The sequence below is a fragment of the Heterodontus francisci genome, chromosome 17 (genome assembly GCF_036365525.1).
Source record: "Heterodontus francisci isolate sHetFra1 chromosome 17, sHetFra1.hap1, whole genome shotgun sequence".
Lineage (NCBI taxonomy): Eukaryota > Metazoa > Chordata > Chondrichthyes > Heterodontiformes > Heterodontidae > Heterodontus > Heterodontus francisci.
Window position 1 is genome coordinate 94,742,644 of NC_090387.1, and position 144,179 is coordinate 94,886,822.

A 144,179-nucleotide genomic window follows, 5' to 3' on the forward strand; every position below is an offset into this window, starting at 1 on the left:
TGAACCGTCTCTAATCCAACTGCCCCTGCACTGAACCGTCTCTAATCCAACTCCCCCTGCACTGAACCATCTCTAATCCAACTCCCCCTGCACTGAAACATCTCTAATCCAACTCCCCCTGCACTGGAACATCTCTAATCCAACTGCCCCTGCACTGAAACATCTCTAGTCCCACTCCCCCTGCACTGAACCATCTCTAATCCAACTGCCCCTGCACTGAACCATCTCGAATCCAACTCCCCCTGCACTGAACCATCTCGAATCCAAATGCCCCTGCACTGAACCATCTCTAATCCAACTCCCCCTGCACTGAACCATCTCTAATCCAAATGCCCATGCACTGAAACATCTCTAATCCAACTCCCCCTGCACTGAACCATCTCTAATCCAACTCCCCCTGCACTGAAACATCTCTAATCCAACTCCCCCTGCACTGAAGCATCTCGAATCCAACTCCCCCTGCACTGAACCATCTCTAATCCAATTGCCCCTGCACTGAACCATCTCTAATCCAACTCCCCCAGCACTGAACCATGTCTAATGCAACTCCCCCTGAACTGAATCATCTCTCATCCAACTGCCCCTGCACTGAAACATCACTCATTCAACTCCCCCTGCACTGAACCATCTCCAATCCAACTCCCCCTGCACTGAAACATCTCTCATCCAACACCCCCTGCACTGAAACATCTCTATTCCAACTCCCCCTGCACTGAAACATCTCTAATCCAACTCCCCCTGCACTGAAACATCTCTAATCCAACTCCCCCTGCACTGAAACATCTCTAATCCAACTCCCCCTGCACTGAAACATCTCTAATCCAACTGCCCCAGCACTGAACCATCTCTAGTCCCACTCCCCCCGCACTGAACCGTCTCTAATCCAACTGCCCCTGCACTGAACCGTCTCTAATCCAACTCCCCCTGCACTGAACCATCTCTAATCCAACTCCCCCTGCACTGAAACATCTCTAATCCAACTCCCCCTGCACTGAAACATCTCTAATTCAACTGCCCCTGCACTGAACCATCTCTAGTCCCACTCCCCCTGCACTGAACCGTCTCTAATCCAACTGCCCCTGCACTGAACCATCTCGAATCCAACTCCCTCTGCACTGAACTATCTCTAATCCAAATGCCCCTGCACTGAACCATCTCTAATCCAAATGCCCCTGCACTGAAACATCTCTAATCCAACTCCCGCTGCACTGAACCATCTCTAATCCAACTCCCCCTGCACTGAAACATCTCTAATCCAACTGCCCCAGCACTGAACCATCTCTAGTCCCACTCCCCCTGCACTGAACCGTCTCTAATCCAACTGCCCCTGCACTGAACCGTCTCTAATCCAACTCCCCCTGCACTGAACCATCTCTAATCCAACTCCCCCTGCACTGAAACATCTCTAATCCAACTCCCCCTGCACTGAAACATCTCTAATCCAACTGCCCCTGCACTGAACCATCTCTAGTCCCACTCCCCCTGCACTGAACCGTCTCTAATCCAACTGCCCCTGCACTGAAGCATCTCGTATCCAACTCCCTCTGCACTGAACTTTCTCTAATCCAAATGCCCCTGCACTGAACCATCTCTAATCCAAATGCCACTGCACTGAAACATCTCTAATCCAACTCCCCCTGCACTGAACCATCTCTAATCCAACTCCCCCTGCACTGAAACATCTCTAATCCAACTCCCCCTGCACTGAAAAATCTCTCATCCAACTCCCCCTGCACTGAAACATCTCTAATTCAACTCCCCCTGCACTGAAACATCTCTCATCCAACTCCCCCTGCACTGAACAATCTCTAATCCAACTGCCCCTGCACTGAACCATCTCTAATCCAACTCCCCAGCACTGAACCATGTCTAATCCAACTCCCCCTGAACTGAATCATCTCTCATCCAACTGCCCCTGCACTGAAACATCGCTCATTCAACTCCCCCTGCACTGAACCATCTCCAATCCAACTCCCCCTGCACTGAAACATCTCTCATCCAACACCCCCTGCACTGAAACATCTCTATTCCAACTCCCCGTGCACTGAAACATCTCTCATCCAACCCCCCCTGCACTGAAACATCTCTAATCCAACTCCCCCTGCACTGAACCATCTCTAATCCAACTCCCCCTGCATTGAAACATGTCTAAACCAACTGCCCCTGCACTGAACCATCTCTATTCCAACTCCCCCTGCACTGAAACATCTCTCATCCAACTCCCCCTGCACTGAAACATCTCTAATCCAACTGCCCCTGCACTGAACCATCTCTAATCCAACTCCCCCTGCACTGAACCATCTCTAATCCAACTGCCCCTGCACTGAACCATCTGTAATCCAACTCCCCCTGCACTGAACCTCCTCTAATCCAACTGCCCCTGCACTGAACAATCTCTAATCCAACTGCCCCTGCACTGAACCATCTCTAATCCAACTCCCCCTGCACTGAACCATCTCTAATCCAAATGACCCTGCACTGAACAATCTCTAATCCAAATGCCCCTGCACTGAACCATCTCTAATCCAACTCCCCCTGCACTGAACCATCTCTAATCCAACTACCCCTGCACTGAACCATCTCTAATCAAACTCCCCCTGCACTGAACCATCTCTAATCCAAATGCCCCTGCACTGAAACATCTCTAATCCAACTCCCCCTGCACTGAACCATCTCTAAGCCAAATGCCCCTGCACTGAACCATCTCTAATCCAACTCCCCCTGCACTGATCCATCTCTAATCCAACTGCCCCTGCACTGAAACATGTCTAGTCCCACTCCCCCGGCACTGAACCATCTCTCGTCCAACTCCCCCTGCAATGAACCATCTCTAATCCAACTCCCACTGCACTGAACCATCTCTAATCCAACTGCCCCTGCACTGAACCATCTCTAATTTAACTGCCCCTGCACTTAACCATCTCTAGTCCCACTCCCCCCGCACTGAACCATCTGTAATCCAACTCCCCCTGCACTGAATCATCTCTAATCCAACTCCCCTTGCACTGAAACATCTCTAATCCAACTCCCCCTGCACTGAAACATCTCTAATCCAACTCCCCCTGCCCTGAAACATCTCTAATCCAACTGCCCCTGCACTGAACCATCTCCAGTCCCACTCCCCCTGCAGTGAACCATCTCGAATCCAACTCCCCCTGCACTGAACCGTCTCTAATCCAACTGCCCCTGCAATGAACCATCTCTAATCCAACTGCCCCTGCACTGAACCATCTCTAATCGAACTCCCCCTGCAGTGAACCATCTCTATTCCAACTCCCCCAGCACTGAAACATCTCTATTCCAACTCCCCCTGCACTGAAACATCTCTCATCCAACTGCCCTGCACTGAACCATCTCTCATCCAACTCCCCTGCACTGAAACATCTCTAATCCAACTCCCCCTGCACTGAACCACCTCTAATCCAACTCCCCCTGCACTGAAACATCTGTATTCCAACTCCCCCTGCACTGATACATCTGTATTCCAACTCCCCCTGCACTGAAACATCTCTAATCCAACTACCCCGACACTGAACCATCTCTACACCAACTGCCCCTGCACTGAACCATCTCTAATCCAACACCCCCTGCACTGAACCATCTCTAATCCAACTGCCCCTGCACTGAGCCATCTCTAATCCAACTCCCCCTGCACTGAACCGTCTCTAATCCAAATGCCCCTGCACTGAACGATCTCTAATCCAACTGCCCCTGCACTGAACCATCTCTAATCCAAATGCCCCTGCACTGAACCATCTCTAATCCAAATGCCCCTGCACTGAACCATCTCTAATCCAACTACCCCTGCACTGAACCATCTCTAATCCAACTCCCCCTGCACTGAAACATCTCTAATCCAACTCCCCCTGCACTGAAAAATCTCTCATCCAACTCCCCCTGCACTGAAACATCTCTAATCCAACTCCCCCTGCACTGAAACATCTCTCATCCAACTCCCCCTGCACTGAACAATCTCTAATCCAACTGCCCCTGCACTGAACCATCTCTAATCCAACTCCCCCAGCACTGAATCATGTCTAATCCAACTCCCCCTGAACTGAATCATCTCTCATCCAACTGCCCCTGCACTGAAACATCGCTCATTCAACTCCCCCTGCACTGAACCATCTCCAATCCAACTCCCCCTGCACTGAAACATCTCTCATCCAACACCCCCTGCACTGAAACATCTCTATTCCAACTCCCCGTGCACTGAAACATCTCTCATCCAACCCCCCCTGCACTGAAACATCTCTAATCCAACTCCCCCTGCACTGAACCATCTCTAATCCAACTCCCCCTGCATTGAAACATGTCTAAACCAACTGCCCCTGCACTGAACCATCTCTATTCCAACTCCCCCTGCACTGAAACATCTCTCATCCAACTCCCCCTGCACTGAAACATCTCTAATCCAACTGCCCCTGCACTGAACCATCTCTAATCCAACTCCCCCTGCACTGAACCATCTCTAATCCAACTGCCCCTGCACTGAACCATCTGTAATCCAACTCCCCCTGCACTGAACCTCCTCTAATCCAACTGCCCCTGCACTGAACAATCTCTAATCCAACTGCCCCTGCACTGAACCATCTCTAATCCAACTCCCCCTGCACTGAACCATCTCTAATCCAAATGACCCTGCACTGAACAATCTCTAATCCAAATGCCCCTGCACTGAACCATCTCTAATCCAACTCCCCCTGCACTGAACCATCTCTAATCCAACTACCCCTGCACTGAACCATCTCTAATCAAACTCCCCCTGCACTGAACCATCTCTAATCCAAATGCCCCTGCACTGAAACATCTCTAATCCAACTCCCCCTGCACTGAACCATCTCTAATCCAAATGCTCCTGCACTGAACCATCTCTAATCCAACTCCCCCTGCACTGATCCATCTCTAATCCAACTGCCCCTGCACTGAAACATGTCTAGTCCCACTCCCCCGGCACTGAACCATCTCTCGTCCAACTCCCCCTGCAATGAACCATCTCTAATCCAACTCCCACTGCACTGAACCATCTCTAATCCAACTGCCCCTGCACTGAACCATCTCTAATTTAACTGCCCCTGCACTTAACCATCTCTAGTCCCACTCCCCCCGCACTGAACCATCTGTAATCCAACTCCCCCTGCACTGAATCATCTCTAATCCAACTCCCCTTGCACTGAAACATCTCTAATCCAACTCCCCCTGCACTGAAACATCTCTAATCCAACTCCCCCTGCCCTGAAACATCTCTAATCCAACTGCCCCTGCACTGAACCATCTCCAGTCCCACTCCCCCTGCAGTGAACCATCTCGAATCCAACTCCCCCTGCACTGAACCGTCTCTAATCCAACTGCCCCTGCAATGAACCATCTCTAATCCAACTGCCCCTGCACTGAACCATCTCTAATCGAACTCCCCCTGCAGTGAACCATCTCTATTCCAACTCCCCCTGCACTGAAACATCTCTATTCCAACTCCCCCTGCACTGAAACATCTCTCATCCAACTGCCCTGCACTGAACCATCTCTCATCCAACTCCCCCTGCACTGAAACATCTCTAATCCAACTCCCCCTGCACTGAACCACCTCTAATCCAACTCCCCCTGCACTGAAACATCTGTATTCCAACTCCCCCTGCACTGATACATCTGTATTCCAACTCCCCCTGCACTGAAACATCTCTAATCCAACTACCCCGACACTGAACCATCTCTACTCCAACTGCCCCTGCACTGAACCATCTCTAATCCAACACCCCCTGCACTGAACCATCTCTAATCCAACTGCCCCTGCACTGAGCCATCTCTAATCCAACTCCCCCTGCACTGAACCGTCTCTAATCCAACTGCCCCTGCACTGATCGATCTCTAATCCAACTGCCCCTGCACTGAACCATCTCTAATCCAACTCCCCCTGCACTGAACCATCTCTAATCCAAATGCCCCTGCACTGAAACATCTCTAATCCAACTACCCCTGCACTGAACCATCTCTAATCCAAATGCCCCTGCACTGAACCATCTCTAGTCCAGCTGCCCCTGCACTGATCCATCTCTAATCCAACTCCCCCTGCACTGAACCATCTCTAATCCAAATGCCCCTGCACTGAACCATCTCTAATCCAACTCCCCTTGCACTGAAACATCTCTAATCCAAATGCCCCTGCACTGAACCATCTGTAATCCAACTCCCCCTGCACTGAACCATCTCTGATCCAACTGCCCCTGCACTGAACCATCTCTAGTCCCACTCCCCCGGCACTGAACCATCTCTAATCCAACTCCCCATGCACTGAACCATCTTTAATCCAACTCCCACTACACTGAACCATCTCTAGTCGAACTCCCCCTGCAATGAACCATCTCTAATCCAAGTCCCCCTGCACTGAACCATCGATAATCCAAATCCCCCTGCACTGAACCATCTCTAATCCAACTCCCACTGCACTGAACCATCTCTAGTCCAACTCCCCCTGCAATGAACCATCTCTAATCCAACTCCTCCTGCACTGAACCATCTCTAATCCAACTCCCCCTGCACTGAACCATCTCGAATCCAACTGCCCCTGCACATAACCATCTCTAGTCCCACTCCCCCTGCACTGAACCATCTGTAATCCAACTCCCCCTGCACTGAAACATCTCTAATCCAACTCCCCCTGCACTGAAACATCTCTAATCCAACTCCCCCTGCACTGAAACATCTCTAATACAACTCCCCCTGCACTGAAACATCTCTAATCCAACTGCCCCTGCACTGAACCATCTCTAGTCCCACTCCCCCTGCACTGAACCGTCTCTAATCCAACTGCCCCTGCACTGAACCGTCTCTAATCCAACTCCCCCTGCACTGAACCATATCTAATCCAACTCCCCCTGCACTGAAACATCTCTAATCCAACTCCCCCTGCACTGAAACATCTCTAATCCAACTGCCCCTGCACTGAACCATCTCTAGTCCCACTCCCCCTGCACTGAAACGTCTCTAATCCAACTGCCCCTGCACTGAACCATCTCGAATCCAACGCCCCCTGCACTGAACCATCTCTAATCCAAATGCCCCTGCACTGAACCATCTCTAATCCAATTCCCCCTGCACTGAACCATCTCTAATCCAAATGCCCCTGCACTGAACCATCTCTCATCCAACTACCCCTGCTCTGAACCATCTCGAATCCAAATGCCCCTGCACTGAACCATCTCTAATCCAGCTGCCCCTGCACTGATCCATCTCTAATCCAACTCCCCCTGCACTGAACCATCTCTAATCCAAATGCCCCTGCACTGAACCATCTCTAATCCAACTCCCCCTGCACTGAAACATCTCTAATCCAAATGCCCCTGCACTGAACCATCTGTAATCCAACTCCCCCTGCACTGAACCATCTCTGATCCAACTGCCCCTGCACTGAACCATCTCTAGTCCCACTCCCCTGGCACTGAACCATCTCTAATCCAACTCCCCCTGCACTAAACCATCTTTAATCCAACTCCCACTGCACTGAACCATCTCTAGTCCAACTCCCCCTGCAATGAACCATCTCTAATCCAACTCCCCCTGCACTGAATCATCTCTAATCCAACTCCCCCTGCAATGAACCATCTCTAATCCAACTCCCCCTGCACTGAACCATCTCTAATCCAACTCCCCCTGCACTGAACCATCTCGAATCCAACTGCCCCTGCACTTAACCATCTCTAGTCCCACTCCCCCTGCACTGAACCATCTGTTATCCAACTCCCCCTGCACTGAAACATCTCTAATCCAACTCCCCCTGCACTGAAACATCTCTAATCCAACTCCCCCTGCACTGAAACATCTCTAATCCAACTCCCCCTGCACTGAAACATCTCTAATCCAACTGCCCCAGCACTGAACCATCTCTAGTCCCACTCCCCCTGCACTGAACCGTCTCTAATCCAACTCCCCCTGCACTGAACCGTCTCTAATCCAACTCCCCCTGCACTGAACCATCTCTAATCCAACTCCCCCTGCACTGAAACATCTCTAATCCAACTCCCCCTGCACTGGAACATCTCTAATCCAACCGATCCTGCACTGAACCATCTCTAGTCCCACTCCCCCTGCACTGAACCGTCTCTAATCCAACTGACCCTGCACTGAACCATCTCGAATCCAACTCCCCCTGCACTGAACCATCTCTAATCCAAATGCCCCTGCACTGAAACATCTCTAATCCAACTCCCCCTGCACTGAACCATCTCTAATCCAAATGCCCCTGCACTGAAACATCTCTAATCCAACTCCCCCTGCACTGAACCATCTCTAATCCAACTCCCCCTGCACTGAAACATCTCTAATCCAACTCCCCCTGCACTGAAACATCTCTCATCCAACTCCCCCTGCACTGAAACATCTCTAATTCAACTCCCCCTGCACTGAAACATCTCTCATCCAACTCCCCCTGCACTGAACCATCTCTAATCCAACTGCCCCTGCACTGAACCATGTCTAATCCAACTCCCCCTGAACTGAATCATCTCTCATCCAACTACCCCTGCACTGAACCATCTCTAATCCAAATGCCCCTGCACTGAACCATCTCTAATCCAGCTGCCCCTGCACTGATCCATCTCTAATCCAACTCCCCCTGCACTGAACCATCTCTAATCCAAACGCCCCTGCACTGAACCATCTCTAATCCAACTCCCCCTGCACTGAAACATCTCTAATCCAAATGCCCCTGCACTGAACCATCTGTAATCCAACTCCCCCTGCACTGAACCATCTCTGATCCAACTGCCCCTGCACTGAACCATCTCTCATCCAACTCCCCCTGCACTGAACCGTCTCTAATCCAACTGCCCCTGCACTGAACCGTCTCTAATCCAACTCCCCCTGCACTGAACCATATCTAATCCAACTCCCCCTGCACTGAAACATCTCTAATCCAACTCCCCCTGCACTGAAACATCTCTAATCCAACTGCCCCTGTACTGAACCATCTCTAGTCCCACTCCCCCTGCACTGAACCGTCTCTAATCCAACTGCCCCTGCACTGAACCATCTCGAATCCAACTCCCCCTGCACTGAACCATCTCTAATCCAAATGCCCCTGCACTGAACCATCTCTAATCCAATTCCCCCTGCACTGAACCATCTCTAATCCAACTGCCCCTGCACTGAACCATCTCTCATCCAACTACCCCTGCTCTGAACCATCTCGAATCCAAATGCCCCTGCACTGAACCATCTCTAATCCAGCTGCCCCTGCACTGATCCATCTCTAATCCAACTCCCCCTGCACTGAACCATCTCTAATCCAAATGCCCCTGCACTGAACCATCTCTAATCCAACTCCCCCTGCACTGAAACATCTCTAATCCAAATGCCCCTGCACTGAACCATCTGTAATCCAACTCCCCCTGCACTGAACCATCTCTGATCCAACTGCCCCTGCACTGAACCATCTCTAGTCCCACTCCCCTGGCACTGAACCATCTCTAATCCAACTCCCCCTGCACTAAACCATCTTTAATCCAACTCCCACTGCACTGAACCATCTCTAGTCCAACTCCCCCTGCAATGAACCATCTCGAATCCAACTGCCCCTGCACTTAACCATCTCTAGTCCCACTCCCCCTGCACTGAACCATCTGTTATCCAACTCCCCCTGCACTGAAACATCTCTAATCCAACTCCCCCTGCACTGAAACATCTCTAATCCAACTCCCCCTGCACTGAAACATCTCTAATCCAACTCCCCCTGCACTGAAACATCTCTAATCCAACTGCCCCAGCACTGAACCATCTCTAGTCCCACTCCCCCTGCACTGAACCGTCTCTAATCCAACTCCCCCTGCACTGAACCATCTCTAATCCAACTCCCCCTGCACTGAAACATCTCTAATCCAACTCCCCCTGCACTGGAACATCTCTAATCCAACCGCCCCTGCACTGAACCATCTCTAGTCCCACTCCCCCTGCACTGAAACGTCTCTAATCCAACTGCCCCTGCACTGAACCATCTCGAATCCAACTCACCCTGCACTGAACCATCACTAATCCAAATGCCCCTGCACTGAACCATCTCTAATCCAACTCCCCCTGCACTGAACCATCTCTAATCCAAATGCCCCTGCACTGAACCATCTCTCATCCAACTACCCCTGCACTGATCCATCTCTAATCCAAATGCCCCTGCACTGAAACATCTCTAATCCAGCTGCCCCTGCACTGATCCTTCTCTAATCCAACTCCCCCTGCACTGAACCATCTCTAATCCAAATGCCCCTGCACTGAACCATCTCTAATCCAACTCCCCCTGCACTGAAACATCTCTAATCCAAATGCCCCTGCACTGAACCATCTGTAATCCAACTCCCCCTGCACTGAACCATCTCTGATCCAACTGCCCCTGCACTGAACCATCTCTAGTCCCACTCCCCTGGCACTGAACCATCTCTAATCCAACTCCCCCTGCACTGAACCACCTTTAATCCAACTCCCACTGCACTGAACCATCTCTAGTCCAACTCCCCCTGCAATGAACCATCTCTAATCCAACTCCCCCTGCACTGAACCATCTCTAATCCAACTCCCCCTGCAATGAACCATCTCTAATCCAACTCCCCCTGCACTGAAACATCTCTAATCCAACTCCCCCTGAACTGAATCATCTCTCATCCAACTGCCCCTGCACTGAAACATCGCTCATTCAACTCCCCCTGCACTGAACCATCTCCAATCCAACTCCCCCTGCACTGAAACATCTCTCATCCAACACCCCCTGCACTGAAACATCTCTATTCCAACTCCCCGTGCACTGAAACATCTCTCATCCAACCCCCCCTGCACTGAAACATCTCTAATCCAACTCCCCCTGCACTGAACCATCTCTAATTCAACTCCCCCTGCATTGAAACATGTCTAAACCAACTGCCCCTGCACTGAACCTTCTCTATTCCAACTCCCCCTGCACTGAAACATCTCTCATCCAACTCCCCCTGCACTGAAACATCTCTAATCCAACTGCCCCTGCACTGAACCATCTCTAATCCAACTCCCCCTGCACTGAACCATCTCTAATCCAACTGCCCCTGCACTGAACCATCTGTAATCCAACTCCCCCTGCACTGAACCTCCTCTAATCCAACTGCCCCTGCACTGAACAATCTCTAATCCAACTGCCCCTGCACTGAACCATCTCTAATCCAACTCCCCCTGCACTGAACCATCTCTAATCCAAATGACCCTGCACTGAACAATCTCTAATCCAAATGCCCCTGCACTGAACCATCTCTAATCCAACTCCCCCTGCACTGAACCATCTCTAATCCAACTACCCCTGCACTGAACCATCTCCAATCAAACTCCCCCTGCACTGAACCATCTCTAATCCAAATGCCCCTGCACTGAAACATCTCTAATCCAACTCCCCCTGCACTGAACCATCTCTAATCCAAATGCCCCTGCACTGAACCATCTCTAATCCAACTCCCCCTGCACTGATCCATCTCTAATCCAACTGCCCCTGCACTGAAACATGTCTAGTCCCACTCCCCCGGCACTGAACCATCTCTCGTCCAACTCCCCCTGCAATGAACCATCTCTAATCCAACTCCCACTGCACTGAACCATCTCTAATCCAACTGCCCCTGCACTGAACCATCTCTAATTTAACTGCCCCTGCACTTAACCATCTCTAGTCCCACTCCCCCCGCACTGAACCATCTGTAATCCAACTCCCCCTGCACTGAATCATCTCTAATCCAACTCCCCTTGCACTGAAACATCTCTAATCCAACTCCCCCTGCACTGAAACATCTCTAATCCAACTCCCCCTGCCCTGAAACATCTCTAATCCAACTGCCCCTGCACTGAACCATCTCCAGTCCCACTCCCCCTGCAGTGAACCATCTCGAATCCAACTCCCCCTGCACTGAACCGTCTCTAATCCAACTGCCCCTGCAATGAACCATCTCTAATCCAACTGCCCCTGCACTGAACCATCTCTAATCGAACTCCCCCTGCAGTGAACCATCTCTATTCCAACTCCCCCTGCACTGAAACATCTCTATTCCAACTCCCCCTGCACTGAAACATCTCTCATCCAACTGCCCTGCACTGAACCATCTCTCATCCAACTCCCCCTGCACTGAAACATCTCTAATCCAACTCCCCCTGCACTGAACCACCTCTAATCCAACTCCCCCTGCACTGAAACATCTGTATTCCAACTCCCCCTGCACTGATACATCTGTATTCCAACTCCCCCTGCACTGAAACATCTCTAATCCAACTACCCCGACACTGAACCATCTCTACTCCAACTGCCCCTGCACTGAACCATCTCTAATCCAACACCCCCTGCACTGAACCATCTCTAATCCAACTGCCCCTGCACTGAGCCATCTCTAATCCAACTCCCCCTGCACTGAACCGTCTCTAATCCAACTGCCCCTGCACTGAACGATCTCTAATCCAACTGCCCCTGCACTGAACCATCTCTAATCCAACTCCCCCTGCACTGAACCATCTCTAATCCAAATGCCCCTGCACTGAACCATCTCTAATCCAACTACCCCTGCACTGAACCATCTCTAATCCAACTCCCCCTGCACTGAAACATCTCTAATCCAACTCCCCCTGCACTGAAAAATCTCTCATCCAACTCCCCCTGCACTGAAACATCTCTAATTCAACTCCCCCTGCACTGAAACATCTCTCATCCAACTCCCCCTGCACTGAACAATCTCTAATCCAACTGCCCCTGCACTGAACCATCTCTAATCCAACTCCCCCAGCACTGAACCATGTCTAATCCAACTCCCCCTGAACTGAATCATCTCTCATCCAACTGCCCCTGCACTGAAACATCGCTCATTCAACTCCCCCTGCACTGAACCATCTCCAATCCAACTCCCCCTGCACTGAAACATCTCTCATCCAACACCCCCTGCACTGAAACATCTCTATTCCAACTCCCCGTGCACTGAAACATCTCTCATCCAACCCCCCCCTGCACTGAAACATCTCTAATCCAACTCCCCCTGCACTGAACCATCTCTAATCCAACTCCCCCTGCATTGAAACATGTCTAAACCAACTGCCCCTGCACTGAACCATCTCTATTCCAACACCCCCTGCACTGAAACATCTCTCATCCAACTCCCCCTGCACTGAAACATCTCTAATCCAACTGCCCCTGCACTGAACCATCTCTAATCCAACTCCCCCTGCACTGAACCATCTCTAATCCAACTGCCCCTGCACTGAACCATCTGTAATCCAACTCCCCCTGCACTGAACCTCCTCTAATCCAACTGCCCCTGCACTGAACAATCTCTAATCCAACTGCCCCTGCACTGAACCATCTCTAATCCAACTCCCCCTGCACTGAACCATCTCTAATCCAAATGACCCTGCACTGAACAATCTCTAATCCAAATGCCCCTGCACTGAACCATCTCTAATCCAACTCCCCCTGCACTGAACCATCTCTAATCCAACTACCCCTGCACTGAACCATCTCTAATCAAACTCCCCCTGCACTGAACCATCTCTAATCCAAATGCCCCTGCACTGAAACATCTCTAATCCAACTCCCCCTGCACTGAACCATCTCTAATCCAAATGCCCCTGCACTGAACCATCTCTAATCCAACTCCCCCTGCACTGATCCATCTCTAATCCAACTGCCCCTGCACTGAAACATGTCTAGTCCCACTCCCCCGGCACTGAACCATCTCTCGTCCAACTTCCCCTGCAATGAACCATCTCTAATCCAACTCCCACTGCACTGAACCATCTCTAATCCAACTGCCCCTGCACTGAACCATCTCTAATTTAACTGCCCCTGCACTTAATCATCTCTAGTCCCACTCCCCCCGCACTGAACCATCTGTAATCCAACTCCCCCTGCACTGAATCATCTCTAATCCAACTCCCCTTGCACTGAAACATCTCTAATCCAACTCCCCCTGCACTGAAACATCTCTAATCCAACTCCCCCTGCCCTGAAACATCTCTAATCCAACTGCCCCTGCACTGAACCATCTCCAGTCCCACTTCCCCTGCAGTGAACCATCTCGAATCCAACTCCCCCTGCACTGAACCGTCTCTAATCCAACTGCCCCTGCAATGAACCATCTCTAATCCAACTGCCCCTGCACTGAACCATCTCTAATCGAACTCCCCCTGCAGTGAACCATCTCTATTCGAACTCCCCCTGCACTGAAACATCTCTATTCCAACTCCCCCTGCACTGAAACATCTCTCATCCAACTGCCCTGCACTGAACCATCTCTCATCCAACTCCCCCTGCACTGAAACATCTCTAATCCAACTCCCCCTGCACTGAACCACCTCTAATCCAACTCCCCCTGCACTGAAACATCTGTATTCCAACTCCCCCTGCACTGATACATCTGTATTCCAACTCCCCCTGCACTGAAACATCTCTAATCCAACTACCCCGACACTGAACCATCTCTACTCCAACTGCCCCTGCACTGAACCATCTCTAATCCAACACCCCCTGCACTGAACCATCTCTAATCCAACTGCCCCTGCACTGAGCCATCTCTAATCCAACTCCCCCTGCACTGAACCGTCTCTAATCCAACTGCCCCTGCACTGAACGATCTCTAATCCAACTGCCCCTGCACTGAACCATCTCTAATCCAACTCCCCCTGCACTGAACCATCTCTAATCCAAATGCCCCTGCACTGAACCATCTCTAATCCAACTACCCCTGCACTGAACCATCTCTAATCCAAATGCCCCTTCACTGAACCATCTCTAGTCCAGCTGCCCCTGCACTGATCCATCTCTAATCCAACTCCCCCTGCACTGAACCATCTCTAATCCAAATGCCCCTGCACTGAACCATCTCTAATCCAACTCCCCTTGCACTGAAACATCTCTAATCCAAATGCCCCTGCACTGAACCATCTGTAATCCAACTCCCCCTGCACTGAACCATCTCTGATCCAACTGCCCCTGCACTGAACCATCTCTAGTCCCACTCCCCCGGCACTGAACCATCTCTAATCCAACTCCCCATGCACTGAACCATCTTTAATCCAACTCCCACTACACTGAACCATCTCTAGTCGAACTCCCCCTGCAATGAACCATCTCTAATCCAAGTCCCCTGCACTGAACCATCTATAATCCAAATCCCCCTGCACTGAACCATCTCTAATCCAACTCCCACTGCACTGAACCATCTCTAGTCCAACTCCCCCTGCAATGAACCATCTCTAATCCAACTCCTCCTGCACTGAACCATCTCTAATCCAACTCCCCCTGCACTGAACCATCTCGAATCCAACTGCCCCTGCACATAACCATCTCTAGTCCCACTCCCCCTGCACTGAACCATCTGTAATCCAACTCCCCCTGCACTGAAACATCTCTAATCCAACTCCCCCTGCACTGAAACATCTCTAATCCAACTCCCCCTGCACTGAAACATCTCTAATACAACTCCCCCTGCTCTGAAACATCTCTAATCCAACTGCCCCTGCACTGAACCATCTCTAGTCCCACTCCCCCTGCACTGAACCGTCTCTAATCCAACTGCCCCTGCACTGAACCGTCTCTAATCCAACTCCCCCTGCACTGAACCATATCTAATCCAACTCCCCCTGCACTGAAACATCTCTAATCCAACTCCCCCTGCACTGAAACATTTCTAATCCAACTGCCCCTGCACTGAACCATCTCTAGTCCCACTCCCCCTGCACTGAACCGTCTCTAATCCAACTGCCCCTGCACTGAACCATCTCGAATCCAACTCCCCCTGCACTGAACCATCTCTAATCCAAATGCCCCTGCACTGAAACATCTCTAATCCAATTCCCCCTGCACTGAACCATCTCTAATCCAAATGCCCCTGCACTGAACCATCTCTCATCCAACTACCCCTGCTCTGAACCATCTCGAATCCAAATGCCCCTGCACTGAACCATCTCTAATCCAGCTGCCCCTGCACTGATCCATCTCTAATCCAACTCCCCCTGCACTGAACCATCTCTAATCCAAATGCCCCTGCACTGAACCATCTCTAATCCAACTCCCCCTGCACTGAAACATCTCTAATCCAAATGCCCCTGCACTGGACCATCTGTAATCCAACTCCCCCTGCACTGAACCATCTCTGATCCAACTGCCCCTGCACTGAACCATCTCTAGTCCCACTCCCCTGGCACTGAACCATCTCTAATCCAACTCCCCCTGCACTAAACCATCTTTAATCCAACTCCCACTGCACTGAACCATCTCTAGTCCAACTCCCCCTGCAATGAACCATCTCTAATCCAACTCCCCCTGCACTGAATCATCTCTAATCCAACTCCCCCTGCAATGAACCATCTCTAATCCAACTCCCCCTGCACTGAACCATCTCTAATCCAACTCCCCCTGCACTGAACCATCTCGAATCCAACTGCCCCTGCACTTAACCATCTCTAGTCCCACTCCCCCTGCACTGACCCATCTGTTATCCAACTCCCCCTGCACTGAAACATCTCTAATCCAACTCCCCCTGCACTGAAACATCTCTAATCCAACTCCCCCTGCACTGAAACATCTCTAATCCAACTCCCCCTGCACTGAAACATCTCTAATCCAACTGCCCCAGCACTGAACCATCTCTAGTCCCACTCCCCCTGCACTGAACCGTCTCTAATCCAACTGCCCCTGCACTGAACCGTCTCTAATCCAACTCCCCCTGCACTGAACCATCTCTAATCCAACTCCCCCTGCACTGAAACATCTCTAATCCAACTCCCCCTGCACTGGAACATCTCTAATCCAACCGCCCCTGCACTGAACCATCTCTAGTCCCACTCCCCCTGCACTGAACCGTCTCTAATCCAACTGCCCCTGCACTCAACCATCTCGAATCCAACTCCCCCTGCACTGAACCATCTCTAATCCAAATGCCCCTGCACTGAAACATCTCTAATCCAACTCCCCCTGCACTGAACCATCTCTAATCCAAATGCCCCTGCACTGAAACATCTCTAATCCAACTCCCCCTGCACTGAACCATCTCTAATCCAACTCCCCCTGCACTGAAACATCTCTAATCCAACTCCCCCTGCACTGAAACATCTCTCATCCAACTCCCCCTGCACTGAAACATCTCTAATTCAACTCCCCCTGCACTGAAACATCTCTCATCCAACTCCCCCTGCACTGAACCATCTCTAATCCAACTGCCCCTGCACTGAACCATCTCGAATCCAACTCCCCCAGCACTGAACCATGTCTAATCCAACTCCCCCTGAACTGAATCATCTCTCATCCAACTACCCCTGCACTGAACCATCTCTAATCCAAATGCCCCTGCACTGAACCATCTCTAATCCAGCTGCCCCTGCACTGATCCATCTCTAATCCAACTCCCCCTGCACTGAACCATCTCTAATCCAAATGCCCCTGCACTGAACCATCTCTAATCCAACTCCCCCTGCACTGAAACATCTCTAATCCAAATGCCCCTGCACTGAACCATCTGTAATCCAACTCCCCCTGCACTGAACCATCTCTGATCCAACTGCCCCTGCACTGAACCATCGCTCATCCAACTCCCCCTGCACTGAACCGTCTCTAATCCAACTGCCCCTGCACTGAACCGTCTCTAATCCAACTCCCCCTGCACTGAACCATATCTAATCCAACTCCCCCTGCACTGAAACATCTCTAATCCAACTCCCCCTGCACTGAAACATCTCTAATCCAACTGCCCCTGCACTGAACCATCTCTAGTCCCACTCCCCCTGCACTGAACCGTCTCTAATCCAACTGCCCCTGCACTGAACCATCTCGAATCCAACTCCCCCTGCACTGAACCATCTCTAATCCAAATGCCCCTGCACTGAACCATCTCTAATCCAATTCCCCCTGCACTGAACCATCTCTAATCCAAATGCCCCTGCACTGAACCATCTCTCATCCAACTACCCCTGCTCTGAACCATCTCGAATCCAAATGCCCCTGCACTGAACCATCTCTAATCCAGCTGCCCCTGCACTGATCCATCTCTAATCCAACTCCCCCTGCACTGAACCATCTCTAATCCAAATGCCCCTGCACTGAACCATCTCTAATCCAACTCCCCCTGCACTGAAACATCTCTAATCCAAATGCCCCTGCACTGAACCATCTGTAATCCAACTCCCCCTGCACTGAACCATCTCTGATCCAACTGCCCCTGCACTGAACCATCTCTAGTCCCACTCCCCTGGAACTGAACCATCTCTAATCCAACTCCCCCTGCACTAAACCATCTTTAATCCAACTCCCACTGCACTGAACCATCTCTAGTCCAACTCCCCCTGCAATGAACCATCTCTAATCCAACTCCCCCTGCACTGAATCATCTCTAATCCAACTCCCCCTGCAATGAACCATCTCTAATCCAACTCCCCCTGCACTGAACCATCTCTAATCCAACTCCCCCTGCACTGAACCATCTCGAATCCAACTGCCCCTGCACTTAACCATCTCTAGTCCCACTCCCCCTGCACTGAACCATCTGTTATCCAACTCCCCCTGCACTGAAACATCTCTAATCCAACTCCCCCTGCACTGAAACATCTCTAATCCAACTCCCCCTGCACTGAAACATCTCTAATCCAACTCCCCCTGCACTGAAACATCTCTAATCCAACTGCCCCAGCACTGAACCATCTCTAGTCCCACTCCCCCTGCACTGAACCGTCTCTAATCCAACTGCCCCTGCACTGAACCGTCTCTAATCCAACTCCCCCTGCACTGAATCATCTCTAATCCAACTCCCCCTGCACTGAAACATCTCTAATCCAACTCCCCCTGCACTGGAACATCTCTAATCCAACCGCCCCTGCACTGAACCATCTCTAGTCCCACTCCCCCTGCACTGAACCGTCTCTAACCAACTGCCCCTGCACTGAACCATCTCGAATCCAACTCACCCTGCACTGAACCATCACTAATCCAAATGCCCCTGCACTGAACCATCTCTAATCCAACTCCCCCTGCACTGAACCATCTCTAATCCAAATGCCCCTGCACTGAACCATCTCTCATCCAACTACCCCTGCACTGATCCATCTCTAATCCAAATGCCCCTGCACTGAAACATCTCTAATCCAGCTGCCCCTGCACTGATCCTTCTCTAATCCAACTCCCCCTGCACTGAACCATCTCTAATCCAAATGCCCCTGCACTGAACCATCTCTAATCCAACTCCCCCTGCACTGAAACATCTCTAATCCAAATGCCCCTGCACTGAACCATCTGTAATCCAACTCCCCCTGCACTGAACCATCTCTGATCCAACTGCCCCTGCACTGAACCATCTCTAGTCCCACACCCCTGGCACTGAACCATCTCTAATCCAACTCCCCCTGCACTGAACCATCTTTAATCCAACTCCCACTGCACTGAACCATCTCTAGTCCAACTCCCCCTGCAATGAACCATCTCTAATCCAACTCCCCCGCACTGAACCATCTCTAATCCAACTCCCCCTGCAATGAACCATCTCTAATCCAACTCCCCCTGCACTGAAACATCTCTAATCCAACTCCCCTTGCACTGAACCATCTTGAATCCAACTGCCCCTGCACTTAACCATCTCTAGTCCCACTCCCCCTGCACTGAACCATCTGTTATCCAACTCCCCCTGCACTAAAACATCTCTAATCCAACTCCCCCTGCACTGAAACATCTCTAATCCAACTCCCCCTGCACTGAAACATCTCTAATCCAACTCCCCCTGCACTGAAACATCTCTAATCCAACTGCCCCAGCACTGAACCATCTCTAGTCCAACTGCCCCTGCACTGAACCGTCTCTAATCCAACTCCCCCTGCACTGAACCATCTCTAATCCAACTCCCCCTGCACTGAAACATCTCTAATCCAACTCCCCCTGCACTGGAACAACTCTAATCCAACTGCCCCTGCACTGAACCATCTCTAGTCCCACTCCCCCTGCACTGAACCGTCTCTAATCCAACTGCCCCTGCACTGAACCATCTCGAATCCAACTCCCCCTGCACTGAACCATCTCTAATCCAAATGCCCCTGCACTGAACCATCTCTAATCCAACTCCCCCTGCACTGAACCATCTCTAATCCAAATGCCCCTGCACTGAAACATCTCTAATCCAACTCCCCCTGCACTGAACCATCTCTAATCCAACTCCCCCTGCACTGAAACATCTCTAATCCAACTCCCCCTGCACTGAAACATCTCTCATCCAACTCCCCCTGCACTGAAACATCTCTAATTCAACTCCCCCTGCACTGAAACATCTCACATCCAACTCCCCCTGCACTGAACCATCTCTAATCCAACTGCCCCTGCACTGAACCATCTCTAATCCAACTCCCCCAGCACTGAACCATGTCTAATCCAACTCCCCCTGAACTGAATCATCTCTCATCCAACTACCCCTGCACTGAACCATCTCTAATCCAAATGCCCCTGCACTGAACCATCTCTAATCCAGCTGCCCCTGCACTGATCCATCTCTAATCCAACTCCCCCTGCACTGAACCATCTCTAATCCAAATGCCCCTGCACTGAACCTTCTCTAATCCAACTCCCCCTGCACTGAAACATCTCTAATCCAAATGCCCCTGCACTGAACCATCTGTAATCCAACTCCCCCTGCACTGAACCATCTCTGATCCAACTGCCCCTGCACTGAAACATCTCTCATCCAACTCCCCCTGCACTGAACCATCTCTAATCCAACTGCCCCTGCACTGAACCATCTCTAATCCAACTCCCCCAGCACTGAACCATGTCTAATCCAACTCCCCCTGAACTGAATCATCTCTCATCCAACTGCCCCTGCACTGAAACATCGCTCATTCAACTCCCCCTGCACTGAACCATCTCCAATCCAACTCCCCCTGCACTGAAACATCTCTCATCCAACACCCCCTGCACTGAAACATCTCTATTCCAACTCCCCCTGCATTGAAACATCTCTAATCCAACTCCCCCTGCACTGAACCATCTCTAATCCAACTGCCCAGCACTGAACCATCTCTAGTCCCACTCCCCCTGCACTGAACCGTCTCTAATCCAACTGCCCCTGCACTGAACCGTCTCTAATCCAACTCCCCCTGCACTGAAACATCTCTAATCCAACTCCCCCTGCACTGAAACATCTCTAATCCAACTGCCCCTGCACTGAACCATGTCTAGTCCCACTCCCCCTGCACTGAACCGTCTCTAATCCAACTGCCCCTGCACTGAACCATCTCGAATCCAACTCCCCCTGCACTGAACCATCTCTAATCCAAATGCCCCTGCACTGAACCATCTCTAATCCAACTCCCCCTGCACTGAACCATCTCTAATCCAAATGCCCCTGCACTGAAACATCTCTAATCCAACTCCCCCTGCACTGAACCATCTCTAATCCAACTCCCCCTGCACTGAAACATCTCTAATCCAACTCCCCCTGCACTGAAACATCTCTCATCCAACTCCCCCTGCACTGAAACATCTCTAATTCAACTCCCCCTGCACTGAAACATCTCTCATCCAACTCCCCCTGCACTGAACCATCTCTAATCCAACTGCCCCTGCACTGAACCATCTCTAATCCAACTCCCCCAGCACTGAACCATGTCTAATCCAACTCCCCCTGAACTGAATCATCTCTCATCCAACTGCCCCTGCACTGAAACATCGCTCATTCAACTCCCCCTGCACTGAACCATCTCCAATCCAACTCCCCCTGCACTGAAACATCTCTCATCCAACACCCCCTGCACTGAAACATCTCTATTCCAACTCCCCCTGCATTGAAACATCTCTAATCCAACTCCCCCTGCACTGAACCATCTCTAATCCAACTGCCCAGCACTGAACCATCTCTAGTCCCACTCCCCCTGCACTGAACCGTCTCTAATCCAACTGCCCCTGCACTGAACCGTCTCTAATCCAACTCCCCCTGCACTGAAACATCTCTAATCCAACTCCCCCTGCACTGAAACATCTCTAATCCAACTGCCCCTGCACTGAACCATGTCTAGTCCCACTCCCCCTGCACTGAACCGTCTCTAATCCAACTGCCCCTGCACTGAACCATCTCGAATCCAACTCCCCCTGCACTGAACCATCTCTAATCCAAATGCCCCTGCACTGAACCATCTCTAATCCAACTCCCCCTGCACTGAACCATCTCTAATCCAAATGCCCCTGCACTGAACCGTCTCTAATCCAACTGCCCCTGCACTCAACCATCTCGAATCCAACTCCCCCTGCACTGAACCATCTCTAATCCAAATGCCCCTGCACTGAAACATCTCCAATCCAACTCCCCCTGCACTGAACCATCTCTAATCCAAATGCCCCTGCACTGAAACATCTCTAATCCAACTCCCCCTGCACTGAACCATCTCTAATCCAACTCCCCCTGCACTGAAACATCTCTAATCCAACTCCCCCTGCACTGAAACATCTCTCATCCAACTCCCCCTGCACTGAAACATCTCTAATTCAACTCCCCCTGCACTGAAACATCTCTCATCCAACTCCCCCTGCACTGAACCATCTCTAATCCAACTGCCCCTGCACTTAACCATCTCGAATCCAACTCCCCCAGCACTGAACCATGTCTAATCCAACTCCCCCTGAACTGAATCATCTCTCATCCAACTACCCCTGCACTGAACCATCTCTAATCCAAATGCCCCTGCACTGAACCATCTCTAATCCAGCTGCCCCTGCACTGATCCATCTCTAATCCAACTCCCCCTGCACTGAACCATCTCTAATCCAAATGCCCCTGCACTGAACCATCTCTAATCCAACTCCCCCTGCACTGAAACATCTCTAATCCAAATGCCCCTGCACTGAACCATCTGTAATCCAACTCCCCCTGCACTGAACCATCTCTGATCCAACTGCCCCTGCACTGAACCATCGCTCATCCAACTCCCCCTGCACTGAACCGTCTCTAATCCAACTGCCCCTGCACTGAACCGTCTCTAATCCAACTCCCCCTGCACTGAACCATATCTAATCCAACTCCCCCTGCACTGAAACATCTCTAATCCAACTCCCCCTGCACTGAAACATCTCTAATCCAACTGCCCCTGCACTGAACCATCTCTAGTCCCACTCCCCCTGCACTGAACCGTCTCTAATCCAACTGCCCCTGCACTGAACCATCTCGAATCCAACTCCCCCTGCACTGAACCATCTCTAATCCAAATGCCCCTGCACTGAACCATCTCTAATCCAATTCCCCCTGCACTGAACCATCTCTAATCCAAATGCCCCTGCACTGAACCATCTCTCATCCAACTACCCCTGCTCTGAACCATCTCGAATCCAAATGCCCCTGCACTGAACCATCTCTAATCCAGCTGCCCCTGCACTGATCCATCTCTAATCCAACTCCCCCTGCACTGAACCATCTCTAATCCAAATGCCCCTGCACTGAACCATCTCTAATCCAACTCCCCCTGCACTGAAACATCTCTAATCCAAATGCCCCTGCACTGAACCATCTGTAATCCAACTCCCCCTGCACTGAACCATCTCTGATCCAACTGCCCCTGCACTGAACCATCTCTAGTCCCACTCCCCTGGAACTGAACCATCTCTAATCCAACTCCCCCTGCACTAAACCATCTTTAATCCAACTCCCACTGCACTGAACCATCTCTAGTCCAACTCCCCCTGCAATGAACCATCTCTAATCCAACTCCCCCTGCACTGAATCATCTCTAATCCAACTCCCCCTGCAATGAACCATCTCTAATCCAACTCCCCCTGCACTGAACCATCTCTAATCCAACTCCCCCTGCACTGAACCATCTCGAATCCAACTGCCCCTGCACTTAACCATCTCTAGTCCCACTCCCCCTGCACTGAACCATCTGTTATCCAACTCCCCCTGCACTGAAACATCTCTAATCCAACTCCCCCTGCACTGAAACATCTCTAATCCAACTCCCCCTGCACTGAAACATCTCTAATCCAACTCCCCCTGCACTGAAACATCTCTAATCCAACTGCCCCAGCACTGAACCATCTCTAGTCCCACTCCCCCTGCACTGAACCGTCTCTAATCCAACTGCCCCTGCACTGAACCGTCTCTAATCCAACTCCCCCTGCACTGAATCATCTCTAATCCAACTCCCCCTGCACTGAAACATCTCTAATCCAACTCCCCCTGCACTGGAACATCTCTAATCCAACCGCCCCTGCACTGAACCATCTCTAGTCCCACTCCCCCTGCACTGAACCGTCTCTAATCCAACTGCCCCTGCACTGAACCATCTCGAATCCAACTCACCCTGCACTGAACCATCACTAATCCAAATGCCCCTGCACTGAACCATCTCTAATCCAACTCCCCCTGCACTGAACCATCTCTAATCCAAATGCCCCTGCACTGAACCATCTCTCATCCAACTACCCCTGCACTGATCCATCTCTAATCCAAATGCCCCTGCACTGAAACATCTCTAATCCAGCTGCCCCTGCACTGATCCTTCTCTAATCCAACTCCCCCTGCACTGAACCATCTCTAATCCAAATGCCCCTGCACTGAACCATCTCTAATCCAACTCCCCCTGCACTGAAACATCTCTAATCCAAATGCCCCTGCACTGAACCATCTGTAATCCAACTCCCCCTGCACTGAACCATCTCTGATCCAACTGCCCCTGCACTGAACCATCTCTAGTCCCACACCCCTGGCACTGAACCATCTCTAATCCAACTCCCCCTGCACTGAACCATCTTTAATCCAACTCCCACTGCACTGAACCATCTCTAGTCCAACTCCCCCTGCAATGAACCATCTCTAATCCAACTCCACCTGCACTGAACCATCTCTAATCCAACTCCCCCTGCAATGAACCATCTCTAATCCAACTCCCCCTGCACTGAAACATCTCTAATCCAACTCCCCTTGCACTGAACCATCTTGAATCCAACTGCCCCTGCACTTAACCATCTCTAGTCCCACTCCCCCTGCACTGAACCATCTGTTATCCAACTCCCCCTGCACTAAAACATCTCTAATCCAACTCCCCCTGCACTGAAACATCTCTAATCCAACTCCCCCTGCACTGAAACATCTCTAATCCAACTCCCCCTGCACTGAAACATCTCTAATCCAACTGCCCCAGCACTGAACCATCTCTAGTCCAACTGCCCCTGCACTGAACCGTCTCTAATCCAACTCCCCCTGCACTGAACCATCTCTAATCCAACTCCCCCTGCACTGAAACATCTCTAATCCAACTCCCCCTGCACTGGAACAACTCTAATCCAACTGCCCCTGCACTGAAACATCTCTAGTCCCACTCCCCCTGCACTGAACCGTCTCTAATCCAACTGCCCCTGCACTGAACCATCTCGAATCCAACTCCCCCTGCACTGAACCATCTCTAATCCAAATGCCCCAGCACTGAACCATCTCTAATCCAACTCCCCCTGCACTGAACCATCTCTAATCCAAATGCCCCTGCACTGAAACATCTCTAATCCAACTCCCCCTGCACTGAACCATCTCTAATCCAACTCCCCCTGCACTGAAACATCTCTAATCCAACTCCCCCTGCACTGAAACATCTCTCATCCAACTCCCCCTGCACTGAAACATCTCTAATTCAACTCCCCCTGCACTGAAACATCTCACATCCAACTCCCCCTGCACTGAACCATCTCTAATCCAACTGCCCCTGCACTGAACCATCTCTAATCCAACTCCCCCAGCACTGAACCATGTCTAATCCAACTCCCCCTGAACTGAATCATCTCTCATCCAACTACCCCTGCACTGAACCATCTCTAATCCAAATGCCCCTGCACTGAACCATCTCTAATCCAGCTGCCCCTGCACTGATCCATCTCTAATCCAACTCCCCCTGCACTGAACCATCTCTAATCCAAATGCCCCTGCACTGAACCTTCTCTAATCCAACTCCCCCTGCACTGAAACATCTCTAATCCAAATGCCCCTGCACTGAACCATCTGTAATCCAACTCCCCCTGCACTGAACCATCTCTGATCCAACTGCCCCTGCACTGAAACATCTCTCATCCAACTCCCCCTGCACTGAACCATCTCTAATCCAACTGCCCCTGCACTGAACCATCTCTAATCCAACTCCCCCAGCACTGAACCATGTCTAATCCAACTCCCCCTGAACTGAATCATCTCTCATCCAACTGCCCCTGCACTGAAACATCGCTCATTCAACTCCCCCTGCACTGAACCATCTCCAATCCAACTCCCCCTGCACTGAAACATCTCTCATCCAACACCCCCTGCACTGAAACATCTCTATTCCAACTCCCCCTGCATTGAAACATCTCTAATCCAACTCCCCCTGCACTGAACCATCTCTAATCCAACTGCCCAGCACTGAACCATCTCTAGTCCCACTCCCCCTGCACTGAACCGTCTCTAATCCAACTGCCCCTGCACTGAACCGTCTCTAATCCAACTCCCCCTGCACTGAAACATCTCTAATCCAACTCCCCCTGCACTGAAACATCTCTAATCCAACTGCCCCTGCACTGAACCATGTCTAGTCCCACTCCCCCTGCACTGAACCGTCTCTAATCCAACTGCCCCTGCACTGAACCATCTCGAATCCAACTCCCCCTGCACTGAACCATCTCTAATCCAAATGCCCCTGCACTGAACCATCTCTAATCCAACTCCCCCTGCACTGAACCATCTCTAATCCAAATGCCCCTGCACTGAAACATCTCTAATCCAACTCCCCCTGCACTGAAACATCTCTAATCCAACTCCCCCTGCACTGAAACATCTCTAATCCAACTCCCCCTGCACTGAAACATCTCTCATCCAACTCCCCCTGCACTGAAACATCTCTAATTCAACTCCCCCTGCACTGAAACATCTCTCATCCAACTCCCCCTGCACTGAACCATCTCTAATCCAACTGCCCCTGCACTGAACCATCTCTAATCCAACTCCCCCAGCACTGAACCATGTCTAATCCAACTCCCCCTGAACTGAATCATCTCTCATCCAACTGCCCCTGCACTGAAACATCGCTCATTCAACTCCCCCTGCACTGAACCATCTCCAATCCAACTCCCCCTGCACTGAAACATCTCTCATCCAACACCCCCTGCACTGAAACATCTCTATTCCAACTCCCCCTGCATTGAAACATCTCTAATCCAACTCCCCCTGCACTGAACCATCTCTAATCCAACTGCCCAGCACTGAACCATCTCTAGTCCCACTCCCCCTGCACTGAACCGTCTCTAATCCAACTGCCCCTGCACTGAACCGTCTCTAATCCAACTCCCCCTGCACTGAAACATCTCTAATCCAACTCCCCCTGCACTGAAACATCTCTAATCCAACTGCCCCTGCACTGAACCATGTCTAGTCCCACTCCCCCTGCACTGAACCGTCTCTAATCCAACTGCCCCTGCACTGAACCATCTCGAATCCAACTCCCCCTGCACTGAACCATCTCTAATCCAAATGCCCCTGCACTGAACCATCTCTAATCCAACTCCCCCTGCACTGAACCATCTCTAATCCAAATGCCCCTGCACTGAAACATCTCTAATCCAACTCCCCCTGCACTGAACCATCTCTAATCCAACTCCCCCTGCACTGAAACATCTCTAATCCAACTCCCCCTGCACTGAAACATCTCTCATCCAACTCCCCCTGCACTGAAACATCTCTAATTCAACTCCCCCTGCACTGAAACATCTCTCATCCAACTCCCCCTGCACTGAACCATCTCTAATCCAACTGCCCCTGCACTGAACCATCTCTAATCCAACTCCCCCAGCACTGAACCATGTCTAATCCAACTCCCCCTGAACTGAATCATCTCTCATCCAACTGCCCCAGCACTGAAACATCGCTCATTCAACTCCCCCTGCACTGAACCATCTCCAATCCAACTCCCCCTGCACAGAAACATCTCTCATCCAACACCCCCTGCACTGAAACATCTCTATTCCAACTCCCCGTGCACTGAAACATCTCTCATCCAACTCCCCCTGCATTGAAACATCTCTAAACCAACTGCCCCTGCACTGAAACATCTCTATTCCAACTCCCCCTGCACTGAAACATCTCTCATCCAACTCCCCCTGCACTGAACCATCTCTAATCCAACTGCCCCTGCACTGAACCATCTGTAATCCAACTCCCCCTGCACTGAACCGCCTCTAATCCAACTGCCCCTGCACTGAACCATCTCTAATCCAACTGCCCCTGCACTGAACCATCTGTAATCCAACTCCACCTGCACTGAACCATCTCTAATCCAAATGCCCCTGCACTGAACCATCTCTCATCCAACTGCCCCTGCACTGAACCATCTGTAATCCAACTCCCCCTGCACTGAACCATCTCTAATCCAAATGCCCCTGCACTGAACCATCTCTAATCCAAATGCCCCTGCACTGAACCATCTCTAATCCAACTCCCCCTGCACTGAACCATCTCTAATCCAACTAGCCCTGCACTGAACCATCTCTAATCCAACTCCCCCTGCACTGAACCATCTCTAATCCAAATGCCCCTGCACTGAACCATCTCTAATCCAACTCCCCCTGCGCTGAACCATCTCTAATCCAAATGCCCCTGCACTGAACCATCTCTAATCCAACTCCCCCTGCACTGATCCTTCTCTAATCCAACTGCCCCTGCACTGAAACATGTCTAGTCCCACTCCCCCGGCACTGAAACATCTCTAGTCCAACTCCCCCTGCAATGAACCATCTCTAATCCAACTCCCACTGCCCTGAACCATCTCTAATCCAACTGCCCCTGCACTGAACCATCTCTAATCCAACTGCCCCTGCACTTAACCATCTCTAGTCCCACTCCCCCTGCACTGAACCATCTGTAATCCAACTCCCTCTGCAATGAAACATCTCTAATCCAACTCCCCTTGCACTGAAACATCTCTAATCCAACTCCCCCTGCACTGAAACATCTCTAATCCAACTCCCCCTGCACTGAAACATCTCTAATCCAACTGCCCCTGCACTGAACCATCTCCAGTCCCACTCCCCCTGCAGTGAACCATCTCGAATCCAACTCCCCCTGCACTGAACCGTCTCTAATCCAACTGCCCCTGCAATGAACCATCTCTAATCCAACTGCCCCTGCACTGAACCATCTCTAATCGAACTCCCCCTGCAGTGAACCATCTCTATTCCAACTCCCCCTGCACTGAAACATCTCTATTCCAACTCCCCCTGCACTGAAACATCTCTCATCCAACTGCCCTGCACTGAACCATCTCTCATCCAACTCCCCCTGCACTGAAACATCTCTAATCCAACTCCCCCTGCACTGAACCACCTCTAATCCAACTCCCCCTGCACTGAAACATCTGTATTCCAACTCCCCCTGCACTGATACATCTGTATTCCAACTCCCCCTGCACTGAAACATCTCTAATCCAACTACCCCGACACTGAACCATCTCTACTCCAACTGCCCCTGCACTGAACCATCTCTAATCCAACACCCCCTGCACTGAACCATCTCTAATCCAACTGCCCCTGCACTGAACCATCTCTAATCCAACTCCCCCTGCACTGAACCTTCTCTAATCCAACTGCCCCTGCACTGAACGATCTCTAATCCAACTGCCCCTGCACTGAACCATCTCTAATCAAACTCCCCCTGCACTGAACCATCTCTAATCCAAATGCCCCTGCACTGAACCATCTCTAATCCAACTACCCCTGCACTGAACCATCTCTAATCCAAATGCCCCTGCACTGAACCATCTCTAATCCAGCTGCCCCTGCACTGATCCATCTCTAATCCAACTCCCCTGCCCTGAACCATCTCTAATCCAAATGCCCCTGCACTGAACCATCTCTAATCCAACTCCCCCTGCACTGAAACTTCTCTAATCCAAATGCCCCTGCACTGAACCATCTCTAATCCAACTCCCCCTGCACTGAACCATCTCTGATCCAACTGCCCCTGCACTGAACCATCTCTAGTCCCACTCCCCCGGCACTGAACCATCTCTAATCCAACTCCCCCTGCACTGAACCATCTTTAATCCAACTCCCACTGCACTGAACCATCTCTAGTCGAACTCCCCCTGCAATGAACCATCTCTAATCCAACTCCCCCTGCACTGAACCATCTCTAATCCAACTACCCCTGCACTGAACCATCTCTAATCCAACTCCCACTGCACTGAACCATCTCTAGTCCAACTCCCCCTGCAATGAACCATCTCTAATCCAACTCCCCCTGCACTGAACCATCTCTAATCCAACTCCCCCTGCACTGAACCATCTCGAATCCAACTGCCCCTGCACATAACCATCTCTAGTCCCACTCCCCCTGCTCTGAACCATCTGTAATCCAACTCCCCCTGCACTGAAACATCTCTAATCCAACTCCCCCTGCACTGAAACATCTCTAATCCAACTCCCCCCGCACTGAATCATCTCTAATCCAACTCCCCCTGCACTGAAACATCTCTAATCCAACTGCCCCTGCACTGAACCATCTCTAGTCCCACTCCCCCTGCACTGAACCGTCTCTAATCCAACTGCCCCTGCACTGAACCGTCTCTAATCCAACTCCCCCTGCACTGAACCATCTCTAATCCAACTCCCCCTGCACTGAAACATCTCTAATCCAACTCCCCCTGCACTGAAACATCTCTAATCCAACTGCCCCTGCACTGAACCATCTCTAGTCCCACTCGCCCTGCACTGAACCGTCTCTAATCCAACTGCCCCTGCACTGAACCATCTCGAATCCAACTCCCCCTGCACTGAACCATCTCTAATCCAAATGCCCCTGCACTGAACCATCTCTAATCCAACTGCCCCTGCACTGAACCATCTCTAATCCAAATGCCCCTGCACTGAACCATCTCTAATCCAACTACCCCTGCACTGAACCATCTCTAATCCAACTCCCACTACACTGAACCATCTCTAGTCGAACTCCCCCTGCAATGAACCATCTCTAATCCAAGTCCCCCTGCACTGAACCATCTCTAATCCAAATCCCCCTGCACTGAACCATCTCTAATCCAACTCCCACTGCACTGAACCATCTCTAGTCCAACTCCCCCTGCAATGAACCATCTCTAATCCAACTCCCCCTGCACTGAACCATCTCTAATCCAACTCCCCCTGCACTGAACCATCTCGAATCCAACTGCCCCTGCACATAACCATCTCTAGTCCCACTCCCCCTGCACTGAACCATCTGTAATCCAACTCCCCCTGCACTGAAACATCTCTAATCCAACTCCCCCTGCACTGAAACATCTCTAATCCAACTCCCACTGCACTGAACCATCTCTAGTCGAACTCCCCCTGCAATGAACCATCTCTAATCCAACTCCCCCTGCACTGAACCATCTCTAATCCAACTACCCCTGCACTGAACCATCTCTAATCCAACTCCCACTACACTGAACCATCTCTAGTCGAACTCCCCCTGCAATGAACCATCTCTAATCCAAGTCCCCCTGCACTGAACCATCTCTAATCCAAATCCCCCTGCACTGAACCATCTCTAATCCAACTCCCACTGCACTGAACCATCTCTAGTCCAACTCCCCCTGCAATGAACCATCTCTAATCCAACTCCCCCTGCACTGAACCATCTCTAATCCAACTCCCACTGCACTGAACCATCTCTAGTCGAACTCCCCCTGCAATGAACCATCTCTAATCCAACTCCCCCTGCACTGAACCATCTCTAATCCAACTACCCCTGCACTGAACCATCTCTAATCCAACTCCCACTACACTGAACCATCTCTAGTCGAACTCCCCCTGCAATGAACCATCTCTAATCCAAGTCCCCCTGCACTGAACCATCTCTAATCCAAATCCCCCTGCACTGAACCATCTCTAATCCAACTCCCACTGCACTGAACCATCTCTAGTCCAACTCCCCCTGCAATGAACCATCTCTAATCCAACTCCCCCTGCACTGAACCATCTCTAATCCAACTCCCCCTGCACTGAACCATCTCGAATCCAACTGCCCCTGCACATAACCATCTCTAGTCCCACTCCCCCTGCACTGAACCATCTGTAATCCAACTCCCCCTGCACTGAAACATCTCTAATCCAACTCCCCCTGCACTGAAACATCTCTAATCCAACTCCCCCTGCACTGAAACATCTCTAATCCAACTCCCCCTGCACTTTCTTTTGGGCCTCCTTATCTCGAGAGACAATGGATACGCGCCTGGAGGTGGTCAGTTGTTTGTGAAGCAGCGCCTGGAGTGGCTATAAAGGCCAATTCTGGAGTGACAGGCTCTTCCACAGGTGCTGCAGAGAAATTTGTTTGTTGGGGCTGTTGCACATTTGGCTCTCCCCTTGCGCCTCTGTCTTTTTTCCTGCCAACTACTAAGTCTCTTCGACTCGCCACAATTTAGCCCTGTCTTTATGGCTGCCCGCCAGCTCTGGCGAATGCTGGCAACTGACTCCCACGACTTGTGATCAATGTCACACGATTTCATGTCGCGTTTGCAGACGTCTTTATAACGGAGACATGGACGGCCGGTGGGTCTGATACCAGTGGCGAGCTCGCTGTACAATGTGTCTTTGGGGATCCTGCCATCTTCCATGCGGCTCACATGGCCAAGCCATCTCAAGCGCCGCTGACTCAGTAGTGTGTATAAGCTGGGGATGTTGGCCGCTTCAAGGACTTCTGTGTTGGAGATATAGTCCTGCCACCTGATGCCAAGTATTCTCCGAAGGCAGCGAAGATGGAATGAATTGAGACGTCGCTCTTGGCTGGCATACGTTGTCCAGGCCTCGCTGCCGTAGAGCAAGGTACTGAGGACACAGGCCTGATACACTCGGACTTTTGTGTTCCGTGTCAGTGCGCCATTTTCCCACACTCTCTTGGCCAGTCTGAACATAGCAGTGGAAGCCTTACCCATGCGCTTGTTGATTTCTGCATCTAGAGACAGGTTACTGGTGATAGTTGAGCCTAGGTAGGTGAACTCTTGAACCACTTCCAGAGCGTGGTCGCCAATATTGATGGATGGAGCATTTCTGACATCCTGCCCCATGATGTTCGTTTTCTTGAGGCTGATGGTTAGGCCAAATTCATTGCAGGCAGACGCAAACCTGTCGATGAGACTCTGCAGGCATTCTTCAGTGTGAGATGTTAAAGCAGCATCGTCAGCAAAGAGGAGTTCTCTGATGAGGACTTTCCATACTTTGGACTTCGCTCTTAGACGGGCAAGGTTGAACAACCTGCCCCCTGATCTTGTGTGGAGGAAAATTCCTTCTTCAGAGGATTTGAACGCATGTGAAAGCAGCAGGGAGAAGAAAATCCCAAAAAGTGTGGGTGCGAGAACACAGCCCTGTTTCACACCACTCAGGATAGGAAAGGGCTCTGATGAGGAGCCACCATGTTGAATTGTGCCTTTCATATTGTCATGGAATGAGGTGATGATACTTAGTAGCTTTGGTGGACATCCGATCTTTTCTAGTAGTCTGAAGAGACCACGTCTGCTGACGAGGTCAAAGGCTTTGGTGAGATCAATGAAAGCAATGTAGAGGGGCATCTGTTGTTCACGGCATTTCTCCTGTATCTGACGAAGGGAGAACAGCATGTCAATAGTCGATCTCTCTGCACGAAAGCCACACTGTGCCTCAGGGTAGACGCGCTCGGCCAGCTTCTGGAGCCTGTTCAGAGCGACTCGAGCAAAGACTTTCCCCACTATGCTGAGCAGGGAGATTCCACGGTAGTTGTTGCAGTCACCGTGGTCACCTTTGTTTTTATAGAGGGTGATGATGTTGGCATCGCGCATGTCCTGGGGTACTGCTCCCTCGTCCCAGCACAGGCATAGCAGTTCATGTAGTGCTGAGAGTATAGCAGGCTTGGCACTCTTGATTATTTCAGGGGTAATGCTGTCCTTCCCAGGGGCTTTTCCGCTGGCTAGGGAATCAATGGCATCACTGAGTTCCGATTTGGTTGGCTGTATGTCCAGCTCATCCATGACTGGTAGAGGCTGGGCTGCATTGAGGGCAGTCTCAGTGACAGCATTCTCCCTGGAGTACAGTTCTAGGTAGTGCTCAACCCAGCAGTCCATCTGTTTGCGTTGGTCAGTGATTATGTCCCCCGATTTAGATTTGAGGGGGGTGATCTTCTTGATGGTTGGCCCAAGAGCTCTCTTCATGCCATCATACATTCCTCTGATGTTTCCGGTGTCTGAGGCCAGCTGAATATGACTGCATAGGTGTTGCCAGTAGTCGTTTGCGCAACGCCTAGCTGTTCTTTGTGCAGTACTTCTGGCTGCTTTAAGTGCTGCGGATGTTAAATCGCTGGGGGCTTTCTTGTAGTTCAAAAGTGCAATGCGCTTAGCGGCTATGACAGGTTCCAGCTCTTCATTATGAGATTGAAACCAGTCTGCATTTCTCTTCGCACTTTTGCCGTAGTTGGTCAAAGCTGACTCATAGATGGCGTCTCTGATGTGGGCCCACTTGGTCTCAGCATCCCCTGTGGGAGTGTTTTGAAGGGCTGTTACAAGTGAATTTAGAAATTTTTGTAACAGCTGTGGGTGAGAAATTCTGCTCGTGTTGATGCGCGGGAGGCCCTTCTGCTTGGAATGATGCAACTTCTTTGGTCTGAGCCTAACCTTGCTGCACACCAGGGAGTGGTCGGTGTCGCAGTCCGCACTGTGGAAGCTGCGTGTGATTTGAACACTGTTTAAGGCGGCTCGCCTTGTGACAATGAGGTCTAGCTGGTGCCAACGACGTGATCTTGGGTGCCTCCATGAAACCTGGTGACAGGGTTTAGTGTGAAAGAACGAGTTGGTGATGCAGAGGTTATGATAGGTACACAACTCAAGCAGTCTCTGCCCGTTCTCATTCATCCTTCCAACGCCATAGCGCCCAAGGCAGGAGGGCCATGAGTCATGGTCGGCCCCAACCCTGGCATTAAAGTCCCCCAGCAGGAATAGGTGTTCGGTGTTGGGGATGCTGCTAATGATGTTATGGAGTTGTTCATAGAACTGGTCTTTAGCTTCAGGTGCGGAACAGAGTGTTGGAGCATAGATGCTGAGTAGGTGTACTGGACCAGAGGTGGTGAGCAGTCGGATGGACAGTATGCGTTCCGAGCCATTTGAGGGAGGCTCTATCATGCTGAGCAAGGAGTTTCTGATGGCGAAGCCCACTCCATGCTGTCTTGGTTCTTCAGGATCCCTGCCCTGCCAGAAGAAGGTGTAGTCTTGCTCTGCTAGAGAGCCACTCGCGGGGAGGCGAGTCTCCTGAAGTGCTGCAATGTCCACATTGAGTCTACTGAGCTCGTTGTTAATGATGGCGGTCTTCCGAGAATCGTTGATTTGTGTAAGGTCTTCCGACAGGCCAGGACACATAGTTCTGACGTTCCAGCTTGCAAAGCGAAGGGCTGGTACCTTCTTTCCTTTTTTCATGTTGTTTGGTGCGGTGTATCAGTCCACCTTTCGGGCAATGACCCTGAGCTCCAAGCACCCATTGAAGCAGGCAGACTGTGGCGGGACAGAACCTTATTGACCGGGGGCTGCCCGGTTTGAGGCGGGCGGTAGCTGTCCAGTGAGGTGCAATGACCTCTCCCACCGACAAAGGCAACCCGTGGCGCCCAGTTTCTACGCCAATTTATCTGGACTTATAACCCGTAACTGCTGCCTTCCGTGTTGTTTCAGTCGCTGTGAGGCAACTATGGAGTGACCTCTCCATGGCGCATGCCTGGGCAAATTTATGGAGGTTGAGAGTTGCCCAGTCGTCAAAACCAACCTCTCGGCCTTTCTGGTGGGGTCCAAAGGAGTGCAGGACACGACGCACTGAAACATCTCTAATCCAACTCCCCCTGCACTGAAACATCTCTAATCCAACTGCCCCTGCACTGAACCATCTTTAGTCCCACTCCCCCTGCACTGAACCGTCACTAATCCAACTGCCCCTGCACTGAACCGTCTCTAATCCAACTCCCCCTGCACTGAACCATATCTAATCCAACTCCCCCTGCACTGAAACATCTCTAATCCAACTCCCCCTGCACTGAAACATCTCTAATCCAACTGCCCCTGCACTGAACCATCTCTAGTCCCACTCCCCCTGCACTGAACCGTCTCTAATCCAACTGCCCCTGCACAGAACCATCTCGAATCCAACTCCCCCTGCACTGAACCATCTCTAATCCAAATGCCCCTGCACTGAACCATCTCTAATCCAACTCCCCCTGCACTGAACCATCTCTAATCCAAATGCCCCTGCACTGAACCATCTCTCATCCAACTACCCCTGCACTGAACCATCTCTAATCCAAATGCCCCTGCACTGAACCATCTCTAATCCAGCTGCCCCTGCACTGAACCATCTCTAATCCAAATGCCCCTGCACTGAACCATCTCTAATCCAACTCCCCCTGCACTGAACCATCTCTGATCCAACTGCCCCTGCACTGAACCATCTCTAGTCCCACTCCACTGGCACTGAACCATCTCTAATCCAACTCCCCCTGCACTGAACCATCTTTAATCCAACTCCCACTGCACTGAACCATCTCTAGTCCAACTCCACCTGCAATAAACCATCTCTAATCCAACTCCCCCTGCACTGAACCATCTCTAATCCAACTCCCCCTGCAATGAACCATCTCTAATCCAACTCCCCCTGCACTGAACCATCTCTAATCCAACTCCCCCTGCACTGAACCATCTCGAATCCAACTGCCCCTGCACTTAACCATCTCTAGTCCCACTCCTCCTGCACTGAACCATCTGTTATCCAACTCCCCCAGCACTGAAACATCTCTAATCCAACTCCCCCTGCACTGAAACATCTCTAATCCAACTCCCCCTGCACTGAAACATCTCTAATCCAACTGCCCCTGCACTGAAACATCTCTAATCCAACTGCCCCAGCACTGAACCATCTCTAGTCCCTCTCCCCCTGCACTGAACCGTCTCTAATCCAACTGCCCCTGCACTGAACCGTCTCTAATCCAACTCCCCCTGCACTGAACCATCTCTAATCCAACTCCCCCTGCACTGAAACATCTCTAATCCAACTCCCCCTGCACTGGAACATCTCTAATCCAACTGCCCCTGCACTGAACCATCTCTAGTCCCACTCCCCCTGCACTGAACCGTCTCTAATCCAACTGCCCCTGCACTGAACCATCTCGAATCCAACTCCCCCTGCACTGAACAATCTCTAATCCAAATGCCCCTGCACTGAACCATCTCTAATCCAACTCCCCCTGCACTGAACCATCTCTAATCCAAATGCCCCTGCACTGAAACATCTCTAATCCAACTCCCCCTGCACTGAACCATCTCTAATCCAACTCCCCCTGCACTGAAACATCTCTAATCCAACTCCCCCTGCACTGAAACATCTCTCATCCAACTCCCCCTGCACTGAAACATCTCTAATTCAACTCCCCCTGCACTGAAACATATCTCATCCAACTCCCCCTGCACTGAACCATCTCTGATCCAACTGCCCCTGCACTGAACCATCTCTAATCCAACTCCCCCAGCACTGAACCATGTCTAATCCAACTCCCCCTGAACTGAATCATCTCTCATCCAACTACCCCTGCACTGAACCATCTCTAATCCAAATGCCCCTGCACTGAACCATCTCTAATCCAGCTGCCCCTGCACTGATCCATCTCTAATCCAACTCCCCCTGCACTGAACCATCTCTAATCCAACTGCCCCTGCACTGAACCATCTCTAATCCAACTCCCCCTGCACTGAACCTTCTCTAATCCAACTGCCCCTGCACTGAACGATCTCTAATCCAACTGCCCCTGCACTGAACCATCTCTAATCCAACTCCCCCTGCACTGAACCATCTCTAATCCAAATGCCCCTGCACTGAACCATCTCTAATCCAACTACCCCTGCACTGAACCATCTCTAATCCAAATGCCCCTGCACTGAACCATCTCTAATCCAGCTGCCCCTGCACTGATCCATCTCTAATCCAACTCCCCTGCACTGAACCATCTCTAATCCAAATGCCCCTGCACTGAACCATCTCTAATCCAACTCCCCCTGCACTGAAACATCTCTAATCCAAATGCCCCTGCACTGAACCCTCTGTAATCCAACTCCCCCTGCACTGAACCATCTCTGATCCAACTGCCCCTGCACTGAACCATCTCTAGTCCCACTCCCCCGGCACTGAACCATCTCTCATCCAACTCCCCCTGCACTGAACCATCTTTAATCCAACTCCCACTGCACTGAACCATCTCTAGTCGAACTCCCCCTGCAATGAACCATCTCTAATCCATCTCCCCCTGCACTGAACCATCTCTAATCCAACTCCCCCTGCACTGAACCATCTCGAATCCAACTGCCCCTGCACTTAACCATCTCTAGTCCCACTCCCCCTGCACTGAACCATCTGTTATCCAACTCCCCCTGCACTGAAACATCTCTAATCCAACTCCCCCTGCACTGAAACATCTCTAATCCAACTCCCCCTGGACTGAAACATCTCTAATCCAACTCCCCCTGCACTGAAACATCTCTAATCCAACTGCCCCAGCACTGAACCATCTCTAGTCCCACTCCCGCTGCACTGAACCGTCTCTAATCCAACTGCCCCTGCACTGAACCGTCTCTAATCCAACTCCCCCTGCACTGAACCATCTCTAATCCAACTCCCCCAGCACTGAAACATCTCTAATCCAACTCCCCCTGCACTGGAACATCTCTAATCCAACTGCCCCTGCACTGAACCATCTCTAGTCCCACTCCCCCTGCACTGAACCGTCTCTAATCCAACTGCCCCTGCACTGAACCATCTCGAATCCAACTCCCCCTGCACTGAACCATCTCTAATCCAAATGCCCCTGCACTGAACCATCTCTAATCCAACTCCCCCTGCACTGAACCATCTCTAATCCAAATGCCCCTGCACTGAAACATCTCTAATCCAACTCCCCCTGCACTGAACCATCTCTAATCCAACTCCCCCTGCACTGAAACATCTCTAATCCAACTCCCCCTGCACTGAAACATCTCTCATCCAACTCCCCCTGCACTGGAACATCTCTAATTCAACTCCCCCAGCACTGAAACATCTCTCATCCAACTCCCCCTGCACTGAACCATCTCTAATCCAACTGCCCCTGCACTGAACCATCTCTAATCCAACTCCCCCAGCACTGAACCATGTCTAATCCAACTCCCCCTGAACTGAATCATCTCTCATCCAACTGGCCCTGCACTGAAACATCGCTCATTCAACTCCCCCTGCACTGAACCATCTCCAATCCAACTCCCCCTGCACTGAAACATCTCTCATCCAACACCCCCTGCACTGAAACATCTCTATTCCAACTCCCCCTGCACTGAAACATCTCTAATCCAACTCCCCCTGCACTGAAACATCTATAATCCAACTCCCCCTGCACTGAAACATCTCTAATCCAACTCCCCCTGCACTGAAACATCTCTAATCCAACTGCCCCAGCACTGAACCATCTCTAGTCCCACTCCCCCTGCACTGAACCGTCTCTAATCCAACTGCCCCTGCACTGAACCATCTCTAATCCAACTCCCCCAGCACTGAACCATGTCTAATCCAACTCCCCCTGAACTGAATCATCTCTCATCCAACTACCCCTGCACTGAACCATCTCTAATCCAAATGCCCCTGCACTGAACCATCTCTAATCCAGCTGCCCCTGCACTGATCCATCTCTAATCCAACTCCCCCTGCACTGAACCATCTCTAATCCAAATGCCCCTGCACTGAACCTTCTCTAATCCAACTCCCCCTGCACTGAAACATCTCTAATCCAAATGCCCCTGCACTGAACCATCTGTAATCCAACTCCCCCTGCACTGAACCATCTCTGATCCAACTGCCCCTGCACTGAAACATCTCTCATCCAACTCCCCCTGCACTGAACCATCTCTAATCCAACTGCCCCTGCACTGAACCATCTCTAATCCAACTCCCCCTGCACTGAACCATCTCTAATCCAACTCCCCCTGAACTGAATCATCTCTCATCCAACTGCCCCTGCACTGAAACATCGCTCATTCAACTCCCCCTGCACTGAACCATCTCCAATCCAACTCCCCCTGCACTGAAACATCTCTCATCCAACACCCCCTGCACTGAAACATCTCTATTCCAACTCCCCCTGCATTGAAACATCTCTAATCCAACTCCCCCTGCACTGAACCATCTCTAATCCAACTGCCCAGCACTGAACCATCTCTAGTCCCACTCCCCCTGCACTGAACCGTCTCTAATCCAACTGCCCCTGCACTGAACCGTCTCTAATCCAACTCCCCCTGCACTGAACCATCTCTAATCCAACTCCCCCTGCACTGAAACATCTCTAATCCAACTCCCCCTGCACTGGAACATCTCTAATCCAACTGCCCCTGCACTGAACCATGTCTAGTCCCACTCCCCCTGCACTGAACCGTCTCTAATCCAACTGCCCCTGCACTGAACCATCTCGGATCCAACTCCCCCTGCACTGAACCATCTCTAATTCAAATGCCCCTGCACTGAACCATCTCTAATCCAACTCCCCCTGCACTGAACCATCTCTAATCCAAATGCCCCTGCACTGAAACATCTCTAATTCAACTCCCCCTGCACTGAAACATCTCTCATCCAACTCCCCCTGCACTGAACCATCTCTAATCCAACTGCCCCTGCACTGAACCATCTCTAATCCAACTCCCCCAGCACTGAACCATGTCTAATCCAACTCCCCCTGAACTGAATCATCTCTCATCCAACTGCCCCTGCACTGAAACATCGCTCATTCAACTCCCCCTGCACTGAACCATCTCCAATCCAACTCCCCCTGCACTGAAACATCTCTCATCCAACACCCCCTGCACTGAAACATCTCTATTCCAACTCCCCCTGCACTGAAACATCTCTCATCCAACTCCCCCTGCATTGAAACATCTCTAAACCAACTGCCCCTGCACTGAAACATCTCTATTCCAACTCCCCCTGCACTGAAACATCTCTCATCCAACTCCCCCTGCACTGAACCATCTCTAATCCAACTGCCCCTGCACTGAACCATCTGTAATCCAACTCCCCCTGCACTGAACCGCCTCTAATCCAACTGCCCCTGCACTGAACCATCTCTAATCCAACTGCCCCTGCACTGAACCATCTGTAATCCAACTCCCCCTGCACTGAACCATCTCTAATCCAAATGCCCCTGCACTGAACCATCTCTCATCCAACTGCCCCTGCACTGAACCATCTGTAATCCAACTCCCCCTGCACTGAACCATCTCTAATCCAAATGCCCCTGCACTGAACCATCTCTAATCCAAATGCCCCTGCACTGAACCATCTCTAATCCAACTCCCCCTGCACTGAACCATCTCTAATCCAACTACCCCTGCACTGAACCATCTCTAATCCAACTCCCCCTGCACTGAACCATCTCTAATCCAAATGCCCCTGCACTGAACCATCTCTAATCCAACTCCCCCTGCACTGAACCATCTCTAATCCAAATGCCCCTGCACTGAACCATCTCTAATCCAACTCCCCCTGCACTGATCCTTCTCTAATCCAACTGCCCCTGCACTGAAACATGTCTAGTCCCACTCCCCCGGCACTGAAACATCTCTAGTCCAACTCCCCCTGCAATGAACCATCTCTAATCCAACTCCCACTGCCCTGAACCATCTCTAATCCAACTGCCCCTGCACTGAACCATCTCTAATCCAACTGCCCCTGCACTTAACCATCTCTAGTCCCACTCCCCCTGCACTGAACCATCTGTAATCCAACTCCCTCTGCAATGAAACATCTCTAATCCAACTCCCCTTGCACTGAAACATCTCTAATCCAACTCCCCCTGCACTGAAACATCTCTAATACAACTCCCCCTGCACTGAAACATCTCTAATCCAACTGCCCCTGCACTGAACCATCTCCAGTCCCACTCCCCCTGCAGTGAACCATCTCGAATCCAACTCCCCCTGCACTGAACCGTCTCTAATCCAACTGCCCCTGCAATGAACCATCTCTAATCCAACTGCCCCTGCACTGAACCATCTCTAATCGAACTCCCCCTGCAGTGAACCATCTCTATTCCAACTCCCCCTGCACTGAAACATCTCTATTCCAACTCCCCCTGCACTGAAACATCTCTCATCCAACTGCCCTGCACTGAACCATCTCTCATCCAACTCCCCCTGCACTGAAACATCTCTAATCCAACTCCCCCTGCACTGAACCACCTCTAATCCAACTCCCCCTGCACTGAAACATCTGTATTCCAACTCCCCCTGCACTGATACATCTGTATTCCAACTCCCCCTGCACTGAAACATCTCTAATCCAACTACCCCGACACTGAACCATCTCTACTCCAACTGCCCCTGCACTGAACCATCTCTAATCCAACACCCCCTGCACTGAACCATCTCTAATCCAACTGCCCCTGCACTGAACCATCTCTAATCCAACTCCCCCTGCACTGAACCTTCTCTAATCCAACTGCCCCTGCACTGAACGATCTCTAATCCAACTGCCCCTGCACTGAACCATCTCTAATCAAACTCCCCCTGCACTGAACCATCTCTAATCCAAATGCCCCTGCACTGAACCATCTCTAATCCAACTACCCCTGCACTGAACCATCTCTAATCCAAATGCCCCTGCACTGAACCATCTCTAATCCAGCTGCCCCTGCACTGATCCATCTCTAATCCAACTCCCCTGCCCTGACCCATCTCTAATCCAAATGCCCCTGCACTGAACCATCTCTAATCCAACTCCCCCTGCACTGAAACTTCTCTAATCCAAATGCCCCTGCACTGAACCATCTCTAATCCAACTCCCCCTGCACTGAACCATCTCTGATCCAACTGCCCCTGCACTGAACCATCTCTAGTCCCACTCCCCCGGCACTGAACCATCTCTAATCCAACTCCCCCTGCACTGAACCATCTTTAATCCAACTCCCACTGCACTGAACCATCTCTAGTCGAACTCCCCCTGCAATGAACCATCTCTAATCCAACTCCCCCTGCACTGAACCATCTCTAATCCAACTACCCCTGCACTGAACCATCTCTAATCCAACTCCCACTGCACTGAACCATCTCTAGTCCAACTCCCCCTGCAATGAACCATCTCTAATCCAACTCCCCCTGCACTGAACCATCTCTAATCCAACTCCCCCTGCACTGAACCATCTCGAATCCAACTGCCCCTGCACATAACCATCTCTAGTCCCACTCCCCCTGCTCTGAACCATCTGTAATCCAACTCCCCCTGCACTGAAACATCTCTAATCCAACTCCCCCTGCACTGAAACATCTCTAATCCAACTCCCCCTGGACTGAAACATCTCTAATCCAACTCCCCCTGCACTGAAACATCTCTAATCCAACTGCCCCTGCACTGAACCATCTCTAGTCCCACTCCCCCTGCACTGAACCGTCTCTAATCCAACTGCCCCTGCACTGAACCGTCTCTAATCCAACTCCCCCTGCACTGAACCATCTCTAATCCAACTCCCCCTGCACTGAAACATCTCTAATCCAACTCCCCCTGCACTGAAACATCTCTAATCCAACTGCCCCTGCACTGAACCATCTCTAGTCCCACTCGCCCTGCACTGAACCGTCTCTAATCCAACTGCCCCTGCACTGAACCATCTCGAATCCAACTCCCCCTGCACTGAACCATCTCTAATCCAAATGCCCCTGCACTGAACCATCTCTAATCCAACTGCCCCTGCACTGAACCATCTCTAATCCAAATGCCCCTGCACTGAACCATCTCTAATCCAACTACCCCTGCACTGAACCATCTCTAATCCAACTCCCACTACACTGAACCATCTCTAGTCGAACTCCCCCTGCAATGAACCATCTCTAATCCAAGTCCCCCTGCACTGAACCATCTCTAATCCAAATCCCCCTGCACTGAACCATCTCTAATCCAACTCCCACTGCACTGAACCATCTCTAGTCCCACTCCCCCTGCACTGAACCGTCTCTAATCCAACTGCCCCTGCACTGAACCGTCTCTAATCCAACTCCCCCTGCACTGAACCATCTCTAATCCAACTCCCCCTGCACTGAAACATCTCTAATCCAACTCCCCCTGCACTGAAACATCTCTAATCCAACTGCCCCTGCACTGAACCATCTCTAGTCCCACTCGCCCTGCACTGAACCGTCTCTAATCCAACTGCCCCTGCACTGAACCATCTCGAATCCAACTCCCCCTGCACTGAACCATCTCTAATCCAAATGCCCCTGCACTGAACCATCTCTAATCCAACTGCCCCTGCACTGAACCATCTCTAATCCAAATGCCCCTGCACTGAACCATCTCTAATCCAACTACCCCTGCACTGAACCATCTCTAATCCAACTCCCACTACACTGAACCATCTCTAGTCGAACTCCCCCTGCAATGAACCATCTCTAATCCAAGTCCCCCTGCACTGAACCATCTCTAATCCAAATCCCCCTGCACTGAACCATCTCTAATCCAACTCCCACTGCACTGAACCATCTCTAGTCCAACTCCCCCTGCAATGAACCATCTCTAATCCAACTCCCCCTGCACTGAACCATCTCTAATCCAACTCCCCCTGCACTGAACCATCTCGAATCCAACTGCCCCTGCACATAACCATCTCTAGTCCCACTCCCCCTGCACTGAACCATCTGTAATCCAACTCCCCCTGCACTGAAACATCTCTAATCCAACTCCCCCTGCACTGAAACATCTCTAATCCAACTCCCCCTGCACTGAAACATCTCTAATCCAACTCCCCCTGCACTTTCTTTTGGGCCTCCTTATCTCGAGAGACAATGGATACGCGCCTGGAGGTGGTCAGTTGTTTGTGAAGCAGCGCCTGGAGTGGCTATAAAGGCCAATTCTGGAGTGACAGGCTCTTCCACAGGTGCTGCAGAGAAATTTGTTTGTTGGGGCTGTTGCACATTTGGCTCTCCCCTTGCGCCTCTGTCTTTTTTCCTGCCAACTACTAAGTCTCTTCGACTCGCCACAATTTAGCCCTGTCTTTATGGCTGCCCGCCAGCTCTGGCGAATGCTGGCAACTGACTCCCACGACTTGTGATCAATGTCACACGATTTCATGTCGCGTTTGCAGACGTCTTTATAACGGAGACATGGACGGCCGGTGGGTCTGATACCAGTGGCGAGCTCGCTGTACAATGTGTCTTTGGGGATCCTGCCATCTTCCATGCGGCTCACATGGCCAAGCCATCTCAAGCGCCGCTGACTCAGTAGTGTGTATAAGCTGGGGATGTTGGCCGCTTCAAGGACTTCTGTGTTGGAGATATAGTCCTGCCACCTGATGCCAAGTATTCTCCGAAGGCAGCGAAGATGGAATGAATTGAGACGTCGCTCTTGGCTGGCATACGTTGTCCAGGCCTCGCTGCCGTAGAGCAAGGTACTGAGGACACAGGCCTGATACACTCGGACTTTTGTGTTCCGTGTCAGTGCGCCATTTTCCCACACTCTCTTGGCCAGTCTGAACATAGCAGTGGAAGCCTTACCCATGCGCTTGTTGATTTCTGCATCTAGAGACAGGTTACTGGTGATAGTTGAGCCTAGGTAGGTGAACTCTTGAACCACTTCCAGAGCGTGGTCGCCAATATTGATGGATGGAGCATTTCTGACATCCTGCCCCATGATGTTCGTTTTCTTGAGGCTGATGGTTAGGCCAAATTCATTGCAGGCAGACGCAAACCTGTCGATGAGACTCTGCAGGCATTCTTCAGTGTGAGATGTTAAAGCAGCATCGTCAGCAAAGAGGAGTTCTCTGATGAGGACTTTCCATACTTTGGACTTCGCTCTTAGACGGGCAAGGTTGAACAACCTGCCCCCTGATCTTGTGTGGAGGAAAATTCCTTCTTCAGAGGATTTGAACGCATGTGAAAGCAGCAGGGAGAAGAAAATCCCAAAAAGTGTGGGTGCGAGAACACAGCCCTGTTTCACACCACTCAGGATAGGAAAGGGCTCTGATGAGGAGCCACCATGTTGAATTGTGCCTTTCATATTGTCATGGAATGAGGTGATGATACTTAGTAGCTTTGGTGGACATCCGATCTTTTCTAGTAGTCTGAAGAGACCACGTCTGCTGACGAGGTCAAAGGCTTTGGTGAGATCAATGAAAGCAATGTAGAGGGGCATCTGTTGTTCACGGCATTTCTCCTGTATCTGACGAAGGGAGAACAGCATGTCAATAGTCGATCTCTCTGCACGAAAGCCACACTGTGCCTCAGGGTAGACGCGCTCGGCCAGCTTCTGGAGCCTGTTCAGAGCGACTCGAGCAAAGACTTTCCCCACTATGCTGAGCAGGGAGATTCCACGGTAGTTGTTGCAGTCACCGCGGTCACCTTTGTTTTTATAGAGGGTGATGATGTTGGCATCGCGCATGTCCTGGGGTACTGCTCCCTCGTCCCAGCACAGGCATAGCAGTTCATGTAGTGCTGAGAGTATAGCAGGCTTGGCACTCTTGATTATTTCAGGGGTAATGCTGTCCTTCCCAGGGGCTTTTCCGCTGGCTAGGGAATCAATGGCATCACTGAGTTCCGATTTGGTTGGCTGTATGTCCAGCTCATCCATGACTGGTAGAGGCTGGGCTGCATTGAGGGCAGTCTCAGTGACAGCATTCTCCCTGGAGTACAGTTCTAGGTAGTGCTCAACCCAGCAGTCCATCTGTTTGCGTTGGTCAGTGATTATGTCCCCCGATTTAGATTTGAGGGGGGTGATCTTCTTGATGGTTGGCCCAAGAGCTCTCTTCATGCCATCATACATTCCTCTGATGTTTCCGGTGTCTGAGGCCAGCTGAATATGACTGCATAGGTGTTGCCAGTAGTCGTTTGCGCAACGCCTAGCTGTTCTTTGTGCAGTACTTCTGGCTGCTTTAAGTGCTGCGGATGTTAAATCGCTGGGGGCTTTCTTGTAGTTCAAAAGTGCAATGCGCTTAGCGGCTATGACAGGTTCCAGCTCTTCATTATGAGATTGAAACCAGTCTGCATTTCTCTTCGCACTTTTGCCGTAGTTGGTCAAAGCTGACTCATAGATGGCGTCTCTGATGTGGGCCCACTTGGTCTCAGCATCCCCTGTGGGAGTGTTTTGAAGGGCTGTTACAAGTGAATTTAGAAATTTTTGTAACAGCTGTGGGTGAGAAATTCTGCTCGTGTTGATGCGCGGGAGGCCCTTCTGCTTGGAATGATGCAACTTCTTTGGTCTGAGCCTAACCTTGCTGCACACCAGGGAGTGGTCGGTGTCGCAGTCCGCACTGTGGAAGCTGCGTGTGATTTGAACACTGTTTAAGGCGGCTCGCCTTGTGACAATGAGGTCTAGCTGGTGCCAACGACGTGATCTTGGGTGCCTCCATGAAACCTGGTGACAGGGTTTAGTGTGAAAGAACGAGTTGGTGATGCAGAGGTTATGATAGGTACACAACTCAAGCAGTCTCTGCCCGTTCTCATTCATCCTTCCAACGCCATAGCGCCCAAGGCAGGAGGGCCATGAGTCATGGTCGGCCCCAACCCTGGCATTAAAGTCCCCCAGCAGGAATAGGTGTTCGGTGTTGGGGATGCTGCTAATGATGTTATGGAGTTGTTCATAGAACTGGTCTTTAGCTTCAGGTGCGGAACAGAGTGTTGGAGCATAGATGCTGAGTAGGTGTACTGGACCAGAGGTGGTGAGCAGTCGGATGGACAGTATGCGTTCCGAGCCATTTGAGGGAGGCTCTATCATGCTGAGCAAGGAGTTTCTGATGGCGAAGCCCACTCCATGCTGTCTTGGTTCTTCAGGATCCCTGCCCTGCCAGAAGAAGGTGTAGTCTTGCTCTGCTAGAGAGCCACTCGCGGGGAGGCGAGTCTCCTGAAGTGCTGCAATGTCCACATTGAGTCTACTGAGCTCGTTGTTAATGATGGCGGTCTTCCGAGAATCGTTGATTTGTGTAAGGTCTTCCGACAGGCCAGGACACATAGTTCTGACGTTCCAGCTTGCAAAGCGAAGGGCTGGTACCTTCTTTCCTTTTTTCATGTTGTTTGGTGCGGTGTATCAGTCCACCTTTCGGGCAATGACCCTGAGCTCCAAGCACCCATTGAAGCAGGCAGACTGTGGCGGGACAGAACCTTATTGACCGGGGGCTGCCCGGTTTGAGGCGGGCGGTAGCTGTCCAGTGAGGTGCAATGACCTCTCCCACCGACAAAGGCAACCCGTGGCGCCCAGTTTCTACGCCAATTTATCTGGACTTATAACCCGTAACTGCTGCCTTCCGTGTTGTTTCAGTCGCTGTGAGGCAACTATGGAGTGACCTCTCCATGGCGCATGCCTGGGCAAATTTATGGAGGTTGAGAGTTGCCCAGTCGTCAAAACCAACCTCTCGGCCTTTCTGGTGGGGTCCAAAGGAGTGCAGGACACGACGCACTGAAACATCTCTAATCCAACTCCCCCTGCACTGAAACATCTCTAATCCAACTGCCCCTGCACTGAACCATCTTTAGTCCCACTCCCCCTGCACTGAACCGTCACTAATCCAACTGCCCCTGCACTGAACCGTCTCTAATCCAACTCCCCCTGCACTGAACCATATCTAATCCAACTCCCCCTGCACTGAAACATCTCTAATCCAACTCCCCCTGCACTGAAACATCTCTAATCCAACTGCCCCTGCACTGAACCATCTCTAGTCCCACTCCCCCTGCACTGAACCGTCTCTAATCCAACTGCCCCTGCACAGAACCATCTCGAATCCAACTCCCCCTGCACTGAACCATCTCTAATCCAAATGCCCCTGCACTGAACCATCTCTAATCCAACTCCCCCTGCACTGAACCATCTCTAATCCAAATGCCCCTGCACTGAACCATCTCTCATCCAACTACCCCTGCACTGAACCATCTCTAATCCAAATGCCCCTGCACTGAACCATCTCTAATCCAGCTGCCCCTGCACTGAACCATCTCTAATCCAAATGCCCCTGCACTGAACCATCTCTAATCCAACTCCCCCTGCACTGAACCATCTCTGATCCAACTGCCCCTGCACTGAACCATCTCTAGTCCCACTCCACTGGCACTGAACCATCTCTAATCCAACTCCCCCTGCACTGAACCATCTTTAATCCAACTCCCACTGCACTGAACCATCTCTAGTCCAACTCCCCCTGCAATAAACCATCTCTAATCCAACTCCCCCTGCACTGAACCATCTCTAATCCAACTCCCCCTGCAATGAACCATCTCTAATCCAACTCCCCCTGCACTGAACCATCTCTAATCCAACTCCCCCTGCACTGAACCATCTCGAATCCAACTGCCCCTGCACTTAACCATCTCTAGTCCCACTCCTCCTGCACTGAACCATCTGTTATCCAACTCCCCCAGCACTGAAACATCTCTAATCCAACTCCCCCTGCACTGAAACATCTCTAATCCAACTCCCCCTGCACTGAAACATCTCTAATCCAACTGCCCCTGCACTGAAACATCTCTAATCCAACTGCCCCAGCACTGAACCATCTCTAGTCCCTCTCCCCCTGCACTGAACCGTCTCTAATCCAACTGCCCCTGCACTGAACCGTCTCTAATCCAACTCCCCCTGCACTGAACCATCTCTAATCCAACTCCCCCTGCACTGAAACATCTCTAATCCAACTCCCCCTGCACTGGAACATCTCTAATCCAACTGCCCCTGCACTGAACCATCTCTAGTCCCACTCCCCCTGCACTGAACCGTCTCTAATCCAACTGCCCCTGCACTGAACCATCTCGAATCCAACTCCCCCTGCACTGAACAATCTCTAATCCAAATGCCCCTGCACTGAACCATCTCTAATCCAACTCCCCCTGCACTGAACCATCTCTAATCCAAATGCCCCTGCACTGAAACATCTCTAATCCAACTCCCCCTGCACTGAACCATCTCTAATCCAACTCCCCCTGCACTGAAACATCTCTAATCCAACTCCCCCTGCACTGAAACATCTCTCATCCAACTCCCCCTGCACTGAAACATCTCTAATTCAACTCCCCCTGCACTGAAACATATCTCATCCAACTCCCCCTGCACTGAACCATCTCTGATCCAACTGCCCCTGCACTGAACCATCTCTAATCCAACTCCCCCAGCACTGAACCATGTCTAATCCAACTCCCCCTGAACTGAATCATCTCTCATCCAACTACCCCTGCACTGAACCATCTCTAATCCAAATGCCCCTGCACTGAACCATCTCTAATCCAGCTGCCCCTGCACTGATCCATCTCTAATCCAACTCCCCCTGCACTGAACCATCTCTAATCCAACTGCCCCTGCACTGAACCATCTCTAATCCAACTCCCCCTGCACTGAACCTTCTCTAATCCAACTGCCCCTGCACTGAACGATCTCTAATCCAACTGCCCCTGCACTGAACCATCTCTAATCCAACTCCCCCTGCACTGAACCATCTCTAATCCAAATGCCCCTGCACTGAACCATCTCTAATCCAACTACCCCTGCACTGAACCATCTCTAATCCAAATGCCCCTGCACTGAACCATCTCTAATCCAGCTGCCCCTGCACTGATCCATCTCTAATCCAACTCCCCTGCACTGAACCATCTCTAATCCAAATGCCCCTGCACTGAACCATCTCTAATCCAACTCCCCCTGCACTGAAACATCTCTAATCCAAATGCCCCTGCACTGAACCCTCTGTAATCCAACTCCCCCTGCACTGAACCATCTCTGATCCAACTGCCCCTGCACTGAACCATCTCTAGTCCCACTCCCCCGGCACTGAACCATCTCTCATCCAACTCCCCCTGCACTGAACCATCTTTAATCCAACTCCCACTGCACTGAACCATCTCTAGTCGAACTCCCCCTGCAATGAACCATCTCTAATCCATCTCCCCCTGCACTGAACCATCTCTAATCCAACTCCCCCTGCACTGAACCATCTCGAATCCAACTGCCCCTGCACTTAACCATCTCTAGTCCCACTCCCCCTGCACTGAACCATCTGTTATCCAACTCCCCCTGCACTGAAACATCTCTAATCCAACTCCCCCTGCACTGAAACATCTCTAATCCAACTCCCCCTGGACTGAAACATCTCTAATCCAACTCCCCCTGCACTGAAACATCTCTAATCCAACTGCCCCAGCACTGAACCATCTCTAGTCCCACTCCCGCTGCACTGAACCGTCTCTAATCCAACTGCCCCTGCACTGAACCGTCTCTAATCCAACTCCCCCTGCACTGAACCATCTCTAATCCAACTCCCCCAGCACTGAAACATCTCTAATCCAACTCCCCCTGCACTGGAACATCTCTAATCCAACTGCCCCTGCACTGAACCATCTCTAGTCCCACTCCCCCTGCACTGAACCGTCTCTAATCCAACTGCCCCTGCACTGAACCATCTCGAATCCAACTCCCCCTGCACTGAACCATCTCTAATCCAAATGCCCCTGCACTGAACCATCTCTAATCCAACTCCCCCTGCACTGAACCATCTCTAATCCAAATGCCCCTGCACTGAAACATCTCTAATCCAACTCCCCCTGCACTGAACCATCTCTAATCCAACTCCCCCTGCACTGAAACATCTCTAATCCAACTCCCCCTGCACTGAAACATCTCTCATCCAACTCCCCCTGCACTGGAACATCTCTAATTCAACTCCCCCAGCACTGAAACATCTCTCATCCAACTCCCCCTGCACTGAACCATCTCTAATCCAACTGCCCCTGCACTGAACCATCTCTAATCCAACTCCCCCAGCACTGAACCATGTCTAATCCAACTCCCCCTGAACTGAATCATCTCTCATCCAACTGGCCCTGCACTGAAACATCGCTCATTCAACTCCCCCTGCACTGAACCATCTCCAATCCAACTCCCCCTGCACTGAAACATCTCTCATCCAACACCCCCTGCACTGAAACATCTCTATTCCAACTCCCCCTGCACTGAAACATCTCTAATCCAACTCCCCCTGCACTGAAACATCTATAATCCAACTCCCCCTGCACTGAAACATCTCTAATCCAACTCCCCCTGCACTGAAACATCTCTAATCCAACTGCCCCAGCACTGAACCATCTCTAGTCCCACTCCCCCTGCACTGAACCGTCTCTAATCCAACTGCCCCTGCACTGAACCATCTCTAATCCAACTCCCCCAGCACTGAACCATGTCTAATCCAACTCCCCCTGAACTGAATCATCTCTCATCCAACTACCCCTGCACTGAACCATCTCTAATCCAAATGCCCCTGCACTGAACCATCTCTAATCCAGCTGCCCCTGCACTGATCCATCTCTAATCCAACTCCCCCTGCACTGAACCATCTCTAATCCAAATGCCCCTGCACTGAACCTTCTCTAATCCAACTCCCCCTGCACTGAAACATCTCTAATCCAAATGCCCCTGCACTGAACCATCTGTAATCCAACTCCCCCTGCACTGAACCATCTCTGATCCAACTGCCCCTGCACTGAAACATCTCTCATCCAACTCCCCCTGCACTGAACCATCTCTAATCCAACTGCCCCTGCACTGAACCATCTCTAATCCAACTCCCCCAGCAATGAACCATGTCTAATCCAACTCCCCCTGAACTGAATCATCTCTCATCCAACTGCCCCTGCACTGAAACATCGCTCATTCAACTCCCCCTGCACTGAACCATCTCCAATCCAACTCCCCCTGCACTGAAACATCTCTCATCCAACACCCCCTGCACTGAAACATCTCTATTCCAACTCCCCCTGCATTGAAACATCTCTAATCCAACTCCCCCTGCACTGAACCATCTCTAATCCAACTGCCCAGCACTGAACCATCTCTAGTCCCACTCCCCCTGCACTGAACCGTCTCTAATCCAACTGCCCCTGCACTGAACCGTCTCTAATCCAACTCCCCCTGCACTGAACCATCTCTAATCCAACTCCCCCTGCACTGAAACATCTCTAATCCAACTCCCCCTGCACTGGAACATCTCTAATCCAACTGCCCCTGCACTGAACCATGTCTAGTCCCACTCCCCCTGCACTGAACCGTCTCTAATCCAACTGCCCCTGCACTGAACCATCTCGGATCCAACTCCCCCTGCACTGAACCATCTCTAATTCAAATGCCCCTGCACTGAACCATCTCTAATCCAACTCCCCCTGCACTGAACCATCTCTAATCCAAATGCCCCTGCACTGAAACATCTCTAATTCAACTCCCCCTGCACTGAAACATCTCTCATCCAACTCCCCCTGCACTGAACCATCTCTAATCCAACTGCCCCTGCACTGAACCATCTCTAATCCAACTCCCCCAGCACTGAACCATGTCTAATCCAACTCCCCCTGAACTGAATCATCTCTCATCCAACTGCCCCTGCACTGAAACATCGCTCATTCAACTCCCCCTGCACTGAACCATCTCCAATCCAACTCCCCCTGCACTGAAACATCTCTCATCCAACACCCCCTGCACTGAAACATCTCTATTCCAACTCCCCCTGCACTGAAACATCTCTCATCCAACTCCCCCTGCATTGAAACATCTCTAAACCAACTGCCCCTGCACTGAAACATCTCTATTCCAACTCCCCCTGCACTGAAACATCTCTCATCCAACTCCCCCTGCACTGAACCATCTCTAATCCAACTGCCCCTGCACTGAACCATCTGTAATCCAACTCCCCCTGCACTGAACCGCCTCTAATCCAACTGCCCCTGCACTGAACCATCTCTAATCCAACTGCCCCTGCACTGAACCATCTGTAATCCAACTCCCCCTGCACTGAACCATCTCTAATCCAAATGCCCCTGCACTGAACCATCTCTCATCCAACTGCCCCTGCACTGAACCATCTGTAATCCAACTCCCCCTGCACTGAACCATCTCTAATCCAAATGCCCCTGCACTGAACCATCTCTAATCCAAATGCCCCTGCACTGAACCATCTCTAATCCAACTCCCCCTGCACTGAACCATCTCTAATCCAACTACCCCTGCACTGAACCATCTCTAATCCAACTCCCCCTGCACTGAACCATCTCTAATCCAAATGCCCCTGCACTGAACCATCTCTAATCCAACTCCCCCTGCACTGAACCATCTCTAATCCAAATGCCCCTGCACTGAACCATCTCTAATCCAACTCCCCCTGCACTGATCCTTCTCTAATCCAACTGCCCCTGCACTGAAACATGTCTAGTCCCACTCCCCCGGCACTGAAACATCTCTAGTCCAAATCCCCCTGCAATGAACCATCTCTAATCCAACTCCCACTGCCCTGAACCATCTCTAATCCAACTGCCCCTGCACTGAACCATCTCTAATCCAACTGCCCCTGCACTTAACCATCTCTAGTCCCACTCCCCCTGCACTGAACCATCTGTAATCCAACTCCCTCTGCAATGAAACATCTCTAATCCAACTCCCCTTGCACTGAAACATCTCTAATCCAACTCCCCCTGCACTGAAACATCTCTAATACAACTCCCCCTGCACTGAAACATCTCTAATCCAACTGCCCCTGCACTGAACCATCTCCAGTCCCACTCCCCCTGCAGTGAACCATCTCGAATCCAACTCCCCCTGCACTGAACCGTCTCTAATCCAACTGCCCCTGCAATGAACCATCTCTAATCCAACTGCCCCTGCACTGAACCATCTCTAATCGAACTCCCCCTGCAGTGAACCATCTCTATTCCAACTCCCCCTGCACTGAAACATCTCTATTCCAACTCCCCCTGCACTGAAACATCTCTCATCCAACTGCCCTGCACTGAACCATCTCTCATCCAACTCCCCCTGCACTGAAACATCTCTAATCCAACTCCCCCTGCACTGAACCACCTCTAATCCAACTCCCCCTGCACTGAAACATCTGTATTCCAACTCCCCCTGCACTGATACATCTGTATTCCAACTCCCCCTGCACTGAAACATCTCTAATCCAACTACCCCGACACTGAACCATCTCTACTCCAACTGCCCCTGCACTGAACCATCTCTAATCCAACACCCCCTGCACTGAACCATCTCTAATCCAACTGCCCCTGCACTGAACCATCTCTAATCCAACTCCCCCTGCACTGAACCTTCTCTAATCCAACTGCCCCTGCACTGAACGATCTCTAATCCAACTGCCCCTGCACTGAACCATCTCTAATCAAACTCCCCCTGCACTGAACCATCTCTAATCCAAATGCCCCTGCACTGAACCATCTCTAATCCAACTACCCCTGCACTGAACCATCTCTAATCCAAATGCCCCTGCACTGAACCATCTCTAATCCAGCTGCCCCTGCACTGATCCATCTCTAATCCAACTCCCCTGCCCTGACCCATCTCTAATCCAAATGCCCCTGCACTGAACCATCTCTAATCCAACTCCCCCTGCACTGAAACTTCTCTAATCCAAATGCCCCTGCACTGAACCATCTCTAATCCAACTCCCCCTGCACTGAACCATCTCTGATCCAACTGCCCCTGCACTGAACCATCTCTAGTCCCACTCCCCCGGCACTGAACCATCTCTAATCCAACTCCCCCTGCACTGAACCATCTTTAATCCAACTCCCACTGCACTGAACCATCTCTAGTCGAACTCCCCCTGCAATGAACCATCTCTAATCCAACTCCCCCTGCACTGAACCATCTCTAATCCAACTACCCCTGCACTGAACCATCTCTAATCCAACTCCCACTGCACTGAACCATCTCTAGTCCAACTCCCCCTGCAATGAACCATCTCTAATCCAACTCCCCCTGCACTGAACCATCTCTAATCCAACTCCCCCTGCACTGAACCATCTCGAATCCAACTGCCCCTGCACATAACCATCTCTAGTCCCACTCCCCCTGCTCTGAACCATCTGTAATCCAACTCCCCCTGCACTGAAACATCTCTAATCCAACTCCCCCTGCACTGAAACATCTCTAATCCAACTCCCCCTGGACTGAAACATCTCTAATCCAACTCCCCCTGCACTGAAACATCTCTAATCCAACTGCCCCTGCACTGAACCATCTCTAGTCCCACTCCCCCTGCACTGAACCGTCTCTAATCCAACTGCCCCTGCACTGAACCGTCTCTAATCCAACTCCCCCTGCACTGAACCATCTCTAATCCAACTCCCCCTGCACTGAAACATCTCTAATCCAACTCCCCCTGCACTGAAACATCTCTAATCCAACTGCCCCTGCACTGAACCATCTCTAGTCCCACTCGCCCTGCACTGAACCGTCTCTAATCCAACTGCCCCTGCACTGAACCATCTCGAATCCAACTCCCCCTGCACTGAACCATCTCTAATCCAAATGCCCCTGCACTGAACCATCTCTAATCCAACTGCCCCTGCACTGAACCATCTCTAATCCAAATGCCCCTGCACTGAACCATCTCTAATCCAACTACCCCTGCACTGAACCATCTCTAATCCAACTCCCACTACACTGAACCATCTCTAGTCGAACTCCCCCTGCAATGAACCATCTCTAATCCAAGTCCCCCTGCACTGAACCATCTCTAATCCAAATCCCCCTGCACTGAACCATCTCTAATCCAACTCCCACTGCACTGAACCATCTCTAGTCCCACTCCCCCTGCACTGAACCGTCTCTAATCCAACTGCCCCTGCACTGAACCGTCTCTAATCCAACTCCCCCTGCACTGAACCATCTCTAATCCAACTCCCCCTGCACTGAAACATCTCTAATCCAACTCCCCCTGCACTGAAACATCTCTAATCCAACTGCCCCTGCACTGAACCATCTCTAGTCCCACTCGCCCTGCACTGAACCGTCTCTAATCCAACTGCCCCTGCACTGAACCATCTCGAATCCAACTCCCCCTGCACTGAACCATCTCTAATCCAAATGCCCCTGCACTGAACCATCTCTAATCCAACTGCCCCTGCACTGAACCATCTCTAATCCAAATGCCCCTGCACTGAACCATCTCTAATCCAACTACCCCTGCACTGAACCATCTCTAATCCAACTCCCACTACACTGAACCATCTCTAGTCGAACTCCCCCTGCAATGAACCATCTCTAATCCAAGTCCCCCTGCACTGAACCATCTCTAATCCAAATCCCCCTGCACTGAACCATCTCTAATCCAACTCCCACTGCACTGAACCATCTCTAGTCCAACTCCCCCTGCAATGAACCATCTCTAATCCAACTCCCCCTGCACTGAACCATCTCTAATCCAACTCCCCCTGCACTGAACCATCTCGAATCCAACTGCCCCTGCACATAACCATCTCTAGTCCCACTCCCCCTGCACTGAACCATCTGTAATCCAACTCCCCCTGCACTGAAACATCTCTAATCCAACTCCCCCTGCACTGAAACATCTCTAATCCAACTCCCCCTGCACTGAAACATCTCTAATCCAACTCCCCCTGCACTTTCTTTTGGGCCTCCTTATCTCGAGAGACAATGGATACGCGCCTGGAGGTGGTCAGTTGTTTGTGAAGCAGCGCCTGGAGTGGCTATAAAGGCCAATTCTGGAGTGACAGGCTCTTCCACAGGTGCTGCAGAGAAATTTGTTTGTTGGGGCTGTTGCACATTTGGCTCTCCCCTTGCGCCTCTGTCTTTTTTCCTGCCAACTACTAAGTCTCTTCGACTCGCCACAATTTAGCCCTGTCTTTATGGCTGCCCGCCAGCTCTGGCGAATGCTGGCAACTGACTCCCACGACTTGTGATCAATGTCACACGATTTCATGTCGCGTTTGCAGACGTCTTTATAACGGAGACATGGACGGCCGGTGGGTCTGATACCAGTGGCGAGCTCGCTGTACAATGTGTCTTTGGGGATCCTGCCATCTTCCATGCGGCTCACATGGCCAAGCCATCTCAAGCGCCGCTGACTCAGTAGTGTGTATAAGCTGGGGATGTTGGCCGCTTCAAGGACTTCTGTGTTGGAGATATAGTCCTGCCACCTGATGCCAAGTATTCTCCGAAGGCAGCGAAGATGGAATGAATTGAGACGTCGCTCTTGGCTGGCATACGTTGTCCAGGCCTCGCTGCCGTAGAGCAAGGTACTGAGGACACAGGCCTGATACACTCGGACTTTTGTGTTCCGTGTCAGTGCGCCATTTTCCCACACTCTCTTGGCCAGTCTGAACATAGCAGTGGAAGCCTTACCCATGCGCTTGTTGATTTCTGCATCTAGAGACAGGTTACTGGTGATAGTTGAGCCTAGGTAGGTGAACTCTTGAACCACTTCCAGAGCGTGGTCGCCAATATTGATGGATGGAGCATTTCTGACATCCTGCCCCATGATGTTCGTTTTCTTGAGGCTGATGGTTAGGCCAAATTCATTGCAGGCAGACGCAAACCTGTCGATGAGACTCTGCAGGCATTCTTCAGTGTGAGATGTTAAAGCAGCATCGTCAGCAAAGAGGAGTTCTCTGATGAGGACTTTCCATACTTTGGACTTCGCTCTTAGACGGGCAAGGTTGAACAACCTGCCCCCTGATCTTGTGTGGAGGAAAATTCCTTCTTCAGAGGATTTGAACGCATGTGAAAGCAGCAGGGAGAAGAAAATCCCAAAAAGTGTGGGTGCGAGAACACAGCCCTGTTTCACACCACTCAGGATAGGAAAGGGCTCTGATGAGGAGCCACCATGTTGAATTGTGCCTTTCATATTGTCATGGAATGAGGTGATGATACTTAGTAGCTTTGGTGGACATCCGATCTTTTCTAGTAGTCTGAAGAGACCACGTCTGCTGACGAGGTCAAAGGCTTTGGTGAGATCAATGAAAGCAATGTAGAGGGGCATCTGTTGTTCACGGCATTTCTCCTGTATCTGACGAAGGGAGAACAGCATGTCAATAGTCGATCTCTCTGCACGAAAGCCACACTGTGCCTCAGGGTAGACGCGCTCGGCCAGCTTCTGGAGCCTGTTCAGAGCGACTCGAGCAAAGACTTTCCCCACTATGCTGAGCAGGGAGATTCCACGGTAGTTGTTGCAGTCACCGCGGTCACCTTTGTTTTTATAGAGGGTGATGATGTTGGCATCGCGCATGTCCTGGGGTACTGCTCCCTCGTCCCAGCACAGGCATAGCAGTTCATGTAGTGCTGAGAGTATAGCAGGCTTGGCACTCTTGATTATTTCAGGGGTAATGCTGTCCTTCCCAGGGGCTTTTCCGCTGGCTAGGGAATCAATGGCATCACTGAGTTCCGATTTGGTTGGCTGTATGTCCAGCTCATCCATGACTGGTAGAGGCTGGGCTGCATTGAGGGCAGTCTCAGTGACAGCATTCTCCCTGGAGTACAGTTCTAGGTAGTGCTCAACCCAGCAGTCCATCTGTTTGCGTTGGTCAGTGATTATGTCCCCCGATTTAGATTTGAGGGGGGTGATCTTCTTGATGGTTGGCCCAAGAGCTCTCTTCATGCCATCATACATTCCTCTGATGTTTCCGGTGTCTGAGGCCAGCTGAATATGACTGCATAGGTGTTGCCAGTAGTCGTTTGCGCAACGCCTAGCTGTTCTTTGTGCAGTACTTCTGGCTGCTTTAAGTGCTGCGGATGTTAAATCGCTGGGGGCTTTCTTGTAGTTCAAAAGTGCAATGCGCTTAGCGGCTATGACAGGTTCCAGCTCTTCATTATGAGATTGAAACCAGTCTGCATTTCTCTTCGCACTTTTGCCGTAGTTGGTCAAAGCTGACTCATAGATGGCGTCTCTGATGTGGGCCCACTTGGTCTCAGCATCCCCTGTGGGAGTGTTTTGAAGGGCTGTTACAAGTGAATTTAGAAATTTTTGTAACAGCTGTGGGTGAGAAATTCTGCTCGTGTTGATGCGCGGGAGGCCCTTCTGCTTGGAATGATGCAACTTCTTTGGTCTGAGCCTAACCTTGCTGCACACCAGGGAGTGGTCGGTGTCGCAGTCCGCACTGTGGAAGCTGCGTGTGATTTGAACACTGTTTAAGGCGGCTCGCCTTGTGACAATGAGGTCTAGCTGGTGCCAACGACGTGATCTTGGGTGCCTCCATGAAACCTGGTGACAGGGTTTAGTGTGAAAGAACGAGTTGGTGATGCAGAGGTTATGATAGGTACACAACTCAAGCAGTCTCTGCCCGTTCTCATTCATCCTTCCAACGCCATAGCGCCCAAGGCAGGAGGGCCATGAGTCATGGTCGGCCCCAACCCTGGCATTAAAGTCCCCCAGCAGGAATAGGTGTTCGGTGTTGGGGATGCTGCTAATGATGTTATGGAGTTGTTCATAGAACTGGTCTTTAGCTTCAGGTGCGGAACAGAGTGTTGGAGCATAGATGCTGAGTAGGTGTACTGGACCAGAGGTGGTGAGCAGTCGGATGGACAGTATGCGTTCCGAGCCATTTGAGGGAGGCTCTATCATGCTGAGCAAGGAGTTTCTGATGGCGAAGCCCACTCCATGCTGTCTTGGTTCTTCAGGATCCCTGCCCTGCCAGAAGAAGGTGTAGTCTTGCTCTGCTAGAGAGCCACTCGCGGGGAGGCGAGTCTCCTGAAGTGCTGCAATGTCCACATTGAGTCTACTGAGCTCGTTGTTAATGATGGCGGTCTTCCGAGAATCGTTGATTTGTGTAAGGTCTTCCGACAGGCCAGGACACATAGTTCTGACGTTCCAGCTTGCAAAGCGAAGGGCTGGTACCTTCTTTCCTTTTTTCATGTTGTTTGGTGCGGTGTATCAGTCCACCTTTCGGGCAATGACCCTGAGCTCCAAGCACCCATTGAAGCAGGCAGACTGTGGCGGGACAGAACCTTATTGACCGGGGGCTGCCCGGTTTGAGGCGGGCGGTAGCTGTCCAGTGAGGTGCAATGACCTCTCCCACCGACAAAGGCAACCCGTGGCGCCCAGTTTCTACGCCAATTTATCTGGACTTATAACCCGTAACTGCTGCCTTCCGTGTTGTTTCAGTCGCTGTGAGGCAACTATGGAGTGACCTCTCCATGGCGCATGCCTGGGCAAATTTATGGAGGTTGAGAGTTGCCCAGTCGTCAAAACCAACCTCTCGGCCTTTCTGGTGGGGTCCAAAGGAGTGCAGGACACGACGCACTGAAACATCTCTAATCCAACTCCCCCTGCACTGAAACATCTCTAATCCAACTGCCCCTGCACTGAACCATCTTTAGTCCCACTCCCCCTGCACTGAACCGTCTCTAATCCAACTGCCCCTGCACTGAACCGTCTCTAATCCAACTCCCCCTGCACTGAAACATATCTAATCCAACTCCCCCTGCACTGAAACATCTCTAATCCAACTCCCCCTGCACTGAAACATCTCTAATCCAACTGCCCCTGCACTGAACCATCTCTAGTCCCACTCCCCCTGCACTGAACCGTCTCTAATCCAACAGCCCCTGCACTGAACCATCTCGAATCCAACTCCCCCTGCACTGAACCATCTCTAATCCAAATGCCCCTGCACTGAACCATCTCTAATCCAACTCCCCCTGCACTGAACCATCTCTAATCCAAATGCCCCTGCACTGAACCATCTCTCATCCAACTACCCCTGCACTGAACCATCTCTAATCCAAATGCCCCTGCACTGAACCATCTCTAATCCAGCTGCCCCTGCACTGAACCATCTCTAATCCAAATGCCCCTGCACTGAACCATCTCTAATCCAACTCCCCCTGCACTGAACCATCTCTGATCCAACTGCCCCTGCACTGAACCATCTCTAGTCCCACTCCCCTGGCACTGAACCATCTGTAATCCAACTCCCCCTGCATTGAACCATCTTTAATCCAACTCCCACTGCACTGAACCATCTCTAGTCCAACTCCCCCTGCAATAAACCATCTCTAATCCAACTCCCCCTGCACTGAACCATCTCTAATCCAACTCCCCCTGCAATGAACCATCTCTAATCCAACTCCCCCTGCACTGAACCATCTCTAATCCAACTCCCCCTGCACTGAACCATCTCGAATCCAACTGCTCCTGCACTTAACCATCTCTAGTCCCACTCCTCCTGCACTGAACCATCTGTTATCCAACTCCCCCAGCACTGAAACATCTCTAATCCAACTCCCACTGCACTGAAACATCTCTAATCCAGCTCCCCCTGCACTGAAACATCTCTAATCCAACTCCCCCTGCACTGAAACATCTCTAATCCAACTGCCCCAGCACTGAACCATCTCTAGTCCCTCTCCCCCTGCACTGAACCGTCTCTAATCCAACTGCCCCTGCACTGAACCGTCTCTAATCCAACTCCCCCTGCACTGAACCATCTCTAATCCAACTCCCCCTGCACTGAAACATCTCTAATCCAACTCCCCCTGCACTGGAACATCTCTAATCCAACTGCCCCTGCACTGAACCATCTCTAGTCCCACTCCCCCTGCACTGAACCGTCTCTAATCCAACTGCCCCTGCACTGAACCATCTCGAATCCAACTCCCCCTGCACTGAACAATCTCTAATCCAAATGCCCCTGCACTGAACCATCTCTAATCCAACTCCCCCTGCACTGAACCATCTCTAATCCAAATGCCCCTGCACTGAAACATCTCTAATCCAACTCCCCCTGCACTGAACCATCTCTAATCCAACTCCCCCTGCACTGAAACATCTCTAATCCAACTCCCCCTGCACTGAAACATCTCTCATCCAACTCCCCCTGCACTGAAACATCTCTAATTCAACTCCCCCTGCACTGAAACATATCTCATCCAACTCCCCCTGCACTGAACCATCTCTGATCCAACTGCCCCTGCACTGAACCATCTCTAATCCAACTCCCCCAGCACTGAACCATGTCTAATCCAACTCCCCCTGAACTGAATCATCTCTCATCCAACTACCCCTGCACGGAACCATCTCTAATCCAAATGCCCCTGCACTGAACCATCTCTAATCCAGCTGCCCCTGCACTGATCCATCTCTAATCCAACTCCCCCTGCACTGAACCATCTCTAATCCAACTGCCCCTGCACTGAACCATCTCTAATCCAACTCCCCCTGCACTGAACCTTCTCTAATCCAACTGCCCCTGCACTGAACGTTCTCTAATCCAACTGCCCCTGCACTGAACCATCTCTAATCCAACTCCCCCTGCACTGAACCATCTCTAATCCAAATGCCCCTGCACTGAACCATCTCTAATCCAACTACCCCTGCACTGAACCATCTCTAATCCAAATGCCCCTGCACTGAACCATCTCTAATCCAGCTGCCCCTGCACTGATCCATCTCTAATCCAACTCCCCTGCACTGAACCATCTCTAATCCAAATGCCCCTGCACTGAACCATCTCTAATCCAACTCCCCCTGCACTGAAACATCTCTAATCCAAATGCCCCTGCACTGAACCATCTGTAATCCAACTCCCCCTGCACTGAACCATCTCTGATCCAACTGCCCCTGCACTGAACCATCTCTAGTCCCACTCCCCCGGCACTGAACCATCTCTAATCCAACTCCCCCTGCACTGAACCATCTTTAATCCAACTCCCACTGCACTGAACCATCTCTAGTCGAACTCCCCCTGCAATGAACCATCTCTAATCCAACTCCCCCTGCACTGAACCATCTCTAATCCAACTCCCCCTGCACTGAACCATCTCGAATCCAACTGCCCCTGCACTTAACCATCTCTAGTCCCACTCCCCCTGCACTGAACCATCTGTTATCCAACTCCCCCTGCACTGAAACATCTCTAATCCAACTCCCCCTGCACTGAAACATCTCTAATCCAACTCCCCCTGGACTGAAACATCTCTAATCCAACTCCCCCTGCACTGAAACATCTCTAATCCAACTGCCCCAGCACTGAACCATCTCTAGTCCCACTCCCGCTGCACTGAACCGTCTCTAATACAACTGCCCCTGCACTGAACCGTCTCTAATCCAACTCCCCCTGCACTGAACCATCTCTAATCCAACTCCCCCAGCACTGAAACATCTCTAATCCAACTCCCCCTGCACTGGAACATCTCTAATCCAACTGCCCCTGCACTGAACCATCTCTAGTCCCACTCCCCCTGCACTGAACCGTCTCTAATCCAACTGCCCCTGCACTGAACCATCTCGAATCCAACTCCCCCTGCACTGAACCATCTCTAATCCAAATGCCCCTGCACTGAACCATCTCTAATCCAACTCCCCCTGCACTGAACCATCTCTAATCCAAATGCCCCTGCACTGAAACATCTCTAATCCAACTCCCCCTGCACTGAACCATCTCTAATCCAACTCCCCCTGCACTGAAACATCTCTAATCCAACTCCCCCTGCACTGAAACATCTCTCATCCAACTCCCCCTGCACTGAAACATCTCTAATTCAACTCCCCCTGCACTGAAACATCTCTCATCCAACTCCCCCTGCACTGAACCATCTCTAATCCAACTGCCCCTGCACTGAACCATCTCTAATCCAACTCCCCCAGCACTGAACCATGTCTAATCCAACTCCCCCTGAACTGAATCATCTCTCATCCAACTGGCCCTGCACTGAAACATCGCTCATTCAACTCCCCCTGCACTGAACCATCTCCAATCCAACTCCCCCTGCACTGAAACATCTCTCATCCAACACCCCCTGCACTGAAACATCTCTATTCCAACTCCCCCTGCACTGAAACATCTCTAATCCAACTCCCCCTGCACTGAAACATCTATAATCCAACTCCCCCTGCACTGAAACATCTCTAATCCAACTCCCCCTGCACTGAAACATCTCTCATCCAACTGCCCCAGCACTGAACCATCTCTAGTCCCACTCCCCCTGCACTGAACCGTCTCTAATCCAACTGCCCCTGCACTGAACCGTCTCTAATCCAACTCCCCCTGCACTGAACCATCTCTAATCCAACTCCCCCTGCACTGAAACATCTCTAATCCAACTCCCCCTGCACTGAAACATCTCTAATCCAACTGCCCCTGCACTGAACCATCTTTAGTCCCACTCCCCCTGCACTGAACCGTCTCTAATCCAACTGCCCCTGCACTGAACCGTCTCTAATCCAACTCCCCCTGCACTGAACCATATCTAATCCAACTCCCCCTGCACTGAAACATCTCTAATCCAACTCCCCCTGCACTGAAACATCTCTAATCCAACTGCCCCTGCACTGAACCATCTCTAGTCCCACTCCCCCTGCACTGAACCGTCTCTAATCCAACTGCCCCTGCACTGAACCATCTCGAATCCAACTCCCCCTGCACTGAACCATCTCTAATCCAAATGCCCCTGCACTGAACCATCTCTAATCCAACTCCCCCTGCACTGAACCATCTCTAATCCAAATGCCCCTGCACTGAACCATCTCTCATCCAACTACCCCTGCACTGAACCATCTCTAATCCAAATGCCCCTGCACTGAACCATCTCTAATCCAGCTGCCCCTGCACTGAACCATCTCTCATCCAAATGCCCCTGCACTGAACCATCTCTAATCCAACTCCCCCTGCACTGAACCATCTCTGATCCAACTGCCCCTGCACTGAACCATCTCTAGTCCCACTCCCCTGGCAATGAACCATCTCTAATCCAACTCCCCCTGCACTGAACCATCTTTAATCCAACTCCCACTGCACTGAACCATCTCTAGTCCAACTCCCCCTGCAATAAACCATCTCTAATCCAACTCCCCCTGCACTGAACCATCTCTAATCCAACTCCCCCTGCAATGAACCATCTCTAATCCAACTCCCCCTGCACTGAACCATCTCTAATCCAACTCCCCCTGCACTGAACCATCTCGAATCCAACTGCCCCTGCACTTAACCATCTCTAGTCCCACTCCCCCTGCACTGAACCATCTGTTATCCAACTCCCCCAGCACTGAAACATCTCTAATCCAACTCCCCCTGCACTGAAACATCTCTAATCCAACTCCCCCTGCACTGGAACATCTCTAATCCAACTCCCCCTGCACTGAAACATCTCTAATCCAACTGCCCCAGCACTGAACCATCTCTAGTCCCACTCCCCCTGCACTGAACCGTCTCTAATCCAACTGCCCCTGCACTGAACCGTCTCTAATCCAACTCCCCCTGCACTGAAGCATCTCTAATCCAACTCCCCCTGCACTGAAACATCTCTAATCCAACTCCCCCTGCACTGGAACATCTCTATTCCAACTGCCCCTGCACTGAACCATCTCTAGTCCCACTCCCCCTGCACTGAACCGTCTCTAATCCAACTGCCCCTGCACTGAACCATCTCGAATCCAACTCCCCCTGCACTGAACAATCTCTAATCCAAATGCCCCTGCACTGAACCATCTCTAATCCAACTCCCCCTGCACTGAACCATCTCTAATCCAAATGCCCCTGCACTGAAACATCTCTAATCCAACTCCCCCTGCACTGAACCATCTCTAATCCAACTCCCCCTGCACTGAAACATCTCTAATCCAACTCCCCCTGCACTGAAACATCTCTCATCCAACTCCCCCGGCACTGAAACATCTCTAATTCAACTCCCCCTGCACTGAAACATATCTCATCCAACTCCCCCTGCACTGAACCATCTCTGATCCAACTGCCCCTGCACTGAACCATCTCTAATCCAACTCCGCCAGCACTGAACCATGTCTAATCCAACTCCCCCTGAACTGAATCATCTCTCATCCAACTACCCCTGCACTGAACCATCTCTAATCCAAATGCCCCTGCACTGAACCATCTCTAATCCAGCTGCCCCTGCACTGATCCATCTCTAATCCAACTCCCCCTGCACTGAACCATCTCTAATCCAAATGCCCCTGCACTGAACCATCTCTAATCCAACTCCCCCTGCACTGAAACATCTCTAATCCAAATGCCCCTGCACTGAACCATCTGTAATCCAACTCCCCCTGCACTGAACCATCTCTGATCCAACTGCCCCTGCACTGAACCATCTCTAGTCCCACTCCCCTGGCACTGAACCATCTCTAATCCAACTCCCCCTGCACTGAACCATCTTTAATCCAACTCCCACTGCACTTAACCATCTCTAGTCCAACTCCCCCTGCAATGAACCATCTCTAATCCAACTCCCCCTGCACTGAACCATCTCTAATCCAACTCCCCCTGCACTGAACCATCTCGAATCCAACTGCCCCTGCACTTAACCATCTCTAGTCCCACTCCCCCTGCACTGAACCATCTGTTATCCAACTCCCCCTGCACTGAAACATCTCTAATCCAACTCCCCCTGCACTGAAACATCTCTAATCCAACTCCCCCTGGACTGAAACATCTCTAATCCAACTCCCCCTGCACTGAAACATCTCTAATCCAACTGCCCCAGCACTGAACCATCTCTAGTCCCACTCCCGCTGCACTGAACCGTCTCTAATCCAACTGCCCCTGCACTGAACCGTCTCTAATCCAACTCCCCCTGCACTGAACCATCTCTAATCCAACTCCCCCTGCAATGAAACATCTCTAATCCAACTCCCCCTGCACTGGAACATCTCTAATCCAACTGCCCCTGCACTGAACCATCTCTAGTCCCACTCCCCCTGCACTGAACCGTCTCTAATCCAACTGCCCCTGCACTGAACCATCTCGAATCCAACTCCCCCTGCAGTGAACCATCTCTAATCCAAATGCCCCTGCACTGAACCATCTCTAATCCAACTCCCCCTGCACTGAACCATCTCTATTCCAACTCCCCCTGCACTGAAACATCTCTCATCCAACTCCCCCTGCACTGAAACATCTCTCATCCAACGCCCCCTGCACTGAAACATCTCTAATTCAACTCCCCCTGCACTGAAACATCTCTCATCCAACTCCCCCTGCACTGAACCATCTCTAATCCAACTGCCCCTGCACTGAACCATCTCTAATCCAACTCCCCCAGCACTGAACCATGTCTAATCCAACTCCGCCTGAACTGAATCATCTCTCATCCAACTGGCCCTGCACTGAAACATCGCTCATTCAACTCCCCCTGCACTGAACCATCTCCAATCCAACTCCCCCTGCACTGAAACATCTCTCATCCAACACCCCCTGCACTGAAACATCTCCATTCCAACTCCCCCTGCACTGAAACATCTCTAATCCAACTCCCCCTGCACTGAAACATCTATAATCCAACTCCCCCTGCACTGAAACATCTCTAATCCAACTCCCCCTGCACTGAAACATCTCTAATCCAACTGCCCCAGCACTGAACCATCTCTAGTCCCACTCCCCCTGCACTGAACCGTCTCTAATCCAACTGCCCCTGCACTGAACCGTCTCTAATCCAACTCCCCCTGCACTGAACCATGTCTAGTCCCACTCCCCCTGCACTGAACCGTCTCTAATCCAACTGCCCCTGCAGTGAACCATCTCGAATCCAGCTCCCCCTGCACTGAACCATCTCTAATCCAAATGCCCCTGCACTGAAACATCTCTAATCCAACTCCCCCTGCACTGAACCATCTCTAATCCAACTCCCCCTGCACTGAAACATCTCTATTCCAACTCCCCCTGCACTGAAACATCTCTAATCCAACTCCCCCTGCATTGAAACATCTCTAAACCAACTGCCCCTGCACTGAAACATCTCTAAGTCAACTCCCCCTGCACTGAAACATCTCTCATCCAACTCCCCCTGCACTGAACCATCTCTAATCCAACTGCCCCTGCACTGAACCATCTGTAATCCAACACCCCCTGCACTGAACCGCCTCTAAACCAACTGCCCCTGCACTGAACCATCTCTAATCCAACTGCCCCTGCACTGAACCATCTGTAATCCAACTCCCCCTGCACTGAACCATCTCTAATCGAAATGCCCCTGCACTGAACCATCTCTAATCCAACTGCCCCTGCACTGAACCATCTGTAATCCAACTCCCCCTGCACTGAACCATCTCTAATCCAAATGCCCCTGCACTGAACCATCTCTAATCCAAATGCCCCTGCACTGAACCATCTCTAATCCAACTCCCCCTGCACTGAACCATCTCTAATCCAAATGCCCCTGCACTGAAAAATCTCTAATCCAACTCCCCCTGCACTGAACCATCTCTAATCCAACTCCCCCTGCACTGAAACATCTCTAATCCAACTCCCCCTGCACTGAAACATCTCTCATCCAACTCCCCCTGCACTGAAACATCTCTAATTCAACTCCCCCTGCACTGAAACATCTCTCATCCAACTCCCCCTGCACTGAACCATCTCTAATCCAACTGCCCCTGCACTGAACCATCTCTAATCCAACTCCCCCAGCACTGAACCATGTCTAATCCAACTCCCCCTGAACTGAATCATCTCTCATCCAACTGGCCCTGCACTGAAACATCGCTCATTCAACTCCCCCTGCACTGAACCATCTCCAATCCAACTCCCCCTGCACTGAAACATCTCTAATTCAACTCCCCCTGCACTGAAACATATCTCATCCAACTCCCCCTGCACTGAACCATCTCTGATCCAACTGCCCCTGCACTGAACCATCTCTAATCCAACTCCGCCAGCACTGAACCATGTCTAATCCAACTCCCCCTGAACTGAATCATCTCTCATCCAACTACCCCTGCACTGAACCATCTCTAATCCAAATGCCCCTGCACTGAACCATCTCTAATCCAGCTTCCCCTGCACTGATCCATCTCTAATCCAACTCCCCCTGCACCGAACCATCTCTAATCCAAATGCCCCTGCACTGAACCATCTCTAATCCAACTCCCCCTGCACTGAAACATCTCTAATCCAAATGCCCCTGCACTGAACCATCTGTAATCCAACTCCCCCTGCACTGAACCATCTCTGATCCAACTGCCCCTGCACTGAACCATCTTTAATCCAACTCCCACTGCACTTAACCATCTCTAGTCCAACTCCCCCTGCAATGAACCATCTCTAATCCAACTCCCCCTGCACTGAACCATCTCTAATCCAACTCCCCCTGCACTGAACCATCTCGAATCCAACTGCCCCTGCACTTAACCATCTCTAGTCCCACTCCCCCTGCACTGAACCATCTGTTATCCAACTCCCCCTGCACTGAAACATCTCTAATCCAACTCCCCCTGCACTGAAACATCTCTAATCCAACTCCCCCTGGACTGAAACATCTCTAATCCAACTCCCCCTGCACTGAAACATCTCTAATCCAACTGCCCCAGCACTGAACCATCTCTAGTCCCACTCCCGCTGCACTGAACCGTCTCTAATCCAACTGCCCCTGCACTGAACCGTCTCTAATCCAACTCCCCCTGCACTGAACCATCTCTAATCCAACTCCCCCTGCACTGAAACATCTCTAATCCAACTCCCCCTGCACTGGAACATCTCTAATCCAACTGCCCCTGCACTGAACCATCTCTAGTCCCACTCCCCCTGCACTGAACCGTCTCTAATCCAACTGCCCCTGCACTGAACCATCTCGAATCCAACTCCCCCTGCAGTGAACCATCTCTAATCCAAATGCCCCTGCACTGAACCATCTCTAATCCAACTCCCCCTGCACTGAACCATCTCTAATCCAAATGCCCCTGCACTGAAACATCTCTAATCCAACTCCCCCTGCACTGAACCATCTCTAATCCAACTCCCCCTGCACTGAAACATCTCTAATCCAACTCCCCCTGCACTGAAACATCTCTCATCCAACTCCCCCTGCACTGAAACATCTCTAATTCAATTCCCCCTGCACTGAAACATCTCTCATCCAACTCCCCCTGCACTGAACCATCTCTAATCCAACTGCCCCTGCACTGAACCATCTCTAATCCAACTCCCCCAGCACTGAACCATGTCTAATCCAACTCCCCCTGAACTGAATCATCTCTCATCCAACTGGCCCTGCACTGAAACATCGCTCATTCAACTCCCCCTGCACTGAACCATCTCCAATCCAACTCCCCCTGCACTGAAACATCTCTCATCCAACACCCCCTGCACTGAAACATCTCTATTCCAACTCCCCCTGCACTGAAACATCTCTAATCCAACTCCCCCTGCACTGAAACATCTATAATCCAACTCCCCCTGCACTGAAACATCTCTAATCCAACTCCCCCTGCACTGAAACATCTCTAATCCAACTGCCCCAGCACTGAACCATCTCTAGGCCCACTCCCCCTGCACTGAACCGTCTCTAATCCAACTGCCCCTGCACTGAACCGTCTCTAATCCAACTCCCCCTGCACTGAACCATGTCTAGTCCCACTTCCCCTGCACTGAACCGTCTCTAATCCAACTGCCCCTGCAGTGAACCATCTCGAATCCAGCTCCCCCTGCACTGAACCATCTCTAATCCAAATGCCCCTGCACTGAAACATCTCTAATCCAACTCCCCCTGCACTGAACCATCTCTAATCCAACTCCCCCTGCACTGAAACATCTCTAATCCAACTCCCCCTGCACGGAAACATCTCTCATCCAACTCCCCCTGCACTGAAACATCTCTAAGTCAACTCCCCCTGCACTGAAACATCTCTCATCCAACTCCCCCTGCACTGAACCATCTCTAATCCAACTGCCCCTGCACTGAACCATCTCTAATCCAACTCCCCCAGCACTGAACCATGTCTAATCCAACTCCCCCTGAACTGAATCATCTCTCATCCAACTGCCCCTGCACTGAAACTTCGCTCATTCAACTCCCCTGCACTGAACCATCTCCAATCCAACTCCCCCTGCACTGAAACATCTCTCATCCAACACCCCCTGCACTGAAACATCTCTATTCCAACTCCCCCTGCACTGAAACATCTCTAATCCAACTCCCCCTGCATTGAAACATCTCTAAACCAACTGCCCCTGCACTGAAACATCTCTAAGTCAACTCCCCCTGCACTGAAACATCTCTCATCGAACTCCCCCTGCACTGAACCATCTCTAATCCAACTGCCCCTGCACTGAACCATCTGTAATCCAACTCCCCCTGCACTGAACCGCCTCTAAACCAACTGCCCCTGCACTGAACCATCTCTAATCCAACTGCCCCTGCACTGAACCATCTGTAATCCAACTCCCCCTGCACTGAACCATCTCTAATCCAAATGCCCCTGCACTGAACCATCTCTAATCCAACTGCCCCTGCACTGAACCATCTGTAATCCAACTCCCCCTGCACTGAACCATCTCTAATCCAAATGCCCCTGCACTGAACCATCTCTAATCCAAATGCCCCTGCACTGAACCATCTCTAATCCAACTCCCCCTGCACTGAACCATCTCTAATCCAAATGCCCCTGCACTGAAAAATCTCTAATCCAACTCCCCCTGCACTGAACCATCTCTAATCCAACTCCCCCTGCACTGAAACATCTCTAATCCAACTCCCCCTGCATTGAAACATCTCTCATCCAACTCCCCCTGCACTGAAACATCTCTAATTCAACTCCCCCTGCACTGAAACATCTCTCATCCAACTCCCCCTGCACTGAACCATCTCTAATCCAACTGCCCCTGCACTGAACCATCTCTAATCCAACTCCCCCAGCACTGAACCATGTCTAATCCAACTCCCCCTGAACTGAATCATCTCTCATCCAACTGGCCCTGCACTGAAACATCGCTCATTCAACTCCCCCTGCACTGAACCATCTCCAATCCAACTCCCCCTGCACTGAAACATCTCTCATCCAACACCCCCTGCACTGAAACATCTCTATTCCAACTCCCCCTGCACTGAAACATCTCTAATCCAACTCCCCCTGCACTGAAACATCTATAATCCAACTCCCCCTGCACTGAAACATCTCTAATCCAACTCCCCCTGCACTGAAACATCTCTAATCCAACTGCCCCAGCACTGAACCATCTCTAGTCCCACTCCCCCTGCACTGAACCGTCTCTAATCCAACTGACCCTGCACTGAACCGTCTCTAATCCAACTCCCCCTGCACTGAACCATCTCTAATCCAACTCCCCCTGCACTGAAACATCTCTAATCCAACTCCCCCTGCACTGAAACATCTCTAATCCAACTGCCCCTGCACTGAACCATGACTAGTCCCACTCCCCCTGCACTGAACCGTCTCTAATCCAACTGCCCCTGCAGTGAACCATCTCGAATCCAGCTCCCCCTGCACTGAACCATCTCTAATCCAAATGCCCCTGCACTGAACCATCTCTAATCCAACTCCCCCTGCACTGAACCATCTCTAATCCAAATGCCCCTGCACTGAAACATCTCTAATCCAACTCCCCCTGCACTGAACCATCTCTAATCCAACTCCCCCTGCACTGAAACATCTCTAATCCAACTCCCCATGCACTGAAACATCTCTCATCCAACTCCCCCTGCACTGAAACATCTCTAATTCAGCTCCCCCTGCACTGAAACATCTCTCATCCAACTCCCCCTGCACTGAACCATCTCTAATCCAACTGCCCCTGCACTGAACCATCTCTAATCCAACTCCCCCTGCACTGAACCATGTCTAATCCAACTCCCCCTGAACTGAATCATCTCTCATCCAACTGCCCCTGCACTGAAACATCGCTCATTCAACTCCCCTGCACTGAACCATCTCCAATCCAACTCCCCCTGCACTGAAACATCTCTCATCCAACACCCCTGCACTGAAACATCTCTATTCCAACTCCCCCTGCACTGAAACATCTCTAATCCAACTCCCCCTGCATTGAAACATCTCTATACCAACTGCCCCTGCACTGAAACATCTCCATTCCAACTCCCCCTGCACTGAAACATCTCTCATCCAACTCCCCCTGCACTGAACCATCTCTAATCCAACTGCCCCTGCACTGAACCATCTGTAATCCAACTCCCCCTGCACTGAACCGCCTCTAATCCAACTGCCCCTGCACTGAACCATCTCTAATCCAACTGCCCCTGCACTGAACCATCTGTAATCCAACTCCCCCTGCACTGAACCATCTCTAATCCAAATGCCCCTGCACTGAACCATCTCTAATCCAACTGCCCCTGCACTGAACCATCTGTAATCCAACTCCCCCTGCACTGAACCATCTCTATTCCAAATGCCGCTGCACTGAACCATCTCTAATCCAAATGCCCCTGCACTGAACCATCTCTAATCCAACTCCCCCTGCACTGAACCATCTCTAATCCAACTACCCCTGCACTGAACCATCTCTAATCCAACTCCCCCTGCACTGAACCATCTCTAATCCAAATGCCCCTGCACTGAACCATCTCTAATCCAACTCCCCCTGCACTGAACCATCTCTAATCCAAATGCCCCTGCACTGAACCATCTCTAATCCAACTCCCCCTGCACTGATCCTTCTCTAATCCAACTGCCCCTGCACTGAAACATGTCTAGTCCCACTCCCCCGGCACTGAAACATCTCTAGTCCAACTCCCCCTGCAATGAACCATCTCTAATCCAACTCCCACTGCACTGAACCATCTCTAATCCAACTGCCGCTGCACTGAACCATCTCTAATCCAACTGCCCCTGCACTTAACCATCTCTAGTCCCACTCCCCCTGCACTGAACCATCTGTAATCCAACTCCCTCTGCACTGAAATATCTCTAATCCAACTCCCCTTGCACTGAAACATCTCTAATCCAACTCCCCCTGCACTGAAACATCTCTAATCCAACTCCCCCTGCACTGAAACATCTCTAATCCAACTGCCCCTGCACTGAACCATCTCCAGTCCCACTCCCCCTGCAGTGAACCATCTCGAATCCAACTCCCCCTGCACTGAACCGTCTCTAATCCAACGGCACCTGCAATGAACCATCTCTAATCCAACTGCCCCTGCACTGAACCATCTCTAATCGAACTCCCCCTGCATTGAACCATCTCTATTCCAACTCCCCCTGCACTGAAACATCTCTATTCCAACTCCCCCTGCACTGAAACATCTCTCATCCAACTGCCCTGCACTGAACCATCTCTCATCCAACTCCCCCTGCACTGAAACATCTCTAATCCAACTCCCCCTGCACTGAACCACCTCTAATCCAACTCCCCCTGCACTGAAACATCTGTATTCCAGCTCCCCCTGCACTGATACATCTGTATTCCAACTCCCCCTGCACTGAAACATCTCTAATCCAAATACCCCGACACTGAACCATCTCTACTCCAACTGCCCCTGCACTGAACCATCTCTAATCCAACACCCCCTGCACTGAACCATCTCTAATCCAACTGCCCCTGCACTGAACCATCTCTAGTCCAACTGCCCCTGCACTGAACCTTCTCTAATCCAACTGCCCCTGCACTGAACGATCTCTAATCCAACTGCCCCTGCACTGAACCAACTCTAATCCAACTCCCCCTGCACTGAACCATCTCTAATCCAAATGCCCCTGCACTGAACCATCTCTAATCCAACTACCCCTGCACTGAACCATCTCTAATCCAAATGCCCCTGCACTGAACCATCTCTAATCCAGCTGCCCCTGCACTGATCCATCTCTAATCCAACTCCCCCTGCACTGAACCATCTCTAATCCAAATGCCCCTGCACTGAACCATCTCTAATCCAACTCCCCCTGCACTGAAACATCTCTAATCCAAATGCCCCTGCACTGAACCATCTGTAATCCAACTCCCCCTGCACTGAACCATCTCTGATCCAACTGCCCCTGCACTGAACCATCTCTAGTCCCACTCCCCCGGCACTGAACCATCTCTAATCCAACTCCCCCAGCACTGAACCATCTTTAATCCAACTCCCACTGCACTGAACCATCTCTAGTCGAACTCCCCCTGCAATGAACCATCTCTAATCCAACTCCCCCTGCACTGAACCATCTCTAATCCAACTCCCCCTGCACTGAACCATCTCTAATCCAACTCCCACTGCACTGAACCATCTCTAGTCCAACTCCCCCTGCAATGAACCATCTCTAATCCAACTCCCCCTGCACTGAACCATCTCTAATCCAACTCCCCCTGCACTGAACCATCTCGAATCCAACTGCCCCTGCACATAACCATCTCTAGTCCCGCTCCCCCTGCACTGAACCATCTGTAATCCAACTCCCCCTGCACTGAAACATCTCTAATCCAATTGCCCCTGCATTGAACCATCTCTAATCCAACTCCCCCGGCACTGAAAAATCTCTAATCCAACTCCCCCTGCACTGAAACATCTCTAATCCAACTCCCCCTGCACTGAAACATCTCTAATCCAACTGTCCCTGCACTGAACCATCTCTAGTCCCACTCCCCCTGCACTGAACCGTCTCTAATCCAACTGCCCCTGCACTGAACCGTCTCTAATCCAACTCCCCCTGCACTGAACCATCTCTAATCCAACTCCCCCTGCACTGAAACATCTCTAATCCAACTCCCCCTGCACTGAAACATCTCTAATCCAACTGCCCCTGCACTGAACCATCTCTAGTCCCACTCCCCCTGCACTGAACCGTCTCTAATCCCACTGCCCCTGCACTGAACCATCTCGAATCCAACTCCCCCTGCACTGAACCATCTCTAATCCAAATGCCCCTGCACTGAACCATCTCTAATCCAACTGCCCCTGCACTGAACCATCTCTAATCCAAATGCCCCTACACTGAACCATCTCTAATCCAACTGCCCCTGCACTGAACCATCTCTAATCCATCTCCCCCTGCACTGAACCATCTCTAATCCAAATGCCCCTGCACTGAACCATCTCTAATCCAACTCCCCCTGCACTGAACCGTCTCTAGTCCAACTGCCCCTGCACTGTACCATCTCTAATCCAACTCCCCCTGCACTGATCCATCTCTAATCCAACTCCCCTTGCACTGAAACATCTCTAATCCAACTCCCCCTGCACTGAAACATCTCTAATCCAACTCCCCCTGCACTGAAACATCACTAATCCAACTGCCCCTGCACTGAACCATCTCCAGTCCCACTCCCCCTGCAGTGAACCATCTCGAATCCAACTCCCCCTGCACTGAACCGTCTCTAATCCAACTGCACCTGCAATGAACCATCTCTAATTCAACTGCCCCTGCACTGAACCATCTCGAATCGAACTCCCCCTGCAGTGAACCATCTCTATTCCAACTCCCCCTGCACTGAAACATCTCTATTCCAACTCCCCCTGCACTGAAACATCTCTCATCCAACTGCCCTGCACTGAACCATCTCTCATCCAACTCCCCCTGCACTGAAACATCTCTAATCCAACTCCCCCTGCACTGAACCACCTCTAATCCAACTCCCCCTGCACTGAAACATCTGTATTCCAACTCCCCCTGCACTGATACATCTGTATTCCAACTCCCCCTGCACTGAAACATCTCTAATCCAACTACCCCGACACTGAACCATCTCTACTCCAACTGCCCCTGCACTGAACCATCTCTAATCCAACACCCCCTGCACTGAACCATCTCTAATCCAACTGCCCCTGCACTGAAACATCTCTAATCCAACTGCCCCTGCACTGAACCTTCTCTAATCCAACTGTCCCTGCACTGAACGATCTCTAATCCAACTGCCCCTGCACTGAACCATCTCTAATCCAACTCCCCCTGCACTGAACCATCTCTAATCCAAATGCCCCTGCACTGAACCATCTCTAATCCAACTGCCCCTGCACTGAACCATCTCTAATCCAAATGCCCCTACACTGAACCATCTCTAATCCAACTGCCCCTGCACTGAACCATCTCTAATCCATCTCCCCCTGCACTGAACCATCTCTAATCCAAATGCCCCTGCACTGAACCATCTCTAATCCAACTCCCCATGCACTGAACCGTCTCTAGTCCAACTGCCCCTGCACTGTACCATCTCTAATCCAACTCCCCCTGCACTGATCCATCTCTAATCCAACTCCCCCTGCACTGAATCGTCTCTAATCCAACTGCCCCTGCACTGAACCATCTCTAATCCAACTCCCCCTGCACTGAACCGTCTCTAATCCAACTGCCCCTGCACTGAACCATCTCTAATCCAACTGCCCCTGCACTGAACCATCTCTAATCCAACTACCCCTGCACTGAACCATCTCTAATCCAAATGCCCTGCACTGAACCATCTCTAATCCAACTACCCCTGCACTGAACCATCTCTAATCCAAATGCCCTGCACTGAACCATCTCTAATCCAAATGCCCCTGCACTGAACCATCTCTAATCCAAATGCCCCTTCACTGAACCATCTCTAATCCAAATGCCCCAGCACTGAACCATCTCTAATCCAACTCCCCCTGCACTGAACCATCACTAATCCAATTGCCCCTGCATTGAATCATCTCTAATCCAACTCCCCCGGCAGTGAACCATCTCTAATCCAACTCCCACTGCACTGAACCATCTCTAGTCCAACTCCCCCTGCAATGAACCATCTCTAATCCAACTCGCCTGCGCTGAACCATCTCTAATCCAACTGCCCCTGCACTGAAACATCTCTAATCCAACTGCCCCTGCACTGAACCATCTCTAGTCCCACTCCCCCTGCCCTGAACCGTCTCTAATCCAACTGCCCGTGCACTGAACCATCTCTAATCCAACTGCCCCTGCACTGAACCATCTCGAATCCATCTCCCCCTGCACTGAACCATCTCTAATCCAACTCCCCCTGCACTGAACCATCTCTAATCCAACTGCCCCTGCACTGAACCATCTCGAATCCAACTCCCCCTGCAGTGAACCATCTCTAATCCAAATGCCCCTGCACTGAACCATCTCTAATCCAACTCCCCCTGCACTGAACCATCTCTAATCCAAATGCCACTGCACTGAACCATCTCTAATCCAACTGCCCCTGCACTGAGCCATCTCTAATCCAACACCCCCTGCACTGAACCATCTCTAATCCAAATGCCCCTGCACTGAACCATCTCTAATCCAACTCCCCCTGCACGGAACCATCTCTAATCCAAATGCCCCTGCACTGAACCATCTCTCATCCAACTCCCCCTGCACTGAAACATCTCTAATCCAACTCCCCCTGCACTGAACCACCTCTAATCCAACTCCCCCTGCACTGAAACATCTGTATTCCAACTCCCCCTGCACTGATACATCTGTATTCCAACTCCCCCTGCACTGAAACATCTCTAATCCAACTACCCCGACACTGAACCATCTCTACTCCAACTGCCCCTGCACTGAACCATCTCTAATCCAACACCCCCTGCACTGAACCATCTCTAATCCAACTGCCCCTGCACTGAACCATCTCTAATCCAACTGCCCCTGCACTGAACCTTCTCTAATCCAACTGCCCCTGCACTGAACGATCTCTAATCCAACTGCCCCTGCACTGAACCATCTCTAATCCAAATGCCCCTGCACTGAACCATCTCTAATCCAACTACCCCTGCACTGAACCATCTCTAATCCAAATGCCCCTGCAATGAACCATCTCTAATCCAGCTGCCCCTGCACTGATCCATCTCTAATCCAACTCCCCCTGCACTGAACCATCTCTAATCCAAATGCCCCTGCACTGAACCATATCTAATCCAACTCCCCCTGCACTGAAACATCTCTAATCCAAATGCCCCTGCACTGAACCATCTGTAATCCAACTCCCCCTGCACTGAACCATCTCTGATCCAACTGCCCCTGCACTGAACCATCTCTAGTCCCACTCCCCAGGCACTGAACCATCTCTAATCCAACTCCCCCAGCACTGAACCATCTTTAATCCAACTCCCACTGCACTGAACCATCTCTAGTCGAACTCCCCCTGCAATGAACCATCTCTAATCCAACTCCCCCTGCACTGAACCATCTCTAATCCAACTCCCCCTGCAATGAACCATCTGTAATCCAACTCCCCCTGCACTGAACCATCTCTGATCCAACTGCCCCTGCACTGAACCATCTCTAGTCCCACTCCCCCGGCACTGAACCATCTCTAATCCAACTCCCCCAGCACTGAACCATCTTTAATCCAACTCCCACTGCACTGAACCATCTCTAGTCGAACTCCCCCTGCAATGAACAATCTCTAATCCAACTCCCCCTGCACTGAACCATCTCTAATCCAACTCCCACTGCACTGAACCATCTCTAGTCCAACTCCCCCTGCAATGAACCATCTCTAATCCAACTCCCACTGCACTGAACCATCTCTAATCCAACTCCCCCTGCACTGAACCATCTCGAATCCAACTGCCCCTGCACATAACCATCTCTAGTCCCACTCCCCCTGCACTGAACCATCTGTAATCCAACTCCCCCTGCACTGAAACATCTCTAATCCAAGGCCCCTGCACTGAACCATCTCTAATCCAACTCCCCCTGCACTGAAACATCTCTAATCCAACTCCCCCTGCACTGAAAAATCTCTAATCCAACTGCCCCTGCACTGAACCATCTCTAGTCCCACTCCCCCTGCACTGAACCGTCTCTAATCCAACTGCCCCTGCACTGAACCATCTCTAATCCAACTCCCCCTGCACTGAACCATCTCTAATCCAACTCCCCCTGCACTGAAACATCTCTAATCCAACTCCCCCTGCACTGAAACATCTCTAATCCAACTGCCCCTGCACTGAACCATCTCTAGTCCAACTCCCCCTGCACTGAACCGTCTCTAATCCAACTGCCCCTGCACTGAACCATCTCGAATCCAACTCCCCCTGCACTGAACCATCTCTAATCCAAATGCCCCTGCACTGAACCATCTCTAATCCAACTGCCCCTGTACTGAACCATCTCTAATCCAAATGCCCCTACACTGAACCATCTCTAATCCAACTGCCCCTGCACTGAACCATCTCTAATCCATCTCCCCCTGCACTGAACCATCTCTAATCCAAATGCCCCTGCACTGAACCATCTCTAATCCAACTCCCCCTGCACTGAACCGTCTCTAGTCCAACTGCCCCTGCACTGTACCATCTCTAATCCAACTCCCCCTGCACTGATCCATCTCTAATCCGACTCCCCCTGCACTGAATCGTCTCTAGTCCAACTGCCCCTGCACTGAACCATCTCTAATCCAACTCCCCCTGCACTGCACCGTCTCTAATCCAACTGCCCCTGCACTGAACCATCTCTAATCCAACTGCCCCTGCACTGAACCATCTCTAATCCAACTACCCCTGCACTGAACCATCTCTAATCCAAATGCCCTGCACTGAACCATCTCTAATCCAACTACCCCTGCACTGAACCATCTCTAATCCAAATGCCCTGCACTGAACCATCTCTAATCCAAATGCCCCTGCACTGAACCATCTCTAATCCAAATGCCCCTTCACTGAACCATCTCTAATCCAAATGCCCCAGCACTGAACCATCTCTAATCCAACTCCCCCTGCACTGAACCATCTCTAATCCAATTGCCCCTGCATTGAACCATCTCTAATCCAACTCCCCCGGCAGTGAACCATCTCTAATCCAACTCCCACTGCACTGAACCATCTCTAGCCCAACTCCCCCTGAATTGAACCATCTCTAATCCAACTCGCCTGCGCTGAACCATCTCTAATCCAACTGCCCCTGCACTGAAACATCTCTAATCCAACTGCCCCTGCACTGAACCATCTCTAGTCCCACTCCCCCTGCACTGAACCGTCTCTAATCCAACTGCCCGTGCACTGAACCATCTCTAATCCATCTCCCCCTGCAGTGAACCATCTCTAATCCAACTCCCCCTGCACTGAACCATCTCTAATCCAACTGCCCCTGCACTGAACCATCTCGAATCCAACTCCCCCTGCACTGAACCATCTCTAATCCAAATGCCCCTGCACTGAACCATCTCTAATCCAACTCCCCCTGCACTGAACCATCTCTAATCCAAATGCCCCTGCACTGAACCATCTCTAATCCAACTGCCCCTGCACTGAGCCATCTCGAATCCAACTGCCCCTGCACTGAACCATCTCTAATCCAACTCCCCCTGCACTGAAACATCTCTACTCCAACTCCCCCTGCACTGAACCATCTCTAGTCCAACTGCCCCTGCACTGAACCATCTCTAATCCAACTCCCCCTGCACTGAACCATCTCTAATCCAACTCCCCCTGCACTGAAACGTCTCTAGTCCAACTGCCCCTGCACTGAACCATCTCTAATCCAACTCCCCCTGCACTGAACCATCTCTAATCCAACTCCCCCTGCACTGAACCATCTCTAATCCAACTCCCCCTGCACTGAACCATCTCTAATCCAAATGCCCCTGCACTGAACCATCTCTAATCCAACTCCCCCTGCACTGAACCATCTCTAATCCAAATGCCCCTGCACTGAACCATCTCTAATCCAACTCCCCCTGCACTGAACCGTCTCTAGTCCAACTGCCCCTGCACTGAACCATCTCTAATCCAACTCCCCCTGCACTGAACCATCTCTAATCCAACTCCCCCTGCACTGAACCATCTCTAATCCAACTCCCCCTGCACTGAACCATCTCTAATCCAAATGCCCCTGCACTGAAACATCTCTAATCCAACTCCCACTGCACTGAACCATCTCTAGTCCAACTCCCCCTGCAATGAACCATCTCTAATCCAACTCGCCTGCGCTGAACCATCTCTAATCCAACTCCCCCTGCACTGAAACATCTCTAATCCAACTGCCCCTGCACTGAGCCATCTCGAATCCAACTCCCCCTGCACTGAACCATCTCTAATCCAAATGCCCCTGCACTGAACCATCTCTAATCCAACTCCCCCTGCACGGAACCATCTCTAATCCAAATGCCCCTGCACTGAATCATCTCTAATCCAACTCCCCCAGCACTGAACCATCTCTAATCCAAATGCCCCTGCAATGAACCATCTCTAATCCAACTCCCCCTGCACTGAACCATCTCTAATCCAACTGCCCCTGCACTGAACCATCTCTAATCCAACTCCCCCTGCACTGAAACATCTCTAATCCAACACCCCCTGGACTGAACCATCTCTAATCCAACTCCCCCTGCACTGAACCATCTCTAATCCAACTCCCCCTGCACTGAACCGTCTCTAGTCCAACTGCCCCTGCACATGAACCATCTCTAATCCAACTCCCCCTGCACTGAACCATCTCTAATCCAACTCCCCCTGCACTGAACCATCTCTAATCCAACTCCCCCTGCACTGAACCATCTCTAATCCAAATGCCCCTGCACTGAACCATCTCTAATCCAACTCCCCCTGCACTGAACCATCTCTAATCCAAATGCCCCTGCACTGAACCATCTCTAATCCAACTCCCCCTGCACTGAACCATCTCTAATCCAACTGCCCCTGCACTGAACCATCTCTAATCCAACTCCCCCTGCACTGAAACATCTCTAATCCAACTCCCCCTGCACTGAACCGTCTCTAGTCCAACTGCCCCTGCACTGAACCATCTCTAATCCAACTCCCCCAGCACTGAACCATCTCTAATCCAACTCCCCCTGCACTGAACCATCTCTAATCCAACTCCCCCTGCACTGAGCCATCTCTAATCTAACTCGCCCTGCACTGAACCGTTTCTAATCCAACTGCCCCTGCACTGAACCATCTCTAATCCAACTCCCCCTGCACTGAACCATCTCTAATCGAACTCCCCCTGCACTGAACCATCTCTAATCCAAATGCCCCTGCACTGAACCATCTCTAATCCAACTCCCCCTGCACTGAACCATCTCTAATCCAAATGCCCCTGCACTGAACCATCTCTAATCCAACTCCCCCTGCACTGAACCATCTCTATTCCAACTCCCCCTGCACTGAAACATCTCGAATCCAACTCCCCCTGCATTGAACCGTCTCTAGTCCAAATGCCCCTGCACTGAACCATCTCTAATCCAACTCACACTGCACTGAACCATCTCTAATCCAACTCCCCCTGCACTGAACCATCTCTAATCCAACTCCCCCTGCACTGAACCATCTCTAATCCAAATGCCCCTGCACTTAACCATCTCTAATCCAACTCCCCCTGCACTGAACCATCTCTAATCCAAATGCCCCTGCACTGAACCATCTCTAATCCAACTCCCCCTGCACTGAACCATCTCTAATCCAACTGCCCCTGCACTGAACCATCTCTAATCCAACTCCCCCTGCACTGAAACATCTCTAATCCAACTCCCCCTGCACTGAAACATCTCTAGTCCAACTGCCCCTGCACTGAACCATCTCTAATCCAACTCCCCCTGCACTGAACCATCTCTAGTCCAACTCCCCCTGCACTGAACCATCTCTAATCCAACTCCCCCTGCACTGAAACATCTCTAATCCAAATGCCCCTGCACTGAACCATCTGTAATCCAACTCCCCCTGCACTGAACCATCTCAGATCCAACTGCCCCTGCACTGAACCATCTCTAGTCCCACTCCCCCGGCACTGAACCATCTCTAATCCAACTCCCCCTGCACTGAACCATCTTTAATCCAACTCCCACTGCACTGAACCATCTCTAGTCGAACTCCCCCTGCAATGAACCATCTCTAATCCAACTCCCCCTGCACTGAACCATCTCTAATCCAACTCCCACTGCACTGAACCATCTCTAGTCCAACTCCCCCTGCAATGAACCATCTCTAATCTAACTCCCCCTGCACTGAACCATCTCTAATCCAATTCCCCCTGCACTGAACCATCTCGAATCCAACTGCCCCTGCACATAACCATCTCTAGTCCCACTCCCCCTGCACTGAACCATCTGTAATCCAACTCCCCCTGCACTGAAACATCTCTAATCCAACTCCCCCTGCACTGAAACATCTCTAATCCAACGCCCCCTGCACTGAAACATCTCTAATCCAACTCCCCCTGCACTGAAACATCTCTAATCCAACAGCCCCTGCACTGAACCATCTCTAGTCCCACTCCCCCTGCACTGAACCGTCTCTAATCCAACTGCCCCGGCACTGAACCGTCTCTAATCCAACTGGCCCTGCACTGAACCATCTCTAATCCAACTCCCCCTGCACTGAAACATCTCTAATCCAACCCCCCCTGCACTGAAACATCTCTAATCCAACTGCCCCTGCACTGAACCATCTCTAGTCCCACTCCCCCTGCACTGAACCGTCTCTAATCCAACTGCCCCTGCACTGAACCATCTCGAATCCAACTCCCCCTGCACTGAACCATCTCTAATCCAGATGCCCCTGCACTGAACCATCTCTAATCCAACTGCCCCTGCACTGAACCATCTCTAATCCATTTCCCCCTGCACTGAACCATCTCTAATCCAAATGCCCCTGCACTGAACCATCTCTAATCCAACTCCCCCTGCACTGAACCGTCTCTAGTCCAACTGCCCCTGCACTGTACCATCTCTAATCCAACTCCCCCTGCACTGAACTATCTCTAATCCCACTGCCCCTGCACTGAACCATCTGTAATCCATCTCCCCCTGCACTGAACCATCTCTAATCCAAATGCCCCTGCACTGAACCATCTCTAATCCAACTCCCCCTGCACTGAACCGTCTCTAGTCCAACTGCCCCTGCACTGTACCATCTCTAATCCAACTCCCCCTGCACTGATCCATCTCTAATCCAACTCCCCCTGCACTGAATCGTCTCTAATCCAACTGCCCCTGCACTGAACCATCTCTAATCCAACTACCCCTGCACTGAACCATCTCTAATCCAAATGCCCCTGCACTGAACCATCTCTAATCCAAATGCCCCTTCACTGAACCATCTCTACTCCAACTGCCCCAGCACTGAACCATCTCTAATACAACTCCCCCTGCACTGAACCATCTCTAATCCAAATGCCCCTGCACTGAACCATCTCTAATCCAAGTCCCCCGGCAGTGAACCATCTCTAATCCAACTCCCACTGCACAGAACCATCTCTAGTCCAACTCCCCCTGCAATGAACCATCTCTAATCCAACTCGCCTGCGCTGAACCATCTCTAATCCAACTGCCCCTGCACTGAAACATCTCTAATCCAACTGCCCCTGCACTGAACCATCTCTAGTCCCACTCCCCCTGCACTGAACCGTCTCTAATCCAACTGCCCGTGCACTGAACCATCTCTAATTCATCTCCCCCTGCAGTGAACCATCTCTAATCCAACTCCCCCTGCACTGAACCATCTCTAATCCAACTGCCCCTGCACTGAACCATCTCGAATCCAACTCCCCCTGCACTGAACCATCTCTAATCCAAATGCCCCTGCACTGAACCATCTCTAATCCAACTCCCCCTGCACTGAACCATCTCTAATCCAAATGCCCCTGCACTGAACCATCTCTAATCCAACTGCCCCTGCACTGAGCCATCTCTAATCCAACTCCCCCTGCACTGAACCATCTCCAATCCAAATGCCCCTGCACTGAACCGTCTCTAATCCAACTCCCCCAGCACTGAACCATCTCTAATCCAAATGCCCCTGCACTGAACCATCTCTAATCCAACTGCCCCTGCACTGAACCATCTCTAATCCAACTGCCCCTGCACTGAACCATCTCTAATCCAACTCCCCCTGCACTGAAACATCTCTTCTCCAACTCCCCCTGCACTGAACCATCTCTAGTCCAACTGCCCCTGCACTGAACAATCTCTAATCCAACTCCCCCTGCACTGAACCATCTCTAATCCAACTCCCCCTGCACTGAACCGTCTCTAGTCCAACTGCCCCTGCACTGAACCATCTCTAATCCAACTCCCCCTGCACTGAACCGTCTCTAATCCAACTCCGCCTGCACTGAACCATCTCTAATCCAAATGCCCCTGCACTGAACCATCTCTAGTCCCACTCCCCCTGCACTGAACCGTCTCTAATCCAACTGCCCGTGCACTGAACCATCTCTAATCCAACTCCCCCTGCACTGAACCATTTCTAATCCAAATGCCCCTGCACTGAACCGTCTCTAATCCAACTCCCCCTGCACTGAACCATCTCTAATCCAAATGCCCCTGCACTGAACCATCTCTAATCCAACTCCCCCTGCACTGAACCGTCTCTAGTCCAACTGCCCCTGCACTGAACCATCTCTAATCCAACTCCCCCTGCACTGAACCATCTCTAATCCAACTCCCCCTGCACTGAACCATCTCTAATCCAACTCCCCCTGCACTGAACCATCTCTAATCCAAATGCCCCTGCACTGAAACATCTCTAATCCAACTCCCACTGCACTGAACCATCTCTAGTCCAACTCCCCCTGCAATGAACCATCTCTAATCCAACTGGCCTGCGCTGAACCATCTCTAATCCAACTGCCCCTGCACTGAAACATCTCTAATCCAACTGCCCCTGCACTGAACCATCTCTAGTCCCACTCCCCCTGCACTGAACCGTCTCTAATCCAACTGCCCGTGCACTGAACCATCTCTAATCCATCTCCCCCTGCAGTGAACCATCTCTAATCCAACTCACCCTGCACTGAACCATCTCTAATCCAAATGACCATGCACTGAACCATCTCGAATCCAACTCCCCCTGCACTGAACCATCTCCAATCCAAATGCCCCTGCACTGAACCATCTCTAATCCAACTCCCCCTGCACTGAACCATCTCTAATCCAAATGCCCCTGCACTGAACCATCTCTAATCCAACTGCCCCTGCACTGAGCCATCTTTAATCCAACTCCCCCTGCACTGAACCATCTCTAATCCAAATGCCCCTGCACTGAACCATCTCTAATCCAAATGCCACTGCACTGAACCGTCTCTAATCCAACTCACCCTGCACTGAACCATCTCGAATCCAACTGCCGCTGCACTGAACCATCTCTAATCCAAATGCCACTGCACTGAACCATCTCTAATCCAACTCCCCCTGCACTGAACCATCTCTAATCCAAATGCCCCTGCACTGAACCATCTCTAATCCAACTGCCCCTGCACTGAATCATCTCTAATCCAACTCCCCCTGCACTGAACCATCTCGAATCCAAATGCCCCTGCACTGAACCATCTCTAATCCAACTCCCCCTGCACTGAACCATCTCTAATCCAAATGCCCCTGCACTGAACCATCTCAAATCCAACTCCCCCTGCACTGAGCCATCTCTAATCCAACTGCCCCTGAACTGAACCATCACTAATCCAACTCCCCCTGCACTGAAACATCTCTAATCCAACTCCCCCTGCACTGTACCGTCTCTAGTCCCACTCCCCCTGCACTGAACCATCTCTAATCCAACTCCCCCTGCACTGAACCATCTCTAATCCAACTCCCCCTGCACTGAACCGTCTCTAGTCCAACTGCCCCTGCACTGAACCATCTCTAATCCATCTCCCCCTGCACTGAACCATCTCTAATCCAACTCCCCCTGCACTGAACCATCTCTAGTCCAACTCCCCCTGCACTGAACCATCTCGAATCGAAATGCCCCTGCACTGAACCATCTCTAATCCAACTCCCCCTGCACTGAAACATCTCTAATCCAAATGCCCCTGCACTGAACCATCTCTAATCCAACTCCCCCTGCACTGTACCGTCTCTAGTCCAACTGCCCCTGCACTGAACCATCTCTAATCCAACTCCCCCTGCACTGAACCATCTCTAATCCAACTCCCCCTGCACTGAACCATCTCTAATCCAACTCCCCCTGCACTGAACCATCTCTAATCCAAATGCCCCTGCACTGAAACATCTCTAATCCAACTCCCACTGCACTGAACCATCTCTAGTCCAACTCCCCCTGCAATGAACCATCTCTAATCCAAATGCCCCTGCACTGAACCATCTCTAATCCAACTCCCCCTGCACTGAACCATCTCTAATCCAAATGCCCCTGCACTGAACCATTTCTAATCCAACTCCCCCGGCAGTGAACCATCTCTAATCCAACTCCCACTGCACTGAACCATCTCTAGTCCAACTCCCCCTGCAATGAACCATCTCTAATCCAACTCGCCTGCGCTGAACCATCTCTAATCCAACTGCCCCTGCACTGAAACATCTCTAATCCAACTGCCCCTGCACTGAACCATCTCTAGTCCCACTCCCCCTGCACTGAACCGTCTCTAATCCAACTGCCCGTGCACTGAACCATCTCTAATCCAAATGCCCCTGCACTGAACCATCTCTAAACCAAATGCCCCTTCACTGAACCATCTCGAATCCAACTCCCCCTGCACTGAACCATCTCTAATCCAAATGCCCCTGCACTGAACCATCTCTAATCCAACTCCCCCGGCAGTGAACCATCTCTAATCCAACTCCCACTGCACTGAACCATCTCTAGTCCAACTCCCCCTGCAATGAACCATCTCTAATCCAACTCGCCTGCGCTGAACCATCTCTAATCCAACTCCCCCTGCACTGAAACATCTCTAATCCAACTGCCCCTGCACTGAACCATCTCAAGTCCCACTCCCCCTGCACTGAACCGTCTCTAATCCAACTGCCCCTGCACTGAACCATCTCTAATCCATCTCCCCCTGCAGTGAACCATCTCTAATCCAACTCCCCCTGCACTGAACCATCTCTAATCCAACTGCCCCTGCACTGAACCATCTCGAATCCAACTCCCCCTGCACTGAACCATCTCTAATCCAAATGCCTCTGCACTGAACCATCTCTAATCCAACTCCCCCTGCACTGAACCATCTCCAATCCAAATGCCCCTGCACTGAACCATCTCTAATCCAACTGCCCCTGCACTGAGCCATCTCTAATCCAACTCCCCCTGCACTGAACCATCTCTAATCCAAATGCCCCTGCACTGTACCATCTCTAATCCAACTCCCCCTGCACGGAACCATCTCTAATCCAAATGCCCCTGCACTGAACCATCTCTAATCCAAATGCCCCTGCACTGAACCATCTCTAATCCAAATGCCCCTGCACTGAACCATCTCTAATCCAACTCCCCCTGCACTGAACCATCTCTAATCCAACTGCCCCTGCACTGAACCATCTCTAATCCAACAACCCCTGCACTGAAACATCTCTAATCCAACTCCCCCTGCACTGAACCGTCTCTAGTCCAACTGCCCCTGCACTGAACCATCTCTAATCCAACTCCCCCTGCACTGAACCGTCTCTAGTCCAACTGCCCCTGCACTGAACCATCTCTAATCCAACTCCCCCTGCACTGAACCATCTCTAATCCATCTCCCCCTGCACTGAACCATCTCTAATCCAACTCCCCCTGCACTGAACCATCTCTAATCCAAATGCCCCTGCACTGAACCATCTCTAATCCAACTCCCCCTGCACTGAACCATCTCTAATCATAATGCCCCTGCACTGAACCATCTCTAATCCAACTCCCCCTGCACTGAACCATCTCTAATCCAACTGCCCCTGCACTGAACCATCTCTAATCCAACTCCCCCTGCACTGAAACATCTCTAATCCAACTCCCCCTGCACTGAACCGTCTCTAGTCCAACTGCCCCTGCACTGAACTATCTCTAATCCAACTCCCCCTGCACTGAACCATCTCTAATCCAACTCCCCCTGCACTGAATCATCTCTAATCCAACTCCCCCTGCACTGAGCCATCTCTAATCCAACTCGCCCTGCACTGAACCGTCTCTAATCCAACTGCCCCTGCACTGAACCATCTCTAATCCAACTCCCCCTGCACTGAACCATCTCTAATCCAACTCCCCCTGCACTGAACCATCTCTAATCCAAATGCCCCTGCACTGAACCATCTCTAATCCAACTCCCCCTGGACTGAACCATCTCTAATCCAAATGCCCCTGCACTGAACCATCTCTAATCCAACTCCCCCTGCACTGAACCATCTCTAATCCAAATGCCCCTGCACTGAACCATCTCTAATCCAACTCCCCCTGCACTGAACTATCTCTAATCCAACTGCCCCTGCACTGAACCATCTCTAATCCAACTCCCCCTGCACTGAAACATCTCTAATCCAACTCCCCCTGCACTGAACCGTCTCTAGTCCAACTGCCCCTGCACTGAACCATCTCTAATCCAACTCCCCCTGCACTGAACCATCTCTAATCCAACTCCCCCTGCACTGAACCATCTCTAATCCAACTCCCCCTGCACTTAACCATCTCTAATCGAACTCCCCCTGCACTGAACCATCTCTAATCCAAATGCCCCTGCACTGAACCATCTCGAATCCAACTCCCCCTGCACTGAACCATCTCTAATCCAACTGCCCCTGCACTGAACCATCTCTAATCCAACTCCCCCTGCACTGAAATATCTCTACTCCAACTCCCCATGCACTGAAACATCTCTACTCCAACTGCCACTGCACTGAACCATCTCTAATCCAACTCACCCTGCACTGAACCATCTCTAGTCCAACTCCCCCTGCACTGAACCATCTCTAATCCAACTCCCCTTGCACTGAACCATCTCTAATCCTACTCCCCCTGCACTGAACCGTCTCTAATCCAACTGCCCCTGCACTGAACCATCTCTAATCCAACTCCCCCTGCACTGAACCATCTCTAATCCAACTCCCCCTGCACTGAACCATCTCTAATCCAAATGCCCTGCACTGAACCATCTCTAATCCAACTCCCCCTGGACTGAACCATCTCTAATCCAAATGCCCTGCAATGAACCATCTCTAATCCAACTCCCCCTGGACTGAACCATCTCTAATCCAACTCCCCCGGCGCTGAACCATCTCCAATCCAAATGACCCTGCACTGAACCATCTCTAATCCAACTCCCCCTGCACTGAACCATCTCTAATCCAACTGCCCCTGCACTGAACCATCTCTAATCCAACAGCCCCTGCACTGAACCGTCTCTAATCCAACTGCCCCTGCACTGAACCATCTCGAATCCAACTCCCCCTGCACTGAACCATCTCTAATCCAAATGCCCCTGCACTGAACCATCTCTAATCCAACTCCCCCTGCACTGAACCATCTCTAATCCAAATGCCCCTGCACTGAACCATCTCTAATCCAACTGCCCCTGCACTGAACCATCTCTAATCCAACTCCCCCTGCACTGAACCATCTCTAATCCAAATGCCCCTGCACTGAACCATCTCTAATCCAACTCCCCCTGCACTGAACCATCTCTAATCCAAATGCCCCTGCACTGAACCATCTCTAATCCAACTCCCCCTGCACTGACCCATCTCTAATCCAACTGCCCCTGCACTGAACCATCTCTAATCCAACTCCCCCTGCACTGAAACATCTCTAATCCATCTCCCCCTGCACTGAACCGTCTCTAGTCCAACTGCCCCTGCACTGTACCATCTCTAATCCAACTCCCCCTGCACGGAACCATCTCTAATCCAAATGCCCCTGCACTGAACCATCTCTAATCCAACTCCCCCTGCACTGAACCATCTCTAATCCAAATGCCCCTGCACTGAACCATCTCTAATCCAACTCCCCCTGCACTGAACCATCTCTAATCCAACTGCCCCTGCACTGAACAATCTCTAATCCAACTCCCCCTGCACTGAAACATCTCTAATCCAACTCCCCCTGCACTGAACCGTCTTTAGTCCAACTGCCCCTGCACTGAACCATCTCTAATCCAACTCCCCCTGCACTGAACCATCTCTAATCCAACTCCCCCTGCACTGAACCGTCTCTAGTCCAACTGCCCCTGCACTGAACCATCTCTAATCCAACTCCCCCTGCACTGAACCATCTCTAATCCAACTCCCCCTGCACTGAACCATCTCTAATCCAACTCCCCCTGCACTGAACCATCTCTAATCCAAATGCCCCTGCACTGAACCATCTCTAATCCAACTCCCCCTGCACTGAACCATCTCTAATCCAAATGCCCCTGCACTGAACCATCTCTAATCCAACTCCCCCTGCACTGACCCATCTCTAATCCAACTGCCCCTGCACTGAACCATCTCTAATCCAACTCCCCCTGCACTGAAACATCTCTAATCCATCTCCCCCTGCACTGAACCGTCTCTAGTCCAACTGCCCCTGCACTGTACCATCTCTAATCCAACTCCCCCTGCACGGAACCATCTCTAATCCAAATGCCCCTGCACTGAACCATCTCTAATGCAACTCCCCCTGCACTGAACCATCTCTAATCCAAATGCCCCTGCACTGAACCATCTCTAATCCAACTCCCCCTGCACTGAACCATCTCTAATCCAACTGCCCCTGCTCTGAACCATCTCTAATCCAACTCCCCCTGCACTGAAACATCTCTAATCCAACTCCCCCTGCACTGAACCGTCTCTAGTCCAACTGCCCCTGCACTGAACCATCTCTAATCCAACTCCCCCTGCACTGAACCATCTCTAATCCAACTCCCCCTGCACTGAACCGTCTCTAGTCCAACTGCCCCTGCACTGAACCATCTCTAATCCAACTCCCCCTGCACTGAACCATCTCTAATCCAACTCCCCCTGCACTGAACCATCTCTAATCCAACTCCCCCTGCACTGAACCATCTCTAATCCAAATGCCCCTGCACTGAACCATCTCTAATCCAACTCCCCCTGCACTGAACCATCTCTAATCCAAATGCCCCTGCACTGAACCATCTCTAATCCAACTACCCCTGCACTGAACCATCTCTAATCCAACTGCCCCTGCACTGAACCATCTCTAATCCAACTCCCCTGCACTGAAACATCTCTAATCCAATTCCCCCTGCACTGAACCGTCTCTAGTCCAACTGCCCCTGCACTGAACCATCTCTAATCCAACTCCCCCTGCACTGAACCATCTCTAATCAGACTCCCCCTGCACTGAATCATCTCTAATCCAACTCCCCCTGCACTGAGCCATCTCTAATCCAACTCGCCCTGCACTGAACCGTCTCTAATCCAACTGCCCCTGCACTGAACCATCTCTAATCCAACTCCCCCTGCACTGAACCATCTCTAATCCAACTACCCCTGCACTGAACCATCTCTAATCCAAATGCCCTGCACTGAACCATCTCTAATCCAACTCCCCCTGGACTGAACCATCTCTAATCCAACTCCCCCTGCACTGAACCATCTCTACTCCAACTGCCCCTGCACTGAACCATCTCTAATCCATCTCCCCCTGCACTGAACCATCTCTAGTCCAACTCCCCCTGCACTGAACCATCTCTAATCCAACTCCCCCTGCACTGAACCATCTCTAATCCAACTCCCCCTGCACTGAACCGTCTCTAATCCACCTGCCCCTGCACTGAACCATCTCTAATCCAACACCCCCTGCACTGAACCATCTCTAATCCAACTCCCCCTGCACTGAACCATCTCTAATCCAAATGCCCTGCACTGAACCATCTCTAATCCAACTCCCCCTGGACTGAACCATCTCTAATCCAAATGCCCTGAAATGAACCATCTCTAATCCAACTCCCCCTGGACTGAACCATCTCTAATCCAACTCCCCCTGCACTGAACCATCTCTAATCCAACTCCCCCTGCACTGAACCGTCTCTAGTCCAACTGCCCCTGCACTGAACCATCTCTAATCCAACTCCCCCTGCACTGAACCATCTCTAATCCAACTCCCCCTGCACTGAACCATCTCTAATCCAACTCCCCATGCACTGAACCATCTCTAATCCAAATGCCCCTGCACTGAAACATCTCTAATCCAACTCCCCCTGCACTGACCCATCTCTAATCCAAATGCCCCTGCACTAAACCATCTCTAATCCAACTCCCCCTGCACTGAACCATCTCTAATCCAAATCCCCCTGCACTGAACCATCTCTAATCCAACTCCCACTGCACTGAAACATCTCTAATCCAACTCCCCCTGCACTGAACCGTCTCTAGTCCAACTGCCCCGGCACTGAACCATCTCTAATCCAACTCCCCCTGCACTGAACCATCTCTAATCCAACTCCCCCTGCACTGAATCATCTCTAATCCAACTCCCCCTGCACTGAGCCATCTCTAATCCAACTCGCCCTGCACTGAACCGTCTCTAATCCAACTGCCCCTGCACTGAACCATCTCTAATCCAACTCCCCCTGCACTGAACCATCTCTAATCCAACTACCCCTGCACTGAACCATCTCTAATCCAAATGCCCTGCACTGAACCATCTCTAATCCAACACCCCCTGGACTGCACCATCTCTAATCCAAATGCCCCTGCACTGAACCATCTCTAATCCAACTCCCCCTGCACTGAACCATCTCTAATCCAAATGCCCCTGCACTGAACCATCTCTAATCCAACTCCCCCTGCACTGAACTATCTCTAATCCAACTGCCCCTGCACTGAACCATCTCTAATCCAACTCCCCCTGCACTGAAACATCTCTAATCCAACTCCCCCTGCACTGAACCGTCTCTAGTCCAACTGCCCCTGCACTGAAACATCTCTACTCCAACTCCCCCTGCACTGAAACATCTCTACTCCAACTGCCCCTGCACTGAACCATCTCTAATCCAACTCCCCCTGCACTGAACCATCTCTAGTCCAACTCCCCCTGCACTGAACCATCTCTAATCCAACTCCCCCTGCACTGAACCATCTCTAATCCAACTCCCCCTGCACTGAACCGTCTCTAATCCAACTGACCCTGCACTGAACCATCTCTAATCCAACACCCCCTGCACTGAACCATCTCGAATCCAACTCCCCCTGCACTGAACCATCTCTAATCCAAATGCCCTGCACTGAACCATCTCTAATCCTACTCCCCCTGGACTGAACCATCTCTAATCCAAATGCCCTGCAATGAACCATCTCTAATCCAACTCCCCCTGGACTGAACCATCTCTAATCCAACTCCCCCGGCACTGAACCATCTCCAATCCAAATGACCCTGCACTGAACCATCTCTAATCCAACTCCCCCTGCACTGAACCATCTCTAATCCAACTGCCCCTGCACTGAACCATCTCTAATCCAACTGCCCCTGCACTGAACCGTCTCTAATCCAACTGCCCCTGCACTGAACCATCTCGAATCCAACTCCCCCTGCAGTGAACCATCTCTAATCCAAATGCCCCTTCACTGAACCATCTCTAATCCAACTCCCCCTGCACTGAACCATCTCTAATCCAAATGCCCCTGCACTGAACCATCTCTAATCCAACTGCCCCTGCACTGAACCATCTCTAATCCAACTCCCCCTGCACTGAACTATCTCTAATCCAAATGCCCCTGCACTGAACCATCTCTAATCCAACTCCCCCTGCACTGAACCATCTCTAATCCAAATGCCCCTGCACTGAACCATCTCTAATCCAACTCCCCCTGCACTGACCCATCTCTAATCCAACTGCCCCTGCACTGAACCATCTCTAATCCAACTCCCCCTGCACTGAAACATCTCTAATCCATCTCCCCCTGCACTGAACCGTCTCTAGTCCAACTGCCCCTGCACTGTACCATCTCTAATCCAACTCCCCCTGCACTGATCAATCTCTAATCCAACTCCCCCTGCACTGAATCGTCTCTAATCCAACTGCCCCTGCACTGAACCATCTCTAATACAACTCCCCCTGCACTGAACCGTCTCTAATCCAACTGCCCCTGCACTGAACCATCTCTAATCCAACTGCCCCTGCACTGAACCATCTCTAATCCAACTACCCCTGCACTGAACCATCTCTAATCCAAATGCCCTGCACTGAACCATCTCTAATCCAACTACCCCTGCACTGAACCATCTCTAATCCAAATGCCCTGCACTGAACCATCTCTAATCCAACTACCCCTGCACTGAACCATCTCTAATCCAAATGCCCCTGCACTGAACCATCTCTAATCCAACTGCCCCAGCACTGAAACATCTCTAATCCAACTCCCCCTGCACTGACCCATCTCTAATCCAAATGCCCCTGCACTAAACCATCTCTAATCCAACTCCCCCTGCACTGAACCATCTCTATTCCAACTCCCCCTGCACTGAACCATCTCTAATCCAACTCCCACTGCACTGAAACATCTCTAATCCAACTCCCCCTGCACTGAACCGTCTCTAGTCCAACTGCCCCGGCACTGAACCATCTCTAATCCAACTCCCCCTGCACTGAATCATCTCTAATCCAACTCCCCCTGCACTGAATCATCTCTAATCCAACTCCCCCTGCACTGAGCCATCTCTAATCCAACTCGCCCTGCACTGAACCGTCTCTAATCCAACTGCCCCTGCACTGAACCATCTCTAATCCAACTCCCCCTGCACTGAACCATCTCTAATCCAACTCCCCCTGCACTGAACTATCTCTAATCCAACTGCCCTGCACTGAACCATCTCTAATCCAACTCCCCCTGGACTGCACCATCTCTAATCCAAATGCCCCTGCACTGAACCATCTCTAATCCAACTCCCCCTGCACTGAACCATCTCTAATCCAAATGCCCCTGCACTGAACCATCTCTAATCCAACTCCCCCTGCACTGAACTATCTCTAATCCAACTGCCCCTGCACTGAACCATCTCTAATCCAACTCCCCCTGCACTGAAACATCTCTAATCCAACTCCCCCTGCACTGAACCGTCTCTAGTCCAACTGCCCCTGCACTGAAACATCTCTACTCCAACTCCCCCTGCACTGAAACATCTCTACTCCAACTGCCCCTGCACTGAACCATCTCTAATCCAACTCCCCCTGCACTGAACCATCTCTAGTCCAACTCCCCCTGCACTGAACCATCTCTAATCCAACTCCCACTGCACTGAACCATCTCTAATCCAACTCCCCCTGCACTGAACCGTCTCTAATCCAACTGACCCTGCACTGAACCATCTCTAATCCAACACCCCCTGCACTGAACCATCTCTAATTCAACTCCCCCTGCACTGAACCATCTCTAATCCAAATGCCCTGCACTGAACCATCTCTACTCCAACTCCCCCTGGACTGAACCATCTCTAATCCAAATGCCCTGCAATGAACCATCTCTAATCCAACTCCCCCTGGACTGAACCATCTCTAATCCAACTCCCCCGGCACTTAACCATCTCCAATCCAAATGACCCTGCACTGAACCATCTCTAATCCAACTCCCCCTGCACTGAACCATCTCTAATCCAACTGCCCCTGCACTGAACCATCTCTAATCCAACTGCCCCTGCACTGAACCGTCTCTAATCCAACTGCCCCTGCACTGAACCATCTCGAATCCAACTCCCCCTGCAGTGAACCATCTCTAATCCAAATGCCCCTTCACTGAACCATCTCTAATCCAACTCCCCCTGCACTGAACCATCTCTAATCCAAATGCCCCTGCACTGAACCATCTCTAATCCAACTGCCCCTGCACTGAACCATCTCTAATCCAACTCCCCCTGCACTGAACTATCTCTAATCCAAATGCCCCTGCACTGAACCATCTCTAATCCAACTCCCCCTGCACTGAACCATCTCTAATCCAAATGCCCCTGCACTGAACCATCTCTAATCCAACTCCCCCTGCACTGACCCATCTCTAATCCAACTGCCCCTGCACTGAACCATCTCTAATCCAACTCCCCCTGCACTGAAACATCTCTAATCCATCTCCCCCTGCACTGAACCGTCTCTAGTCCAACTGCCCCTGCACTGTACCATCTCTAATCCAACTCCCCCTGCACTGATCAATCTCTAATCCAACTCCCCCTGCACTGAATCGTCTCTAATCCAACTGCCCCTGCACTGAACCATCTCTAATACAACTCCCCCTGCACTGAACCGTCTCTAATCCAACTGCCCCTGCACTGAACCATCTCTAATCCAACTGCCCCTGCACTGAACCATCTCTAATCCAACTACCCCTGCACTGAACCATCTCTAATCCAAATGCCCTGCACTGAACCATCTCTAATCCAACTACCCCTGCACTGAACCATCTCTAATCCAAATGCCCTGCACTGAACCATCTCTAATCCAACTACCCCTGCACTGAACCATCTCTAATCCAAATGCCCCTGCACTGAACCATCTCTAATCCAACTGCCCCAGCACTGAACCATCTCTAATCCAACTCCCCCGGCAGTGAACCATCTCTAATCCAACTCCCACTGCACTGAACCACCTCTAGTCCAACTCCCCCTGCAATGAACCATCTCTAATCCAACTCGCCTGCGCTGAACCATCTCTAATCCAACTGCCCCTGCACTGAAACATCTCTAATCCAACTGCCCCTGCACTGAACCATCTCTAGTCCCACTCCCCCTGCACTGAACCGTCTCTAATCCAACTGCCCGTGCTCTGAACCATCTCTAATCCATCTCCCCCTGCAGTGAACCATCTCTAATCCAAATCCCCCTGCACTGAACCATCTCTAATCCAACTGCCCCTGCACTGAACCATCTCGAATCCAACTCCCCCTGCACTGAACCATCTCTAATCCAAATGCCACTGCACTGAACCATCTCTAATCCAACTCCCCCTGCACTGAACCATCTCTAATCCAAATGCCCCTGCACTGAACCATCTCTAATCCAACTGCCCCTGCACTGAACCATCTCTAATCCAACTCCCCCTGCACTGAACCATCTCTAATCCAAATGCCCCTGCACTGAACCATCTCTAATCCAACTCCCCCTGCACTGAACCATCTCTAATCCAAATGCCCCTGCACATAACCATCTCTAATCCAACTCCCCCTGCACTGAACCATCTCTAATCCAACTGCCCCTGCACTGAACCATCTCCAATCCAACTCCCCCTGCACTGAAACATCTCTAATCCAACTCCCCCTGCACTGAACCGTCTCTAGTCCAACTGCCCCTGCACTGAATCATCTCTAATCCAACTCCCCCTGCACTGAACCATCTCTAATCCAACTCCCCCTGCACTGAACCGTCTCTAGTCCAACTGCCCCTGCACTGAACCATCTCTAATCCAACTCCCCCTGCACTGAACCATCTCTAATCCAACTCCCCCTGCACTGAACCATCTCTAATCCAACTCCCCCTGCACTGAACCATCTCGAATCCAAATGCCCCTGCACTGAACCATCTCTAATCCAACTCCCCCTGCACTGAACCATCTCTAATCCAAATGCCCCTGCACTGAACCATCTCTAACCCAACTCCCCCTGCATTGAACCATCTCTAATCCAACTGCCCCTGCACTGAACCATCTCTATTCCAACTCCCCCTGCACTGAAACATCTCTAATCCAACTCCCCCTGCACTGAACCGTCTCTAGTCCAACTGCCCCTGCACTGAAACATCTCTAATCCAACTCCCCCTGCACTGAACCATCTCCAATCAAACTCCCCCTGCACTGAACCATCTCTAATCCAACTCCCCCTGCACTGAGCCATCTCTAATCCAACTCGCCCTGCACTGAACCGTCTCTAATCCAACTGCCCCTGCACTGAACCATCTCTAATCCAACTCCCCCTGCACTGAACCATCTCTAATCCAACTCCCCCTGCACTGAACCATCTCTAATCCAAATGCCCTGCACTGAACCACCTCTAATCCAACTCCCCCTGGACTGAACCATCTCTAATCCAAATGCCCTGCACTGAACCATCTCTAATCCAACTCCCCCTGGACTGAACCATCTCTAATCCAACTCCCCCGGCACTGAACCATCTCCAATCCAAATGACCCTGCACTGATCCATCTGTAATCCAACTCCCCCTGCACTGAACCATCTCGAATCCAACTGCCCCTGCACTGAACCATCTCTAATCCAACTGCCCCTGCACTGAACCATCTCTAATCCAACTCCCCCTGCACTGAACCATCTCCAATCCAAATGCCCCTGCACTGAACCATCTCTAATCAAACTCCCCCTGCACTGAACCATCTCCAATCCAAATGCCCCTGCACTGAACCATCTCTAATCCAACTCCCCCTGCACTGAACCATCTCTAATCCAACTGCCCCTGCACTGAACCATCTCTAGTCCCACTCCCCCGGCACTGAACCATCTCTAATACAACTCCCACTGCACTGAACCATCTCTAGTCCAACTCCCCCTGCAATGAACCATCTCTAATCCAACTCCCCTGCACTGAACCATCTCTAATCCAACTCCCCCTGCACTGAACCATCTCTAATCCAACTGCCCCTGCACTGAACCATATCTAATCCAACTGCCCCTGCACTGAACCATCTCTAATCCAACTGCCCCTGCACTTAACCATTTCTAGTCCCTCTCCCCCTGCACTGAACCATCTGTAATCCAACTCCCCCTGCACTAAAACATCTCTAATCCAACTCCCCCTGCACTGAAACATCTCTAATCCAACTCCCCCTGCACTGAAAGATCTCTAATCCAACTACCCCTGCACTGAAACATCTCTAATCCAACTGCCCCTGCACTGAACCATCTCTAGTCCCACTCCCCCTGCACTGAACCGTCTCTAATCCAACTGCCCCTGCACTGAACCATCTCTAATCCAACTCCCCCTGCAGTGAACCATCTCTAATCCAACTCCCCCTGCACTGAACCATCTCTAATCCAACTGCCCCTGCACGGAACCATCTCTAATCCAACTCCCCCTGCACTGAACCATCTCTAATCCAAATGCCCCTGCACTGAACCATCTCTAATCCAACTCCCCCTGCACTGAACCATCTCAAATCCAAATGCCCCTGCACTGCATCATCTCTAATCCAACTGCCCCTGCACTGAACCATCTCTATTCCAACTCCCCCTGCACTGAACCATCTCTAATCCAAATGCCCCTGCACTGAACCATCTCTAATCCAACTGCCCCTGCACTGAACCATCTCTAATCCAACTCCCCCTGCACTGAACCATCTCTAATCCAAATGCCCCTGCACTGAACCATCTCTAATCCAACTCCCCCTGCACTGACCCATCTCTAATCCAACTGCCCCTGCACTGAACCATCTCTAATCCAACTCCCCCTGCACTGAAACATCTCTAATCCATCTCCCCCTGCACTGAACCGTCTCTAGTCCAACTGCCCCTGCACTGTACCATCTCTAATCCAACTCCCCCTGCACTGATCAATCTCTAATCCAACTCCCCCTGCACTGAATCGTCTCTAATCCAACTGCCCCTGCACTGAACCATCTCTAATCCAACTCCCCCTGCACTGAACCGTCTCTAATCCAACTGCCCCTGCACTGAACCATCTCTAATCCAACTGCCCCTGCACTGAACCATCTCTAATCCAACTACCCCTGCACTGAACCATCTCTAATCCAAATGCCCTGCACTGAACCATCTCTAATCCAACTACCCCTGCACTGAACCATCTCTAATCCAAATGCCCTGCACTGAACCATCTCTAATCCAACTACCCCTGCACTGAACCATCTCTAATCCAAATGCCCCTGCACTGAACCATCTCTAATCCAACTGCCCCAGCACTGAACCATCTCTAATCCAACTCCCCCGGCAGTGAACCATCTCTAATCCAACTCCCACTGCACTGAACCATCTCTAGTCCAACTCCCCCTGCAATGAACCATCTCTAATCCAACTCGCCTGCGCTGAACCATCTCTAATCCAACTGCCCCTGCACTGAAACATCTCTAATCCAACTGCCCCTGCACTGAACCATCTCTTGTCCCACTCCCCCTGCACTGAACCGTCTCTAATCCAACTGCCCGTGCTCTGAACCATCTCTAATCCATCTCCCCTGCAGTGAACCATCTCTAATCCAACTCCCCCTGCACTGAACCATCTCTAATCCAACTGCCCCTGCACTGAACCATCTCGAATCCAACTCCCCCTGCACTGAACCATCTCTAATCCAAATGCCACTGCACTGAACCATCTCTAATCCAACTCCCCCTGCACTGAACCATCTCTAATCCAAATGCCCCTGCACTGAACCATCTCCAATCCAACTGCCCCTGCACTGAACCATCTCTAATCCAACTCCCCCTGCACTGAACCATCTCTAATCCAAATGCCCCTGCACTGAACCATCTCTAATCCAACTCCCCCTGCACTGAACCATCTCTAATCCAAATGCCCCTGCACTGAACCATCTCTAATCCAACTCCCCCTGCACGGAACCATCTCTAATCCAACTGCCCCTGCACTGAACCAGCTCCAATCCAACTCCCCCTGCACTGAAACATCTCTAATCCAACTCCCCCTGCACTGAACCATCTCTAGTCCAACTGCCCCTGCACTGAATCATCTCTAATCCAACTCCCCCTGCACTGAACCATCTCTAATCCAACTCCCCCTGCACTGAACCGTCTCTAGTCCAACTGCCCCTGCACTGAACCATCTCTAATCCAACTCCCCCTGCACTGAACCATCTCTAATCCAACTCCCCCTGCACTGAACCATCTCTAATCCAACTCCCCCTGCACTGAACCATCTCGAATCCAAATGCCCCTGCACTGAACCATCTCTAATCCAACTCACCCTGCACTGAACCATCTCTAATCCAAATGCCCCTGCACTGAACCATCTCTAATCCAACTCCCCCTGCACTGAACCATCTCTAATCCAACTGCCCCTGCACTGAACCATCTCTATTCCAACTCCCCCTGCTCTGAAACATCTCTAATCCAACTCCACCTGCACTGAACCGTCTCTAGTCCAACTGCCCCTGCACTGAAACATCTCTAATCCAACTCCCCCTGCACTGAACCATCTCTAATCAAACTCCCCCTGCACTGAACCATCTCTAATCCAACTCCCCCTGCACTGAGCCATCTCTACTCCAACTCGCCCTGCACTGAACCGTCTCTAATCCAACTGCCCCTGCACTGAACCATCTCTAATCCAACTCCCCCTGCACTGAACCATCTCTAATCCAACTCCCCCTGCACTGAACCATCTCTAATCCAAATGCCCTGCACTGAACCATCTCTAATCAAACTCCCCCTGGACTGAACCATCTCTAATCCAAATGCCCTGCAATGAACCATCTCTAATCCAACTCCCCCTGGACTGAACCATCTCTAATCCAACTCCCCCGGCACTGAACCATCTCCAATCCAAATGACCCTGCACTGATCCATCTCTAATCCAACTCCCCCTGCACTGAACCATCTCGAATCCAACTGCCCCTGCACTGAACCATCTCTAATCCAACTGCCCCTGCACTGAACCATCTCTAATCCAACTCCCCCTGCACTGAACAATCTCCAAACCAAATGCCCCTGCACTGAACCATCTCTAATCCAACTCCCCCTGCACTGAACCATCTCCAATCCAAATGCCCCTGCACTGAACCATCTCTAATCCAACTCCCCCTGCACTGAACCATCTCTAATCCAACTGCCCCTGCACTGAACCATCTCTAGTCCCACTCCCCCGGCACTGAACCATCTCTAATACAACTCCCGCTGCACTGAACCATCTCTAGTCCAACTCCCCCTGCAATGAACCATCTCTAATCCAACTCCCCTGCACTGAACCATCTCTAATCCAACTCCCCCTGCACTGAACCATCTCTAAACCAACTCCCCCTGCACTGAACCATCTCCAATCCAAATGCCCCTGCACTGAACCATCTCTAATCCAACTCCCCCTGCACTGAACCATCTCTAATCCAACTGCCCCTGCACTGAACCATCTCTAGTCCCACTCCCCCGGCACTGAACCATCTCTAATACAACTCCCACTGCACTGAACCATCTCTAGTCCAACTCCCCCTGCAATGAACCATCTCTTATCCAACTACCCTGCACTGAACCATCTCTAATCCAACTGCCCCTGCACTGAACCATCTCTAATCCAACTCCCCCTGCACTGAACCATCTCTAATCCAACTCCCCCTGCACTGAACCATCTCCAATCCAAATGCCCCTGCACTGAACCATCTCTAATCCAACTCCCCCTGCACTGAACCATCTCTAATCCAACTGCCCCTGCACTGAACCATCTCTAGTCCCACTCCCCCGGCACTGAACCATCTCTAATACAACTCCCACTGCACTGAACCATCTCTAGTCCAACTCCCCCTGCAATGAACCATCTCTAATCCAACTCCCCTGCACTGAACCATCTCTAATCCAACTCCCCCTGCACTGAACCATCTCTAATCCAACTGTCCCTGCACTGAACCATATCTAATCCAACTGCCCCTGCACTGAACCATCTCTAATCCAACTGCCCCTGCACTTAACCATTTCTAGTCCCACTCCCCCTGCACTGAACCATCTGTAATCCAACTCCCCCTGCACTAAAACATCTCTAATCCAACTCCCCCTGCACTGAAATATCTCTAATCCAACTCCCCCTGCACTGAAACATCTCTAATCCAACTACCCCTGCACTGAAACATCTCTAATCCAACTGCCCCTGCACTGAACCATCTCTAGTACCACTCCCCCTGCACTGAACCGTCTCTAATCCAACTGCCCCTGCACTGAACCATCTCTAATCCAACTCCCCCTGCAGTGAACCATCTCTAATCCAACTCCCCCTGCACTGAACCATCTCTAATCCAACTGCCCCTGCACTGAACCATCTCTAATCCAACTCCCCCTGCACTGAACCATCTCTAATCCAAATGCCCCTGCACTGAACCATCTCTAATCCAACTACCCCTGCACTGAACCATCTCTAATCCAAATGCCCCTGCACTGCATCATCTCTAATCCAACTGCCCCTGCACTGAACCATCTCTATTCCAACTCCCCCTGCACTGAACCATCTCTAATCCAAATGCCCCTGCACTGAACCATCTCTAATCCAACTGCCCCTGCACTGAACCATCTCTAATCCAACTCCCCCTGCACTGAACCATCTCTAATCCAAATGCCCCTGCACTGAACCATCTCTAATCCAACTCCCCCTGCACTGACCCATCTCTAATCCAACTGCCCCTGCACTGAACCATCTCTAATCCAACTCCCCCTGCACTGAAACATCTCTAATCCATCTCCCCCTGCACTGAACCGTCTCTAGTCCAACTGCCCCTGCACTGTACCATCTCTAATCCAACTCCCCCTGCACTGATCAATCTCTAATCCAACTCCCCCTGCACTGAATCGTCTCTAATCCAACTGCCCCTGCACTGAACCATCTCTAATCCAACTCCCCCTGCACTGAACCGTCTCTAATCCAACTGCCCCTGCACTGAACCATCTCTAATCCAACTGCCCCTGCACTGAACCATCTCTAATCCAACTACCCCTGCACTGAACCATCTCTAATCCAAATGCCCTGCACTGAACCATCTCTAATCCAACTACCCCTGCACTGAACCATCTCTAATCCAAATGACCTGCACTGAACCATCTCTAATCCAACTACCCCTGCACTGAACCATCTCTAATCCAACTCCCCCTGCACTGAACCATCTCTAATCCAACTGCCCCAGCACTGAACCATCTCTAATCCAACTCCCCCGGCAGTGAACCATCTCTAATCCAACTCCCACTGCACTGAACCATCTCTAGTCCAACTCCCCCTGCAATGAACCATCTCTAATCCAACTCGCCTGCGCTGAACCATCTCTAATCCAACTGCCCCTGCACTGAAACATCTCTAATCCAACTGCCCCTGCACTGAACCATCTCTTGTCCCACTCCCCCTGCACTGAACCGTCTCTTATCCAACTGCCCGTGCTCTGAACCATCTCTAATCCATCTCCCCCTGCAGTGAACCATCTCTAATCCAACTCCCCCTGCACTGAACCATCTCTAATCCAACTCCCCCTGCACTGAACCATCTCTAATTCAAATGCCCCTGCACTGAACCATCTCCAATCCAACTGCCCCTGCACTGAACCATCTCTAATCCAACTCCCCCTGCACTGAACCATCTCTAATCCAAATGCCCCTGCACTGAACCATCTCTAATCCAACTCCCCCTGCACTGAACCATCTCTAATCCAAATGCCCCTGCACTGAACCATCTCTAATCCAACTCCCCCTGCACGGAACCATCTCTAATCCAACTGCCCCTGCACTGAACCACCTCCAATCCAACTCCCCCTGCACTGAAACATCTCTAATCCAACTCCCCCTGCACTGAACCGTCTCTAGTCCAACTGCCCCTGCACTGAATCATCTCTAATCCAACTCCCCCTGCACTGAACCATCTCTAATCCAACTCCCCCTGCACTGAACCGTCTCTAGTCCAACTGCCCCTGCACTGAACCATCTCTAATCCAACTCCCCCTGCACTGAACCATCTCTAATCCAACTCCCCCTGCACTGAACCATCTCTAATCCAACTCCCCCTGCACTGAACCATCTCGAATCCAAATGCCCCTGCACTGAACCATCTCTAATCCAACTCCCCCTGCACTGAACCATCTCTAATCCAAATGCCCCTGCACTGAACCATCTCTAATCCAACTCCCCCTGCACTGAACCATCTCTAATCCAACTGCCCCAGCACTGAACCATCTCTATTCCAACACCCCCTGCACTGAAACATCTCTAATCCAACTCCCCCTGCACTGAACCGTCTCTAGTCCAACTGCCCCTGCACTGAAACATCTCTAATCCAACTCCCCCTGCACTGAACCATCTCTAATCAAACTCCCCCTGCACTGAACCATCTCTAATCCAACTCCCCCTGCACTGAGCCATCTCTTATCCAACTCGCCCTGCACTGAACCGTCTCTAATCCAACTGCCCCTGCACTGAACCATCTCTAATCCAACTCCCCCTGCACTGAACCATCTCTAATCCAACTCCCCCTGCACTGAACCATCTCTAATCCAAATGCCCTGCACTGAACCATCTCTAATCAAACTCCCCCTGGACTGAACCATCTCTAATCCAAATGCCCTGCAATGAACCATCTCTAATCCAACTCCCCCTGGACTGAACCATCTCTAATCCAACTCCCCCGGCACTGAACCATCTCCAATCCAAATGACCCTGCACTGATCCATCTCTAATCCAACTCCCCCTGCACTGAACCATCTCGAATCCAACTGCCCCTGCACTGAACCATCTCTAATCCAACTGCCCCTGCACTGAACCATCTCTAATCCAACTCCCCCTGCACTGAACCATCTCCAAACCAAATGCCCCTGCACTGAACCATCTCTAATCCAACTCCCCCTGCACTGAACCATCTCCAATCCAAATGCCCCTGCACTGAACCATCTCTAATCCAACTCCCCCTGCACTGAACCATCTCTAATCCAACTGCCCCTGCACTGAACCATCTCTAGTCCCACTCCCCCGGCACTGAACCATCTCTAATACAACTCCCACTGCACTGAACCATCTCTAGTCCAACTCCCCCTGCAATGAACCATCTCTAATCCAACTCGCCTGCGCTGAACCATCTCTAATCCAACTGCCCCTGCACTGAAACATCTCTATTCCAACTGCCCCTGCACTGAACCATCTCTTGTCCCACTCCCCCTGCACTGAACCGTCTCTAATCCAACTGCCCGTGCTCTGAACCATCTCTAATCCATCTCCCCCTGCAGTGAACCATCTCTAATCCAACTCCCCCTGCACTGAACCATCTCTAATCCAACTCCCCCTGCACTGAACCATCTCTAATTCAAATGCCCCTGCACTGAACCATCTCCAATCCAACTGCCCCTGCACTGAACCATCTCTAATCCAACTCCCCCTGCACTGAACCATCTCTAATCCAAATGCCCCTGCACTGAACCATCTCTAATCCAACTCCCCCTGCACTGAATCATCTCTAATCCAAATGCCCCTGCACTGAACCATCTCTAATCCAACTCCCCCTGCACGGAACCATCTCTAATCCAACTGCCCCTGCACTGAACCACCTCCAATCCAACTCCCCCTGCACTGAAACATCTCTAATCCAACTCCCCCTGCACTGAACCGTCTCTAGTCCAACTGCCCCTGCACTGAATCATCTCTAATCCAACTCCCCCTGCACTGAACCATCTCTAATCCAACTCCCCCTGCACTGAACCGTCTCTAGTCCAACTGCCCCTGCACTGAACCATCTCTAATCCAACTCCCCCTGCACTGAACCATCTCTAATCCAACTCCCCCTGCACTGAACCATCTCTAATCCAACTCCCCCTGCACTGAACCATCTCGAATCCAAATGCCCCTGCACTGAACCATCTCTAATCCAACTCCCCCTGCACTGAACCATCTCTAATCCAAATGCCCCTGCACTGAACCATCTCTAATCCAACTCCCCCTGCACTGAACCATCTCTAATCCAACTGCCCCAGCACTGAACCATCTCTATTCCAACACCCCCTGCACTGAAACATCTCTAATCCAACTCCCCCTGCACTGAACCGTCTCTAGTCCAACTGCCCCTGCACTGAAACATCTCTAATCCAACTCCCCCTGCACTGAACCATCTCTAATCAAACTCCCCCTGCACTGAACCATCTCTAATCCAACTCCCCCTGCACTGAGCCATCTCTTATCCAACTCGCCCTGCACTGAACCGTCTCTAATCCAACTGCCCCTGCACTGAACCATCTCTAATCCAACTCCCCCTGCACTGAACCATCTCTAATCCAACTCCCCCTGCACTGAACCATCTCTAATCCAAATGCCCTGCACTGAACCATCTCTAATCAAACTCCCCCTGGACTGAACCATCTCTAATCCAAATGCCCTGCAATGAACCATCTCTATTCCAACTCCCCCTGGACTGAACCATCTCTAATCCAACTCCCCCGGCACTGAACCATCTCCAATCCAAATGACCCTGCACTGATCCATCTCTAATCCAACTCCCCCTGCACTGAACCATCTCGAATCCAACTGCCCCTGCACTGAACCATCTCTAATCCAACTGCCCCTGCACTGAACCATCTCTAATCCAACTCCCCCTGCACTGAACCATCTCCAAACCAAATGCCCCTGCACTGAACCATCTCTAATCCAACTCCCCCTGCACTGAACCATCTCCAATCCAAATGCCCCTGCACTGAACCATCTCTAATCCAACTCCCCCTGCACTGAACCATCTCTAATCCAACTGCCCCTGCACTGAACCATCTCTAGTCCCACTCCCCCGGCACTGAACCATCTCTAATACAACTCCCACTGCACTGAACCATCTCTAGTCCAACTCCCCCTGCAATGAACCATCTCTAATCCAACTCCCCTGCACTGAACCATCTCTAATCCAACTCCCCCTGCACTGAACCATCTCTAAACCAACTCCCCCTGCACTGAACCATCTCCAATCCAAATGCCCCTGCACTGAACCATCTCTAATCCAACTCCCCCTGCACTGAACCATCTCTAATCCAACTGCCCCTGCACTGAACCATCTCTAGTCCCACTCCCCCGGCACTGAACCATCTCTAATACAACTCCCACTGCACTGAACCATCTCTAGTCCAACTCCCCCTGCAATGAACCATCTCTAATCCAACTCCCCTGCACTGAACCATCTCTAATCCAACTCGCCTGCGCTGAACCATCTCTAATCCAACTGCCCCTGCACTGAAACATCTCTAATCCAACTGCCCCTGCACTGAACCATCTCTTGTCCCACTCCCCCTGCACTGAACCGTCTCTAATCCAACTGCCCGTGCTCTGAACCATCTCTAATCCATCTCCCCCTGCAGTGAACCATCTCTAATCCAACTCCCCCTGCACTGAACCATCTCTAATCCAACTCCCCCTGCACTGAACCATCTCTAATTCAAATGCCCCTGCACTGAACCATCTCCAATCCAACTGCCCCTGCACTGAACCATCTCTAATCCAACTCCCCCTGCACTGAACCATCTCTAATCCAAATGCCCCTGCACTGAACCATCTCTAATCCAACTCCCCCTGCACTGAACCATCTCTAATCCAAATGCCCCTGCACTGAACCATCTCTAATCCAACTCCCCCTGCACGGAACCATCTCTAATCCAACTGCCCCTGCACTGAACCACCTCCCATCCAACTCCCCCTGCACTGAAACATCTCTAATCCAACTCCCCCTGCACTGAACCGTCTCTAGTCCAACTGCCCCTGCACTGAATCATCTCTAATCCAACTCCCCCTGCACTGAACCATCTCTAATCCAACTCCCCCTGCACTGAACCGTCTCTAGTCCAACTGCCCCTGCACTGAACCATCTCTAATCCAACTCCCCCTGCACTGAACCATCTCTAATCCAACTCCCCCTGCACTGAACCATCTCTAATCCAACTCCCCCTGCACTGAACCATCTCGAATCCAAATGCCCCTGCACTGAACCATCTCTAATCCAACTCCCCCTGCACTGAACCATCTCTAATCCAAATGCCCCTGCACTGAACCATCTCTAATCCAACTCCCCCTGCACTGAACCATCTCTAATCCAACTGCCCCAGCACTGAACCATCTCTATTCCAACACCCCCTGCACTGAAACATCTCTAATCCAACTCCCCCTGCACTGAACCGTCTCTAGTCCAACTGCCCCTGCACTGAAACATCTCTAATCCAACTCCCCCTGCACTGAACCATCTCTAATCAAACTCCCCCTGCACTGAACCATCTCTAATCCAACTCCCCCTGCACTGAGCCATCTCTTATCCAACTCGCCCTGCACTGAACCGTCTCTAATCCAACTGCCCCTGCACTGAACCATCTCTAATCCAACTCCCCCTGCACTGAACCATCTCTAATCCAACTCCCCCTGCACTGAACCATCTCTAATCCAAATGCCCTGCACTGAACCATCTCTAATCAAACTCCCCCTGGACTGAACCATCTCTAATCCAAATGCCCTGCAATGAACCATCTCTATTCCAACTCCCCCTGGACTGAACCATCTCTAATCCAACTCCCCCGGCACTGAACCATCTCCAATCCAAATGACCCTGCACTGATCCATCTCTAATCCAACTCCCCCTGCACTGAACCATCTCGAATCCAACTGCCCCTGCACTGAACCATCTCTAATCCAACTGCCCCTGCACTGAACCATCTCTAATCCAACTCCCCCTGCACTGAACCATCTCCAAACCAAATGCCCCTGCACTGAACCATCTCTAATCCAACTCCCCCTGCACTGAACCATCTCCAATCCAAATGCCCCTGCACTGAACCATCTCTAATCCAACTCCCCCTGCACTGAACCATCTCTAATCCAACTGCCCCTGCACTGAACCATCTCTAGTCCCACTCCCCCGGCACTGAACCATCTCTAATACAACTCCCACTGCACTGAACCATCTCTAGTCCAACTCCCCCTGCAATGAACCATCTCTAATCCAACTCCCCTGCACTGAACCATCTCTAATCCTACTCCCCCTGCACTGAACCAGCTCTAAACCAACTCCCCCTGCACTGAACCATCTCCAATCCAAATGCCCCTGCACTGAACCATCTCTAATCCAACTCCCCCTGCACTGAACCATCTCTAATCCAACTGCCCCTGCACTGAACCATCTCTAGTCCCACTCCCCCGGCACTGAACCATCTCTAATACAACTCCCACTGCACTGAACCATCTCTAGTCCAACTCCCCCTGCAATGAACCATCTCTAATCCAACTCCCCTGCACTGAACCATCTCTAATCCAACTGCCCCTGCACTGAACCATCTCTAATCCAACTGCCCCTGCACTTAACCATTTCTAGTCCCACTCCCCCTGCACTGAACCATCTGTAATCCAAATCCCCCTGCACTGAAACATCTCTAATCCAACTCCCCCTGCACTGAAACATCTCTAATCCAACTCCACCTGCACTGAAACATCTCTAATCCAACTACAACTGCATTGAAACATCTCTAATCCAACTGCCCCTGCACTGAACCATCTCTAGTCCCACTCCCCCTGCACTGAACCATATCTAATCCAACTCCCCCTGCAGTGAACCATCTCTAATCCAACTCCCCCTGCACTGAACCATCTCTAATCCAACTGCCCCTGCACTGAACCATCTCTAATCCAACTCCCCCTGCACTGAACCATCTCTAATCCAAATGCCCCTGCACTGAACCATTTCTAATCCAACTCCCCTTGCACTAAACCATCTCTAATCCAAATGCCCCTGCACTGCACCATCTCTAATCCAACTGCCCATGCACTGAACCATCTCTATTCCTACTCCCCCTGCACTGAACCATCTCTAATCCAAATGCGCCTGCACTGAACCATCTCTAATCCAACTGCCCCTGCACTGAACCATCTCTAATCCAACTCCCCCTGCACTGAACCATCTCTAATCCAAATGCCCCTGCACTGAACCATCTCTAATTCAACTCCCCCTGCACTGAACCATCTCTAATCCAAATGCCCCTGCACTGAACCATCTCTAATCCAACTCCCCCTGCACTGAACCATCTCAAATCCAACTGCCGCTGCACTGAACCATCTCTAATCCAACTCCCCCTGCACTGAAACATCTCTAATCCAACTCCCCCTGCACTGAACCGTCTCTAGTCCAACTGCCCCTGCACTGAATCATCTCTAATCCAACTCCCCCTGCACTGAACCATCTCTAATCCAACTCCCCCTGCACTGAACCGTCTCTAGTCCAACTGCCCCTGCACTGAACCGTCTCTAATCCAACTCCCCCTGCACTGAACCATCTCTAATCCAACTCCCCCTGCACTGAACCATCTCTAATCCAACACCCCCTGCACTGAACCATCTCGAATCCAAATGCCCCTGCACTGAACCATCTCTAATCCAACTCCCCCTGCACTGAACCATCTCTAATCCAAATGCCCCTGCACTGAACCATCTCTTATCCAACTCCCCCTGCACTGAACCATCTCTAATCCAACTGCCCCTGCACTGAACCATCTCTATTCCAACTCCCCCTGCACTGAAACATCTCTAATCCAACTCCCCCTGCACTGAACCGTCTCTAGTCCAACTGCCCCTGCACTGAAACATCTCTAATCCAACTCCCCTTGCACTGAACCATCTCTAATCAAACTCCCCCTGCACTGAACCATCTCTAATCCAACTCCCCCTGCACTGAGCCATCTCTAATCCAACTCGCCCTGCACTGAACCGTCTCTAATCCAACTGCCCCTGCACTGAACCATCTCTAATCCAACTCCCCCTGCACTGAACCATCTCTAATCCAACTCCCCCTGCACTGAACCATCTCTAATCCAAATGCCCTGCACTGAACCATCTCTAATCCAACTCCCCCTGGACTGAACCATCTCTAATCCAACTCCCACGGCACTGAACCATCTCCAATCCAAATGACCCTGCACTGATCCATCTCTAATCCAACTCCTCCTGCACTGAACCATCTCGAATCCAACTGCCCCTGCACTGAACCATCTCTAATCCAACTGCCCCTGCACTGAACCATCTCTAATCCAACACCCCCTGCACTGAACCATCTCCAATCCAAATGCCCCTGCACTGAACCATCTCTAATCCAACTCCCCCTGCACTGAACCATCTCCAATCCAAATGCCCCTGCACTGAACCATCTCTAATCCAACTCCCCCTGCACTGAACCATCTCTAATCCAACTGCCCCTGCACTGCACCATCTCTAGTCCCACTCCCCCGGCACTGAACCATCTCTAATACAACTCCCACTGCACTGAACCATCTCTAGTCCAACTCCCCCTGCAATGAACCATCTCTAATCCAACTCCCCTGCTCTGAACCATCTCTAATCCAACTCCCCTGCACTGAACCATCTCTAATCCAACTGCCCCTGCACTGAACCATCTCTAATCCAACTGCCCCTGCACTGAACCATCTCTAATCCAACTGCCCCTGCACTTAACCATTTCTAGTCCCACTCCCCCTGCACTGAACCATCTGTAATCCAACTCCCCCCTGCACTGAAACATCTCTAATCCAACTCCCCCTGCACTGAAACATCTCTAATCCAGCTCCCCCTGCACTGAAACATCTCTAATCCAACTACCCCTGCACTGAAACATCTCTAATCCAACTGCCCCTGCGCTGAACCATCTCTAGTCCCACTCCCCCTGCACTGAACCGTCTCTAATCCAACTGCCCCTGCACTGAACCATCTCTAATCCAACTCCCCCGGCAGTGAACCATCTCTAATCCAACTCCCCCTGCACTGAACCATCTCTAATCCAACTGCCCCTGCACTGAACCATCTCTAATCCAACTCCCCCTGCACTGAACCATCTCTAATCCAAATGCCCCTGCAATGAACCATCTCTAATCCAACTCCCCCTGCACTGAACCATCTCTAATCCAAATGCCCCTGCACTGCACCATCTCTAATCCAACTGCCCCTGCACTGAACCATCTCTATTCCAACTCCCCCTGCACTGAACCATCTCTAATCCAAATGTCCCTACACTGAACCATCTCTAATCCAACTCCCCCTGCACTGAACCATCTCTAATCCAAATGCCCCTGCACTGAACCATCTCTAATCCAACTCCCCCTGCACTGAATCATCTCTAATCCAACTGCCCCTGCACTGAACCATCCCTAATCCAACTCCCCCTGCACAGAAACATCTCTAATCCAACTGCCCCTGCACTGAACCATCTCTAATCCAACTCCCTCTGCACTGAACCGTCTCTAATCCAACTGCCCCTGCACTGAACCATCTCTAATCCAACTCCCCCTGCAGTGCACCATCTCTAATCCAACTCCCCCTGCACTGAACCATCTCTAATCCAACTGCCCCTGCACTGAAACATCTCTAATCCAACTCCCCCTGCACTGAACCATCACTAATCCAAATGCCGCTGCACTGAACCATCTCTAATCCAACTCCCCCTGCACTGAACCATCTCTAATCCAAATGCCCCTGCACTGAACCATCTCTAATCCAACTGCCCCTGCACTGAACCATCTCTAATCCAACTCCACCTGCACTGAACCATCTCTAATCCAAATGCCCCTGCACTGAACCATCTCTAATCCAACTGCCCCATGCACTGAACCATCTCTAATCCAACTCCACCTGCACTGAACCATCTCTAATCCAAATGCCCCTGCACTGAACCATCTCTAATCCAACTCCCCCTGCACTGAACCGTCTCTAATTCAACTGCCCCTGCACTGAACCATCTCTAATCCAAATGCCCCTGCACTGAACCATCTCTCATCCAACTGCCCCTGCACTTATCCATCTCTAATAAAATTCCCCCTGCACTGAACCATCTCTAATCCAAGTGGCCCTGCACTGAACCATCTCTAATGCAACTCCCCCTGCACTGAAACATCTCTAATCCAAATGCCCCTGCACTGAACCATCTCTAATCCAACTCCCCCTGCACTGAACCATCTCGAATCCAACTGCCCCTGCACTGAACCATCACTAGTCCCACTCCCCCGGCACTGAACCATCTCCAATCCAACTCCCACTGCACTGAACCATCTCTAGACCAACTCCCCCTGCAATGAACCATCTCTAATCCAACTCCCCCTGCACTGAACCATCTCTAATCCAACTCCCCCTGCACTGAACCATCTCTAATCCACCTGCCCCTGCACTGAACCATCTCTAATCCAAATGCCCCTGCACTGCACCATCTCTAATCCAACTGCCCTTGCACTGAACCATCTCTATTCCAACTCCCCCTGCACTGAACCATCTCTAATCCAAATGTCCCTACACTGAACCATCTCTAATCCAACTCCCCCTGCACTGAACCATCTCCAATCCAAATGACCCTGCACTGATCCATCTCTAATCCAACTCCTCCTGCACTGAACCATCTCGAATCCAACTGCCCCTGCACTGAACCATCTCTAATCCAACTGCCCCTGCACTGAACCATCTCTAATCCAACACCCCCTGCACTGAACCATCTCCAATCCAAATGCCCCTGCACTGAACCATCTCTAATCCAACTCCCCCTGCACTGAACCATCTCCAATCCAAATGCCCCTGCACTGAACCATCTCTAATCCAACTCCCCCTGCACTGAACCATCTCTAATCCAACTGCCCCTGCACTGCACCATCTCTAGTCCCACTCCCCCGGCACTGAACCATCTCTAATACAACTCCCACTGCACTGAACCATCTCTAGTCCAACTCCCCCTGCAATGAACCATCTCTAATCCAACTCCCCTGCACTGAACCATCTCTAATCCAACTCCCCTGCACTGAACCATCTCTAATCCAACTGCCCCTGCACTGAACCATCTCTAATCCAACTGCCCCTGCACTGAACCATCTCTAATCCAACTGCCCCTGCACTTAACCATTTCTAGTCCCACTCCCCCTGCACTGAACCATCTGTAATCCAACTCCCCCCTGCACTGAAACATCTCTAATCCAACTCCCCCTGCACTGAAACATCTCTAATCCAGCTCCCCCTGCACTGAAACATCTCTAATCCAACTACCCCTGCACTGAAACATCTCTAATCCAACTGCCCCTGCGCTGAACCATCTCTAGTCCCACTCCCCCTGCACTGAACCGTCTCTAATCCAACTGCCCCTGCACTGAACCATCTCTAATCCAACTCCCCCTGCAGTGAACCATCTCTAATCCAACTCCCCCTGCACTGAACCATCTCTAATCCAACTGCCCCTGCACTGAACCATCTCTAATCCAACTCCCCCTGCACTGAACCATCTCTAATCCAAATGCCCCTGCAATGAACCATCTCTAATCCAACTCCCCCTGCACTGAACCATCTCTAATCCAAATGCCCCTGCACTGCACCATCTCTAATCCAACTGCCCCTGCACTGAACCATCTCTATTCCAACTCCCCCTGCACTGAACCATCTCTAATCCAAATGTCCCTACACTGAACCATCTCTAATCCAACTCCCCCTGCACTGAACCATCTCTAATCCAAATGCCCCTGCACTGAACCATCTCTAATCCAACTCCCCCTGCACTGAATCATCTCTAATCCAACTGCCCCTGCACTGAACCATCCCTAATCCAACTCCCCCTGCACAGATACATCTCTAATCCAACTGCCCCTGCACTGAACCATCTCTAATCCAACTCCCTCTGCACTGAACCGTCTCTAATCCAACTGCCCCTGCACTGAACCATCTCTAATCCAACTCCCCCTGCAGTGCACCATCTCTAATCCAACTCCCCCTGCACTGAACCATCTCTAATCCAACTGCCCCTGCACTGAAACATCTCTAATCCAACTCCCCCTGCACTGAACCATCACTAATCCAAATGCCGCTGCACTGAACCATCTCTAATCCAACTCCCCCTGCACTGAACCATCTCTAATCCAAATGCCCCTGCACTGAACCATCTCTAATCCAACTGCCCCTGCACTGAACCATCTCTAATCCAACTCCACCTGCACTGAACCATCTCTAATCCAAATGCCCCTGCACTGAACCATCTCTAATCCAACTGCCCCATGCACTGAACCATCTCTAATCCAACTCCACCTGCACTGAACCATCTCTAATCCAAATGCCCCTGCACTGAACCATCTCTAATCCAACTCCCCCTGCACTGAACCGTCTCTAATTCAACTGCCCCTGCACTGAACCATCTCTAATCCAAATGCCCCTGCACTGAACCATCTCTCATCCAACTGCCCCTGCACTTATCCATCTCTAATAAAATTCCCCCTGCACTGAACCATCTCTAATCCAAGTGGCCCTGCACTGAACCATCTCTAATGCAACTCCCCCTGCACTGAAACATCTCTAATCCAAATGCCCCTGCACTGAACCATCTCTAATCCAACTCCCCCTGCACTGAACCATCTCGAATCCAACTGCCCCTGCACTGAACCATCACTAGTCCCACTCCCCCGGCACTGAACCATCTCCAATCCAACTCCCACTGCACTGAACCATCTCTAGACCAACTCCCCCTGCAATGAACCATCTCTAATCCAACTCCCCCTGCACTGAACCATCTCTAATCCAACTCCCCCTGCACTGAACCATCTCTAATCCACCTGCCCCTGCACTGAACCATCTCTAATCCAACTGCCCCTGCACTGAACCATCTCTAATCCAACTGCCCCGGCACTTAACCATCTCTAGTCCCACTCCCCCTGCACTGAACCATCTGTAATCCAACTCCCCCTGCACTGAAACATCTCTAATCCAACTCCCCCTGCACTGAAACATCTCTAATCCAACTCCCCCTGCACTGAAACATCTCGAATCCAACTCCCCCTGCACTGAAACATATCTAATCCAACTGCTCCTGCACTGAACCATCTCTAGTCCCACTCCCCCTGCAGTGAACCATCTCTAATCCAACTCACCCTTCACTGAACCATCTCTAATCCAACTGCCCCTGCAAGGAACCATCTCTAATCCAACTCCCCCTGCACTGAACCATCTTTAATCCAACTGCCCCTGCACTGAACCATCTCTAGTCCCACTCCCCCTGCAGTGAACCATCTCTAATCCAACTCCCCCTTCACTGAACCATCTCTAACCCAACTGCCCCTGCAATGAACCATCTCTAATCCAACTCCCCTGCACTGAACCATCTCTAATCCAACTCCCCCTACACTGAACCATCTCTAATCCAAATGACCCTGCACTGAACAATCTCTAATCCAACACCCCCTGCACTGAACCATCTCTAATCCAACTGCCCCTGCACTGAACCATCTCTAATCCAACTGCCCCTGCACTGAACCATCTCTAATCCAACTCCCCCTGCAATGAACCATCTCTAATCCAAATGCCCCTGCACTGAACCATCTCTAATCCATCTCACCCTGCACTGAGCCATCTCTAATCCAAATGCCCCTGCACTGAACCATCTCTAATCCAACTCACCCTGCACTGAACCATCTCTAATCCAACTGCCCCTGCACTGAACCATCTCTAATCCAACTCCCCCTGCATTGAAACATCTCTAATCCAACTCCCCCTGCACTGAACCGTCTCTAATCCAACTGCCCCTGCACTGAACCTTCTCTAATCCAACTCCCCCTGCACTGAACTATCTCTCATCCAACTCCCCCTGCACTGAACCGTCTCTAATCCAACTGCCCCTGCACTGAACCATCTCTAATCTAACTCCCCCTGCACTGAACCATCTCTAATCCAAATGCCCCTGCACTGAACCATCTGTCTGCCAACTCCCCCTGCACTGAACCATATCAGATCCAACTGCCCCTGCAATGAACCATCTCTAATCCAACTGCCCCTGCACTTAACCATCTCTAGTCCCACTCCCCCTGCACTGAACCATCTGTAATCCAACTCCCCCTGCACTGAAACATCTCTAATCCAACTCCCCCTGCACTGAAACATCTCTAATCCAACTCCCCCTGCAGTGAACGTTCTCTAATCCAACTCCCCCTTCACTGAACCATCTCTAATCCAACTGCCCCTGCAATGAACCATCTCTAATCCAACTCCCCCTGCACTGAACCATCTTTAATCCAACTGACCCTGCACTGAACCATCTCTAATCCAACTCCCCCTGCACTGAACCATCTCTAATCCAACTCCCCCTGCACTGAACCATCTCTAATCAAACTCCCCCTGCACTGAACCATCTCTAATCCAAATGCCCCTGCACTGAACCATCTCTAATCCAACTGCCCCTGCACTGAACCATCTCTAACCCAACTCCCCCTGCACTGAACCATCTCTAATCCAAATGCCCCTGCACTGAACCATCTCTAATCCAACTCCCCCTGCACTGAACCATCCCTAATCCAAACGCCCCTGCACTGAACCATTTCTAATCCAACTCCCCCTTCAGTGAACCATCTCTAATCCAACTCCCCCTGCAGTGAACCATCTCTAATCCAACTCCCCCTGCACTGAACCATCTCTAATCCAACTGCCCCTGCACTGAACCTTCTCTAATCCAACTCCCCCTGCAATGAACCATCTCTAATCCAAATGCCCCTGCACTGAACCATCTCTAATCCAACTCCCCCTGCACTGAACCATCTCTAATCGAAATTCCGCTGCACTGAACAATCTCTTATCCAACTGCCCCTGCACTGAACCATCTCTAGTCCCACTCCCCCGGCACTGAACCATCTCCAATCCAACTCCCACTGCACTGAACCATCTCTAGACCAACTCCCCCTGCAATGAACCATCTCTAATCCAACTCCCCCTGCACTGAACCATCTCTAATCCAACTCCCCCTGCACTGAACCATCTCTAATCCAACTGCCCCTGCACTGAACCATCTCTAATCCAACTGCCCCTGCACTGAACCATCTCTAATCCAACTGCCCCTGCACTTAACCATCTCTAGTCCCACTCCCCCTGCACTGAACCATCTCTAATCCAACTCCCCCTGCACTGAAACATCTCTAATCCAACTGCCCCTGCACTGAAACATCTCTAATCCAACTCCCCCTGCACTGAAACATCTCTAATCCAACTCCCCCTGCACTGAAACATATCTAATCCAACTGCTCCTGCACTGAACCATCTCTAGTCCCACTCCCCCTGCAGTGAACCATCTCTAATCCAACTCACCCTTCACTGAACCATCTCTAATCCAACTGCCCCTGCAAGGAACCATCTCTAATCCAACTCCCCCTGCACTGAACCATCTTTAATCCAACTGCCCCTGCACTGAACCATCTCTAGTCCCACTCCCCCTGCAGTGAACCATCTCTAATCCAACTCCCCCTTCACTGAACCATCTCTAATCCAACTGCCCCTGCAATGAACCATCTCTAATCCAACTCCCCTGCACTGAACCATCTCTAATCCAACTCCCCCTGCACTGAACCATTTCTAATCCAAATGACCCTGCACTGAACCATCTCTAATCCAACTCCCCCTGCACTGAACCATCTCTAATCCAACTGCCCCTGCACTGAACCATCTCTATTCCAACTGCCCCTGCACTGAACCATCTCTAATCCAACTCCCCCTGCACTGAACCATCTCTAATCCAAATGCCCCTGCACTGAACCATCTCTAATCCAACTCACCCTGCACTGAACCATCTCTAATCCAAATGCCCCTGCACTGAACCATCTCTAATCCAACTCACCCTGCACTGAACCATCTCTAATCCAACTGCCCCTGCACTGAACCATCTCTAATCCAACTCCCCCTGCATTGAAACATCTCTAATCCAACTCCCCCTGCACTGAACCGTCTCTAATCCAACTGCCCCTGCACTGAACCATCTCTAATCCAACTCCCCCTGCACTGAACCATCTCTCATCCAACTCCCCCTGCACTGAACCGTCTCTAATCCAACTGCCCCTGCACTGAACCATCTCTAATCTAACTCCCCCTGCACTGAACCATCTCTAATCCAAATGCCCCTGCACTGAACCATCTTTCTGCCAACTCCCCCTGCACTGAACCATATCAAATCCAACAGCCCCTGCACTGAACCATCTTAAATCCAAATCCCCCTGCACTGAACCATCTCTAATCCAAATGCCCCTGCACTGAACCATCTCTAATCCAACTCCCCCTGCACTGAACCATCTCTAATCCAAATGCCCCTGCACTGAACCATCTCTAATCCAACTCCCCCTGCACTGAACCATCTCTAATCCAACTGCCCCTGCACTGAACCATCTCTAATCCAACTGCCCCTGCACTGAACCATCTCTAATCCAACTGCCCCAGCACTTAACCATCTCTAGTCCCACTCCCCCTGCACTGAACCATCTGTAATCCAACTCCCCCTGCACTGAAACATCTCTAACCCAACTCCCCCTGCACTGAAACATCTCTAATCCAACTCCCCCTGCACTGAAACATCTCTAATCCAACTCCCCCTGCACAGAAACATTTCTAATCCAACTGCCCTGCACTGAACCATCTCTAGTCCCACTCCCCCTGCAGTGAACCATCTCTAATCCAACGCCCCCTTCACTGAACCATCTCTAATCCAACTGCCCCTGCAATGAACCATCTCTAATCCAACTCCCCCTGCACTGAACCATCTTTAATCCAACTGACCCTGCACTGAACCATCTCTAATCCAACTCCCCCTGCACTGAACCATCTCTAATCCAACTCCCCCTGCACTGGACCATCTCTAATCAAACTCCCCCTGCACTGAACCATCTCTAATCCAAATGCCCCTGCACTGAACCATCTCAAATCCAACTGCCCCTGCACTGAACAATCTCTAATCCAACTCCCCCTGCACTGAACCATCTCTAATCCAAATGCCCCTGCACTGAACCATCTCTAATCCAACTCCCCCTGCACTGAACCATCTCTAATCCGAACGCCCCTGCACTGAACCATCTCTAATCCAACTCACCCTGCACTGAACCATCTCTAATCCAACTGCCCCTGCACTGAACCATCTCTAATCCAACTCCCCCTGCATTGAAACATCTCTAATCCAACTCCCCCTGCACTGAACCGTCTCTAATCCAACTGCCCCTGCACTGAACCATCTCTAATCCTACTCCCCCTGCACTGAACCATCTCTCATCCAACTCCCCCTGCACTGAACCGTCTCCAATCCAACTGCCCCTGCACTGAACCATCTCTAATCCAACTCCCCCTTCAGTGAACCATCTCTAATCCAACTCCCCCTGCAGTGAACCATCTCTAATCCAATTCCCCCTGCACTGAACCATCTCTAATCCAACTGCCCCTGCACTGAACCTTCTCTAATCCAACTCCGCCTGCACTGAACCATCTCTAATCCAAATGCCCCTGCACTGAACCATCTCTAATCCAACTCCCCCTGCACTGAACCATCTCTAATCGAAATTCCGCTGCACTGAACAATCTCTTATCCAACTGCCCCTGCACTGAACCTTCTGAAATCCAAATCCCCCTGCACTGAACCATCTATAATCCAAATGCCCCTGCACTGAACCATCTCTAATCCAACTCCCCCTGCACTGACCCATCTCTAATCCAAATGCCCCTGCACTGAACCATCTCTAATCCAACTCCCCCTGCACTGAACCATCTCTAATCCAACTGCCCCTGCACTGAACCATCTCTAATCCAACTCCCTCTGCACTGAACCGTCTCTAATCCAACTGCCCCTGCACTGAACCATCTCTAATCCAACTCCCCCTGCACTGAACCATCTCTCATCCAACTCCCCCTGCACTGAACTGTCTCTAATCCAACTGCCCCTGCACTGAACCATCTCTAATCCAACTCCCCCTTCAGTGAACCATCTCTAATCCAACTCCCCCTGCAGTGAACCATCTCTAATCCAACTCCCCCTGCACTGAACCATCTCTAATCCAACTGCCCCTGCACTGAACCTTCTCTAATCCAACTCCCCCTGCACTGAACCATCTCTAATCCAAATGCCCCTGCACTGAACCATCTCTAATCCAACTCCCCCTGCACTGAACCATCTCTAATCGAAATGCCCCTGCACTGAACATACTCTTATCCAACTTCCCCTGCACTGAACCATCTGAAATCCAAATCCCCCTGCACTGAACCATCTCTAATCCAAATGCCCCTGCACTGAACCATCACTAATCCAACTCCCCCTGCACTGAACCATCTCTAATCCAAATGCCCCTGCACTGAACCATCTCTAAACCAACTCCCCCTGCACTGAACCATCTCTAATACAACTGCCCCTGCACTGAACCATCTCTAATCCAACTCCCCCTGCACTTAACCATCTCTAATCTAATTCCCCCTGCACTGAAACATCTCTCATCCAACTCCCCCTGCACTGAAACATCTCTAATCCAACTCCCACTGCACTGAAACATCTCTCATCCAAGTCCCCCTGCACTGAAACATCTCTAATCCAACTCCCCCTGCATTGAAACATCTCTAATCCAACTCCCCCTGCACTGAACCGTCTCTAATCCAACTGCCCCTGCACTGAACCATCTCTAATCCAACTCACCCTGCACTGAACCATCTCTCATCCAACTCCCCCTGCACTGCACCGTCTCTAATCCAACTGCCCCAGCACTGAACCATCTCTAATCCAACTCCCCCTGCACTGAACCATCTCTAATCCAACTCCCCCTGCACTGAAACATCTCTAATCTAACTGCCCCTGCACTGAACCTTCTCTAATCCACCTCCCCCTGCACTGAACCATCTCTAACCCAAATGCCCCTGCACTGAACCATCTCTAATCCAACTCCCCCTGCACTGAACCATCTCTAATCCAAATGCCCCTGCACTGAACAATCTCTTATCCAACTGCCCCTGCACTGAACCATCTGAAATCCAAATCCCCCTGCACTGAACCATCTCGAATCCAAATGTCCCCGCACTGAACCATCTCTAATCCAACTCCCCCTGCACTGAACCATCTCTAATCCAAATGCCCCTACACTGAACCATCTCTAATCCAACTCCCCTTGCACTTAACCATCTCTAATCCAACTGCCCCTGCACTGAACCATCTCTAATCCAACTCCCCCTGCACTTAACCATCTCTAATCTAATTCCCCCTGCACTGAAACATCTCTCATCCAACTCCCCCTGCACTGGAACATCTCTAATCCAACTCCCCCTGCACTGAAACATCTCTCATCCAACTCCCCCTGCACTGAAACATCTCTACTCCAACTCCCCCTGCACTGAAACATCTCTCATCCAACTCCCCCTGCACTGAAACATCTCTAATCCAACTCCCCCTGCACTGAACCATCTCTAATCCAACACCCCCTGCACTGAACCATCTCTAATCCAACTGCCCCTGCACTGAACCATCTCTAATCCAACTCCCCCTGCACTGAACCATCTTTAATCCAAATGCCCCTGCACTGAACCATCTCTAATCCAACTCCCCCTGCACTGAAACATCTCTAATCCAACTCCCCCTGCACTGAACCATCTCTAATCCAAATGCCCCTGCACTGAACCATCTCTAATCCAACTGCCCCTGCACTGAACCATCTCTAATCCAACTCCCCCTGCACTGAACCATCTCTAATCCAAATGCCCCTGCACTGAACCATCTCTAATCCAACTCCCCCTGCACTGAATCATCTCGAATCCAAATGCCCCTGCACTGAGCCATCTCTAATCCAACTCACCCTGCACTGAACCATCTCTAATCCAACTGCCCCTGCACTGAACCATCTCTAATCCAACTCCCCCTGCACTGAAACGTCTCTAATCCAACTGCCCCTGCACTGAACCGTCTCTAATCCAACTGCCCCTGCACTGAACCATCTCTAATCCAACTCCCCCTGCACTGAACCATCTCTCATCCAACTCCCCCTGCACTGAACTGTCTCTAATCCAACTGCCCCTGCACTGAACCATCTCTAAACCAAATGCCCCTGCACTGAACAATCTCTTATCCAACTGCCCCTGCACTGAACCATCTGAAATCCAAATCCCCCTGCACTGAACCATCTCTAATCCAAATGCCCCTGCACTGAACCATCTCTAATCCAACTCCCCCTGCACTGAATCATCTTTAATCCAAATGCCCCTGCACTGAACCATCTCTAATCCAACTGCCCCTGCACTGAACCATCTCTAATCCAACTGCCCCTGCACTGAACCATCTCTAATCCAACTCCCCCTGCACTTAACCATCTCTAATCCAATTTTCCCTGCACTGAAACATCTCGCATCCAACTCGCCCTGCACTGAAACATCTCTAATCCAACTCCCCCTGCACTGAAACATCTCTCATCCAACTCCCCCTGCACTGAAACATCTCTATTCCAACTCCCCCTGCACTGAAACATCTCTCATCCAACTCCCCCTGCACTGAAACATCTCTCATCCAACTCCCCCTGCATTGAAACATCTCTAATCCAACTGCCCCTGCACTGAACCATCTCCAATCCAACTGCCCCTGCACTGAACCATCTCTCATCCAACTCCCACTGCACTGAACCATCTCCAGTCCAACTCCCCCTGCACTGAACAATCTCTAATCCAACTCCCCCTGCACTGAACCATCTCTAATCCAACTGCCCCTGCACTGAACCTTCTCTAATCCAACTCCCCCTGCAATGAACCATCTCTAATCCAAATGCCCCTGCACTGAACCATCTCTAATCCAACTCCCCCTGCACTGAACCATCTCTAATCGAAATTCCGCTGCACTGAACAATCTCTTATCCAACTGCCCCTGCACTGAACCATCTCTAGTCCCACTCCCCCGGCACTGAACCATCTCCAATCCAACTCCCACTGCACTGAACCATCTCTAGACCAACTCCCCCTGCAATGAACCATCTCTAATCCAACTCCCCCTGCACTGAACCATCTCTAATCCAACTCCCCCTGCACTGAACCATCTCTAATCCAACTGCCCCTGCACTGAACCATCTCTAATCCAACCGCCCCTGCACTGAACCATCTCTAATCCAACTGCCCCTGCACTTAACCATCTCTAGTCCCACTCCCCCTGCACTGAACCATCTCTAATCCAACTCCCCCTGCACTGAAACATCTCTAATCCAACTCCCCCTGCACTGAAACATCTCTAATCCAACTCCCCCTGCACTGAAACATATCTAATCCAACTGCTCCTGCACTGAACCATCTCTAGTCCCACTCCCCCTGCAGTGAACCATCTCTAATCCAACTCACCCTTCACTGAACCATCTCTAATCCAACTGCCCCTGCAAGGAACCATCTCTAATCCAACTCCCCCTGCACTGAACCATCTTTAATCCAACTGCCCCTGCACTGAACCATCTCTAGTCCCACTCCCCCTGCAGTGAACCATCTCTAATCCAACTCCCCCTTCACTGAACCATCTCTAATCCAACTGCCCCTGCAATGAACCATCTCTAATCCAACTCCCCTGCACTGAACCATCTCTAATCCAACTCCCCCTGCACTGTACCATTTCTAATCCAAATGACCCTGCACTGAACCATCTCTAATCCAACTCCCCCTGCACTGAACCATCTCTAATCCAACTGCCCCTGCACTGAACCATCTCTAATCCAACTGCCCCTGCACTGAACCATCTCTAATCCAACTCCCCCTGCACTGAACCATCTCTAATCCAAATGCCCCTGCACTGAACCATCTCTAATCCAACTCACCCTGCACTGAACCATCTCTAATCCAAATGCCCCTGCACTGAACCATCTCTAATCCAACTCACCCTGCACTGAACCATCTCTAATCCAACTGCCCCTGCACTGAACCATCTCTAATCCAACTCCCCCTGCATTGAAACATCTCTAATCCAACTCCCCCTGCACTGAACCGTCTCTAATCCAACTGCCCCTGCACTGAACCATCTCTAATCCAACTCCCCCTGCACTGAACCATCTCTCATCCAACTCCCCCTGCACTGAACCGTCTCTAATCCAACTGCCCCTGCACTGAACCATCTCTAATCTAACTCCCCCTGCACTGAACCATCTCTAATCCAAATGCCCCTGCACTGAACCATCTTTCTGCCAACTCCCCCTGCACTGAACCATATCAAATCCAACAGCCCCTGCACTGAACCATCTGAAATCCAAATCCCCCTGCACTGAACCATCTCTAATCCAAATGCCCCTGCACTGAACCATCTCTAATCCAACTACCCCTGCACTGAACCATCTCTAATCCAAATGCCCCTGCACTGAACCATCTCTAATCCAACTCCCCCTGCACTGAACCATCTCTAATCCAACAGCCCCTGCACTGAACCATCTCTAATCCAACTGCCCCTGCACTGAACCATCTCTAATCCAACTGCCCCAGCACTTAACCATCTCTAGTCCCACTCCCCCTGCACTGAACCATCTGTAATCCAACTCCCCCTGCACTGAAACATCTCTAATCCAACTCCCCCTGCACTGAAACATCTCTAATCCAACTCCCCCTGCACTGAAACATCTCTAATCCAACTCCCCCTGCACAGAAACATTTCTAATCCAACTGCCCTGCACTGAACCATCTCTAGTCCCACTCCCCCTGCAGTGAACCATCTCTAATCCAACTCCCCTGCACTGAACCATCTCTAATCCAACTGCCCCTGCAATGAACCATCTCTAATCCAACTCCCCCTGCACTGAACCATCTTTAATCCAACTGACCCTGCACTGAACCATCTCTAATCCAACTCCCCCTGCACTGAACCATCTCTAATCCAACTCCCCCTGCACTGAAACATCTCTAATCAAACTCCCCCTGCACTGAACCATCTCTAATCCAAATGCCCCTGCACTGAACCATCTCAAATCCAACTGCCCCTGCACTGAACCATCTCTAATCCAACTCCCCCTGCACTGAACCATCTCTAATCCAAATGCCCCTGCACTGAACCATCTCTAATCCAACTCCCCCTGCACTGAACCATCTCTAATCCAAACGCCCCTGCACTGAACCATCTCTAATCCAACTCACCCTGCACTGAACCATCTCTAATCCAACTGCCCCTGCACTGAACCATCTCTAATCCAACTCCCCCTGCATTGAAACATCTCTAATCCAACTCCCCCTGCACTGAACCGTCTCTAATCCAACTGCCCCTGGACTGAACCATCTCTAATCCAACTCCCCCTGCACTGAACCATCTCTAATCCAACTCCCCCTGCACTGAACCGTCTCTAATCCAACTGCCCCTGCACTGAACCATCTCTAATCCAACTCCCCCTTCAGTGAACCATCTCTAATCCAACTCCCCCTGCAGTGAACCATCTCTAATCCAATTCCCCCTGCACTGAACCATCTCTAATCCAACTGCCCCTGCACTGAACCTTCTCTAATCCAACTCCGCCTGCACTGAACCATCTCTAATCCAAATGCCCCTGCACTGAACCATCTCTAATCCAACTCCCCCTGCACTGAACCATCTCTAATCGAAATTCCGCTGCACTGAACAATCTCTTATCCAACTGCCCCTGCACTGAACCTTCTGAAATCCAAATCCCCCTGCACTGAACCATCTCTAATCCAAATGCCCCTGCACTGAACCATCTCTAATCCAACTCCCCCTGCACTGAACCATCTCTAATCCAGCTGCCCCTGCACTGAACCATCTCTAATCCAACTCCCTCTGCACTGAACCGTCTCTAATCCAACTGCCCCTGCACTGAACCATCTCTAATCCAACTCCCCCTGCACTGAACCATCTCTCATCCAACTCCCCCTGCACTGAACCGTCTCTAATCCAAATGCCCCTGCACTGAACCATCTCTAATCCAACTCCCCCTTCAGTGAACCATCTCTAATCCAAATCCCCCTGCAGTGAACCATCTCTAATCCAACTCCCCCTGCACTGAACCATCTCTAATCCAACTGCCCCTGCACTGAACCTTCTCTAATCCAACTCCCCCTGCACTGAACCATCTCTAATCGAAATGCCCCTGCACTGAACAAACTCTTATCCAACTGCCCCTGCACTGAACCATCTGAAATCCAAATCCCCCTGCACTGAACCATCTCTAATCCAAATGCCCCTGCACTGAACCATCACTAATCCAACTCCCCCTGCACTGAACCATCTCTAATCCAAATGCCCCTGCACTGAACCATCTCTAATCCAACTCCCCCTGCACTGAACCATCTCTAATACAACTGCCCCTGCACTGAACCATCTCTAATCCAACTCCCCCTGCACTTAACCATCTCTAATCTAATTCCCCCTGCACTGAAACATCTCTCATCCAACTCCCCCTGCACTGAAACATCTCTAATCCAACTCCCACTGCACTGAAACATCTCTCATCCAAGTCCCCCTGCACTGAAACATCTCTAATCCAACTCCCCCTGCATTGAAACATCTCTAATCCAACTCCCCCTGCACTGAACCGTCTCTAATCCAACTGCCCCTGCACTGAACCATCTCTAATCCAACTCCCCCTGCACTGAACCATCTCTCATCCAACTCCCCGTGCACTGCACCGTCTCTAATCCAACTGCCCCTGCACTGAACCATCTCTAATCCAACTCCCCCTGCACTGAACCATCTCTAATCCAACTCCCCCTGCACTGAAACATCTCTAATCTAACTGCCCCTGCACTGAACCTTCTCTAATCCACCTCCCCCTGCACTGAACCATCTCTAACCCAAATGCCCCTACACTGAACCATCTCTAATCCAACTCCCCCTGCACTGAACCATCTCTAATCCAAATGCCCCTGCACTGAACAATCTCTTATCCAACTGCCCCTGCACTGAACCATCTGAAAACCAAATCCCCCTGCACTGAACCATCTCTAATCCAAATGTCCCTGCACTGAACCATCTCTAATCCAACTCCCCCTGCACTGAACCATCTCTAATCCAAATGCCCCTGCACTGAACCATCTCTAATCCAACTCCCCTTGCACTTAACCATCTCTAATCCAACTGCCCCTGCACTGAACCATCTCTAATCCAACTCCCCCTGCACTTAACCATCTCTAATCTAATTCCCCCTGCGCTGAAACATCTCTCATCCAACTCCCCCTGCACTGAAACATCTCTAATCCAACTCCCCCTGCACTGAAACATCTCTCATCCAACTCCCCCTGCACTGAAACATCTCTACTCCAACTCCCCCTGCACTGAAACATCTCTCATCCAACTCCCCCTGCACTGAAACATCTCTAATCCAACTCCCCCTGCACTGAACCATCTCTAATCCAACACCCCCTGCACTGAACCATCTCTAATCCAACTGCCCCTGCACTGAACCATCTCTAATCCAACTCCCCCTGCACTGAACCATCTTTAATCTAAATGCCCCTGCACTGAACCATCTCTAATCCAACTCCCCCTGCACTGAAACATCTCTACTCCAACTCCCCCTGCACTGAACCATCTCTAATCCAAATGCCCCTGCACTGAACCATCTCTAATCCAACTGCCCCTGCACTGAACCATCTCTAATCCAACTCCCCCTGCACTGAACCATCTCTAATCCAAATGCCCCTGCACTGAACCATCTCTAATCCAACTCCCCCTGCACTGAACTATCTCGAATCCAAATGCCCCTGCACTGAACCATCTCTAATCCAACTCACCCTGCACTGAACCATCTCTAATCCAACTGCCCCTGCAATGAACCATCTCTAATCCAACTCCCCCTGCACTGAAACGTCTCTAATCCAACTGCCCCTGCACTGAACCGTCTCTAATCCAACTGCCCCTGCACTGAACCATCTCTAATCCAACTCCCCCTGCACTGAACCATCTCTCATCCAACTCCCCCTGCAATGAACTGTCTCTAATCCAACTGCCCCTGCACTGAACCATCTCTAAACCAAATGCCCCTGCACTGAACAATCTCTTATCCAACTGCCCCTGCACTGAACCATCTGAAATCCAAATCCCTCTGCACTGAACCATCTCTAATCCAAATGCCCCTGCACTGAACCATCTCTAATCCAACTCCCCCTGCACTGAATCATCTTTAATCCAAATGCCCCTGCACTGAACCATCTCTAATCCAACTGCCCCTGCACTGAACCATCTCTAATCCAACTGCCCCTGCACTGAACCATCTCTAATCCAACTCCCCCTGCACTTAACCATCTCTAATCCAATTTTCCCTGCACTGAAACATCTCGCATCCAAATCGCCCTGCACTGAAACATCTCTAATCCAACTCCCCCTGCACTGAAACATCTCTCATCCAACTCCCCCTGCACTGAAACATCTCTATTCCAACTCCCCCTGCACTGAAACATCTCTCATCCAACTCCCCCTGCACTGAAACATCTCTCATCCAACTCCCCCTGCACTGAAACATCTCTAATCCAACTGCCCCTGCACTGAACCATCTCCAATCCAACTGCCCCTGCACTGAACCATCTCTCATCCAACTCCCACTGCACTGAACCATCTCCAGTCCAACTCCCCCTGCACTGAACAATCTCTAATCCAACTCCCCCTGCACTGAACCATCTCTAGTCCAACTCCCCCTGCGCTGAACCATCTCTAATCCAACTCCCCCTGCACTGAAACATGTCTAATTCAACTGCCCCTGCACTGAACCATCGCTAATCCAACTCCCCCTGCAGTGAACCATCTCTAATCCAACTGCCGCTGCACTGAACCATCTCTAGTCCCACTCCCCCTGCACTGAACCATCTGTAATACAACTCGCCCTGCACTGAACCATCTCTAATCCAACTCCCCCTGCTCTGAACCATCTCTAATCCAACTCCCCCTGCACTGAAACATGTCTCATCCAACTGCATCTGCACTGAAACATCTCTAATCCAACTGCCCCTGCACTGTAACTTATCTAATCCAACTCCCCCTGCACTGAAACATCTCTCATCCAACTGCCCCTGCACTGAAACATCTCTAATCCAACTCCCCCTGCACTGAAACATCTCTCATCCAACTGCCCTGCACTGAAACATCTCTAATCCAACTGCCCCTGCACTGAAACATCTCTAATCCAACTGCCCCTGCACTGAACCATCTCTAATCCAACTCCCCCTGCACTGAACCATCTCTAATCCAACTGCCCCCGCACTGAACCATCTCTAATCCAACTCCCCCTGCACTGAACCATCTCTAATCCAAATGCCCCTGCACTGAACCATCTTTCTGCCAACTCCCCCTGCACTGAACCATATCAAATCCAACAGCCCCTGCACTGAACCATCTGAAATCCAAATCCCCCTGCACTGAACCATCTCTAATCCAAATGCCCCTGCACTGAACCATCTCTAATCCAACTACCCCTGCACTGAACCATCTCTAATCCAAATGCCCCTGCACTGAACCATCTCTAATCCAACTCCCCCTGCACTGAACCATCTCTAATCCAACAGCCCCTGCACTGAACCATCTCTAATCCAACTGCCCCTGCACTGAACCATCTCTAATCCAACTGCCCCAGCACTTAACCATCTCTAGTCCCACTCCCCCTGCACTGAACCATCTGTAATCCAACTCCCCCTGCACTGAAACATCTCTAATCCAACTCCCCCTGCACTGAAACATCTCTAATCCAACTCCCCCTGCACTGAAACATCTCTAATCCAACTCCCCCTGCACAGAAACATTTCTAATCCAACTGCCCTGCACTGAACCATCTCTAGTCCCACTCCCCCTGCAGTGAACCATCTCTAATCCAACTCCCCTGCACTGAACCATCTCTAATCCAACTGCCCCTGCAATGAACCATCTCTAATCCAACTCCCCCTGCACTGAACCATCTTTAATCCAACTGACCCTGCACTGAACCATCTCTAATCCAACTCCCCCTGCACTGAACCATCTCTAATCCAACTCCCCCTGCACTGAAACATCTCTAATCAAACTCCCCCTGCACTGAACCATCTCTAATCCAAATGCCCCTGCACTGAACCATCTCAAATCCAACTGCCCCTGCACTGAACCATCTCTAATCCAACTCCCCCTGCACTGAACCATCTCTAATCCAAATGCCCCTGCACTGAACCATCTCTAATCCAACTCCCCCTGCACTGAACCATCTCTAATCCAAACGCCCCTGCACTGAACCATCTCTAATCCAACTCACCCTGCACTGAACCATCTCTAATCCAACTGCCCCTGCACTGAACCATCTCTAATCCAACTCCCCCTGCATTGAAACATCTCTAATCCAACTCCCCCTGCACTGAACCGTCTCTAATCCAACTGCCCCTGGACTGAACCATCTCTAATCCAACTCCCCCTGCACTGAACCATCTCTAATCCAACTCCCCCTGCACTGAACCGTCTCTAATCCAACTGCCCCTGCACTGAACCATCTCTAATCCAACTCCCCCTTCAGTGAACCATCTCTAATCCAACTCCCCCTGCAGTGAACCATCTCTAATCCAATTCCCCCTGCACTGAACCATCTCTAATCCAACTGCCCCTGCACTGAACCTTCTCTAATCCAACTCCGCCTGCACTGAACCATCTCTAATCCAAATGCCCCTGCACTGAACCATCTCTAATCCAACTCCCCCTGCACTGAACCATCTCTAATCGAAATTCCGCTGCACTGAACAATCTCTTATCCAACTGCCCCTGCACTGAACCTTCTGAAATCCAAATCCCCCTGCACTGAACCATCTCTAATCCAAATGCCCCTGCACTGAACCATCTCTAATCCAACTCCCCCTGCACTGAACCATCTCTAATCCAGCTGCCCCTGCACTGAACCATCTCTAATCCAACTCCCTCTGCACTGAACCGTCTCTAATCCAACTGCCCCTGCACTGAACCATCTCTAATCCAACTCCCCCTGCACTGAACCATCTCTCATCCAACTCCCCCTGCACTGAACCGTCTCTAATCCAAATGCCCCTGCACTGAACCATCTCTAATCCAACTCCCCCTTCAGTGAACCATCTCTAATCCAAATCCCCCTGCAGTGAACCATCTCTAATCCAACTCCCCCTGCACTGAACCATCTCTAATCCAACTGCCCCTGCACTGAACCTTCTCTAATCCAACTCCCCCTGCACTGAACCATCTCTAATCGAAATGCCCCTGCACTGAACAAACTCTTATCCAACTGCCCCTGCACTGAACCATCTGAAATCCAAATCCCCCTGCACTGAACCATCTCTAATCCAAATGCCCCTGCACTGAACCATCACTAATCCAACTCCCCCTGCACTGAACCATCTCTAATCCAAATGCCCCTGCACTGAACCATCTCTAATCCAACTCCCCCTGCACTGAACCATCTCTAATACAACTGCCCCTGCACTGAACCATCTCTAATCCAACTCCCCCTGCACTTAACCATCTCTAATCTAATTCCCCCTGCACTGAAACATCTCTCATCCAACTCCCCCTGCACTGAAACATCTCTAATCCAACTCCCACTGCACTGAAACATCTCTCATCCAAGTCCCCCTGCACTGAAACATCTCTAATCCAACTCCCCCTGCATTGAAACATCTCTAATCCAACTCCCCCTGCACTGAACCGTCTCTAATCCAACTGCCCCTGCACTGAACCATCTCTAATCCAACTCCCCCTGCACTGAACCATCTCTCATCCAACTCCCCGTGCACTGCACCGTCTCTAATCCAACTGCCCCTGCACTGAACCATCTCTAATCCAACTCCCCCTGCACTGAACCATCTCTAATCCAACTCCCCCTGCACTGAAACATCTCTAATCTAACTGCCCCTGCACTGAACCTTCTCTAATCCACCTCCCCCTGCACTGAACCATCTCTAACCCAAATGCCCCTACACTGAACCATCTCTAATCCAACTCCCCCTGCACTGAACCATCTCTAATCCAAATGCCCCTGCACTGAACAATCTCTTATCCAACTGCCCCTGCACTGAACCATCTGAAAACCAAATCCCCCTGCACTGAACCATCTCTAATCCAAATGTCCCTGCACTGAACCATCTCTAATCCAACTCCCCCTGCACTGAACCATCTCTAATCCAAATGCCCCTGCACTGAACCATCTCTAATCCAACTCCCCTTGCACTTAACCATCTCTAATCCAACTGCCCCTGCACTGAACCATCTCTAATCCAACTCCCCCTGCACTTAACCATCTCTAATCTAATTCCCCCTGCGCTGAAACATCTCTCATCCAACTCCCCCTGCACTGAAACATCTCTAATCCAACTCCCCCTGCACTGAAACATCTCTCATCCAACTCCCCCTGCACTGAAACATCTCTACTCCAACTCCCCCTGCACTGAAACATCTCTCATCCAACTCCCCCTGCACTGAAACATCTCTAATCCAACTCCCCCTGCACTGAACCATCTCTAATCCAACACCCCCTGCACTGAACCATCTCTAATCCAACTGCCCCTGCACTGAACCATCTCTAATCCAACTCCCCCTGCACTGAACCATCTTTAATCCAAATGCCCCTGCACTGAACCATCTCTAATCCAACTCCCCCTGCACTGAAACATCTCTACTCCAACTCCCCCTGCACTGAACCATCTCTAATCCAAATGCCCCTGCACTGAACCATCTCTAATCCAACTGCCCCTGCACTGAACCATCTCTAATCCAACTCCCCCTGCACTGAACCATCTCTAATCCAAATGCCCCTGCACTGAACCATCTCTAATCCAACTCCCCCTGCACTGAACTATCTCGAATCCAAATGCCCCTGCACTGAACCATCTCTAATCCAACTCACCCTGCACTGAACCATCTCTAATCCAACTGCCCCTGCAATGAACCATCTCTAATCCAACTCCCCCTGCACTGAAACGTCTCTAATCCAACTGCCCCTGCACTGAACCGTCTCTAATCCAACTGCCCCTGCACTGAACCATCTCTAATCCAACTCCCCCTGCACTGAACCATCTCTCATCCAACTCCCCCTGCAATGAACTGTCTCTAATCCAACTGCCCCTGCACTGAACCATCTCTAAACCAAATGCCCCTGCACTGAACAATCTCTTATCCAACTGCCCCTGCACTGAACCATCTGAAATCCAAATCCCTCTGCACTGAACCATCTCTAATCCAAATGCCCCTGCACTGAACCATCTCTAATCCAACTCCCCCTGCACTGAATCATCTTTAATCCAAATGCCCCTGCACTGAACCATCTCTAATCCAACTGCCCCTGCACTGAACCATCTCTAATCCAACTGCCCCTGCACTGAACCATCTCTAATCCAACTCCCCCTGCACTTAACCATCTCTAATCCAATTTTCCCTGCACTGAAACATCTCGCATCCAAATCGCCCTGCACTGAAACATCTCTAATCCAACTCCCCCTGCACTGAAACATCTCTCATCCAACTCCCCCTGCACTGAAACATCTCTATTCCAACTCCCCCTGCACTGAAACATCTCTCATCCAACTCCCCCTGCACTGAAACATCTCTCATCCAACTCCCCCTGCACTGAAACATCTCTAATCCAACTGCCCCTGCACTGAACCATCTCCAATCCAACTGCCCCTGCACTGAACCATCTCTCATCCAACTCCCACTGCACTGAACCATCTCCAGTCCAACTCCCCCTGCACTGAACAATCTCTAATCCAACTCCCCCTGCACTGAACCATCTCTAGTCCAACTCCCCCTGCGCTGAACCATCTCTAATCCAACTCCCCCTGCACTGAAACATGTCTAATTCAACTGCCCCTGCACTGAACCATCGCTAATCCAACTCCCCCTGCAGTGAACCATCTCTAATCCAACTGCCGCTGCACTGAACCATCTCTAGTCCCACTCCCCCTGCACTGAACCATCTGTAATACAACTCGCCCTGCACTGAACCATCTCTAATCCAACTCCCCCTGCTCTGAACCATCTCTAATCCAACTCCCCCTGCACTGAAACATGTCTCATCCAACTGCATCTGCACTGAAACATCTCTAATCCAACTGCCCCTGCACTGTAACTTATCTAATCCAACTCCCCCTGCACTGAAACATCTCTCATCCAACTGCCCCTGCACTGAAACATCTCTAATCCAACTCCCCCTGCACTGAAACATCTCTCATCCAACTGCCCTGCACTGAAACATCTCTAATCCAACTGCCCCTGCACTGAAACATCTCTAATCCAACTGCCCCTGCACTGAACCATCTCTAATCCAACTCCCCCTGCACTGAACCATCTCTAATCCAACTGCCCCCGCACTGAACCATCTCTAATCCAACTCCCCCTGCACTGAACCATCTCTAATCCAATTCCCCCAGCACTGAACCATCTGTAATCCAACTCCCCCTGCACTGAATCATCTCTAATTCAACTCCCCCTGCACTGAACCATCTCTAATCCAACTCCCCCTGCACTGAACCATCTCTAATCCAACTGCCCCTGCACTGAACCATCTCTAATCCAACTGCCCCTGCACTGAACCATCTCTAATCCAACTCCCCCAGCACTGAACCATCTCTAATCCAACTCCCCCAGCACTGAATCATATCTAATCCAACTGCCCCTGCACTGAACCATCTCTAATCCAACTCCCCCTGCACTGAAACATCTCTAATCCAACTCCCCCTGCACTGAAAGATCTCTAATCCAACTCCCCCTGCACTGAAACATATCTAATCCAACTGCTCCTGCACTGAACCATCTCTAGTCCCACTCCCCCTGCAGTGAACCATCTCTAATCCAACTCACCCTTCACTGAACCATCTCTAATCCAACTGCCCCTGCAAGGAACCATCTCTAATCCAACTCCCCCTGCACTGAACCATCTTTAATCCAACTGCCCTTGCACTGAACCATCTCTAGTCCCACTCCCCCTGCAGTGAACCATCTCTAATTCAACTCCCCCTTCACTGAACCATCTCTAACCCAACTGCCCCTGCAATGAACCATCTCTAATCCAACTCCCCTGCACTGAACCATCTCTAATCCAACTCCCCCTGCACTGAACCATCTCTAATCCAAATCCCCCTGCACTGAACCATCTCTAATCCAACTCCCCCTGCACTGAACCATCTCTAATCCAACTGCCCCTGCACTGAACCATCTCTAATCCAACTCCCCCTGCACTGAACCATCTCTAATCCAAATGCCCCTGCACTGAACCATCTCTAATCCAACTCACCCTGCACTGAGCCATCTCTAATCCAAATGCCCCTGCACTGAACCATCTCTAATCCAACTCACCCTGCACTGAAACATCTCTAATCCAACTGCCCCTGCACTGAACCATCTCTAATCCAACTCCCCCTGCATTGAAACATCTCTAATCCAACTCCCCCTGCACTGAACCGTCTCTAATCCAACTGCCCCTGCACTGAACCATCTCTAATCCAACTCCCCCTGCACTGAACCATCTCTCATCCAACTCCCCCTGCACTGAACCGTCTCTAATCCAACTGCCCCTGCACTGAACCATCTCTAATCTAACTCCCACTGCACTGATCTATCTCTAATCCAAATGCCCCTGCACTGAACCATCTGTCTGCCAACTCCCCCTGCATTGAAACATCTCTAATCCAACTCACCCTGCACTGAACCATCTGAAATCCAAATCCCCCTGCACTGAACCATCTCTAATCCAAATGCCCCTGCACTGAACCATCTCTAATCCAACTCCCCCTGCACTGAACCATCTCTAATCCAAATGCCCCTGCACTGAAACATCTCTAATCCAACTCCCCCTGCACTGAACCATCTCTAATCCAACTGCCCCTGCACTGAACCATCTCTAATCCAACTGCCCCTGCACTTAACCATCTCTAGTCCCACTCCCCCTGCACTGAACCATCTGTAATCCAACTCCCCCTGCACTGAAACATCTCTAATCCAACTCCCCCTGCACTGAAACATTTCTAATCCAACTCCCCCTGCACTGAAACATCTCTAATCCAACTCCCCCTGCACTGAACCATCTTTAATCCAACTGACCCTGCACTGAACCATCTCTAATCCAACTCCCCCTGCACTGAACCATCTCTACTCCAACTCCCCCTGCACTGCACCATCTCTAATCAAACTCCCCCTGCACTGAACCATCTCTAATCCAAATGCCCCTGCACTGAACCATCTCTAATCCAACTGCCCCTGCACTGAACCATCTCTAATCCAACTCCCCCTGCACTGAACCATCTCTAATCCAAATGCCCCTGCACTGAACCATCTCTAATCCAACTCCCCCTGCACTGAACCATCTCTAATCCAAACGCCCCTGCACTGAACCATCTCTAATCCAACTCACCCTGCACTGAACCATCTCTAATCCAACTGCCCCTGCACTGAACCATCTCTAATCCAACTCCCCCTGCATTGAAACATCTCTAATCCAACTCCCCCTGCACTGAACCGTCTCTAATCCAACTGTCCCTGCACTGAACCATCTCTAATCCAACTCCCCCTGCACTGAACCATCTCTCATCCAACTCCCCCTGCACTGAACCGTCTCTAATCCAACTGCCCCTGCACTGAACCATCTCTAATCCAACTCCCCCTTCAGTGAACCATCTCTAATCCAACTCCCCCTGCAGTGAACCATCTCTAATCCAACTCCCCCTCACTGAACCATCTCTAATCCAACTGCCCCTGCACTGAACCTTCTCTAATCCAACTCCCCCTGCACTGAACCATCTCTAATCCAAATGCCCCTGCACTGAACCATCTCAAATCCAACTCCCCCTGCACTGAACCATCTCTAATCGAAATTCCGCTGCACTGAACAATCTCTTATCCAACTGCCCCTGCACTGAACCATCTCTAGTCCCACTCCCCCGGCACTGAACCATCTCCAATCCAACTCCCACTGCACTGAACCATCTCTAGACCAACTCCCCCTGCAATGAACCATCTCTAATCCAACTCCCCCTGCACTGAACCATCTCTAATCCAACTCCCCCTGCACTGAACCATCTCTAATCCAACTGCCCCTGCACTGAACCATCTCTAATCCAACTGCCCCTGCACTGAACCATCTCTAATCCAACTGCCCCTGCACTTAACCATCTCTAGTCCCACTCCCCCTGCACTGAACCATCTGTAATCCAACTCCCCCTGCACTGAAACATCTCTAATCCAACTCCCCCTGCACTGAAACATCTCTAATCCAACTCCCCCTGCACTGAAACATCTCTAATCCAACTCCCCCTGCACTGAAACATATCTAATCCAACTGCTCCTGCACTGAACCATCTCTAGTCCCACTCCCCCTGCAGTGAACCATCTCTAATCCAACTCACCCTTCACTGAACCATCTCTAATCCAACTGCCCCTGCAAGGAACCATCTCTAATCCAACTCCCCCTGCACTGAACCATCTTTAATCCAACTGCCCCTGCACTGAACCATCTCTAGTCCCACTCCCCCTGCAGTGAACCATCTCTAATCCAACTCCCCCTTCACTGAACCATCTCTAATCCAACTGCCCCTGCAATGAACCATCTCTAATCCAACTCCCCTGCACTGAACCGTCTCTAATCCAACTCTCCCTGCACTGAACCATTTCTAATCCAAATAACCCTGCACTGAACCATCTCTAATCCAACTCCCCCTGCACTGAACCATCTCTAATCCAACTGCCCCTGCACTGAACCATCTCTAATCCAACTGCCCCTGCACTGAACCATCTCTAATCCAACTCCCCTGCACTGAACCATCTCTAATCCAAATGCCCCTGCACTGAACCATCTCTAATCCAACTCACCCTGCACTGAACCATCTCTAATCCAAATGCCCCTGCACTGAACCATCTCTAATCCAACTCACCCTGCACTGAACCATCTCTAATCCAACTGCCCCTGCACTGAACCATCTCTAATCCAACTCCCCCTGCATTGAAATATCTCTAATCCAACTCCCCCTGCACTGAACCGTCTCTAATCCAACTGCCCCTGCACTGAACCATCTCTAATCCAACTCCCCCTGCACTGAACCATCTCTCATCCAACTCCCCCTGCACTGAACAGTCTCTAATCCAACTGCCCCTGCACTGAACCATCTCTAATCTAACTCCCCCTGCACTGAACCATCTCTAATCCAAATGCCCCTGCACTGAACCATCTTTCTGCCAACTCCCCCTGCACTGAACCATATCTAATCCAACTGCCCCTGCACTGAACCATCTGAAATCCAAATCCCCCTGCACTGAACCATCTCTTATCCAAATGCCCCTGCACTGAACCATCTCTAATCCAACTCCCCCTGCACTGAACCATCTCTAATCCAAATGCCCCTGCACTGAACAATCTCTTATCCAACTGCCCCTGCACTGAACCATCTGAAATCCAAATCCCCCTGCACTGAACCATCTCTAATCCAAATGCCCCTGCACTGAACCATCTCTAATCCAACTCCCCCTGCACTGAACCATCTCTAATCCAAATGCCCCTGCACTGAACCATCTCTAATCCAACTCCCCTGGCACTTAACCATCTCTAATCCAACTGCCCCTGCACTGAACCATCTCTACTCCAACTCCCCCTGCACTGAACAGTCTCTAATCCAACTGCCCCTGCACTGAACCATCTCTAATCTAACTCCCCCTGCACTGAACCATCTCTAATCCAAATGCCCCTGCACTGAACCATCTTTCTGCCAACTCCCCCTGCACTGAACCATATCTAATCCAACTGCCCCTGCACTGAACCATCTGAAATCCAAATCCCCCTGCACTGAACCATCTCTTATCCAAATGCCCCTGCACTGAACCATCTCTAATCCAACTCCCCCTGCACTGAACCATCTCTAATCCAAATGCCCCTGCACTGAACAATCTCTTATCCAACTGCCCCTGCACTGAACCATCTGAAATCCAAATCCCCCTGCACTGAACCATCTCTAATCCAAATGCCCCTGCACTGAACCATCTCTAATCCAACTCCCCCTGCACTGAACCATCTCTAATCCAAATGCCCCTGCACTGAACCATCTCTAATCCAACTCCCCTGGCACTTAACCATCTCTAATCCAACTGCCCCTGCACTGAACCATCTCTAATCCAACTCCCCCTGCACTTAACCATCTCTAATCTAATTCCCCCTGCACTGAAACATCTCTCATCCAACTCCCCCTGCACTGAAACATCTCTAATCCAACTCCCCCTGCACTGAAACATCTCTCATCCAACTCCCCCTGCACTGAACCATCTCTAGTCCCACTCCCCCGGCACTGAACCATCTCCAATCCAACTCCCACTGCACTGAACCATCTCTAGACCAACTCCCCCTGCAATGAACCATCCCTAATCCAACTCCACCTGCACTGAACCATCTCTAATCCAACTCCCCCTGCACTGAACCATCTCTAATCCAACTGCCCCTGCACTGAACCATCTCTAATCCAACTGCCCCTGCACTGAACCATCTCTAATCCAACTGCCCCTGCACTTAACCATCTCTAGTCCCACTCCCCCTGCACTGAACCATCTGTAATCCAACTCCCCCTGCACTGAAACATCTCTAATCCAACTCCCCCTGCACTGAAACATCTCTAATCCAACTCCCCCTGCACTGAAACATATCTAATCCAACTGCTCCTGCACTGAACCATCTCTAGTCCCACTCCCCCTGCACTGAACCATCTCTAATCCAAATGCACCTGCACTGAACCATCTCTAATCCAACTCACCCTGCACTGAACCATCTCTAATCCAACTGCCCCTGCACTGAACCATCTCTAATCCAACTCCCCCTGCATTGAAACATCTCTAATCCAACTCCCCCTGCACTGAACCGTCTCTAATCCAACTGCCCCTGCACTGAACCATCTCTAATCCAACTCCCCCTGCACTGAACCATCTCTCATCCAACTCCCCCTGCACTGAACCGTCTCTAATCCAACTGCCCCTGCACTGAACCATCTCTAATCAAACTCCCCCTGCACTGAACCATCTCTAATCCAAATGCCCCTGCACTGAACCATCTTTCTGCCAACTCCCCCTGCACTGAACCATATCTAATCCAACTGCCCCTGCACTGAACCATCTGAAATCCAAATCCCCCTGCACTGAACCATCTCTAATCCAAATGCCCCTGCACTGAACCATCTCTAATCCAACTCCCCCTGCACTGAACCATCTCTAAACCAAATGCCCCTGCACTGAACAATCTCTTATCCAACTGCCCCTGCACTGAACCATCTGAAATCCAAATCCCCCTGCACTGAACCATCTCTAATCCAAATGCCCCTGCACTGAACCATCTCTAATCCAACTCCCCCTGCACTGAACCATCTCTAATCCAAATGCACCTGCACTGAACCATCTCTAATCCAACTCCCCTTGCACTTAACCATCTCTAATCCAACTGCCCCTGCACTGAAACATCTCTAATCCAACTCCCCCTGCACTTAACCATCTCTAATCTAATTCCCCCTGCACTGAAACATCTCTCGTCCAACTCCCCCTGCACTGAAACATCTCTAATCCAACTCCCCCTGCACTGAAACATCTCTCATCCAACTCCCCCTGCACTGAAACATCTCTATTCCAACTCCCCCTGCACTGAAACATCTCTCATCCAACTCCCCCTGCACTGAAACATCTCTAATCCAACTCCCCCTGCACTGAACCATCTCTAATCCAACACCCCCTGCACTGAACCATCTCTAATCCAACTGCCCCTGCACTGAACCATCTCTAATCCAACTCCCCCTGCACTGAACCATCTTTAATCCAAATGCCCCTGCACTGAACCATCTCTAATCCAACTCCCCCTGCACTAAAGCATCTCTACTC